The sequence below is a fragment of the Schistocerca piceifrons genome, chromosome 5 (assembly GCF_021461385.2).
Source record: "Schistocerca piceifrons isolate TAMUIC-IGC-003096 chromosome 5, iqSchPice1.1, whole genome shotgun sequence".
Classification (NCBI taxonomy): domain Eukaryota; kingdom Metazoa; phylum Arthropoda; class Insecta; order Orthoptera; family Acrididae; genus Schistocerca; species Schistocerca piceifrons.
Genome location: NC_060142.1, coordinates 460,097,819 through 460,241,997, shown reverse-complemented (window position 1 = coordinate 460,241,997; position 144,179 = coordinate 460,097,819). Strand labels below are relative to the sequence as shown.

General features: G+C 43.9%; 1 protein-coding gene across 1 annotated transcript; it reads right to left on the bottom strand.

Moving 5' to 3' along the window:
• Nucleotides 1–56,988: 56,988 nt before the first annotated feature.
• On the bottom strand, nt 56,989–118,917 carry LOC124799070 (sterile alpha motif domain-containing protein 1-like). The gene is made up of 2 exons (XM_047262609.1): nt 118,563–118,917; nt 56,989–57,104 (listed from the first exon to the last, which is right to left on the bottom strand). The coding sequence occupies exons 1-2, from the start codon at nt 118,915–118,917 to the stop codon at nt 56,989–56,991; spliced, it is 471 nt and encodes a 156-aa protein (XP_047118565.1).
• Nucleotides 118,918–144,179: the final 25,262 nt, after the last annotated feature.

Sequence of the window (144,179 nt, the reverse complement as noted above, 5' to 3'; positions counted from 1 at the left end):
GTCTTCATCAGTTCATCCTGATCCCCATGGTTTCCCTAAATTACTTCAAGCAGTTGTTGGCCTGGTTCTACTATATGGCCACTGCCGAATACCTGTCTGACTTTTTCAAACTACACTTGTAAGTACATAAATGCCTGCATAAATAAATCATGCTTCTTTTTGTTCTTAAGCTGCAGTACCATGATATGTACAATATCCTTGTAAAAGTGATCCAAAGTTAAATAAAACAACTTGCACTACTATAGGTACTACTGCTACTACCACTACTTTTATTGCTAAAGTATGTGATAACTGTGAAATCGAAGTTATATCTGGTTTTCCTCAAGGTCGCTTGATGGGTCCTCAACTGTTCCTGATACACATAGATGATTTGGGAGAAAATCTGTATTTTCTTGCAAATAATGCCTTTATTTACCGTCTAATGAAGTCAACAGGTGAGCAAAGGACTGTATTTTACTGTTAGAAGACTTAAAATAAGTGCAACCATTTTTTTCAACAGAAATTACTTCGTAACGCTTGTCCATCTTGTTCATTACAGTTTCCCAGTATGCGACTTAGTACATAGGATTGGTTGAAGTCATCGAAATACACTCCTGGAAATGGAAAAAAGAACACATTGACACCGGTGTGTCAGACCCACCATACTTGCTCCGGACACTGCGAGAGGGCTGTACAAGCAATGATCACACGCACGGCACAGCGGACACACCAGGAACCGCGGTGTTGGCCGTCGAATGGCGCTAGCTGCGCAGCATTTGTGCACCGCCGCCGTCAGTGTCAGCCAGTTTGCCGTGGCATACGGAGCTCAATCGCAGTCTTTAACACTGGTAGCATGCCGCGACAGCGTGGACGTGAACCGTATGTGCAGTTGACGGACTTTGAGCGAGGGCGTATAGTGGGCATGCGGGAGGCCGGGTGGACGTACCGCCGAATTTCTCAACACGTGGGGCGTGAGGTCTCCACAGTACATCGATGTTGTCGCCAGTGGTCGGCGGAAGGTGCACGTGCCCGTCGACCTGGGACCGGACCGCAGCGACGCACGGATACACGCCAAGACCGTAGGATCCTACGCAGTGCCGTAGGGGACCGCACCGCCACTTCCCAGCAAATTAGGGACACTGTTGCTCCTGGGGTATCGGCGAGGACCATTCGCAACCGTCTCCATGAAGCTGGGCTACGGTCCCGCACACCGTTAGGCCGTCTTCCGCTCACGCTCCAACATCGTGCAGCCCGCCTCCAGTGGTGTCGCGACAGGCGTGAATGGAGGGACGAATGGAGACGTGTCGTCTTCAGCGATGAGAGTCGCTTCTGCCTTGGTGCCAATGATGGTCGTATGCGTATTTGGCGCCGTGCAGGTGAGCGCCACAATCAGGACTGCATACGACCGAGGCACACAGGGCCAACACCCGGCATCATGGTGTGGGGAGCGATCTCCTACACTGGCCGTACACCACTGGTGATCGTCGAGGGGACACTGAATAGTGCACGGTACATCCAAACCGTCATCGAACCCATCGTTCTACCATTCCTAGACCGGCAAGGGAACTTGCTGTTCCAACAGGACAATGCACGTCCGCATGTATCCCGTGCCACCCAACGTGCTCTAGAAGGTGTAAGTCAACTACCCTGGCCAGCAAGATCTCCGGATCTGTCCCCCATTGAGCATGTTTGGGACTGGATGAAGCGTCGTCTCACGCGGTCTGCACGTCCAGCACGAACGCTGGTCCAACTGAGGCGCCAGGTGGAAATGGCATGGCAAGCCGTTCCACAGGACTACATCCAGCATCTCTACGATCGTCTCCATGGGAGAATAGCAGCCTGCATTGCTGCGAAAGGTGGATATACATTGTACTAGTGCCGACATTGTGCATGCTCTGTTGCCTGTGTCTATGTGCCTGTGGTTCTGTCAGTGTGATCATGTGATGTATCTGACCCCAGGAATGTGTCAATAAAGTTTCCCCTTCCTGGGACAATGAATTCACGGTGTTCTTATTTCAATTTCCAAGAGTGTATTTTAAAACACGGCTGCTCTTTTCATGTAATCACGACATGCTAAGTGCAGCTGTGTGAAGCACTGTCAATTTGACACTGATCATGAGATATAAAATTGACGGAAAACCCCTCCCATCTCATTATTTTCCTCATCCAGTAGGAAACCCCTGAACCAATAAGATTTGAATTCCCCCTTCTCGCTCTATCATCCTTTGTAACTAATTCATGTAGGTAAGAAACGAGGGTTGCCTAGCTTTCAGCTACCTACTTTCATCTCCTTTTCAAGGTCCGAAATACTTAGATCTTCGTAAAAAGGAAAGTTCTTACGGTTTTTTATAGATTAGTGGATAAGACAATAAAATATTCTCGGACAATTTTGCTCTCCATATACGTTTACATACAGAAGCAAGACCTTTCTTTATGTTTGTTAGGTGAAGTATTAGCAATATACAGCTTAATTTTTGATTTATGATGAACATTGTAATGTTCAAATTACTTCTCCATCTACAAATATGACAGGTAGAAAGAAGATACGTCCTCGAATTCGAATGTTGTTGTTGCTGTGGTCTTCAGTCCTGAGACTGGTTTGATGCAGCTCTCCATCTTGGTCTCCCTCTACGATTTTTACCCTCCACGCTGCCCTCCAATACTAAATTGGTGATCCCTTGACGCCTCAGAACATGTCCTACCAACCGGTCCCTTCTTCTTGTCAAGTTGTTCCACAAACTCCTCTTCTCCCCAATTCTATTCAATTCCTCCTCCTTAGTTATGTGATCTACATATCTAATCTTCAGCATTCTTCTCTAGCACCACATTTCGAAGGCTTCTATTCTCTTCTTGTCCAAACTATTTATCGTCCATGTTTCACTTCCATACATGGCTACACTCCATACAAATACTTTCAGAAATGACTAAATGGTTCAAATGGCTCTGAGCACTATGCGACTTAACATCTATGGTCATCAGTCCCCTAGAACTTAGAACTACTTAAACCTAACTAACCTATGGACATCACACAACACCCAGTCGTCACGAGGCAGAGAAAATCCCTGACACCGCCGGGAATCGAACCCGGGAACCCGGGCGTGGGAAGCGAGAACGCTACCGCACGACCACGAGCTGCGGACTCACAAATGACTTCCTGACACTTAAATCAATACTCGATGCTAACAAATTTCTCATCTTCAGAAACGCTTTCCTTGCCATTGCCAGTCTACATTTTATATCCTCTCTATTCGACCATCGTTAGTTATTTTGCTCTCCAAATAGCAAAAGTCCTTTACTACTTTAAGTGTCTCATTTCCTAATCTAATTCCCTCAGCATCACCCGACTTAACTCGACTACATTCTATTATCCTCGTTTTGCTTTTGTTGATGTTCATCTTATATCCTCCTTTCTAGACACTGAATTTTAATACCTACTCCGATTTTTTCTTTTGTTTCCTTTACTGCTTGCTCAGTATACAGATTGAATAACATTGGGAGAGGCTACAACCGTGTCTCACTCCCCTCCCCAACCACTGTTTCCCTTTCATGCCCCTCGACTCTTATAACTGCCATCTGGTTTCTGTACAAATTGTAAATAGCCTTTCACTCCCTATATTTTATCCTGCCACATTCAGAATTTGAAAGAGAGTATTCCAGTCAACATTGTCAAAAGCTTTCTCTAAGTCTACAAATGCTAGAAACGTAGGTTTGCCTTTCCTTAATCTATTTTCTAAGATAAGTCTTAGGGTCAGTATTGCCTCACGTGTTCCAACATTTCCACGGAATCCGCACTGATCTTCAACAAGGTCGGCTTCTACCAGTTTTTCCATTCGTCTGTAAAGAAATCGCGTTAGCATTTTGCAGCTGTGACTTGTTAAACTGATAGTTCGATAATTTTCACACCTGTTAACACCTGCTTTCTTTAGGATTGGAATTATTATATTCTTCTTGAAGTCTGAGGGTATTTCGCCTGTCTCATACATCTTGGTCACCGGATGGCAGAGTTTTGTCAGGACTGGCTCTCCCAAGGCCCTCAGTAGTTCCAATGTATGTTGTCTACTCCCGGGGCCTTGTTTCGGCTCAGGTCTTTCAGTGCTCCGTCAAACTCTTCACGCAGTATCGTATCTCCCATTTCATCTTCATCTACATCCTCTTCCATTTTCATAATATTGTCCTCAAGTACGTCGCCCTTGTATAGCCCCTCTGTATACTCCCTCCACCTTTCTGCTTTCCCTTCTTTGCTTAGAACTGTGTTTCCATCTGAGCTCTTGATATTCATACAAGTGGTTCTCTTTTCTCCAAAGATCTCTTTAATTTTCCTGTAGGCAGTATCTATCTTATCCACAGTGAGATAAGCCTCTACATCCTTACATTTGTCCTCTAGCCATCCCTGCTTACCCATTTTGCACTTCCTGTCGATCTCATTTTTGAGACGTTTGTATTTCTTTTCGCCTACTTCATTTACTGCGTTTTTATATTTTCTCCTTTCATCAATTACCCAAGGATTTCTACTAGCCCTCGTCTTTTTACCTACTTGATCCTATGCTGCCTTCACTACTGCGTCCCTCAGAGCTACTCATTCTTCTTCTACTGAATTTCTTTCGCCTATTCCTGTCAATTGTTCCCTTATGATCTTCCTGAAACTCTGTATAACCTGGTTTAGTCAGTTTATCCAGGTCCCATCTCCTTAAATTCCCACCTTTTTGCAGTTTCTTCAGCTTTAATCTACAGTTCATAACCAATAGATTATGATCAGAGAGCACATCTGCCCCTGGAAATATCTTACAAATTAAAACCTGGTTCCTAAATCTCTGTCTTACCATATATAATCTATCTGATACCTTCCAGTATCTCCAGGATTCTTCCATGTATACAACCTTCTTTTATGATTCGTGAACCAAGTGTTAGCTACGATTACGTTATGCTCTGTGCAAAATTCTACCAAACGGCTTCCTCTTTCATTTCTTAACCCCAATCCATATTCACCTACTATTTTTCCTATTCTCGAATTCCAGTCACCCAAGACTATTAAATTTTCGTCTCCCTTCACTACGTGAATAATTTCTTTTGTCTCATCATACATTTCATCAATTTCTTCATCATCTGCAGAGCTAGTTGGCATATAAACTTGTACTACTGTAGTAGGCATGGGCTTCGTGTCTATCTTGGCCACAATAATGCTTTCACTATGCTGTTTGTAGTAGCTTACCCGCACTCCTATTTCTTTATTCATTACTAAACCTACTCCTGCATTACCCCTATTTCATTTTGTATTCATAACCCTTGTTCCTCCTGCCACCAAACTTCACTAATTCCCACTATATCTAACTTTAACCTATCCATTTCCCTTTTTAAATTTTCTAACCTACCTGCCTGATTAATGGATCTGACATTCCACGCTCCGATCCGTAGAACGCCAGTTTTCTTTCTCCTGATAACGACGTCCTCTTGAGTAGTCTCCGCCCGGAGATCCGAATGGGGGACTATTTTACCTCCGGAATATTTTACCCAAGAGGACGCCATCATCATTTAACCGTACAGTAAAACTGCATGCCCTCGGGAAAAATTACGGCTGTAGTTTCCCCTTGCTTTCAGCCGTTCGCAGTACCAGCACAGCAAGGCCGTTTTGGTTAGCGTTACAACGCCAGATCAGTCAATCATCCAGACTGTTGCCGCTGCAACTACTGAAAAGGCTGCTGCCCCTCTTCAGGTACCACACGTTTGTCTGGCCTCTCAACAGATACCCCTCCGTTGTGGTTGCACCTACGGTACGGCCATCTGTATCGCTGAGGCACGCAAGCCTCCCCACCAACGGCAAGGTTCATCATTCATGGGGGGATGGGGGGGGTCGAATTCTAACACATATTTAATTTGTTTCCTGTAAAACATCTGCTTTACAGCTGAAACTATCAGTTCCATTCCTTCCCGCAGATCTTCTAGCTGAGATCATTCAAGAATTAGTTTAATTTCTCACTTCTGCTTAATATTATTCTTATAGCAATCCACATTTTCCTTGGTGTAAGCTACCTACCCTTCTGTTGCATATTCGTGTGAAATTTCCATATACAATTTAAGTTTATAATTTTTGCAAACGAATGTCCATTAAATGCAGTTATTCCATTGGTTTTAAACACTGCAAACAGTTCTTCTGTTGCTAGATGCACAACGCCAAGTCCATCACATTTAGGTACAATGTAACAATTCTTTTTACGCAGATCCAGCTGGGAATGGAGCTTTATGATCAGATTTTTAGAGTGGCATTTAATGTAGAAAACCATATGGATTCCATTGATTTCGGAGAGTACTCCTACACATGACCAATTTCCGTTGCTGTCTACTGTAAACGCACATTTTATGTTCCATAGTTGTTGCCAGATTTCGCGACACACTGAGTTTAAAGCAATATGTGAACCTAGCTCTTACATTTACAATAGATTCTTCTTTTTCTAACTGCAATTTATATACATTCCTTGTGGCAGTTGTTTTCATTGAAAACTCCAGTTTTCATTTCTTAACTTCGATGTCCTCCATTTTTTTCTTTTTCGTACACGTAACAATAATCGTGCTGAGGGGAGGAATTTCCCCAAAAGGGAATGATTTTCGTCTGTTCAAAACAAACTTTTTCTTAAGGTTTGTTGAACAGCAGTTTTTGTTAACACCAGACCTAGTTCGGCAATATCTGTATTGTGGAGAACAATGACGTTTCCCTGTTTTAATATATTATCTCCATGTAATACTTAAATCAGCTTTGTTGGAATATGTGTTAAGAAGCCGCACGTAGTTTACAGGTAGATTATTAACACTGTATGCACACAGAACATAATTTATAAGCTTTTCTCAGTGCTGAGTATCTGGAAGACTTGTACACCAGTCAGTTCGCGATATTTTTACTACCCCAGTGGAGAGACCCCAGTGGAGAAACTGCAGAACAGGAGCTGTTCTTTAAGTTATTCGTTGACACACACCACGCGGACGTGGTTGGCACAGAGTACGGTGGAGCACACTCCAAATACTATTTGCTAAAGTTTAAAAGGCTTTAACAGTCTTACGCAGTGTCAGCCACGCGGCCCATTTTGTAGTTGTAAACTGAAATGTTCTTTAGCCCAGGAGGATAGACAAGTTTCTCATAGTCACATGCCTGGGCACTATAAAATCAATAAGGAGGTTACCGATAACTCTGTTAGCTCCCGAGATTGTGATCTGACATTTAAATTTAGTATATATCTTTCCAGTTTGAGGTCATTCACGTTAATCAGTCCAGCTCACCTGTCTTTTCTTGTCCACACGCATTGCTGGTTCCGTGCAGTCTCCCTCCATGTAGAAGTAGTGGCTTCATTTTAGGCAGTCGCACATCTCGAGTTTATTAAAAATTCCTCCAAAATCTTGCATTATGTCCAAATGCAAAAGGAAATAGTCGCCTACACGTCTCTGCTGCAATATTTGAGACTTCTTTTTTTAATGATGGCTAATTACATTTTATATGGTAAAGGCATAAAGCACTCCGTCTTCAGGCCACAAGTGCCCATCGGGACCATCCGACCGCCGTGTCATCCTCAGTTGAGGATGCGGATAGGAGGAGCGTGTGGTCAGCACACCGCTCTCCCGGTACTTGTGATGGTTTTCTTTGACCGAAGCCGCTACTATTCGGTCGAGTAGCTTCTCAATTGGCATCACGAGGCTGAGTGCACCCCGAAAAATGGCAACAGCGCATGGCGGCTGGATGGTCACCCATCCAAGTGCCGGCCACGCCCGACAGCGCTTAACTTCGGTGATCTCACGGGAACCGGTGTATCCACTGCGGCAAGGCCTTTGCCATGGTATAGGCATAGAATATTTGTAATTGTTCAGAAAGGTTCCCAGTGCTTTTTGGCCGATTTTTTTCCAGCATTTCTCTAGTTATCACACTGTCGTTCCTATTTAGAAAAAAAGGTAACTCCAACTTGACACTGTCTTGCAGATACGAACTTTGAGAATTTTCAACGTTGATAATAGTTCAGTGGCCCACACATCTTCTTTAACACTGCAGACAGTCCCATCTCTAATTGCTCTTGACAGCCACTTGACCACAGATCAAGTGTTGCGCTGAGTGTTGCTCGTCATCTGGGATCCGTAACAGATGGGATCGTTAGAGTAAAGACAGTCCAAAGTACAGCAGTCCATCTCGCCATTGGGTCATTTAATAAGTGTGAAACCACCACGGAAACGGTCTCCAAATGTGTTGTACATCTTCATTTACTGTTGAAATTAGAGCTTGTACGTTCCTGGATGAGTTAATCCATACATTGCTTCCTCCTGTGTACATCTGACGAGAAGACGATGAAGGTAAAATTAAAGAGATTCGAGCTTAAGAGTAGTTGTGCTCCCTGCGGATCATTCGCGACTGGAACAGGAAACGGGGATACTGAGAGTGGTATACATGAAGGCCTCCGCAACACACCATAAGGCAGCTTGCAAAGTACAGATGTAGAAGTGATGAATAATAATTGCAGAGAGAGACTAAGACTTAACTGTGGTAAATATGCTCAAGTCGATGTAGGTTGCAGAAGTTACGTAGAGGTGTAACACCTGCAAAGGATGGACTAATGCGGAGCGCTGCATAAGAGCTGTCATCGGGCTGAAGACCGAAACATCAAGAACAAAATCAACAAACAAAACGACGAGGTTCACTATGTTAAGCGACCAAGTTTCAGCGTAGCCATGTAACTAATAATACGGTTTGAGCAATTTGGAAGAAAGGAAGCACGATACAGCCGTGTCAATACTTGCTAGCGGGGACAACACATGGTTGTTGCAAATATTTTAGCCTCTTGCCGCTTGGTATGAGCGCGGAACGGTGCGGCAAGTTCTGAAGCCATCGTAGATCGAGGGAGCGAAGTCGCCGGTCGCACCACACAGGGGGCGTCCATACAAAGCTCTGCAGCAAGCATTTTGGTGTCGCTGAGACCGCGAGATGGATCGCTGGGTCTTGTCCAGCAGGTAGCAGTTCTGGAGTGGGCCCGCGGTGTGTCGAGTTGCCTGTGGATGGGCAGGTCGCTGCAGTGTGCCTACTCGAGAGTAATGTTGCTACGAAAAGAGCCCCGAAATACCTTTTAGTGGTGCTGTGCTATGACTTTCTTTGGATCATTAAATTTCAACAAAACAAAATATATTATGTTCTTATTATTCTGGATCTGGCTTTCTATTAAAGAAACATTTTTTCGTTACTGTAACTCGCCATAAAGGTCAACATATCTTCCTTACTTTACAGTTATTGAAAAGGTTAATGAAAATTATTTCGTTATCAATACTGATGTTACAGTACGCAATGATTGTTCAACATCAAAATTTTGCAGCGGATTTTTGTTAACAGTAAAACCCCAATAAGTACCACGACTAACACGAGAACATGAGACCATTATCAGAGAAAAAGATGTTTTTACTATAAGGTTTGCCAGACCAAAACTACGCACAGCAAGATTTCTCTTATGTTATGAAGGTAAATTATCTTTTTGCACTGTTAATAATATATTATCAGCAGCCCGCGTCAACCTGTAAAACACATCATAGAATCTGCTGCTCTGCTCTGCAATTCCGAAATCTGAAAGAAATAATTTTAGTTCACTATTACCTCCCGCTTATTTGCGGTATGATTGGTTTAATTTAATGCAGTTTGAATGCGCCGCGGCAGCGGCTCGTTCGTTCGTAGCGCAGCTCTGCACCACGAATAATATTTAAATAACTGAAAATGTCTTAAAGGGATGGGATAAAATGCCAGGCAAGCTTATTACAAATCATAATGCAAGTTTTCACTAAGTAACTCTATTTAAAACATTTAAACAGATTAAGTTATAACACACCTTTCCAAATCAATGTCTAATGGCGTCCCTCTCTCAATCTTGACAAAAGAATGCTACGCAAGCGTACTATATAACGTCACAGGTTCTTCCTACTCACGTAACTACAAGGAGACGGCAGAGAAATTAATGTTCGGGTTTTACTATTTATAGTAGTCACATATTCTCATCTTTGTTTGATATTTAATAAGTGTCGTCTGTGGCGGTTTCAGTACTCGCCGACACAGATATTATTTAAAAAAAATCAGTACATAATTCTACACAAGAACAAAACATGACACATAATGCTATCTCTTTATTACGTAAAGTTCACACAATCGTTGTCCACGCAATTACAATCATCCAGTTCAATTATTCTTTTCTCCTTTTCTTTTTTACCACATATAATACGTCTTTTGCTAAGAGACGTTACAGTCTTGTCAAGCAGGCAACAGTTCTGGAGTGGGCCCGCGGTGTATCAAGTTGCCCGTGGATGGGCAGGTCGCTGCAGTGTGCCTGCTCGAGAGTAAAGTGACAAGCTGCTACCAGGGACATGGACACTGGACATCAGTCCGATGTCGGTGAGCCCATTCGTTCCGACCATCTGGGCCGAGTCTCCCTGAGTTACTAACTGACAGACTGTATCTATTTTTTTAACGAACACACCTCCATTTGACTGTATTGTTGTTTATATAATTTTGACCCACGTTTCGGCCTTTTATGCCATTTTCAAGTGACTGAGTTTATGTCATTAACATACAATGCAGGACATCAAGCTCAAAATTGGCCAGAATTTAAGAAAAATATTCGCTCCCCCGAATTATGGACAATTTGGTGCGTGACGTCCTGCAATATATGTTAATGAAATAAACTCAGTCACTTGGAAATGGCATAAAAGGCCGAAACCTGGGTCGTAATTAAATAAACACTACAGTCAAATGGCGGTGTGTTCATTTAAAAATTATTGTACGACTGTTGCTCAGAAACATCAAAAAATGTTAAGACTATATCAGATGGGGGAATCCTTGTGATTATACAAGACTGCATGCGCTCGCTTGTGTGGTTTTTAAAAGGGGCGGGAGTGCTGTGTGCGAATGGTGAAATTGTTAGCGGCAGTTATTTGCACACCTAAGGTAGCCGTGTTGAATTGTACGCAGAGAATGTGTCTTTCGTCTGCTACACCTGAGTAAATTTGGTTGGTGTGAGAGAATGGGCAGGTTTTAAGTCCTGCGGTCTTACGTGCCAGGGTTGGTGAAATCTATTCTGTAACACGTACTGATACCCCTGAATTGCTTATCATAGAGCTTAACGCATTGTTTGTTACATTTGTTTGGAAGGTGGTGAGTTTCCAGTGGGCGACCGTCGTTCAAACTCACTGCTCACTTGACTATGAATTTCTTATTTGGCCTAACCGATAGCATCTTAACCTATTTGGTACTTTTTACCTGCTGTGTTTATTTGTAGTAAAAAAGGTCAGCGCTCGATGTCTAGCTTGATAGGGACCACGTGTTTGATTTAGAGATAAAGGTCAAGGTTGGTTAATTCTGTGTATTTCTCTGTGTTTTGTATGTTTACTGTATAAACAGTTACTCAAAAGGGGCAGTGCCCGAGGTTAATGCTATTTTGCTAATAGGGCTTACGCTCAAATATTAATCTTGCATCTGTGTCCATCTGTAGCCGGCCGATGTGGCCGCGCGGTTCTAGGCGCTTCAGTCTGGCACTGCGCGACCACTACGGTAGCAGGTTCGAATCCTGCCTCGGGCATGGATGTGTGTGATGTCCTTAGGTTAGTTAGGTTTAAGTAGTTCTACGTTCTAGGGGACTGATGACGTCAGCTGTTACGTCCCATAGTGCTCAGAGCCATTTGAACCATTTTTGTCCATCTGTGAATTTAACTGTGTTAATAATTTCACAAGAAGGGCAGTGCCTGAGGTCCAAGTTAAATTTATAAGGAGCTACACTCGCTCCGTGTACCAATTTAAAAATTTAATAGCGCTGTTTTTTATGTTGTAATGATGTTGTAAAATGTTTTTAAAGGTTTTGATTAATAAAAGTTTCGTCAGGGCTTTTCGTTTAAATATTTAATTATTAGTGTTTGTTAAGGACTGTGTTAATACAGTAACCCCACATTTTGCTGATTGTTTTGCTGCATATTTGTGAGATTCCATTGGGGCTTATGGCCGGTATTCGAAAGCATCATTGAACTGTGTTGGATTCGTGTAAGATAAATAGAGTTGTTAACTAAACATTGTATTAAGGTGCTGAGAAGCTGTCCACTTCCGAACCGTTGTGTTCAAGACTGACCTGCTCGAAAGGTTGCCTTCAGTTCGCAATCTCTGTCCTGAAGGGATCAGAACGTCTGATTATACAACCGTTACAGTGCCATTGCATACGGATTATAAAACGATTGAGGTCGATAGCAAACAGCCATACGACACTACCGGGCCGAAAAATTTCGATTCGGCCTATTTAAAGCAAGGGAATGCAGACTCTCAACCATAGGTGGAAGCACAAGCGGCCAAAGACCCTACTAGCTAGGGCATAGCCACATATGGTAAACTAACATACACAAACAAGCGACAAACGTCGGCAAGCCCCTGCATGTCAGCAACACTGACTGGTAATTACCAGCTGCTATTAGAGCCGACAAACCGGCCACAGCAGGGACGCCGACGAGCTCGCCCACTCACGCACAAACAATTCGCCAACATCACCCTACACTGTGCATCCGATATATGACCTATCGGACATAAAAACGATAATAAACCCAACTGTTGCAGGTTGCTGACGCTGAACGAGAGGTCTACTACACCGGCACCCAGCGCCAGCCTCCGAGCACCACAACCGCACAACGTGAAAGGTATCGACATGCATGATACCCTCTACTAACAAAGCCTACCCTTGCACGACCTATCGTAGGCAGCAAGACATCCACTACTACTCTTACCACCTGACCTAACTATCGCAGAATTTTTTTCCGTTGGATCTTGTCTTGGCGCTTTTTTTCCTCTGCCCTTCAAACCGCTACCCTTCGTTCGACTTCGACCCAATCTGTCTCCAAATGAGCGCGTATTAATGGTTAGCCTTAATCAGACGTACGCAAACATCGCAGTACCCACATCCTGCGACACCTCACTTTAGTGAATACTAACCCTTATGCAGAGATGGCAGTAGACCTATTGAGTTGGCCATCATGCCGGCGTGGGCGTGGAGGGGCTCCACCTCTTATATATATATATATAAAAAGATGCTAGACAAGTGCGGGCGTACAGGTTGGGCGTGACCTGTGTTCCTTAAACCTCACGCACCCGGCGCGTGAGACAAGCAGCCACTAGAATTAGACTGAGACCTGCGGCTGGAAGGACCCGGCCAGCTGCCGCGGCAGCCACAGGTGCCGGCGTGGCGCGGCGCCGGGGTCCGTCCCCCACAACAGGTGCCGCGACGGGCCGCCATGTGGCACGCGGCGCTTCGTTTACAGTTAGGCCGGCAAAAAAATCTCCGTCCAGTCGCCCCACGAATCGCGAGCCTCCCATCTCGCTTGCGGTTCACCCATGATCTGACTCCGGACACCCTGTAATTACCCCTCTGCTACCTGTTGCGGCTCTTCCCGGAAAATTGATTTAATTTCTGATTTTAATTTTGCCGCTTCTGAAACAAGGGATGCCTGCGATGCCAAGGGATACAACAAGAAAAAAAAAAGATGGTGCTCTTCTCGGGAGATAGGAAACACTGACGCTGATACGAATTCACGTACAGAAAATTACTACGCTTCAGTGACAATGGATTCATCCAAGGACTGGAGAATATCCTAGTAAATACGGTACCCATCAAAAATTTTCGATGCCCTCTGGTAAAAACTATACACTTCATTTTAATGTAAAAAATCTGTACAAACTAAATAAATCAACAAAATAGGTACTTTCTCTCTGTATCATTGAATACAGTACAATATGGTTTAGGTTTTAACCTCTTCCAAGTACAGCAGAGTTTCGATATTTCGAGTATCGGAATTACAAGTTTCCCATAAATTCGAGCCTTGAAAAAAATACAGAAAACCTTCCACGATCCGTTTCTCTCACCTGCTGCCTTCCCCGATAGCTGAATGGTCAGCGTGATGGACTTATGTCCTAAGGGGTCCGGGTTCGAGTCCCAGCTGGGTCGGGGATTTTCTCCTCTCAGGGACTGGGTGTTGTGTTGTCTTCATCACCATTTCATCCACATACGGCGCGCAGGTCGGCCAATGTGGCGTCGAATGTAATAAGACCTACACCAAGGAGGCCGGACCTGCCCCATAAGGGCGCTCCCAGCCAATGACACCAAACGCTCATTTCCATTGTTTCTCACCTGCGCAGCACAAGGCCTGTTGAACAACTCGCTCCCCTTAGTTGCGTCAACCTTTTGTTGAAAGTCTGAAAGTGTCATTGTCACTGCAGTACTGTGTTGTGTTTCGTTCTCTTTGTTGACTGTTTTTGTTTGTTCAACAAAAAATGAGTGCTATAAGAAACGAAAGGAAATCTGTATTTTTGAAGCACTGAAACGGATTGAGAAAGGAGAAAAAAACAACAAAAAATTGCTCTCAAATACGAGATCGGCGAAGTAATTGTTGGTGACTGGCGAAGAAACAGAATAAAAATGGAAAAATTTTCTTGAAGCAAACGCTATGCAGAATCTCTTAAACGGAAAGGACGTCGGAGTTTGAAAAAAACATATGATTTATTCTTTTTCCCATATAAATTTCCGTAGTTCGAGTTTTGATAGTATGAAATGGTCCCAGTTCCGATCACCTCGAACTATCGACAGTTTACTGTAACCAAGCTTTGCCCTCAGAAGAGCTGAATGAACTCTTGGCATTCTGGACATAAGATTTTGTAGTGTTTTTTGTAGATATTACAGTCAAAAATGTCTGTAAATTTTCCACAGATCTTCAGCATTAGATGACCTTTTACTGACCTGCCTGTCAGCTTCATCCAGTAAGTTTAATTCTACTGAAGTTATGTAACTGACTTGGCCAAATCACATTCTTCAGGCCCCTACATTTCTCTTTTCTATTGGCATACCCTCTGAACAGTTTAGAAGCATGTTTGGGATCATTGTCGTGCTGCAGAAAAAAACCAGTCTCAATAGGTCTCTTGCAATATGGAGCTGTGTTATCCTTCCTTCTTTAACGTTCTGTTAATTGTCACACACTTTACCACACGTAAAACGTCCCCACACCATCACCGACCATCTGCCATCCTTCAGCTTTGGCTCACACACTGACTCTTCAAACGTTCTCTAGGAGGTCGACGAAAAATTTCGACGATGTGTTCAAAATACTTTCCACTTAAATTTGTCCTTGAGTAATACCTTGGACCATTATTGCAGTTCCCTGGTCTAATTTTATTCTACCCACTGCAGTCTTTTCATCCTCACTGGTTCGCGAAATAAATACCTCGGGTCGTTATGCAACCTTGTCACGAAGATGGCACTGCACTTTTGAGACAGAGATTGGAGCTGCTCGCATACAATTTAGACCTACTTCTTCTCGAAATTCAAGAGCATTACGAATCGTTTGACGTTTACTCCGTACACATACGAACCGATCTTCCCTGTATTATGTTCCTCGGGGTCTTCGTGATAGCGAAACACTTGCATAGGCACCAATTTCTTAATCCGCTACAATATATATACCAATGTAGACTGGAATATGCCGCCTCTTGTTGCTATTGTCCTACTACATAGCATTCTGGTGCAGAACTACAATTGCAGCACTTTTTCATTTCGAATCCCCTACTTCTGCCCCATTAAGTGGTAATATGATATGAACCCGATCAGGTATACAAACACACTGCTAGACACGGGAATTGTACTGGAAACCAATGCGAACTAATTACTACACAGACGGCTGAAGGGATGAGGCCTAGTCGAACGGACCGAGCGAGGTGGCGCAGTGGTTAGACACTGGACTCGCATTCGGGAGGACGATGGTTCAGTCCCGGGTCCGGCCATCCTGATTTAGGTTTTCCGTGATTTCCCTAAATCACTCCAGGCAAATGCCGGGATGGTTCCTCTGAAAGGGCACGGCCGACTTCCTTCCCCATTCTTCCCTAATCCGATGAGACCGATGACCACGCTGTCTGGTCTCCTTCCCCAAACAACCAACCAACCAACCAACCTAGTCGAACTGAAGCGTGATAGGTAAAACGATAGGAATACAGCAATCGGTCGCAACCCCACTGGCTTTTTGTTATGCTTGCATATCCAGATTTCAGCTATAAATAGCCATTTCTGCAAATGTAAGTGAGCTATAACGGCTGTTTATAGATAAAATTTGGATGTGCACAAATAATGAAAAACAAATGGGATTGTAATGATTACCGTATTCCTATCATTCCTCATAATAATTTACAGTTGCTCTGCTCAGCGGTTCCGCATGGACTCAAAGCTGATCATAGGTTAAGTCACGTCAGTGTAGTTGTGGATATTCATCAACACACCTCAATGCGAACAGTCAGTCAAATACACAAACAGAGCCGCTTAGTCTTTACACTGTTATACTTGTTTTATTATCATAGCGAGCCTATGTTACAATATTCTAAATTAAATCCCTGTTTTAACTAAAAATCCATTGTTGTGATAAGTGATCGGAAACTTTTGACCGGTAGTGTAAAAGATACCGAAACTTTCCTTAGAATATTCTCTTCAATGATATAGTCCGATTTATCGACAGAGTCGCCAGATAACCATACGTTTCCACAACCAAGTCCTGTGTAAGCTCTACCGCCATAATTTTTATAGATATGACCGTGTTCCTACAGGTCGCCAATCTAACTGTGGGGTAAGAGACACGCTTCAGCATCGATCTCATAAAAACTAAACTATAGCCTAACTGTACTCGGCGTAGCTGTGGTTATTTACCACAAAATTATTCGCAAAGCAGGGTGAGATCCCTCTGAAATAAAAGATAACGTTCCTTAATTTATTTGTCTTCAAACAATGGAAAACACACCTAACTGTGTCACATTGCCGGCCGGGGTGGCCGAGCGGTTCTAGGCGCTACAGTCTGGAACTGCGCGACCGCTACGGTCGCAGGTTCGAATCCTGCCTCGGGCATGTCCTTAGGTTAGTTAGGTTTAAGCAGTTCTAAGTTCTAGGGGACTGATGACCATAGATGTTAAGTCCCATAGTGCTCAGAGCCATTTGAACCATTTTTTTCTATAATGATAATAGGAGGTTACGGCGTCGCACCTAGCGCTAGTGTTTGAGCGGCCGGCAGTTGAGAAGAGCTCGCCGCCGGAGGACAGCGGAAGAGGCCGCCGTGGTGGATGATGCGAGGTAGTTCGGCGCTCGACAAGGAGGAGCTGATTCGAACTTCGGTCGTCGTTCTGGAGGAAATAACCGGCCCTCGCACACTGACATGAGGCCAACGGAAGACGTGTGGATGTGTGTGATGTCCTTAGGTTAGTTAGGTTTAAGTAGTTCTAAGTTCTAGGGGACTGACGACCTCAGAAGTTAAGTCCCATAGTGCTCAGAGCCATTTTGAACCATTTTGTGTCACATTCAATGTTTTGATGATACTGACAAATTTTAAAGTTAATCCACTCCAGAAAAGTTACGGACGATGCCACATTCCTATTCCAACGAAATATTTCTCTCGGTGTGCTGTTAAACGTTTTACAGTTCCTCGCATACCTCTGGCTTCTGACTCTTCCATTACATGTTCATTAGATCAAGTCTGCTCTCGTGAGCTAGCTACTAACTCGTATTGTAGAGTCGTCACAACACAACAGCGCCCCGTCCGCCGGAAAATGTGGGAGGCTGCAGAAAATTGTTGAAGTTAAGGCTCGCCGGCTAGCACCTGCTGTTAGGTACTTCACTGGAAAGGATATTGACGTTATCCTTATCCCTGCAACTGCTTCCATTTCTTAATTGGAGGCGTAATAATACCCACGAGGGTCTTCTTTCATTTAGAGAACAGATTGAAACCACAGGGTGTCAAACATGGAACGTATGATAGATGTCGTATTGTTGTGGTTTTTAGCTTCCTTTGCACGTGCAGAGTGTGTGATACAGCTTTATAGCATTGAAGCAAAATATTTTTTCTTTTGTGAGGCTCTTTATTACACATCAGCCAGTATTTATTGATTGAAGTATTGGTTCTGTTTAAGATATCTCCTGCACGAACGTGTGTCCGCTTCTTGTGGCTATTTACGACAGGATCAGGCTTCCTTCAGGCTGCAGTAGATGGACTAGTCTTCCTCTAACCATCCCAAATAGGTAGTGGTCTGGGTGTAAGAGGCTGGCTCAAGGTCAAATGATTTCCGCGTGATATCCAGTGTTTATCAACAGCTGTTGTGAAGAAATTCCTAAAAGTCCACGCAGGAGACTGCATCTTACAGAAACACTAAGTGGGAACAGTAAATGCCTATGAAAATGTCTACATTCCGCTGCTCGTTCTGAATGACTGAAAGGGCTAAATGTTATAATTTCGTGCAGCGGTTTGGAGCTCTCGAAATTGAAAAGTTGGCCGGCATTCCCTGAAGGGTGTGGACACCGTGTGTCCTCCAGATAGCAGGTGATGTTTTCGCAGTGCATTTCATAAATCGGGAGAGAGTAATCAAACGAGCTATTTGTTGGTGTGTGGAGAACTGAGAGATTCCGAAAGTGCGTCCCAGTGCTGGGGCGTCGATTTCAGGTTAGACCGTCCCCCGCTCTAGGCGAGTGTTGCCTAGAAACAAGCATTCATTGTATGTACAATCCTTACATCAGACTGTCGAGACGTAGTTAGTTTGATGGCAGCGTTTTCGTGAACGAGATACACTCGGCGGGGTTTAGTAGAAGCCAGTACACTTTTTTTCAGAGATGTTTTTGTGACTCTTTCCCTGTTGACACGGAACTGTAGTTGCTGTGATGATTAAAGGCGGGACTTGCTAGTAACCGGTTGGAGACCGTGTACTGAACTGTTGACGATGACCACGTTCCAGTCCAGTGATCCAAGATCTTCACTTAAATTTCACTAAACCCTCTCAGTTTTCCATTACCTCGCACGCTGTGGTTTTCTATTCCTCCATTTTCCTGTATTTATATATTTTTATTTCATAGTGATTACCTATGTTCTCCATATACTCTGTTGTTACAGCTGTCAGTTGTATCTTTTACTCAGATGCTGTACCACTTTTAACCACAAATCACTTGTTGTGATAAATGATCGGAACCTTTTGACAGGTGGTGTAAAAGATACCGAAACTTTCCTTAGAATATTCTCTTGAATGATATACACCAATTTATTGGCACAGTCACCAGATAATTAGCTGTACTTTCTATTTCCACAACGAAGTCCTGTATAATGTAATATCTCTTCAAGCTATTCTGTAGTAGTCTTGTCAAGTAATAATTTATTGTTATTGGAACTGTTAATTTAATGTGAGAGTAAATTATTACGTAGACACCGTTTTTCGCATTTTGTGTTAATATTTTTCCTGGTTTGCTCCCTGTATATTTATTTAATGTTTAGCCTTTTACCTTTTTAATACTCTACCACTGCATTGTCAAAGATGACGTTCACTGTGTGTTCGTGCCTTAGCTAGAGGAATAAATAGATTTCTGATGTTGTTTGGAAGTACTGTGGCCGTCCGAAGTGGCCGCGCGGTTCTGGCGCTGCAGTCTGGAACCGCGAGACCGCTACGGTCGCAGGTTCGAATCCTGCCTCGGGCATGGATGTGTGTGATGTCCTTAGGTTAGTTAGGTTTAAGTAGTTCTAAGTTCTAGGGGACTGATGACCTCAGAAGTTGAGTCCCATAGTGCTCAGAGCCATTTGAACCATTTTTTTTTGAACTAAATAAATTAATCCTGTACAATATCTAATGTATTGTGCTTTTCATTTATTTCTGAAAGTGATTAGATACCTACAGTACTTTCAAATATTGTCTTCGGAATTGTGAGAAGTTTAACCCTGTCTCGCGGGACATCTAATTGTAAAGGTATCAACTAACAGTTGGAAGAGTGAATCACCATTTGACTGTGTATTGCTGTATTTATCTACTGTGCTATCTAGATTTTGGCTTTTATGCTAGAAGTTTTTAGACCACTGACATGTCATATCTGTTAAGACAGTCCATATCAGGTAACTGGGGCTAACACATGTCTTGATAATTGCATAGAAACCGGAATATAATTAGCACAGAAGATAAATACAGTACATTAATAAACAATCAAAGAATGGTTTACTCTTTCAAAACCAATTTGATGACTGTAGCTCAACAACATCGAAAACTCTTCTACTAACAGCTGGATTAGCAGATCCGTAACCTCCTGGCTAACCCGATTAAAAGACGAAAGGTCTTGCTTTCAACGCCAGCGTAGCAGTGCAGATGACATAGGTATCTTGTCCTCAGAAACTAGTGCCGTTCTCAGAATGAACGTGTAAGATCCGCACACGATGAAAGCTTTGGAAACCCCCGGGGAGTGCTGGTCCGGTCGTGATGCTTTCACCGTTTGCGCGGCGCGGCTAGTGAGAACGGGAGCGCCTGGCCGGCTGGACGCGGTGCGCTGCGCTTTTTGCCTCGCCTGCAGGGAGGCAGGTGGGCCGCGCCCGCGCCAGCGCCCGGCGCCATCTGGCACGCCGCCCGCGCCGCCCACGCACTTGTCAGACTGCTCCGGGATGAGCCGGCACCTGCCACGCTGTTGCTTCGCGTCGCTGCGTGCGGCCGCTCCTGTTGCTTGCGTTGCAATGCCAAAGATCACATTGCCCTCCAGTTCAGCCACTGCAGCTAATCCACGTTCCCACGTATCGTTTCTATACCGGTTCAGATGGCTCTGAGCACTATGGGACTTAACATCTATGGTCATCAGTCCCCTAGAACTTAGAACTACTTAAACCTAACTAACCTAAGGACATCACACAACACCCAGTCATCACGAGGCAGAGAAAATCCCTCGCCCCGCCGAGAATTGAACCCGGGAACCCGGGCGTGGGAAGCGAGAACGCTACCGCACGACCACGAGCTGCGGACGTTCTATACCGGGATTCAGTGTTATTACACTACTGGCCATTAAAATTGCTACACCAAGAAAAAATGTAGATGATAAACGGGTATTCATTGCACAAATATATTATACTAGAAATGACATGTGATTACATTTTCACGCAATTTGAGTGCATAGATGCTGAGAAATCAGTACCCAGAACAGTCACCTCTGGCCGTAATAAAGGCCTTGATACGCCTGGGCATTGAGTCAAACAGAGCTTGGATGGCGTGTACAGGTACAACTGCCCATGCAGTTTCAACACGATACCACAGTTCATCAAGAGTAGTGACTGGCGTACTGTAACGAGCCAGTTGCTCGGCCACCATTGACCAGACGTTTTCAGTTGGCGAGAGATCTGGAGAATGTGCTCTCCAGGGTAGCAGTCGACATTTTCTGTTTCCAGAAAGGCCCGTACAGGACCTGCAACATGCGGTCGTGCATTATCCTGCTGAATGTAGGGTTTCGCAGGGATCCACTGTTCAAAGTGCCGTCATGCGAACAAGAGGTGACCGAGACGTGTAAGCAATGGCACTACATACCATCACGCCAGGTGATACGCCAATATGGCGATGACGAATACACGCTTCCAATGTGCGTTCACCGCGATGTCGCCAAACACGGATGCGACCATCATGAAGCTGTAAACAGAACCTGGGTTTGAAACTTAACACGTATCAGGTGATCATACGACTGCCCAACGTTGGCATAAGCCACAGCAGTGCAGCGTGTATGCCCCAGCCGCTTGTATGACGTCAGCGCAATAAGACGACTCAGCATGGAGACGTTACACAGTGGCAGAAAAGGGATACCATGTTTGGACGAAAACTTCTCACAAGCCAAATTCCATAGTAATCTCTATTTATTTACAGTTTCTTAGCTTCTCACACCTCATTACAAGACTATTTAACAACTACTTTGAACAACTGCTTAAACAGAGCTACTACAGCTCCAGCATACTGGTAGTAGCAACTAAGTCTGAGATCTTAAATTTGCACAACTGATGTATCACGCAACTCACAGGAAAGAGTTAGCCAAAAAATTAAAGCTGCGTGTAAATCTTCAGCTGTACGCTGCAAAACACTACGAAGCACCTGTATGGTTTATTAAGGTTGCTCCCCTCTGATTCGCGAATAAAGCTTACAAATAATGAATAATTGTACAGCTATGTGGAAGCTATTGTTTCTCAAATTTAATTTGGACAGTTTCTAAGAATTCTATACGTAAAGAGCTGCAGGATATTAATGTTTGCTAGTCATAAAGATGATGGTTCTCGCGGAATAGAGTTTTCAACTATTCACTTGCACACTCTGGCCTGCCAACAGACCGTCCTTCTTCGTATATCAGTTTTCCGTGTACGTCCGACGTGGTTTGGATGCCATTCACACCAGCAGCATTCAAGTACGAGGCACAAAGCTTATCTAGTACTTTCGGACTTTGGAAATATGGGACACTGATCCAACTAGTAGTATCGTATGGATGCAAAACGTTATTTAGGAACAGCATTTTCATTATCTTTTGAGTCTAACAGGGAAATTGTGACGAAAGTCTACAGCTATTGGAACGAAGATGACGGCCGAAATTGGCGAATCCAATACACTAGCATGCCGGACTAAAACTGCAACTGCTGAAAAGCTATCCGCTTGAATTTGAAAGTCATCTCGTCAGAGCCGGCCGCTGTGGCCGAACGGTTCTAGGCGCTTCAGTCAGGAACCGATCTGCTGCTACGGTCGCAGGTTCGAATCCTGCCTCGGGCAAGGATGTGTGTGATGTCCTCAGGTTACTTAGGTTTTAGTATTTCTAAGCCTAGGGGACTGATGAGCTCAGCTATTACATCCCATAGTGCTCAGAGCCATTTGAACCATTTTTCATCTCGTCAGAATGACTACCCAGAGACGACCTGTGTAACTGTCTTCCTGAGCCATTACCGACACGGAACCTCAAAGTTATCGCTAAACTAGCAGCTACAGATAATGTCTGTCATTTCGTCTAATTAGGTTCAGAATGGTTCAAATGGCTGTGAGCACTATGCAACTTAACTTCTGAGGTCATCAGTCGCCTTGAACTTAGAACTAATTAAACCTAATTAACCTAAGGGCATTACACACATCCATGCCCGAGGCAGGATTCGAACCTGCGACCGTAGCGGTCGCTCGGCTCCAGACTGTAGCGCCTAGAACCGCACGGCCACTCCGGCCCGCTCTAATTAGGAAAAACACCCACCAGTAGCCTGTCGTACGTAGGTGGTCGGCGGTTACTGAAGCGTGTGGGACGCATTTCGTTTGCTGACGGTCGCAGTGAACTGCACGGCTCACTCTGAGCGCCTGCCTCCTGGGACAGCAGCGGCGCAAACCAGGGCCAGTGGCGCCTCTGCCGGCCACGTTTTATGCGTACGTATACATATATATGAGGACGGCCGTTTGAACCGCCCGGCGCCGCTCGCCCAACGAGCCCCGTAACGGCTCTGCTCTCCAGAATTAGAATAATTTACTCGATGGGAAAACAATAGCTCGTACACACTGGGTCTTTACGAGCCCGTTTCTCGGGAGCGTTTCTTCCACGAAAAGGTGGTCGGTGCGCACGTTTGTTGCGAGGCGAGAAAGCCGACGCAGCTTGGTTGACAGGCACTAGGTGGCGGCGTCTTGTAAAGCCTATGGGAAACAGGCGTGCGAGTGTCTGCAAGTCCGACTCAGTCTTTACTTATAGGTCTGAAACCTGCACCGTACAGACGTTTACAAAGAGAAATTACAAATGTCGTTAGTAGATCAAAACTGGTACAGCATGTTCTTTGTACACAAACACATTTGCCAAAGACTTCCGGCTCACGAAGCCATAGCTTTATTCCCGCATACCACATCTCAGTTGAGCGAAGACACAGTATTAGAGGGAATACCAAGTGGACTGAGGCGTGAATGGGAATCTGGATTGAGGAGGGAGACGTGTAGGGGTAGTCCATCCAGTTGTGCAAAGCCACCGTATCAGTAGTGTCGTAATTAGCGCAGCGGCCTAGTGAGCTGCGGACTTGGGTCTGAATCCTGACACTGTTACAAATTTTAATTCGTCTTTTCAGTATGGAAATATGTATCACGAAAACACAAAATCTGTGCTGACGTAAGCTGTCGCGAGCACACCGGTCGGCAAAGATGTAGCGCGAAAATCGACAGTAGGCGTTGGATAAAGCGCTCCTATCAAGGGGGAGGTCAAAGACACACCGACGAGGAACAAGCCGCCAACGCCCTCTCGACAGCAAGTATATAGGCCGCTGCCGCTGACCGGAGGGCCCCACTAACTGACTCACTCACTCAGGCTACGACAGTGCACAGCGACCAGATCGAGACTAGCAGCGAGACTAAAGTTTGATACAGCAAGATCAACAATATTGTCTGCAAGGGGTCTATTACGAACGACCTTGTGCCACAACACTATTCCAGTTATGTAAACTTGACAGTTAATGTAAATAAAAGACTGTATCAATCCACGTGTGCATTTATGTCGTAGAAAGAGGATACCGGCCATCTCTAACAACATCCCCTCTCTTGCTTCTTTACAATACAACGCTCAACAAAATCAACTGGTGTAGTTATTTAGAAACAATGTAACAAGTTCGTTTGCCAAGAAAAGCCATGAGCAACAAGTCCACTGGAAATCAAAGTGCCAGATGTCCGAGGAGAATTTGGTTTCCGTTAATGGCTCCTCAAATGGCTCTGAGCACTATGGGACTTAACTGCTGAGGCCATCAGTCCCCTAGAACTTAGAACTACTTAAACCTAACTAACCTAAGTACATCACACACATCCATGCCCGAGGCAGGATTCGAACCTGCGACCGTAGTGGTCGCGCGGTTCCAGACTGTAGCGCCTAGAACCTCTCGGTCATCCCGACCGGCGTCCGTTAATGGCTGTATGTACTCCATGAAGTGAAGATCATAATGATGATGATGATGATGATGAACATTATTTTGTGATAATATTTAGGTAGATAACGGAATTAGTAGAAGAAGGTGAATCACATGTGCCGTCGGTTTCGTTCCAAACAACTGACAAGCGAGGTGTTTCACGTCAAAAAGTCCCGTGCTAAGTACAAGGGGAGGCAGTGCTGAGCGCAAAGTCATGAGGGATGCAGTGCACTGTAAGGTCGATTATCTGAGAGCTATGTAACTTATTATTGAGTTTAGGTAAGTTTCTTTGAGTTTGTGTTGTATTAAAAACATTTTTATTCAATTGAAAAATGGTACAGAAATATATTGAAACCAACAAAACTATTTTGTAGCTTTGCGAGTGACTCTTGTAGGGATAAGCGTGATTACGCAACACTGTTGTTCAGTTTGCTATCTGAAGAAGGGTTAACGTTAAAAATAGTTGTCATCTCGATAAACTACGCAGCACATTATTCCGGTGAGAAAGTGCCTTAGTCTCTTTCACTAGAATTCATTAAAGCCTCACAGCAACAGCAGCGGACACAAGATCTACGCGCTACCTCTGTGCAGGAACGACCACATCACTTGACGATGCCAGGTAGGTGGAAACATGAAAATGTGTTTCATTCAGACGTGACAAGGTTCAAGTAATCCCCTTACTGGTATACTTCCTGATAGTTCAGTACTAATGGAGACAGGTCCTTGGTAGATTTCCGGAGATATAAGGCAGCAGGTGTCAAAGCACAAGTCACGCAGTTCCCGTAAATTACGGGCCTGTAGTTTATGGACGCGCAGCAGTGCCCCAAATGTGTGCCGTACGGCTCAGACCACGCTAATCAGTGGCTAAGACATACGCGTCAGCTAACTATGATGCTCCTCAACCCACTCTATCAAGGCCTTGTGACATGAATAGTTATCCCACAGGAAGATGCAGGTGGTCCGCAGTTCCTGCAGTGCTCTAGATTACCAACACATGTACCAAGTGAATGTTCTCCATAGCATAATATTGCCCTGCTGACTTACATTTGTAGCTCAGTGCTTGTTTCGAACAGCCGTTCGTCAAAACGACGGGGTACCCGGAGACGACAGTTGACCTAATGCAGCAAGAAAAAGTTCCATACGATCAGGCGACCCGTTTCCATTGATCCACAGTCCAGTTTTGATGATACTGTGTCCACTCCAACCGCAACTGACGATGTCGTGGGCCCACACGAGAATAACTAGGGGTCACCATCTGTGCTGCCCATGTTCAACAGTGTAAACGAAACGGTGAGCCCCGAAACGTCCCTGAACCAGAATTGCACTCTGTCGTCAGATATGCCTATCCTGCTGTACTGAGCGAGCGACCTCCGACATCCACGCTCTGTGGACCTGCAAAGTCTTGTCGCCTGCTCTTGGTTTCAGGGATCACTTTTCACTGATACAACAGTAGTACGTAAATATTCGACCATTTTCAGAGTTTCCGAGATGCTTGTTCCCAGGGGCCAGGACATAAAACCTGCCTACTGTCAATGTTTGTTACGTCCGTGGGTGTCCCCTTTCCGCAGTTTATCTTGTAGCTAGATTCTCCATTCGTCTGTGGTCTGCCTATATATTTACCGTGCCACATGCCCGATGGTTCACCCAGCGGCATTTAATCTCGGGGTGGACAACGGTAATTCTGTTTTGTCTCATTAGTGCATGTATTTTGCTGTTGTTGGTTTGATGCACCACTCCTAGCTAATCTACCTCCTGGCAGACCTTTCATATCTGCCCAACGACTGCACTTTAATCTATTCGAAACAGCTTACCGTGTTCTAGATTTGGTCCCCCTCCACTCACAAACAAAAATATCCCTCCATTACCAAATTAATTATTCCTTGGTAATTATTCAGGATATCTACCTATCTACTTTGTTTACTCATGTTGTCCCATAAAGCCCTTTTCTACCCCATCATACTATATTTGAAGAGCTTCTGGTTTCTTCTTGTCTTATCATCTACGTTTCTTTTACGTATAAGCTTTCACTCCACACAGATCCCCACAGAATTTATTTTCTATCACTTAAATTTATATTTGATGTTAACATATTTCTCATTTTCGGGAAAAATTTTCTTACTATCGCCAGTCTACATCTTACAGCTTCTTTACTTCTTCTCACAGTCATAACTGAACTGGTTTGTTACTTTTAATGTACCATTTTCTAACCGAATTCTCTTAGCACCACCTCATTTAATTCTAATATACCCCATTAATCATGTTGTACTTTCGTTAATGTTCATCTTATAAACTCGTTTCAAGGTACTGTCCATTCTGTTGAACCTTTCTTACAAGTCCTTTGCCGACTCACAGAACTGAAATGCCACCGCAAGTAAGTAAATTTTCTGTTTCTTCTTCCTGAAATTTAATTTATACTAGGTTTTCTTTAATGCTTGCTACATGTACAGCCTGAATAACATCTGAGACAGGCTGTCACTTTAAATATTCTTTTCTCAATTCCTAGCTCCCTTCCATTCCATCGATTTTTACAACTGCAGTTCCAGTCAACATTGTCAAAACCGCTTGTAGTACTTTATCGGTATATAGGTATTGGTTTCATTATGTTATTTGACCGTGTCACGTGTACGTGACGAATTACAAAACAAAATATGTGTGGAGCGTTTATATATCCAAAAAACTCCAACAGAGCACAACACAGTTTGTTAACCACTCACGGCATGTTTTAACGACATATGGGAAGCAACCGTTCACTGTCCACACTGCAACAGACTGCATACCTACTCTTACTATCCAGTCCACTGTGTTTACGTTGACCATTCTCGTCCTCTTTGTTTCTATTTGCGACGAAGACTCGCCCCCCTTTCACTTTAATCCCATCATCATCACCGTCTGACAAGTCCTCTCTCATTTCCTCTCTCCTGCCCTCTCTTCTCCTCTCCCGATATCCCCTCTCTTCAACTAACCAGCCAGTCTCAGCGTGTTATTAAACTAAAGGAAGGAAGGAAGGAAGGAAGGAAGGAAGATTAGAGTTTAACGTCCCGTCGACATCGAAGTCGTTAGAGACGGAACACAGGCAAACAGTAGTGGAGCTTGGGGAAAGAAATTGGCAGCACTCTTCCAAAGGATCCATCCCGGCATTTGGCTTAAGAGATTTAGGGGAATCATGGAAAACCTGAATCTGGATGGCTAGGAGGAGATTTGAAAATCAATTTACAAGTGAAGATCAGTTACAACAAAACATTAAAAAGATGAGAGATCAAGAACGGTGTGTAAGTTACTTTGGAACGGAATAATAACATAATATCAGGTTTAGGTTCCGAAAGAAATGTAATTTAGAAAGAAACCTTAAAGACAGCAGAATATCTTCCAGCATTTAGCTACAGCTTTATGGCGGAACTATATATTTACTACATAATATTTGCAAACAGCATAGTTTTAAAATTTCTACCTGGAAATCATTAGCCATGGCATTCCAGGGCAAACACCCAATAAGAGCAAAAATTATTTCGGATGGCAAAATTTTAGAACAAGTCCAACGTTTAATTATTTAGGCAGCGATATCACGCATTATTACGACAGAGGTAATGTGCAACGTGCGGAACTATTCGAAGAAAACTGAAATCAACACGGACAGAAACACAGCTGAAGCTATACAAGATGACTGCAATGCCGATTATTCCATACGGCAGTGAAACGTGGACATTAAGACAGAAAGACCAAGCTATATATAAGCAACACACAGCAATGAAATTCATTAGAGCATTACTGGGACACACATACTTTGAGAAAATAAGAAACCAAGTCATACGTAATCAGTTTCAAATATTTGCAATATGGGATAAAATAGATGGAATATAGAGGTAATTTGGAAGAGCATTTAGAAAGAATGGACGGTACGGATTCTAAAAGTGGTACTATCATACAGACGCAGGAAGACCGAGATTAAGATGGACTGACACCAGAACAGGCCGAGGACCCTAATCGCGTAAAGGATGATGATGATGATGATTTCTGGAGTAAAGACAGAAATACCGTAATATAGAAAAGAAAACGAAAACATAATGTACCTCCAACACGACGACTATAAAACTATATGATGACTTCGAATCTGTATAAGTGAAATCCGAGTAGCGAATTGAAATGTCAGTCAGAACGGAACCACGACAGTGACAATAAAATGGCCACACACACGTGAAAAATTGCATGTGTCACTTGAACGTGCCTCATGCTCCTCCTGCAGCCTCGCTTTCACCTCGCAACCGGGCCTTTTAAAACTGCCAAGCACCACTGATGGAATGTCGACGAAATTTACGTCGTTATTACCTAAAGTGAAACCTGGGTAAGATGGTCACATTTGAGGCATTAAGTCGTAAAAAGCAAGGTGCGGACTAAGTACAGTTTAAGTGCTTCCCACACGCGAATGACATTATTTACAACTTGGTGCCGAGAGAGGCCGTAAAGCGCTTGTTTTCACAACAGGCGTCTGCCCGCCGGTCCTATCGGATGACGGCTGTCGCCGCGACACGGGTTGCGGTTAGAAGTTTAAACGCAGCCACCGGCGGAAAGACCTTAGCACGAGTTGTTACACGAGTAGAAGTATGTTAGTCCATACCATTTTAAGACCGACATCACATTCACAAGTAGAGTCATGCAATCCTTGAGCAAGAAACAAGATTATCAGCTGCTTCGACAGGTAATCCTAAGGTTATTATAGTTCGAATCTTATTACAGGGCATCATCAACAGTACCTCTGATCTCCTTTTATGCTCGTCGTATTGCGAAATGGCACTATTTGAGGATGTTCCGTGAATCTATGTCAGTGCAGTTTTGTCATAATGGCATCGCATGTGGACCACCAACCTCTCGGGCGATGGTCCGTGAACTACAGTTTACGATATTCTGTATCAGTACTGATTGGTTGTTAAACACATCTCCTTAAAAATCTTTGGTAAACGCCATAAGTGTGGAAATGTGCTCACCAGCACAGTCCAGAGTTGAAAATCCACTGAGCCATTAACTGAAAATTGCTGAAGTTTACGTTCTTAATTCTAAGAAACATTTACTAAGGTTTTATTTCATAAAGAAAAGTAACAAACATCTGTTTACAAGCGAACACAGTTAATAAGATGCTGACCTAAAATTCCAACATCAAGGAGGTGGCAGCAACAGACAAGTGGGCTTCGTAAGATAGCTCACCACCAATTGTCCTGTCTCAAACGAATGTTTAGAAACACCACCACCTACGTCGCCAGTCATCTGTCTAATGGCATTTTAATAATATTATTTTAATCTGAAGACTAGATCAAAACACAAATAAACTGAATACAGTTTGAAATAATGTCTCTCACAGAATGAGACATCTACTGCTATAGAGCCACTGTTTATAGTTTTTTGGTTGAATTACATTTGTAAGAAGAAGAGAATATGGGCGGTTTATAAAAGTAACTTATTTACCCTCAAAATTTAAAATCCTCATAATAATATCCTGATGAAGTTCAGTCACCTGAATTATGTGTGCATAGGTTGTTACCCACACTAAAATCTTCCTGTGACAAATGTCTGTGATGCTTAAATAACTCAGTAACAATTTAAATAAAACCTTTTTACGCATTATTCAACGCAATTTTGACCTGATGCGGCAACATTCATTCGGTTAAAAAAAAAAAAAAAAAAAAAAAAAAAGCTACTGACAAGCTTCGTGCAGCTAGCTCATCTTCAGATTATCTGTAATTAGTGACGATGTTCTTGCTAGATAACACTTTTATTCGTGAACTTAAGTAGCACCGATCGATGGGACAGCTGCCGGCCGGGGTGGCCGAGCGGTTCTAGGCGCTACAGTTTGGAACCGCGCGACCGCTGCGGTCACAGGTTCGAATCCCGCCTCGGGCATGGATGTGTGTGATGTCCTTAGGTTAGTTAGGTTTAAGTAGTTCTAAGTTTCTAGGGGACTGACCACAGAAGTTAAGTCCATAGTGCTCAGAGCCATTTGATAGGACAGCTCAGCTAAAGGTTAGAAGTAAAGTGATCCACTTCCGTGAACAGTGGAGATAGCATTAGTCATGTTAAACAGCCATTTGATATGATGGCATTAAAGTGAAAACCGAAATCGTCAAATATGGACCTAGGAAAGCCTGAAATTGAAAGTAAAATCCTGAAAGTAAAGGCGTAAAATTGCAAATTTCTGACACTCCACTCATTTTGACGTTTGTCAGACATCAGCAAAAACACCCTGTGACTGTGTTAGCAGCACTAGAATAAATGACCAGGGTTAGGAGTGCACCCTTATTCTATGTCAGAGGACACCACTGATTAGCTGTATACAATTTGTTTGATTTCAGAATTATTGTCAAAGAAGTACACGAATTTACATAAATGGTGACATGACAACGTCAGGACAGTTGTCAAGATATTGCATTACGTCCTGTTTATCAGAAATAACACTGAACACAAGAATAACAAATTTAAGTAGAAGGTTCTTGGTTCAAATGGCTCTGAGCACTATGGGACTTAACTTCTGAGGTCATCAGTCTCCTAGAACTTAGAACTACTTAAACCTAACTAACTTAAGGACATCACAAACATCCATGCCCGAGGCAGGATTCGAACCTGCGACGTTGCGGTCGTGTGGTTCCAGACTGTAGCGCCTAGAACCGCGCGGCCACTCCGGCCGGCGTAGAAGGTTCTCTACAAGATTTTTGTTACTTATACACTGTGAAGTTGGCCAATATTACCACAAATCATCCGATTCCGGTTCTAAGTTCGGTACTATTTAGGATGGCAATCACTTCTACGGGGGATTATTAGTTTTTGTGACAAGATGAACAAAAGATTACTGAAGGTTGTTCGAGCTCACAGTGGTGAATTAACAATTTTATGCCTCTGCCAGCGGCATTTACCTTTTAGCTGTAATGTGCTGTCAGCTGCATGGCTGCTCTCACCCTCTGAATATCCTATAAAAAGCTAATGAAAATCTTTATTGATTTTGTCAGATGAAACTGTCCCATGTTTCTCACTAGGCGAGAAAACTTGCACGCATCCCTAGTCTGGAAAATATGGCGACGTACAAATGCATGGACGGTTCGGCGTGTATACTTCAATGCCCTCTCAGTTCTCACAAGAACAGTTAACTATGTCGATGTTTTGTTTCTCCGCTATCGAAGCTCAACGACTCTTCAGCCAATTTCTAGCTGAATGTCAGCCACAACGGACACAGTGTTCAAAAAAATTTGGGCTCTGTTGTACACTTGACCCTGGTTCAGGGGAGAGTCCTCGAAGTTTCCGGTCTTGTGTCTTCTGTAGCAAACTGTCCCCCACCTGTGTCCTCTCGTGCTTCACGTCACGGCTTCTTCAGGCCAATGGGAGTATTCCTTTCATCTTGTGGAAACTACCTCTGCGAATCGCAAAGTGCCTACCTTTAAACTGCGTCGCAACATTGCCCCTTTTTCTTCTTCCGAATTTATTTCAGCCAATCGGAAATTTGTGCCCACTCATGACGCCTAAAAGTTACATGCTGACATCCTGAGCGTATCATGAGCATTTCATGTGATCAGCTGCGTCGCTGGTTTGTTTGTATCCATCTGGAAATTCCCAATGCGGTTTTCTAAACATTTTTTCTGTCGCAAGCAGCGCTGCGCAGCTACCTGCTCCCCTTGATGTATCGCCTGGCGCGTTCGTAGTGCCATTCGCCGTGGATCACCAACCCCTTTTAGAAGCATTCTGTTGTACTCGGACCGTGACGGCGCAACTCGCGTCTCCCCCAAACTAAAACGTTTCTTCCAGCAGCCTTTTTCACCTTTTGCTCATTGACATGCGGGATCTGAGTTCGGTGTGTTAATACCATTGAATCGAGTGTCATACCTTTGCGTTACATTCTGTACATTTTGATAGGCAAATCTGTTCATTATTGCTGAAGTATGTCAGATGACATATTCATTTACTTGTTGCAACGTATAAAATTTCATATAAGGAGCGAAACTGATACTCATTCAAGCTGCCACCTTACACATTTACAATGAATTAAATCCGCATAAGCGCAGGAGTCGGAGCCAAAAAAAGAAACTCACCAAACTATGGCAATATGCAGTTTGAAGATAGACTACCAATCGCAGCCATGTATCCCTGGGGAAAAAAAAAATACTGCTCATTAAAACATATATGCTGTAGTTAGTGGGCCTCACAGTTGACAGACATGAGAATGAAACTTAAAGAAATCGTCGAGTGGTTGCGGCGGTAGAAAAACGGGATTGAAATAAAATAAATCCTAAACAGGGCCAGTCATAAAAATGGGATGGAGTAAAATAATGTTAAAAATTTAAAAGTATATGAACTAGTGGAAATATAGAAAATAATTATTTCAATGAATTGCTAATCCATGTCGATCTAAATAAATGAATAGAAGGACAAGGTCAGGGGGGGGGGGTCTTGAGAGAGGAAGTGCAGGAGAAGGTAAAGATAAGTACGGGGGGGGGGGGGGGGGGGGGGAGGGGACAGGAAAAAGATAAAAAACACAATGGTTTAAAATATTTTGGGGTAATGGTAAACCGAAAATGAAGCCACGGTGGCAGAAGACAAAAGACCGCAAAAGTGAGGAGCAGACTCAATGGTCAGAAAAAAAAAAACAAGAGAAAGCTATCTAAATTTTTGACAAAGCTTGCACCATGTTATCACAGAAAATTTGGTTTTCTGCGACCAATTAATCATCAATGCTTAAGTTTTCTACCACTTCAGAAATTTTGTTATCTAGAACTCATCCAGAAGGGTTAATTTTTTTCCTTTTAGGTACTCTGGAGAGAATCGAGCATCACTTCACCATGGCTACTAGCCCTAAGATGTTCAGCGAAAGAAGAACTATATTTTCAGCATCCGTCTTAGTGATCTAATAAAACTATATTTTAACCTCCCGACCTGTTTGTCCTATATATAGGATGTTCATTTTAACTGAAGAGATTGAAATATCTCGAAACCTACACATCAGGCCAAAAAAAGTTATAATTCCAGTTTGTTTGCCTCGGAGGGGAGCATCCAGTGATATCACACTCGATCCCCCACCCCATTTCATGCGTAGGTGACGGGGGCCACTTCGAAATCTTCAATGGGGACCCCCTTTTCATTACAGATTACGATTCTATGCGCAAAATCTGCGGAAGTTTTGTCACAAGCACTGTATTCGTTTCGCCATATATGGCGCTGTAATCGGTGGAATAGAAATAGGTATACAATCATAATTTACGATATGCTTCTCAATGGCCCTTAAATATCCAATGGCACGAGGGACTCCACCTTCATGCTGCGAGGGGAGGACAAGCCAGTATTTCATAGCTGCTAATTGGAAACCCCATTCGTAACCTTGCATTCCTCCGACATATCGAAGAGTGGATTACTCGATGCGCCACTGTGGCCATGTAGCGAACTACGAGGTGTCGTAAGAGGCAGTGCGACCGGAGCTCACGATATCGTGCAGACGTAGAACAGATAGCGACTGTAAACAATATTTGGTGCAGTGTTTATAGCATGCACACCTACCTATGAATTGGAGAACAGACGTTCAAGTGGACGATGATTGATGGAACCAAAGAAAAAAAACCTGACATGATTCTGGTTACGGAATGTGTGGAAGAAATGTTGAGGCTGCTGTTGCCTTGTATGCTGAGCACTTTCCAGACAAAGCTTGCTCTCGTTCGTTCTTTTATAAGGCTGTGAACGCCTCTATGTCTGATGGCTAGGTACATACCGGCAAAAGGAAACGAAGCAAACGTGTTACGGGAGAAACTAATGAAATACAGTAGCTGTACTAGCGGCAGTGCACCACAACTCACACGTAAGTGCTTTGAAAACACTCTGCGATTCCGGTATGTCCGTAGGTAGTATTGTCACAATAAGACATCGTCATAAGTATCATCGATACCACGAGTCACTTCATCAAGAACTTCATGGCGCCGATTTCCATAAAAGGGTATGTGTTTTGTGAAAGGCTATGCCAACAAACGCAAACGACCCCCACGTTCTTTGCCGAGGTACTGTTTTCCAATGAGTCTACATTCACAAACCATGTCGCGTTTACCTGCATAACATGCATTGTTGGAGTGCAGACAATACCACTGGTTACGGCAATTTGACCATCAACGTCTTTGGTCGGTTAATGTATGCTGTGGCATCATGGGGAACAAACTCATTGGTCCGTATTTTATCAACGGCCGTTGAATGGACGCAAATATCGAACGTTTTTGAAACGGGGACTACCGGTACTACTGCAGAATGTTGCCCTGGACATTCGACAATGTATGTGGTTTCAGCATGACGGTTGCCCAGAGCATTACGTAATCGACGCACGGGAGGTATTACACCGTGTTTAACAGGTTGGTGGACCGGTAGGGGTGGCCCTATTAATTGGCCCGCTAGGTCGCCGGATTTGACGTTGCCGGATTTCTTTCTGTGGAGATATTTTAAAGATAAGGTGTACCAGTAAGTGCCAACAGGCCGTGAAGACATGGTCGACCGCATCAGTAACGCCTGTGCTGACATTCCCGCAAATATGCTTCTGTCCTGTGTACAGCCATTTGAAAAGCGAATAGGAGATCACTAAGTATACTAAAGTTGGCTTCAGTGTGTTTGAACACTTACTCTAACTGGAAAACCAATGGCCACAGTGTCGAGTCGAATAGTTTACAGTTACAGTCGAAGCAATACCACATCGCGAATCGAGTAACCAATTAGAATTTGTGAACCACGGGACTGTCCTGTCCTCGCAGCAAGAGGGTGCGTACCCACCAGCCATTGAATACTCAAAAAATGGTTTAAATGGCTCTAAGCACTATGATAAACATTTGAGGTCAGCAGTCCCCTAGAACTTAGAACTACTTCAACCTAACTAACCTAAGGACATCACACACATTCCTGGCCGAGGTAGGATTCGAACCTGCGACCGTAGCGGTCGTGCGGTTCCAGACTAAAGCGCCTGCAACCGCTAGGCACATCGGCCGGCCATGTACAGTGGCCACATTCCTGCTTAGTCTTTCTGGAGTATCGCAGAAGGAACATCCAGCTTCTTGTAGGACCTCAGAAGATAAGTCCCATAGTGCTCAGAGCAATTTTTGAGCCAATCTGAAAGGTAACTAATGCTCACGACCGTTACAGCGTATATTTAAAGAAAACCTAATTTGCGGCTTGATAGTTATGCGACTGACGCGAAATTTGAATAGACATTTTTCCGTCAGTGTAGATGCACTTAAAAGGAGTACTCCAAGATGTATTACTCGTTTCGGTTGACTTAACTGGGCCTTTACTCGCAGGACTAGATGATGTGTTTGAAGTTAACCAATTTTCGCACTAAATAATTAGGTCTTAAAGGGACCATGAGTGCCCAATCAATCACCGATGAGAGTAAAGTATGTTTATACGGAGCAGGATCACCAGACGACGCGTGTATGGCGGCGTCACTTTTTACTTGCTTTTAGTTACCTATAACGAGATAGTTTTGAGTCCCTACGTCGTAGAGAACGAGGTGATACGATGACTAGCACACTGGACTCGCAGTCAAGAGGTTCAAAAACTGGTTCAAATGGCTCTAAGCGCTATGGGACTTAACTTCTAAGGTCATCAGTCCCCTAGAACTTAGGACTACTTAAACCTAACTAACCTAAGGACATCACACAACACCCAGTCATCACGAGGCAGAGAACATCCCTAACCCCGCCGGGAGTCGAACCCGGGAACCCGGGCGTGGGAAACGAGAACGCTACCGCACGACCACGAGCTGCGGCCGCAGTCAAGAGGACTACGGTTCAGATCCACATCCGAGCACGCCCCTTTAAGTTTTCAGTCATGTATCTAAAATTGCTTAAGGCAAATGCCAGAATGGTTCCTTGAAAACTCGCTACCAACGTCCTGCCCTATATTTCGCAAATGAGTGTTCGTGCTCTGTTTCTTACGACACTGTCGTTGTTGCGGCGTTAAACGCTAGTCTTCCTTCCTTCCTTCCTACGTCGTGTCAGTTATCATTGGGATATCAAATGCAATCAAAATGATGCAATACGACCCTAACAAAGCCTTTTGTGTCCCTTGAAGAAAGTATACTGGATTCTGGCGAAAAATGCTAGGTTAATATGGCGTGTTTACAAAACAAAAGACTGAAAGTATGTACTGAGTCCACTCAAAGATATCCGCAAGAGTGAATGTACTTAATTTATGTGCTATCAGATTAGAAAATCAGAAAACAATTAACGTTTTGTCAGAACTAGAGGTGTGCAGTAGAAAGTTTATTCGAATATCACATAAATTTAGGTTACGAATCACGGACATTCCATTTTACAGGAGTCAGTGAATTATCGACGTTATATGTTCAGGCGATCTGCTATACGTGAAACTTAGTAGATAACTGAGATTACATCACAAGAATCATACTGCTATGAGCAGGCAGGCAGCAGGTACTGTAATGAGAGTGAGCTCCATCTTGCTGCCGTCATCACTAAAGTTGTGTCCCCGTTGGAGTGTCCCGGTTGTCCCTAATGAGTTCAGGGTAATTGTAACCATTGGCCTAGTGATCAACGAAGAAACGCCGGACTTTTACCACCATTCTCAGCTACTACATATGGCTTCACTTCCGAAAGGGAAGAGAATTACATCTGTGTATACCACAATGGAAGGTGAAATATGACTTCATCTGTTCACAATACAATTCGTTCCAACTTGCTGAGCCAACGTAAGCAAACTGTTGATAGCTCTTGGATGATATGGTTTCAGTTTCATACCTTTCGCTGTAATGATATTCTCCGAACTACCAATGCTGCGGTCAGATGGCGTCTTGATTTGGATTTCTGGGGTGACGACGCTGGCATCTGTTGCTGCAGCTGTTTGTCTGGCCCTTTTGACAGTTTTTGGTCACCTTATTATCTAAATGTTTGTTTAAGCAACTGGTGGACTCTGGCTTTGTTGTTTCCGGTACATGCTAAAGACATAGAAATGAACTTCCTGCAAGTTGTTTGCTGTTGAGTTAAGTGTACGAATCGAAATCATTCTTCCAGGTGAAACCTGCTTATATACGTCGCCATTACAAAAGTTCAGCTTTTGACTTTACGAAAACAGCAATTCAGAACATCACAGTGCTATATTTCTGCTACATATGACAAATACACTCTGAAAAACACTGGGAAGTACATGGCAGGGTGCACTTCGCATTGCATCACATACTGAGGTTCCTTCTCGTTCCATTAGTGTATGAAGCGAGGGAAGAAATGGGTGCTTAAATGCAAGTGGTCGTGCTGTATTTAGTCTAATCCTGTCTTCATGCCTCCCATTTACTGCAGTATATTTTTAAATTATTCACTTTATACATGTATTTTCAAGCGTCTGCCAGTAGAGATTGCTAGCATTTCCAGGACACTTCCTATTGTGTCAGACGAACATCTGACCATTCGTGTTGCCATTCATTGTATACGTTCGGTATCTTCTTCTAGTCCTATCTGTTACATTTCCTGCACACTTGAGCAATATTCTACGCTGAGTCAACGAGTGTTTTGTGCTTTGAGTACATTTTTGCAGTATCCTACTAATGAACTCGAGTCTGCTACCTGCTTGCAAAACTTACCAGAAAATGGACTTCCACCAATCCTTACGGCGGTCCAACCTGTGGTCCACTACTTGTAGAGATATATGCATTTTGATGTTGAATTTAGGGTTCTCAGCCATGTGATTACCAGTATCCTCACTGGACACCAATAAACAAATCTCATGGTTTGACCAAGGTCTGTTTCCAAAAGCAAAACTGCTGTGATGATACCAAGGAACACATTTTAGCGTTGTCAGCACAAATGTGTGATCGTTTGGCAAGACAACCTTACAACACGCTACCTGTTATATAGTGGGTGACAAGGGGCTGAGCAGTCTACTCAGAGCTCACCTACATTTTAGGTAGGTGTGACACTCAACAAAACACAGTTGCCATTTTCAGCTAGGAAGGTGACTAGGTCTCCAGTTAGGCAGAGTGTTGCTCTTGTCAACAAATGAAACAAGTAGTTTGAAAACCGCACCGACAGTGGTAAAGTCCATATATTGGTGGAACATCGCGGTGGTGGAGGAAACCGTTTCGCAACGGACAGTGTCCTGTTTTTAACTTGGTGAGCATCACTTACTTACTGACATGCAGTTCGCCACGCTTGTGTAGTCGATATGTTTGACCGCAGCTTGTTGTTTAAGACTTTCAGGCGCTAATCATCTCACTGTCGCACTATTCTTATGTCCGGCAGCGAGGCGATGGCGTGCATGGGAACTCCACACTGACTCACAATACATCCTCTCTTCGCTGCTTTGCAGCTTTGTTTGCTGCATCATTTTCCCAAATCCCGTAATGTCCAGATACAAAATCTCGATTTCAGATCTGCTCCAAGGCGTTTCCGACAGTGAATCATTTTTCCCGCTGGATACATTTGTTGTACAGATTGCAGGGCACTGACAGAGCCAGAGCAGACGAGAAACTTCATAGCTCAGTGGTGGTTTGTTGTTAAGAAAAAGCTTTTAGGACACCCCGAAGATTGTTAAAAATGATCTCCATTGTGCTGCTCTATCCGCATTGCTGGGAAATGGACGGCCTTTTAAATGACAGCCGTGGCTGTGCGCCGGTCGACAAGCGCCGGTGTTTTCTGGGGAGGGCCAGAGGGCTATCTGGCTGCGTGTTGACCATATGGCGCCCTGCCGCCTGGGGAATCTGGCTAGGGCGCCTGGCTGGTGGAGCTGGAGGTGGGGGCGCGACAGGTGCATAGCAGGTGCGGCTGAGCGACCTGCGGGAAGCGGGTACACCTGCTGCGCTGCCGCGGCACCGGGGCCAATGGAACGTATCTCAGGACCGCCGATTTATGGCGTCTGGACGCCGCCGCCGCTGCCGCCGCCGCGGCCGGATACTCGAGATCTCGGAGCTACCTGCCGTGATTCAGCAAGCGACGCCGTTCCCACCGATTGTTCTCCGTAATGGGTCGTTTCCTTGCATACTGCGTCGGCTAGTCCCCGAGAACGCCGTCATCACTCACAGTCCGTGCCTTTCGCTCCCCTGGAGTCTCCATCTTCCTTTCGATATCTTTATCTGCAGGTGGACAAGTTATGGGAGCTCTGGCCGGTAACTTATGGTGTGCAGCGTTGTTCCACCATCTCACAGACGTCCGGCAATTAGGACGATGGCGACTTCCATACAGACGTTTTTCCTCGAATAAAACCGCTGTACTCTCCACGTCAATTTTGTTTTACAATTTTTTTACCAATTCATCGAAAACTGTGTGCAGTTACGTTTTATGTGTGCCAGTGAAAGAAGTGCAACAGAGGGACAATTTACACAAGAAAAATGAACAGCACGTAGTGGTTGGACGAACAAATCCAAAACACAGCTTCTGGTGCGAAGCATGCTGGAAATGTATAATTCTGAACAACAGCCTCACAAAATAAAACAAAGCTACAGCTTTGATCAGTATAAGCTCTAGCGTCCCATGAAACGGGCCAGTCTGTAGCTTTCGAGACTTCCAGTTAATCGACAGTTGCGAAAACTGACTTACCCACACGCATTGGAAAGCTAAGGTGGACAAATAACATAACAAACGATCACGTGTTATAAATTACACAACTCACTATCACACAATATAAAAGGAATCCAGATCCCCGGTTTATTTTTTTGGGTTTTTACCCGAGTTCTCGTTTCCTCCCTACGTCATGTTTCGGTAACTTCCATAGGTTTCTGCGTCAGATGTAAGTCGCAGTTTTCGTTCTTCCTGTTTTCACTCTGGCAAAACTGAATGACAATGCGTGCCGCCCTAGCAACTGTTTCATGGCACAAAACAGCCAACTGAGTTCTCAACAACAATAGCTCGGAAACAGTTGAGGACAGTGTGTAACTTTAAGATTCAAATGGTTCAAAAGGCTCTGAGCAGTACGGGACTTAACATCTGAGTCCATCAGTCCCCTAGAACTTTACTTAAACCTAACTGACCTAAAGACATCACACACATCCATGCCCCAGGCAGGATTCGAACCTGCGAACGTAGCGGTCGCGCGGCTCCAGACTGAAGCGCCTAGAACCGCTCGGCCACACCGGCCGGCTGCAATTTAAGTGGGAAAAAAAGAGAAAAACGTGACGTACCGCGAAGGAATGACGCGAATGGGACGGAAATCTCCAGATCTTGTGTATATGTACAGACAAATACAGTATCAGAAACAGTGGATAATCTGTTCAACAGAAAGAGCTTCACAAACTGATCAAGTGCGTTGGTCCTCCTCCATCTCTTATGCAAGCAATTATTCGGCTTGCCATTGATTCATGATAGAATTGCTGGGTGTCTTCTTGAAGGATATCGTGCCATATTCTGTCCAATTCGCACGTTACATCGTTATAATCCCGATTTGGTTGGAGGGACCTGCCCATTATGCTCCAAACGTTATCAATTCGGGAGTGATCCGGTGACCTTGTAATGTAAGGGCAGGATGACTTTCCACGAAGAGCGACAAACAGGGCGTATAGTATCGTCGAAGTACCGTTGTGCTGTAAGGGTGCCGTGGGAGACAATCAAAGGGGTCCTATTGTGAAAAGAAATGACATCCCATACCACCATCACTCGTTGTCGCGCCGTATGACGGGCGACAGTCTGATTGGTATCCCTCCGCTCGCCGAGCAGTCTCCACACAAGTTTTCACTGGTCATCGGGGCCCAGTTCGAAGCGGAACTCACCAATGAAGACAATGCCCTCCAATCCAGAGCGAAGACGTGTCTGGAAACGCCCCGGGGTGCAGTTGGACACCAGCCTGGCTGTTGCCCGTCAAGTGGCCCGAAAACCAGGAGTGATGGTCTAGGGTTCCATTCCCTTTCTAAGTAGGACCTCTTTGGTTGTCAGCCGCAGCCCTCATAGCACAGCGGTACGTCAGTGATATTCTACGCCCCGTTTTATTGCCCTTCAAGGCAAATCATCCCGCTCTTACATTTCAGTAAGATAATCTCCGCCTGCAAACGGCGAGAGTTCCTACTGCGTGCCTTCGTGCTTGCCAAACCCCACATTAGCCAGTAAGGTCGCCGGATCTCTCCCCAGTTCCGAACATTTGTAGAATTACGGGCAGGTCCTACCACCAGCTCGGGATTTTGACGATGTAATGCACCAATTGGACAGAATATGGCACGATGTTCCTCACGAGGATATCCAACGACTCTGTCAATCACTGCCAAGCCGAACAACTACTCGTATAAGACCTAGAGGTGGACCAACGCATTATTGGCTTGATCAATTTGTGAAGCTCTTTCTCTTGAATAAATAAAGTAATTTTTCCGAAATAATAGCGGTTCTAGGCGTTTCAATCTGGAACCGCATCGGGCATGGATGTGTGTGATGTCCTTAGGTTAGATAGGTTTAAGTAGTTGTAAGTTCTAGGGGACTGATCACCTCAGATGTTAAGTCCCGTAGTGCTCAGAGCAATTTATCCCAAGTAGTAATCATTTGTTTGTCCGTATATCCTCATTACATCTGCCTATTTCCGTAGAGTGTATTTCCTTTACGTGTAATGAGGATACAATGGTTCACAAATGTACACTATGTGACCAAAAGTATCCAGAAAACCCCAAAAACATATGTTTTTCAAATTAGGTGCGTTGTGCTGACACCTACTGCCAGGTACCCCATATCAGCGACCTCAGTAGTCATTAGACATCGTGAGAGAGCAGAATTGGGCGCTCTGCAGTACTCACGTACTTCGAATGTGATCAGGTGATTGGGTGTCACTTGTGTCAGGCGTCTGTACGCGATGTTTCCACACTCCTAAACTGTTCCCGATGTGACAGTGAAGTGGAAGCGTGAAAGGACACGTATAGCACAAAAGCGTACAGGCCGACGTCTGTTGACTGACAGAGGCCGAAGAGGGTCGTAATGTGTAATACGCAGACATCTATCCGGACCATCACACAGGAAATCCAAACTGCATCAGGATCCACGGAAAGTACTACGGCAGTTAGGCGGGAGGTGAGAAAATTTGGATTTCATGATCGCCACGCCAGTAAAAGCCCAACGACACCTCGCTTGGTGTAAGGAGCGTAAATATTGAACGATTGAACAGTGGAGAAACGCTGTGTGGAGTGACGAATCACAATACACAATGTAGAGATCCGATGGCAGGGTGTGGGTGTGTCGAATACCCGGTGAAAGTCATCTGCCAGCGTGCGTGGTGCCAACAGTAACATTCGGAGGCGTTGGTGTTATGGCGTGGTCGTGTTTTTCATGGAGGGGGCTTGCACTCCTTGTGGTTTTGCGTGGCACTATCACAGCACAGGCCTACATTATTGTTTTAAGCACCTTCTTTCTTCCCACTTTTGAAGAGCTATTCGGAGATGGCGATTCCATCTTTCAACAGGATCGAGGACCTGTTCATAATGCACGGTCTGTGGCGGAGTGGTTACACGACAGTAATATCCTTGCGCAGAGTTCTGACCTCAATCCTATAGATGTTTTGGGACGCCGACTTCGTGCCAGGCCTGACCGATCGACATCGATACCTCTCCTCAGTGCAGAGCTCCCTGCCATTCTCCAAGAAACCTTCTGGTACCTGATTGAACGTATGCCTGCTGTCATCGACGCTAAGGGTGGGCCAACACAATATTTAATTCCAGCATTACCGATGGAGGGCGCCACAAACTTGTAAGTCATATTCAGCCAGGTGTCCGGATACTTTTGATCACATAGTGTAGGTAAGAGATGCAAACAAAAATCTCCAGTTATAATGTACAGAGGCTAATAGAAAGATGTGGACAAGCTAACACGACATAATACTCACACAAATGAATAGAAATATTTTTCATTCATATGGGTCCAGGAACGCTTTATTACCAATTTGGAACTGCGTGTATATAACCCTGCATAACACATTAACATGGTAAATACAAAGAAACAGAACTTACCAGCACATCACACGAAACAGTTTCTTACATCAAATGTTCAAAATTCTCTCTTCGTTTGTCTGATTAGGAAGTAATTCCTAGGTTCCCCATCTGTGCGTTAGACACACAGATAGGAAGACGTTGACATGTTATCTAGCCTACGTCCTGTGTGGCGGTATTTAAAAGCTCCTTTGTGTCTATTCCCGGCACGAGATGCAGCGCTTCTTCGTACCCTCTGTGGGAAGCTCTGAAGCCGTACACAGTGTTGCAGAAAGGTATCAGAACAAACGGAATGCAGTGTGATGATGTGGCGTTGTCCGTATGAATGCTAACTGAGGGCGTTTTGATCTTTTAACCCAAGAGTTTCGCGTGGTAGACGTACGTTCTGTTACTCTGTGTTTCCCTGTAGGGAACGACTTCAAACGTGGAACTAAAGTGTTTGTGGGTAATTTATGCTCTTATACTTCGACTACAATATTTTTTGGGGACTGATTGTATAATACATAAAAATAATACCAAATTATTGCTTCCGTTAGTTTTATTTTCAATTAAGATCTCTCCACTTAGTGAAATTTTCTTGTAACATGCACATGTCTTCTACATACATGTAGAAATACACGTAACGCCTTTCAGTATTGCATACTAACACTAGCGTTTATCGCTAATGCGAGACAACACAAAGCCTTTATTTCACATAGTTGGCTGCTAAATGGAAGATACAAATGCATATCCCAAGTTAATTCACTTTAAAAGATTTTAAGCCATCTGATGATGTTGAGACCACGAACAAAAATGGTAGTGGTGTTTCAAATAAAAGTGACTGAAACAGTGAACTGTTGATACTTTTATGTAGTATTTTCTCGTTTTATTTGTGAAGAATGTGCCTTGTAAGATAGGCCGTACGTTTCTGTTAAATCCTGTATTTATAAGATATTTACCCCAGAGAATCACTCACACTGTCACAGCGAAGTGTATGTCTATTCTCTCATGAAACGCGTTGTACATTTTCCCAATAGCTACAGTAACATCTCCTTAACTCATGAAATACCTGCCAGCTCACTATTTCTGTCTTTTCGTTTTAAATCGTCTTTGCCTTGAAATAACAGACTTTTTGCAATGACATAATGTAGCGATGGAAGCGATTGCGCGATTGGTCCGCGATAGGACACAAGGGCTGCTACTTTCCAAAAGGCTGATCCATAAAGACATTTAACGCCTTGACTCACGTGATTGTAGCCATGCCACGCGTCTTGTGCAAACAGGTGCGAAATGTTAGGAGTACTCAAAGGTGCGTCGCCCAGGCTTGTTTACGGCGCTCCGTCGCCGTTTGACGTACGGCAGTCACGTGACATCGATGGTCTTAAGAGGGCTCTCCGGCTCGTACCGTGTGTAACATGTTACCGACGTTTACGACCCACCTATGCAGGTAACTCCTTACAACTGCGTAAGCAGCTGCGAGAAACAGACATGGATCTATTCATATCCTCGACTGGTAATCAAGTTAGTGAAAGTGAAAGAGTATGACTTTAATGGATTCGACTCAGAAGCTATGGTTGACTATTTCAATGCCGTATGCCAATGTAAACGCTGAATCATCAAAATATTTCGATGTCCGATAATCACTTTTAATGTATTCAGTATGTTCAAAATGGTTCAAATGGCTCTGAGCACTATGGGACTTAACTTCTGAGGTCATCAGTCCCATAGAACTTAGAACTACTTAAACCTAACTAACCTAAGGACATCACACACACCCATGCCCGAAGCAGGATACGGACCTGCGACCGTAGCGGTGGCGCGGCTCCAGACTGTAGCGCCTAGAACCGCTCGGCCACTCTGGCCGGCCTTTTCAGTATGTGTAAGAAGCTTAAATGCAACAGTGTTTAAAAATGTGTTAAGAAATTTTATTTTTAATCGACACGTTAACTTCATGTACATCCACCTTGTTCTACTTCTTCGAAGCATGGCCCGCTCAGTAGTTACTCTTTTTGCATTCAACAGACGGAACACCGACGGCCGAAAACCTCGGATGTACTCGTAAATGGGTAACCCAGAAGCAACCAGTACATCGCACGACTTTTCCACGAACAGACGGCTCAACACGTGCGCAATCATTGCTTGTACGAGAGCACTTAAGTGAGTTACACTTTATTGTGGCAAGTCAGGTAACATTTATTGACTGTTACACTACACTTCAAAGTTACACAGCTATATGACACCATTTTTCAACATAGTCGCGGTCGGAACTTTATAACAATCGTTAAATTCCTCGATGATAGCCATCCACCCCTCGGTCACGGAGCCATTCAAGAATTGGTTGGACGTTGTCCTCTGTGGCCTTCTTTCCTGATCGACATTACCTACCCGTTGGTCAAATTGTCGGCTCCATTTCACCGCGGTTAGACACGACATTGCACTTGATCCATATACCGCAAGAATTTATACATTTTGCCTACAATAATCTTGTTGTCTTGCGTACTTCGACTTTGGCGCAAATTTACAGTTGCCGCGCTTTTTCACTCCCATTCCGTGATGCACCCGTTACTGTTACTGCGACAGAACTACGTCTGCGGTGTATCGGGAACATTTAATCTTGTGTGATAATCTGCCACTCTTGTTGTGCAACGATATTTGCATAGGGCACTACATAAACTTAATTTATGAAGTCGCTACGCAGCACTCACTTGACGAAATTACAGTTTGTTAACGCGGACAACACAGAACTATTGAGCAGCTCTGCCAATATTACCAGACTGATAGGTTGGTTGTTTAGTATTTTGTTGCCTGATACTATACGTTCGATGGTATTGTAGATGCCATTCGCCGTACGATATATTACAGATCATAGATTCAAGCGACGTTCGACGAATTTGCACGTTGAGATATGTTGCTCCAGCCCACAATGGCTTTTCCACAAAAACCATTTCGCTTTCCTGCTCAATTAGCGAATGGTGCCTAGGAAGAATAACGACAGCCGTTAAGCTACCGTCAGAGCTATAATTTCTCAGATTTTCTCGTCATAGTCATTCCGCGAAAAGTGTGTGGAAGGAACTAATAACTTTTCTGACCTTTCGTGGAACGTATTCCCTTGAAAATAACAATCGAGCTTCCCTTGAACAATGTGCCTGTCTGAGAGTCTGCTACTAGAGTTGGACGATCTTCGCTAAGCTCCTGCGATTGCTGAACCAGTTCGTGGAGACAGACGCCGCTCGTATATCCTACACATTCTGTGATTCGTATCTACTAAGGACCTCAGACTACCACGTCAAACATAAATTTCGTAAGCTCCCTCATACATGGAGTCCGCTCCAATAGCTGAGTGGTCAGCGTGGCGGAATGTCACGCCAAGGGGTCCGGGTTCGATTCCCGGCTGGGTCGAAGATTTTCTGCGCTCAGGGACTGGGTGTTGTCCTCATTCTCATTTCATCATCATGAGTGAAAGGCAACGGGAAACCACCACTGGACTCACTTGCCTAGACGCTCATGCGGTGGACCTCTCTGACGAGGCTTCCCACGTGACAAGACCTGCCGTAAGGCAGAACACAAAGTTTTTCATACATGGATGAACTGTGTTTCCACACGATTCTTCCAGTAATCTGACAGGCATATACTCCTCTTATAATTTTATACTGTAGTTTCACTGTAGATCATTTCGAAAACTTATTCCTAAATAATTTCCGAATGTTGCAGTTTCCAGTGACCGATCGTCAATCGTGTAACCGCACAGAGATAAGTCTTTCTGCAGTTTTAATGCGCAATACTTTATAGTTGTTGCCCATCCTACACCAAGCGTCGATAGCCTATAAGTCTTTCTGCATTTAGACAGACTTTCTGGAGCTGATATTTTCATATATAAAACAAAACCATCTGCAACCAGCCCTTACGTAGCTTCCGATATTATCAGACATATCGTACATATATAGGATGTAACTGGTCTAAATGCACTTAATTTATATGTGCTACCTTAATATGTAATCACATCAGTGAGTTGTTTGTTTCTGCTTTGCTTCAAACAGTCTTCCCCCACTCCACTCTTCAACGACCAATCTGCTGCCCAGGAAAAATAAACAGTAAAGGCTTGCTCCTGTCAGATGTACCTGCAAGTACTAACCAATCTAAAAACATACTACTCGTAATAGCTATAATTACTAGTCTACAAATGAAATAAGTACGATGTAATGTTGTTCAGTGTGCAGTCTTCGGTCATCAAAAGAAACATCTGCACTTATCCTCGTTACACGCGGTATATCCTGAATATTGACGGCTCTGTAACAGTTCTTTCCTTCATGGCGGAAGATAATAGTCATTTATACCCTTTATGTTTCTACTCTTACGGAAATGAGAAGTCTTACACCACGAACAGCTGTATCGAACTATACCAAACCCATATTCCAGTATTTCCATGCTTGTGGCTTATGTTGATCACAGTTTTATACTGATGCGAGTTTATTTTCGTTACAGAAAAAAGCCATTCCTACAGATGGAGAATGATGTAAATATACTTGGGCTTTTGCGTGCGTCTAACGTTCTAAATCTGTTCAGATCCAGATCACAAGGTAACATTTACATAGGACGTGGAGCTACAGCCTATCACCGTCTTTCGGGCTTTGAGAAAGCTCGAACCATTGTCATGAGGTACATGACAGCATCTTGCAGATCGTACAAACCGTTGGCTGTATTCTAGTGCTGTAGAAAGAACAGTGACAAGATAGACTCAGGACCACCGTGTGGCAAGAAGAGTCCGGAGAGAGTTCCATCACAAACGGTCTGGAACTGGTTACTGAAAGCTAGTATTAAATCTCGAACTGTCAAGCGTCGTTTACCGCTGATAAAACACTATACACAACAGAATGTTAATAAAAGCCATCACAATCTTAATGACAGTGACAGTGTCTTTTATTAACGCTAGTACTTATTTGTGGAGACACAACATGATCGACATGATTACAGACGATAGAAACTTATCTGGTGTAGACCACAAGCAACGGTGAGTCTTCTGTGTTTGGCCGTCATATCGACGCCAACGTGTCGATAGACGCCCTGGTGAGACTGAATACTAAATGCTCGCCAATGTGTGGTTGAAATGGTAAATTTTGTTGCCTTACCCTTCCAGGCCAGGGTACATAATGGTAAATTTCAGCAGGATAATGCAAGACCTCACACAGCAGCTTACAGCACAAGTGTTTGAGGAATATAAGGATCCACTACTGTCCTGCCTGTCTTGGATGCGACACAAGTCGTAGATTTTCGTAGTAGCCTTCGTGAACTGACACTACATGTGTTCCAGACAGGGCAAGAAATTCCTCAAGATGACATTCTAATGCTGTTTTCTTCTACGCCGTAATTAATACAAGAGAGTACTCGTGCCTGTGGAGGTCACACCTTATATTGACGTTAATGGTAGATTTTACTTAACGTTGAATGGAAGTTAATGCGTGTTATGAGATGCACATCATCACGAAGTTTGATATATATCGGACTGATGCTTCATGTGAAACATTTTGCATTTATCAGTATATATCCATATTGCCTGAAAATAGCTTCTATGTGTTTCGAAGTGACAATGCACCATCTAGAGGCTTGGAACGCAGGAACCGAAGTACAGTTATCCTTGCGTATGTCACTTGTACATGAAAGGACAACTCTTATACCAAACAAATGCATGTCTCCTTAGTTGGGTAATATTGTTTAGTGCTTTGCGATTCTCGAGGACGAACAGAGCGATAACGCGAAACACGGCATTCTATGTGAGAGATGTGTGAGTGGGCGCCCACGCCTGTCTCCTCTCTCTCTCTCTCTCTCTCTCTCTCTCTCTCTCTCTCCCCGTCTCTTTATCTCTCTCTCGCTCTGTGTGTGTGTGTGTGTGTGTGTGTGTGTGTGTGTGTGTGTGTAAATTTCGAGAGATAGAAACAGGATACAGGGTGGTAATGAAAAATGGATGGGGTAACGGAAAGGAACGGGGTGAGGATAGCGTTGTCCTACTTGAGCACTGTTTGAGTATGTCCTTACTAACGAAACTTTGAGACTGACAGGACTCACAGATTTTCTGCTGTTCACTAGTTGTCGCATTAACCATTAGGGTATTTGTGAAACCCCCGCTAGTTGACTTAAAATTACACCGTCACTTATTTTTCCACCTATGATATGCCACAAGATATGTGGCAGTAACAGTAGCTCTATGGGAGAGGATCTGGATGTAGTATTCGAAAATCGCACTTGAAAACCATATTTCAAGTAAAAGTTTCAACAGACGTGGAATCGCGCTCAGATAATCTAAGGGTAAAGGCAGGAAACTGGGTTTGAGTAACAATACGGCGCAACTCATGACCTACACTACCGAAAAACAAGAAATACCCTGTATGAATGCAGAGTCTCGCGGCGATAACATTCTATAAAATGTTCTCGGGATTCCAACCGCGTCAATTGGTTAAAACTACACGAGCTTTCGGCCAAGCACTCCTTGGCCATTGTCAAGTGTTATGACTGCCAGTGAGCTGTTGGTGCGCCCTTATATACGCTAGCTGTCGGCTGTGACGTCACTGGTGCCCGTGACATTGCCATATATGGGCACTATTTGAGTCGGCGTTCGATGTGCCCTCTTCAACCGCGCGATCGCTGGATCTCACGCAGCGCTGAGCTGTAAGCCATCGTCTCTATTCAGGATGTTTGTGGTAATTTTTATTTTAATAGCTTCCTTCATTAAACTGTCCCAGAAGCCGTTAGTGCGAGCCACGACAGAGGTATCGTCAAATTTTATGTGGTGACCGTTTTCTAACGCCTGCTCAGCTAACGCAGAGATCTCTGGATAGGCGATAATACCTCTCATGTTCTTTCCTGCGTTGTTCCACAGTGCGCACTGTTTGTCCGATGTACTTCTGGCCACATTCACAAGGTATTTCGTAAACTCTAAGTGTTCTGAGACCTACAGCGTCTTTAACTGGTCTCAGTATTGACGGATTTTCGTTGGAGGCCTGAAGATCGATTTGATCTTGTGTCTTTTCAACAGGCGGCTTATCTTGCCCGACACAGAGCCACAGAATGGCAGCAAAGCAAGTTTCTTTTCCTGCTCTTCGTCGCTGGTCTTATTCTGATATTTCTCAGAAATCACTTCTTTCACTTGATGGGTTCTGTAGCCGTTATTCCTGAAAACTTTGCGTAGGTGGCTCAGTTCGTGGGGCAGGTTGTCGTCGTCTGATATTACTCTTGCACGATGCACCAATGTTTGCAATACTGTGCGCTTCTGTGCTGGATGATGATGGCTGGTAGCGCGCAGGTATAGGTCTGTGTGGGTGGTTTTTCTGTAGATGCTGTGGCCAAGGCACCCATTTCGTTTACGGTGGATAAGGACGTCGAGGAAGTTCAATGCATTATCTTTTTCCACCTCCATGGTGAACTGGATATTACTGTTGATGCCATTGAGGTATTCCAAAAACTCGTCTAATTTCTCGCGTCCGTGTGGCCAAATGACGAACGTGTCGTCAACGTATCGAAAGGAACACTGAGGCTTCAATGGCGCAGTATCTATGGCAATATCCTCAAAATTCTCCATGAAGAGGTTTGCAACAGCTGGAGCCAACGGGCTACCCATTGCTACGCCGTATGTCTGATCGTAATACTGGCCGTTGTACACGAAGTAGGATGACGTAAGAGTGTGCCTAAATAGCTCGACCACGTCACTTACAAAGTACTGGGAAATTAGATCCAGAGAATCTTTGAGAGGCACATTCGAAAACAGCGCCACTACATCAAAACTGACTATAATATCGTCCTCACTAATGCGTAGACGGTTGATTCTGCTGATAAATTCTGCTGAGTTTTTTATATGATGTTCGCAGTGTCCCACGTGTGGAGTGAGGAGCTTGGCCAAGTACTTCGCCAGCTTGTACGCTGGAGAACCTATTGTGGACACAATGAGGCGAAATGGCGTCCCGTCCTTGTGTATCTTCGGTAAACCATTAGCAGTAGGTGGTCTAGGCGCCTGTGGGAGAAGATTCTTAACCACACTGTCTTCCACTGAAGATCGCTTATGAAGTTCTGATGTTTTCCTTACTATTCTTGATGTCGGGTCGCGTGGGAGCTTCCGATAAGTATCTTCGTTCAGTAGCGCACAGATCTTCGTATCATAGTCCTCGAACTCCATAATTACGGCGGCATTGCCCTTGTCAGCGGGAAGTACCACAATGCTTTCATCATTACGTAGTGCTCGAAGGCGAAGCAATGGGTAGCCCGTTGGCTCCAGCTGTTGCAAACCTCTTCATGGAGAATTTTGAGGATATTGCCATAGATACTGCGCCATTGAAGCCTCAGTGTTTCTTTCGATACGTTGACGACACGTTCGCCAATTGGCCACACGGACGTGAGAAATTAGACGAGTTTTTGGAATACCTCAATGGCATCAACAGTAATATCCAGTTCACCATGGAGGTGGAAAAAGATAATGCATTGAACTTCCTCGACGTCCTTATCCACCGTAAACGAAATGGGTGCCTTGGCCACAGCGTCTACAGAAAAACCACCCACACAGACCTATACCTGCGCGCTACCAGCCATCATCATCCAGCACAGAAGCGCACAGTATTGCAAACATTGGTGCATCGTGCAAGAGTAATATCAGACGACGACAACCTGCCCCACGAACTGAGCCACCTACGCAAAGTTTTCAGGAATAACGGCTACAGAACCCATCAAGTGAAAGAAGTGATTTCTGAGAAATATCAGAATAAGACCAGCGACGAAGAGCAGGAAAAGAAACTTGCTTTGCTGCCATTCTGTGGCTCTGTGTCGGGCAAGATAAGCCGCCTGTTGAAAAAACACAAGATCAAATCGATATTCAGGCCTCCAACGAAAATCCGTCAATACTGAGACCAGTTAAAGACGCTGTAGGTCTCAGAACACTTAGAGTTTACGAAATACTTTGTGAATGTGGCCAGAAGTACATCGGACAAACAGTGCGCACTGTGGAACAACGCAGGAAAGAACATGAGAGGTATTATCGCCTACGCTGTCCAGAGAAATCTGCGTTAGCTGAGCAGGCGTTATAAAACGGTCACCACATAAAATTTGACGATACCTCTGTCGTGGCTCGCACTAACGGCTTCTGGGACAGTTTAATAAAGGGATCTATTAAAATAAAAATTACCACAAACACCCTGAATAGAAACGGTGGCTTACAGCTCAGCGCTGCGTGGGATCCAGCGATCGCGCCGTTGAAGAGGGCACATCGAACGCCGACTCAAATAGTGCCCATATATGGCAATGTCACGGGCACCAGTGACGTCACAGCCGGCAGCTAGCGTATATAAGGGCGCACCAACAGCCCACTGGCAGTCATAACACTTGACAATGGGCAAGGAGTGCTTGGCCGAAAGCTCGTGTAGTTTTAACCAATTGACGCGGCTGGAAACCCGAGAACATTTTATTCAAGAAATACCGTGCCCCCTCCCCCCGCCCCCTCTCAAACGACCAGGTCACTTTATTGATAAGTGGGTTGACAGTAATTTATATTTAGCAAGGACAGGGCTGCGGTGGGTGTGGGTGGTGCTGGGATCAGAGGACAACACGTGCCCACACAACTTTCATTTATTTTCTTTTGTCAACATTGTTATATCCTAGCCAGTAATGCCACCCAAGCCCGCTGCCAAAGGGTTGGCAGCATCAAAGTCCGGACGCCGTCCGCATAAGCAGCGCCAGCGAGACAGAAAATCGCCGCAAGTCTGCGCGCGCGACCGCTGGCTTCTGGCTTCTTAAGCGCTGGTGTCGCGAGCGCTAGGACAGTTCTGTATTCGCCGCTCAGTTGTATACTCGCCCCCGAATTGTGTACTTGCTAGTCAGTTGTGTGTTCATCGCAGCAGAGTTGTTGTTTGTCGTCAGCCGACGCTGACCTAGCCGCTCCGACTCGAACTAGACAGATTTCTGTAGACACGGAGTTCACTACTGTGTTTCTGTATCTTCGTTAATAAAGATAAGTACCGACTTTTATTTAATCAGAGTGTTTGGGTTCTCATCTTTCTGTTCACTGTTCCAGCGGACCGGTCGGCCCGCTATTAAAAGTGTGGCGGTGACTTCGTAAGCCGTTTCTACAGCGAATTGCTTGTCGCTACGAACGCCGCCACAAAAAACATTACCTTCCAGGAAGGCGTGAGGCAGATGGAATGCTCTATTACCGACATCAGACTTGCAATACTTGCAGTAATTTAAAGATAAGAAATAAAATACATAATATCAATGAACATACAGGATAGGAATTTAATATCAATCACTTGTTTTTCTTCTTAAAACATCAAATTTGGAAAGTTGCAGTAATTTAAAAACCAGGAACGAAATACATAATATCAATGAATATGCAGAATACCAATGAAATATCAGTGACTTGTTTTGCTTCTTAGAAACCAACTGGCAGTAGAATTTAGCAACACCAGGCATCAACAGCAAAAAAAAAAAAAAAAAAAAAAAAAAAAAGTTTTACAATAGTTGTCACACAGCCACAGTTCAACGCCTGTACGATACTATTTAGCACCCAACAGCTTTCCTTAGAACAATTCCAACGTGCCCTGACAATTCAGCCTAATAAAAATGGCTACTAATGTCAATACAGATACACTTTCAACAGTTCAGATTACCAAATCTAGCAGGAAAAATGGTTACAAATGGCCAGCCGACAACAGCGCTTTGGTCTTAATTTCATTAGTCGTCAACACAACGACCTGAGCCAATGTTTCTAATTGTATCACATCCTCTGATCGGTGCTTGGAGCACGAAAAATCACTATTTCCTTGATCAGACCGAGGGAAGTCTACAATAATAACACCTAGGTTAACGTGTTTAACATCACCCATCCACCAAGGACACATAGGCATGTACAAGCATAACATGTTAGCGCCTTACATAAGTTACCAGTAACTGACACATGAAAGGCATCAGTCTGCTTTGCTCGCTCAGCAAGATTGTTGAGAAGGTAATACTAAAACGCATCACTAGGCACTGTATCGCCAATGACACCTTAAGACCGGAGCAGTTCGGCTTTAGGAATCACCACTCAACAACACAATAACTCCTCCGCGTAGTTGAACATTTATGACATGGCTACAATACGAGCAAAGCCACAGGGAGCGTGTTCCTGGACAGCGTAAAAGCTTTCGACCGTCTCCGGCACAACGCCCCTGTATGCATCCTAAGCGATGCTGGTTTCCTCAACGGACTCGTACGTCTCGTACACTCCTATCGCAAAAACAGATGGGCAAACAATCGACACAACACGGTATCCAAGCTTAAGTACCCCAGGGAAGTATTCTGGGGCCCATCTTTTTCAACCTCTACATCAACTACTTTCCAGCAACACAAAACAAGACGTTCGCCGTCTACGCGGATGACGCAGCGATCCTTACGCAAGACTGAAAACCGCCGAACAATAATTCACGAATACAGACGGCGCTCCACTGCCGAGCCTTGGTTGGAAAGATGGCGTATTAAAGTAAACGTCGACAAGTGCGAAGCAATTCTGCTCACATGCAGACCGAAGCTACTGCGCAAACGTCGACACCGTAGACAGGTAACACTATATGCACGCCCAATACGTTTTCGAGAGAAAGTCAGATACCTCGGTGTCTGACTGGACCGGAAACTTAGATCGGGGGCCAACAGAGCGCACCTGAGGCACAAACAATTCTACCCAATGTTCAACAAAGAAAGTACACTAAATAGGACGGTGTCGAGGTCCATATACATGAAATTGATTAGACCTCTGATGACGTACGCAGCTTCCGTCTGGCAATACGCAGCTCCTACAGCCCTCGCCGCCTGCAGATCATACAGAACATAGCTACGGCCTTGAAACCCTTAAGGAAGTATTCGAATAACACTCCGCACAACTATACAGCAACTCGAGACACGCGGACAATCCTTTCATTCTTACTCCAAGAAACTATGATCACAACCATCGGTGGAAGCATAAGCGGCCAAAGACGATGCTAGCTAGGTCAAACCACCTATGGCGAGCTATCATACACTCACAAGCGACAACATCGGCAAGCCCTTGCAAGTCATCAATATTGACTGGTTATGCCAGCTACTATCACAGCCGACTAACAGGCTACAGCAGCGAAGCCGAAGACCTCGCACACTAAACCACAAACAAAGCGGGAACACTAAACTACACTGTGAATCCGATATATAATATATCGGACACTAAACGATGACGAACCCAACCGTTACAGGTATACTGATGCTGAACAAGAAGCCAACACCGGTACCCAGCGGAAGGTGCCGAGTAACACCGCTCCACAACATCAAAGGTACCCACCTGCATGATACCCACTACTAACAAAGCCTACCCCTGCAGGCAGCAAGAAAACCGCTACTGCTCTTACAACCCGACCCAACTATGGCAGAGGTTTATTCCCTCGGCTCTTGACTTGGCGCTTTCTTTCCTCTGTCCTTCAAACCGCTACCCTTCGCTCAACTTTTGACGGAATCTGTCTCTAGACGAGCAAATATTAATGGTTAATCATAACCAGACGTACAGAAACATCGCAGTACCCACATTCTCCGAGACCTCACTTAGTGAAAATTAATCAATATGCAGAGGTGGGCCGGCCGCAGTGGTCTAGCGGTTCTAGGCGCTCAGTCCGGAACCGCGTGACTGCTACGGTCGCAGGTTCGAATCCTGCCATGGGTATGGATGTGTGTGATGTCCTTAGATTAGTTAGGTTTAAGTAGTTCTAAGTTCTAGGGGACTGATGACCACAGATGTTAAGTCCCATAGTGCTCAGAGCCATTTGATTTGCAGAGGTGGCAGTAGACAGTGTTCGCTATCATGCCAGTGTATGTGTGGAGGGCCTCCACCCTATATTAAAAGATGACAGGAGCACTACATCTCAGTAACTTAACTAGAAAGCTCAGTTAGAATAACAACCTAATCAGTTAACACATTTGTGGACTATTTCCATCCATCAAGTCACTGCTTCGGCATAAATGACATGTATTGGGAAGGCTTCACATTTATTTCCAATGCAATGCAGAGTTCCCTTTTCCGTGCATGTAGAAACAGAGGCACCGAGCAACACCAGCGGCTAGCCCTGCAAGCTCGAAACACTTCAACTACCTCAGCAGACAAGTTCGTCAGTATAAACTGAGTTAACAAAACCCTCAGAGCCTAGGACAAAATATTCAGACATAGTTATAAATTTAGTACCCAAGGCAGAGTGCTTACAGCAGATACAATAATTCATCCCAACGAGCAGAAAATGATACTTTACCTTCCAACTAACTCCAACGTCCTTCTGCCCTATCCTCTATACCGACCGTTTGCCACCATATGTCCACAACCCGGACTGCCACAGCCGAAGTCCACATACGTCTTCCGTTCGCCTCACGTCAGTGTGAGGGGGCCGGTTATTCTCTCCAGGATTACGACCTTAGTTCCAATTAGCTCCTCCTTGCCGAGCGCCGAACTGCCTCGCATCAACCACCACGGTGGCCTCTTTCGCCGCTGGTGGACAACTGCTGTTGTCCGGCGGCGCGCTCTTCTCAACTGCCGGCCGCGGAGGGAAGTTCAAACACTGGCGCTAGACGCCGTAACATCTTATTATCTTTATGGAAGTGAATGATAACAAATTCAGAGCATATGAAATCCGAATGTCACTGTAAAGGGTGCCCTAACAGTTGCATCAATACACCGTGCACCCCCTCTGGCGGAAACGCAGGTTTCTATTCTCGTAAACAAACTGTAGCGTTGTCCGAAGAACGAGGACCCATAGTAAAGTTCAACAGTCACTGCCACACGCAATGACTAATAAGGGACTACGATGTAGACATGCCCTTAAGTGGTTCCATACACAGCCGCTGCTGGATGCTTATTTACAGGTCAGAGAGAAGTGCCACTCAGTTGTACACTGCATCCATCGCTTAATACGTCAGCATCGTCGTAGTAAGATGCAGCAACGAGAACTGTATTAGAAGCAGAATTATGTATCAAAATTTAGGGTCAATTGCACATTGTGATGTAGGTCTATCATTCCATGTGGAACAAAGTGCTAACAGTTAATTGACTGCGACAGTAAAAATACATGTCCGCTATGGGGCCAAGGATAGTTTCTGCGGTTAAGTATTATATCTCAAAGACTTTTATTAACGTGAACTGCCGGCCGGAGTGGCCGAGCGGTTCTAGGCGCTTCAGTCTGGAACCGCGCGACCGCTGCGGTCGCAGGTTCGAATCCTGGCTCGGGTATGGATGTATGTGATGTCCTTAGGTTAGTTAGGTTTAAGTAGTTCTAAGTGCTAGGGGACTGATGACCTCAGCTGTTAAGTCGCATAGTGCTCAGAGCCATTTGAACCATTAAAGTGAACTACTACTTTTGTGTGTGTCTTGGAGTATCTGCCCGACCTCCTCATGAAGTAAATCTAGCATTACTACAACTCCACTACACGGTTGATTATAAAGGTGCTGAATGGCATTCTGGATAGATTGTCCCACGCATCTTGCGCCTTTTATTGCAATTCGGCAATGGTTCTTACAAGCCCTGAACAAAGCGTAATTTCCCTCGCCGTCATGTCACATACGTGATCAGCTGGCGAAAGATCTGCTGGCCTAGTTGGCCACGGCAGTTGTTGCACACCACGAAGATCATATTCGGTCGCAGCAGCCCTAGGTGGAAGTGCGTTGTCTTCCTACCGAAGAAATGGCAGCAGCACGGGGATAACAGACTGCGCAATGTAGTGGTAACTAGTTACTTTACCCTGCAAAAACACCAAAAGTGACCGCGAGTTGCAACTGATACCTCCCCCCCCCCCTCCCCTCCCTCTAGACCAAGCCATGAAACCAGCGATGGGACCTATATGTCGTGAGCGAATGCGCTCTTTTGTAGGCATCTCCCCAGATCCACGCTATGCTCGTGTACGTCCACCACTCGTCTACAGACAGAAACTAATTCCATCAGTAGAGGTAAAAGAATACCATTCCACCCCCAGCCAACTCATTCACGACATCAGAGCAGCAATGCTTGCGGTGTCTTGGTATCAGTGATAGCTGGACCAGAGGCACACATGATCTTAATCCCGCTGCAATCAGACGGTTCCACATGGTCACAGCAAGTGCAGCATATACCTAGATTTCGTCCCTTGATAGAATTTGGTCGGCCACCGCTGCTCTCACAGTGTGCCTCATCTTGACGTACTTCTGTATTACACGGACGTCCAGAAACTGGTCTAGAAGTGTGGGGTGTTTCACAGATCCTCCTTTAAAGCAGCGATACACCATTGATACACTGTGTCAATCTGAAGCACTCCGTCGATACGAGCTTCCAGCTTCCTGTACGGCCGTAATGCGATCCCTTTAAAATGGCTGAAGCTGATACGAAGTAGCAGTGCCTGTGCTATTAAGAAGTACGATGCAATGTTCCTTCGGACATGCATGCATATCTGGAGGAACATTCCGTCGCCCTTCTGAAAAACACAGGCACTGCTATTTCGTATATATTTGGCAATATCAGGCATTTGACTCTCGATAAATATGTCCTTCCCGGAAGGTAATTACGTAACTTTCGAGTGCAGGTTGCGACACAACGAAGGCGACGTATGGAAGTTTTGGTCTGGCCGTCAGCCGTGCACGGATAGCTGAAGCAGTCTAGGTGACCATTCGAGTAAAGTAGGAAATCAGAATTCGAGTCCCAGTATGCCAGAAAATTTCTATTTAATTCTATTATAGTCCCGAGGGTGCCTCCTATTCGCAACTGCGATGTGGCTGCTGCTGTTTGACTGAGTATGTACTGGTACTTTGGGCATGGTTATACCCTAGCATGAATTTTGCAAAGACTGTTAACCCCTCAAAGCGCAGTTACTGCCTGCAGAGGCAAAATGGAAGGTGCAAACGGGCATCCTAACACTGCAATGGCTCAGTACAACATACACTATGTTATCAAAAGTATCCGAACACCTGGCTGAAAATGACTTACAATTTTGTGGCGCCTTTCATCGGTAATGCTGGAATTCAGTATGGTGTTGGCCCACTGTTAGCCTTGGTGACAGCTTCCACTCTCGCAGGCATACATTCAATCAGGTGCTGGAAGGATTCTTGGAGAATGGCTTCCCATTCTTCACGGAGTGTTGCACTGAGGAGAGGTATCGATGTCGGTCGGTGAGGCTGGCACGAAGTCGGCGTTCCAAAACATCTCAAAGATGTTCTAAAGCATTCAGATCAGAACTCTGTGCAGGCCAGTCTATTACAGGGATGTTATTGTCGTGTAACCACTCCGCCACAGGCCGTGCATTGTGAACAGGTGCTCGAGCTTGTTGAAAGATGCTCGAGCTTGTTGAAAGATGCAATCACCATCCCCAAAATGCTCGTCAACAGTGGGAAGCAAGAAGGTGCTTAAAACATCAATGTAGGCCTGTGCTGTGATAGTGCCACGAAAAACAACAAGGGTTGCAACCCCCTCCATGAAAAACACGACCACACCATAACACCACCGCCTCCGAATTTTACTGTTGGCACTACACACGCTGGCAGATGACGTTCAACGGGCATTCGCCTTACCCATTCCCTGCTATCGGATCCCCACATTGTGTACCGTGGTTCGTCACTCCAAACATCGTTTTGCCACTGTTCAATCGTCCAATGTTTAAGCTCATTACACCAAGCGAGGCGTCGTTTGCCATTAAATGGCGTGATGTGTGGCTTATGAGCAGCCGCTCGACCATGAAATCCAAATTTTCTCACCTCCCGCCTGGCTGTCACAGTACTTGCAGTGGATCCTGATGCAGTTTGAAATTCCTGTCTGATGGTCTGGCTAGATGTCTGCCTATTCCACATTACGACCCTCTTCAAATGCCAATGATCTCTGTCAGTCAACAGACGAAGTCGGCCTGTACGCTTTTGTACTGTACGTGTCCCTTGACGTTTCCACTTCACTATGACATCGTAAACAGTGGACCTAGGGATGTTTAGGAGTGTGGAAATCTCGCGTACAGACGGATAACACAAGTGACACCCAATCGCCTGACCACGTTCGAAGTCCGTGAGTTCCGCGGAGCGCCTCATTCTGCTCTCTGACGATGCGCTTCAGTCTGGAACCGCGCGACCGCTACAGTCGCAGGTTCGAATCCTCCCTCGGGCATGGATATGTGTAATGTCCTTAAGTTAGCTAGGTTTAAGCAGTTCTGATTTTTCTAGCGGACTAATGACCTCAGATGTTAAGCCCCGTAGTGCTCAGAGCCATTTGAACCATCTAACGATGTCTAATGACTACTGAGGTCGCTGATGTGTAGTACCCGGCAGCAGGTGGCAGCACAGCGCACCTAATAACAAAAACGTATTTTTTCGGGGTGTCCGGATACTTTTGATCACGTAGTGTGTTAAAACTGATTGGGCATCTCTTTTCCTGGCACTGAATGTACTGCGTTGCGGGTACAGCATTTGTGAACGGTTTCATTCCCATCATATCAACAAATGTAATACAGATGACATCAGATCGGTTCAGATTTTCTCCCATTTTACCGCGGGCTCAGTACGGCCGCACTTGGTGCTCGCGGTACCGTCCAACAGTCGCAGGGACTACAGCCAGTTTGCTCCCGAATCGCGGTGTCGGACAACACTGGTGCCCAGAGTCGGCTAGGGCGTTGTCGCCGATCAGCGTCGCGTCTCCCGGCGAGAGGTGGGAACAGCGGTAACCGAGGGCGGAAAGAGCGCCGGTAATCCCCGGGCGCGAGTGACAGGTTGAGAGGCTGCGTGAAATGTGGCGGCTGCGGAGATGGCCGCCGCGATAAGGCGGTCCTTGACCCGGAGGGTGGGGGCGGGCCCTTCACCAGCCTCCATCCAGGCCGCGCTGGGACCGGCGCAGTGGAGCTCGCGTCCGTCAGGGCAGCCGCCTCGCAAATCAGAGCGCCGGCGGCGGCTGCAGAGACTGGCGGCTCGGCGGCCGCGCGCCGGCCGGCCTCCGCTACTGGGCACGCCGCCACGCCGCGCGGCCCGTGGGAACTGCCGCTGCGGACGCCGGCCGCATAAACCTCTCCACCTCCCTGAACTTCGCCACTCTGGCTCGTACTTCTGGCCAGTGTCATTCTCTGCTGGCTGCTGCGCTTACGCCACCGGAATAGCATTAACGGCGAAGTAGCTGCCACTGTTTACTGTTACAGACGATAGACAGCCCCAAGTCGCTCGTGTCAGTTATCTCTGCTTCGTACAGCTAAGCCCCTCACTCTGATATGTTGCCATAGCGTAGGTACCTGCTGATCAGTCAGTTAATTTCTTTCTAGTTTTCACTTTCTTCCGTGAAATCGTTCTACCTGTAAAAGGGGCAGTCAAATGAAAACAGGATTGGTCGAGAAAATACTGTTAATGCATTCAAGGCAAAATGGTTGTGATTGCCTACGCAAACATGGTTGTACACAGGAGTGCACCCGTTCGTCTGAACGCATCGGGGTTCCAAAAACATGGAATTCGCATGCGGAGAAATAGGGACTAGACAGAGAATGTGTGAGGGCTCCCCAGCGAAATACCTGCAGCGTAGTTCAATAACCTCGCCAACATGTCGGCGAACTGTCACCATGTTATTTCCACACTCACGGCCGTCGATTTGCTTCGAGCGATGAGGTGCATACCTGGGTGCAATCGTGGTTCCATAGGCAACTGCAAACAGTTTTCCTTGAGGGTATTGACCGTCTTTTCTCACGTCGGATAAACGTACCAACACTTACGGCGATTACTTTTGAAACGACAAACATTTTATTTACGTTTTTTTTTTCGTCTGTGTCGTTTGCAGTTTTGCAGTGTCTGTGCTTTACACCGGCTATACAGTATAAAATTGTTAAGTCTTTCATGGTCACTTATTGACAGACTGCCTGTTCGCTTCTGTCTCGAGTTCTTCGGCCGATATTTCTTTTTTTATGTTTTTTTGGACGTTTCGCCAGAACGAGTGCCTCACATTGTCAAAGCATCACCTTCCACTGCTGGTGGTGGACTGGAGTCAAGTTCGCGATCTGGCGGGCCCAAGTCTAAAGGATTTTACGTGGTCGTTTCCGCCGCAGTTCTCCACATGCTGCCTCCAACGGCCTCTATAGATCGAACAAAGTGGTGAGAGTTAATTTTCAGTGTACACATACTTGTCACAGGGTCCCTGGTTTACTTCATGTCGCAAATAATATTTTCGCTTGTTAATCACAGTTGCACACTATGTGCTTACAACTTTCTAGTACTTCACCTCCGTGTGGAGGTAATAAGAGTAACAAGTTACACTTTATTATGTATCCTCACCGCTCCCCTCCGCAGCTCCCCTGTGGATTTCACATAAATTATGATCTTGAACGTAAATTCAAGTTCTAGTAGGGCCATTTCGAAGGTAATACCTCCTACTTTTACTAATAGAAACTACCGGAGACACATAAAACACAATACCATGGCTAAATAGAGCAATATTTCAGCAACAATCATTTATCCACACATCCGTCACCATTCTTTACGCATTTTTTTCAACGATCAACCGGAGCCTGCATGCCACGTTTGCAAAAATCGGACCAGCTGAGGCTATCCACTTCGTTACAGCTTTGACAACAGCATTCGAGCCTTGAAAATGTTCGTTACTTAGTCCATCTTTCAGAGGTCCAAAGAGATAGAAGCCTAAAGGCGCTAAATCGGGACTGTGCGATAGATGAAGTAAGACAGTGTAGCCGAAATTTGCAATGAGTTGTGTGGTCGCAAAACTGGTGTCGGGCCTGAAGTTCTCATGTTGCAGGTGAAAGTTGGTCTTCTGCTTTGGCCTTACCCTAGAAATTCTGGCTTTCAGCCTACTCAGTGTCGTCTTCTAGCGTGCTGAATTGACAGTTTCTCCATGCTCCACGACATCGAAAAGAGCTGTCCCAGAAGTCTATGCGTATCACATTTCCTGCAGTCGTCTGTGACTTGAATTTCTTCTTTGACGGAAAACACACATCTCGCCATTACATGGACTGTCTTTTGGACTCCAGCTCGTCTCATGTCCCGACAAATTTCCATTCGATGAGTTTTTTTGTAATTCTGTAAGCATCCGTGGGACGCATCTCGCACGGACTTTGTAATTACCAAGATATTCCAACGTTGTTTCCACGGCATTAGAGCCATCATTCAGCTTTGCACATAATTCTCTGGTCGGTATCCGCCGATAACCACGGATGAGTTAATCAGGACGCTCTTCATTGAGAGGGATGATAGCTGTGCACGGTCCACCGGGCTTTGGCTTGTCATGCAGACCCTATTCACCATCCTGAAAATGCTGTACCCATCGTCTCACATTGCTCATTGCTGTTGCATCGTCTCCATACACCTTTAGCAAGAGTCGATGGATTTCAATCGGCGCAGTTCCTTCATCAGTGAGGAATTCAATCACACATTGCTTTCTATACGCGCGTCCATATCAGACCCTATTCTGGAACACTCCTCTGCAGGCACCAACAACCGCAGAACAACCGATCTACCTGCAAGTGAAAGAGGAAGGTTCGAGCATTAGCACTACGCCAACGACATCTGGCGCGGACATCCAGATTCACTACAAAAAAAAAGAAGGCATTACCTTCGGAACGACCCTCCTATTATATGAATAATTATGTCTGTTTGTTTAAGCTTTGGTGAAGAGATGTTGCATGGAAGGCTTGTCACTGATAGATAAACGAAACTGCTTGCTCTCAACTCTTGAAATGTCCAAAACCAGTAAAAAAGTCTGCAGATATTTTTGGTCAGTTCATTTTAGCTGAAAAAATTGGGATTGCGGAAATAGAGCAAAACAGGAATGATAAACATATACGCCAGCTAATGTCGTCACTGCGCCTTAGTCTCTTCCTGAGACTTAATTTGAAAGCTGGAGGTCGCGTTTGCGAGCGTCGACAAAGTCCTAGTGTGTATGTGTGGTCCCACCGCTGCAATGTCAACGGACCATCCGGGTGCTGTCCGTTATTGTTGTCGCACTGCCACAATATTTTAACATCGGTGCATACTGAAATATCTTAGTTGCTGTTCGATTTGAATTAAGTAATTGCGGTATATTACCCTAATCAACACAGTCTACGCAGATGCCACCTTTACCTCACAATTGTGGTTTTTCGTATAAATAATCATGTATTTATGCACTTTACGTCGTCAATAATAATTTTGCGTAATGAATGATACAAATGTCGCTCACACTGGAATTAAGTCTTTTACCGCTGTTTGCGAACTACCGCAAACGGGTGAATTTCCAACTTGAGAATGCGCCTCAATTTTCGCAGGTAGCCCCAACAACATACACTCCTGGAAATTGAAATAAGAACACCGTGAATTCATTGTCCCAGGAAGGGGAAACTTTATTGACACATTCCTGGGGTCAGATACATCACATGATCACACTGACAGAACCACAGGCACATAGACACAGGCAACAGAGCATGCACAATGTCGGCACTAGTACAGTGTATATCCACCTTTCGCAGCAATGCAGGCTGCTATTCTCCCATGGAGACGATCGTAGAGATGCCGCATGTAGTCCTGTGGAACGGCTTGCCATGCCATTTCCACCTGGCGCCTCAGTTGGACCAGCGTTCGTGCTGGACGTGCAGACCGCGTGAGACGACGCTTCATCCAGTCCCAAACATGCTCAATGGGGGACAGATCCGGAGATCTTGCTGGCCAGGGTAGTTGACTTACACCTACTAGAGCACGTTGGGTGGCACGGGATACATGCGGACGTGCATTGTCCTGTTGGAACAGCACGTTCCCTTGCCGGTCTAGGAATGGTAGAACGATGGGTTCGATGACGGTTTGGATGTACCGTGCACTATTCAGTGTCCCCTCGACGATCACCAGTGGTGTACGGCCAGTGTAGGAGATCGCTCCCCACACCATGATGCCGGGTGTTGGCCCTGTGTGCCTCGGTCGTATGCAATCCTGATTGTGGCGCTCACCTGCACGGCGCCAAACACGCATACGACCATCATTGGCACCAAGGCAGAAGCGACTCTCATCGCTGAAGACGACACGTCTCCATTCGTCCCTCCATTCACGCCTGTCGCGACACCACTGGAGGCGGGCTGCACGATGTTGGGGCGTGAGCGGAAGACGGCCTAACGGTGTGCGGGACCGTAGCCCAGCTTCATGGAGACGGTTGCGAATGGTCCTCGCCGATACCCCAGGAGCAACAGTGTCCCTAATTTGCTGGGAAGTGGCGGAGCGGTCACCTACGGCACTGCGTAGGATCCTACGGTCTTGGCGTGCATCCGTGCGTCGCTGCGGTCCGGTCCCAGGTCGACGGGCACGTGAACCTTCCGCCGACCACTGGCGACAACATCGATGTACTGTGGAGACCTCACGCCCCACGTGTTGAGCAATTCGGCGGTACGTCCACCCGGCCTCCCGCATGCCCACTATACGCCCTCGCTCAAAGTCCGTCAACTGCACATACGGTTCACGTCCACGCTGTCGCGGCATGCTACCAGTGTTAAAGACTGCGATGGAGCTCCGTATGCCACGGCAAACTGGCTGGCACTGACGGCGGCGGTGCACAAATGCTGCGCGGCTAGCGCCATTCGACGGCCAACACCGCGGTTCCTGGTGTGTCCGCTGTGCCTTGCGTGTGATCATTGCTTGTACAGCCCTCTCGCAGTGTCCGGAGCAAGTATGGTGGGTCTGACACACCGGTGTCAATGTGTTCTTTTCTCCATTTCCAGGAGTGTATTTCCATCGGCCTTCCGGAGAACGTCGTATCGGCCTGTCATAGAAAAGATTTCGTTTCGGTCCCCGTAGTGGGTCGTTCCAAGAGCTACTGCATTTTTTGAGGGACATGTAGGCTTCCACGCCAGTGTTCCAGCGTGGCTGGTGAATCACAGTGTTGACTGGCGATCTAACTGTGACGTAGACGCGTTCGATGCGTTTGTGAAGAGGAAGGAAAAGGATCTGCTCACCTATAAGAGGGAGGTACAACCAAGTATTTAAAGTAAGCTAATCGCGAAAAACACTGCTCAGACCCGGCCGTTGGTGAACGGTGCTTTTTGGAGGAGCTCCACACGGAGCATATAGTTTTCGATAGGTTGTTAAGGAGGAGAGAAGCAGTAGATAGTGGACAGGCAGAGAAAGAGTTGTGACCGGACTGTCGGAGTGAGAGTCGTAATCAGACGGAAGTGGAATTATCGTGTGGTAGCTGCATGGTACACGTTAAATTAAGTGTCGAGTGCGAGACACCTCTGATCAATTTTCGGTTTGAAGATGCAGTTCCTGGTCCTGTATCGAGCAGTGGGTGGCTGTGGCACTTCGGCAGAATCACCGCTGTGGGGCGCAGTTCCCTGCTTTGCATACTCCCGATGGTGCAGGGTAAGCATTGCTCTGCTTCTGATTGGTAAGAACTTTGGAGGTGGCCAGAATGAGATTTTCACTCTGCAGCGGAGTGTGCTCTGACATGAAACTTCCTGACAGGTTAAAACTGTGTGTAAGACCGAGACTCGAACTCGGGACCTTTGCCTTTCGCGGGCAAGTGCTCTACCAACTGAGCTACCAAAGCACGACTCACATCCCGTCCTCACAGCTTTACTTCTGCCAGTAGCTGGTAGAGCACTTGCCCACGAAAGGCAAAGGTCCCTAGTTCGAGTCTCGGTCCGGCACACAGTTTTAATCTGCCAGGAAGTTTCAACGTTGGAGGTGAATTGCTCACCGTGTATGGCGTTCGCACCTACAAACAGGACCAGTCGTAGCCCCACATACATACGATGCGCTAGCGGGTAGATTGCCGTTCAAATTCTCTAACAAGTCAATGAACTACAGTCAGATAGCGTTATCCACATTCTAAGACGGAACCATGAGGCAGGGAGCATCCATTCATACGCACCACAGCACTTTTGTGTTCATGCTAATTACGAGTTATTTATGTTTGCTCATCTAATTTCACTCCTGTATTGTCGACGACAAATCTGTGTAATCACACTGAACATCTTTAATTTCAGCGGAAATAAGACTCTATAGTCATCTTTAAAGTAATCTATGTGGGAGATACTTAAAGTAATTGAAAATCTGTTACATTAAGTCCACTTAAGCTTCTCATTAGGAGAAAAATATTAATTAGATTTGATCTCCATTGAGCATAGTTTTATAGTGGTGTAGCTGAAGGATGACTGTCACCTGACAGAGGTAAGGAGTGGTATCCCACACTACCAAAATAAACTCACACCACGAACGTTTTGTAGTGTTTACTGACTCTCACGTTAGCAGCTTGCTTCCAGTCCTGGCAGGTACAAAAAAGGACAATTTTGTTGGTTTAAATGAATACCCTGAAACTTCCCCTTTGAATGAAAAGAAAGATTGTGTTGGTAAACTCCTACGTTATTTTATACAGAAACATACTCAGACGGTTTTCTCTTTACGTATTCTGATCATTTCTAAACTTGCGCACAATATTTTAGCGCAACGCACTTTGACTTACTAATCCCTACAAAAGAATAGCACTGACTAACAATAACCTATACCTTTCATGAATCACTTACCTCACAAAAATCTTCGTTACTCGAACTACTGCAATACAGCGAGCGACAATATTGCCAGCTAAATAAAATATTCTAACTACTGAAGGCACTAACTACTGATAGGCATGTAGTTAGCAAGTGAAAGATTTTGATAGAGAACAAACAATGTATTTACCTTAATAGTGTTCAAAAGTCATAATATATATATATATATATATAAATTCTTGACATCAATTTTGACAAATTTCTTTTTTCTGACGGACACACGTGCAGATCGTCCTCTCATATTTACATCTCAAAACTCTGGCATTTCTCTCCCCACATCCACCACTGATGGCGGCTTACCTACAACTGCCCAACGCTACGCGCTGTTCACATCCAACAGCCCAACGTAACACTAACGAACAATCCAACAATGAGTTCACCCAGCCACAGACTTCACATAGCGCAGTCAGCGATTTTAATACAGAGCGCTGTGTGGCGTCACCAACATAAAAACCTAAACAGCCTACTTACAACCTCAAATATCGCTTTCGATCAGCGTTAAGCTCTCCATCAACCTATAAGTGAACCTCAAAATGTGCTGCATGCCTGTGTTGCTATAGAGCATATACTGCTAGGTATTCACACAATCTATCGCATACATTTACTGGAAGAAATCAACCTACGACGATTCATTACACGGCGGTTACTGACTGTGGCTTGACGAAAACGTACGAATTTACGACGAAAAAACTGCATGAAGTGTCGCTTCTAAGTGGAGACGAAACGAGGCATAAAGCCGCAAGATTAATATGAAACAATGTAAGTCAGTCAGATTGGACCACAAACTCTAAAATTAATTTTGAGCCATACTCATGTCTTCCTTATTATTGTCATACAATACCCGTCATATAAGAACGGGTTGTAAAGTTGATGCATTAAGTTGTTCTGAAAGCGGTGCTGATATTCAAGATGATAAAAGCGGGTTAAAAGCTGTGAGCTATGTGGGGAAGTTATCCTTGTGTTTCTGAGCAACTGTTTCACCAGGTATCCAGTCTAGTTTACCATTTTGCCAACCAGACTAACATAAATTATGATCATTTAATAGTCATCTTACGACAACCGGTGATAGATATATAAAAACAGAATTTCTATAAAAAGAAATAGATCAGATTATATTTGGACATTTATTTTAACATTGATCATTGGTCCATTAAAATTTCAGCACATTAAACTTGATTTATAACTAAACTGCTGTCTTATCTAGGATTGTGAAAATGTGGGATTGTAATCTTACGGAACACATCAAATATGGAGCCAAGATTGGGAGGCTGCATACAACACTGCGTTCATAAAATAACGCACGAAGAACGTTGAAACATATGCAAGAGGAAATTAACCACAACCAACCGATTCAATTTTCACCCAAAGAAGTTACGGTCGTAGCGCAATCCTGTCCGTCATGAAATTACCACACACTAAATTCATACTAATTGTCTGTGAAATTTTCTCGAAAAGAATAGCTGAGGGCTACTTTGATGATTACACCACATACTTCACGTGGTCAACTTGGTTAAACAAAGAGTGTAACTCCACAATAATTTTGATAGTTAAAATAAATTACATCGAAACGCAATATACAATAGAAAAATCTCGAACTGGTTACTATAGTCATATTATTAACCTGATTGGTCAAGCAATTATAGAAGCACGTAGTACATCCCACGTGGGTTGAACATAAAGAAAAGTTGCTATATTGAAAAATATTGTCAAGACGAGACATTATAATCTCACAAACATTCGCATTTAAGATTGATGATCTCAGTTAGAGTTATCATCAACACGAGGTTCCACTTTGCTCACAAAGTAGTGACAAAGCAACTACTGGAAGATATTCTGAACTTCACACTCGAATTACACTGCATTGAAATTTAAGATAACATAAGACATTTTAGATCTAAACCTGAAACAAAGGCAATTAAATTTTCAGTTAAGCTGAACCTTAGAAATCCATTGTCCTATGGACGCGCTTAGCCGGAGATCTTACCACTTCAGACGCTCGCCACGGACAAATTGGCGTGGGCCCCTCTCGAGGGTGCCTCACTGATACAATGATAAGTGACCAGAGAAGCAGCTTCCTATACCAACATGAAGAGGGACGGACAGGACCATACCAAGAATAGAAACCTCTTTGCTTTTAGAAAGCGTAGCTACCTGTTCCGATGTTGGTCCTGTTGTTCTCTAGCAGACAGGCTTGTCTGCTACTATCAAGCATGCAACTAGAAATACATTTGCTCATTCATCCTCTCACACAGAAGGGAAGAGGGATGACAGTATCTTATCATATACCGTATACAAAAGAAAGCGGATGTAGGTTCCATATAAGACTGTGTGACATGAATTACATATAAACAGTGTTTGGAAGTATAGTAGTGTGACAGATCGTTCTTGTTTATGTGTAAAAGTAACACGTTCCACTGCTCAGTCTCCTCCCACATAGAGTCAGAAACACCACAGTAAATTTAGAAGTGGAATGTATGCCGTAAATGACAACAGATTTAAGAAATTAACATGAAAGGAATCCAACAGATACCTTTGAGGTTTGTCTACCTCCGTTGTAGTCGAGCGTGATATGCAAGTCTTAGACACTTCTTGTGGAGCTGCATTCAACAACAGTTCAGCATTTTATTCTCTCCAAAGTGATTAACGGTAGCTGAGGCTTCGGACAGAGCGAGAGGGGGCTCAGCGCCGGCGTGACAGCCGCTGCCGGGCGTCCTCAACTGGGCCCCAGAGAGCGTCGACGAATGCGGTGTTCAGAGGCGGCCAGTCGGCCAAAAAATCTTTAGCAAAAACATTATTGGACAGGAGTGTTGTTACCAGTGTGTCAGAAAGTGAAACACATTGTATATTTGCTGCTATTACACTAAAGACTTCAGCATGTTTGCTCAAGTTTTCAAACTCCATGAGTTCTAAAGTAATGCGGATGTCAGCGTTCGAATACTGGTTCGACACAAGGATTTTCGTAATTTTCTTTCAAGTTTCAGCATGACACACCTACTTGTTGGTGGAAATTTATTTTGATTTTTAACGTCTCTTCATTCGTTGGGAACTGACCGTAAATAATGAAAAGTGTGAGGTAACCCACATGAGTGCTAACAGGAATCCGTTAGTTGCACGATCAGTCAGTCTAATGTAAAGGCCGTAAATTCAATTTGACACCTAGGAATTACAATTACTAACAATAAATTGGAAAGAACATACAGAAAATGTTGTAGGGAAGGCAAACCGAAGATTGCGTTTTATTGGCGGAACACTTAATAAATGTGCCAGCCGAAGTGGCCGTGCGGTTAAAGGCGCTGCAGTCTGGAACCGCAAGACCGCTACGGTCGCAGGTTCGAATCCTGCCTCGGGCATGGATGTTTGTGATGTCCTTAGGTTGGTTAGGTTTAACTAGTTCTAAGTTCTAGGGGACTAATGACCTCAGCGGTTGAGTCCCATAGTGCTCAGAGCCACTTAATAAATGTAACAGATCTACTAAAGAGACTGCCTACACTACGCTAGTTCCTCCTTTTTGGGAGTAATGCTACGCAGTCTGAGATCTTACCAGATAGGATTAAAGGAGTATATCGAGAGAGTTCAACGAAGAGACCACGTTCTGTATTTTCGAGAAACAAGGGACACAGTGTCACGTACATGATACGGGATTTGGGACGGACACCACTAAAACAAAAGCGTTTTTCATTGCGGCGGAATCTTGTCATGAAATTTCAATCACCAACTTTCTCCTCCATATGCGAAAATATTTTGTTGACACCGATCTACATAGGGAGAAACATTCATCATAATAAAATGGGGGAAATCATATCTGTTACGGAAAGACATAGGTGTTCGTTTTTCCCACATGCTGTTCTAGTTTGGAATAATAGAGAACTATTGTGAAGGTGGTTTGATGAACCCTCTACCTGGCACTTACGTGTGATTTGCAGAATATCCTTGTAGAATAACGATATGAGACAGATTCGACACCCAAAAAGACACCACTCTATTCTTCACATCATTTCAAGTTCAGACATGCCACTCCTAGCTACTGGTGAAAAATAATTCGATATTTAACTTGTCGTCATATATAGTCATCGACGATATGTGCGAGGTTCGATTCCCAGTCATCACTGTACCTCTCGTCACGTCATTTCAAGTCCAAACATGCCCACATCTCTATAATGGTGAAAGAAACATACATTCAGTGCCGATTGGGGTAGAATATAACTGCAATGGGTAGTGGGTTCGAATCCTGTGAAAGCAAAAATTATTCATTTTTCTCGTCATTGTAATTTCAAACATCTCGATACTGCTAAGAAAATTCGACATCTGGTAGCAGTTAGTGCTTATATACCAATCGGATTAGGTGCTAGTTTCGAGTCGCCATCCAACACATGGATTACATCATTTCAAGTTTGCTACCTGAGAATGAAACCATACTTAACTTCATGCTGGATAAGAGACCCAGCCTAGTACAAACATCTCGCAACGTATTTTCATGTTCACATTACCTAACAGATTCTGGCTAAAATGTGTTACATCACGTCTCTTTATGGCTAGTCATCAATAACGATCAGTGCTATGGTCGAGTCTAGGTCAAGTACGAACATTTTTCTTAGTTTGGTTTTCAATCCACATCCAGAACAAAACAGATCGTCATGTCATTTAAATTCAAAGTATATACACAGCTCACAGCTCATTTTTAGTGTCACAGTGTGTCTGATAACAAATGTGATTGGTGGTTTTCGAACTGCAAATAGATCAACGTGCCATCATCAATATAGTGGAATTACATGTGATAAATTGTTGATGGTAAGGTTTCGATAGAGCGCTAGATGTTGTTCATCATTGCTTTTGTTACTGGTTAGTTCGATAATATTCTGGTTTAAAACTACTCACTTAGTGAACTAAGGTTCATAGGTGGCTGGAAAATCTTTTAGAGGGCAAGAATACTTCGGATTATGGTAGAGATTTGGGAGTTCAGATGTTTTTGAAAAATCTCCTACTCACAAAAAAAATTTCGTTGTAGTAAGAATTACGAAACGATTGATGTTTTAGAGTTATGGTCATTATTTTCATCAGGTACTAATGGGAATGGTAATACTTTAGAAGTGTCACTTACTGGAATAAATTTTAATTTACAAGTGTCAAGTGCTGTCTCAGGTGCTCTCTGATATTTGTAGTATTGTGGTATTAATTTATACCTATAGTTATTGCCCAACATAGCAGTGTTTTCTAGTGGTCATTTGTGAAAACCATTTTGTTTAAAGAAGTGTCTTTGCCGAACCGGAGTAGAGCACGAGGAAGACAGTTACGTTACGCGGGTTGCACACAAATCAACGGAACGCAGTCCAGGTCGCACGGATACTTTTGCGTATGGCAGTAGATGCAGGCGTATGTGACACCTAAATGAGATGATATTCTTCATTTATGTAGCGTCCGTCCCACCAATAAATATAAATAACGTACTAGCCATACATGAGACATGTGAAGAATCCCTTCTACTTGTAAAACCGAAGGAGAACTACCAGAGGAATAAGCGGATAAAATATCTGATTTTAGTACGATATCTTATACAAAACGAAAAATAAATCATTTCTCTCGTTCATTTGGAAAGTGTCATACCGTAAAATGAGGCGAAGAGAAATAAACTTTGCTGGCGTGTCGGAAGACAAAGGGGAATATCATTGAAATATTTCTTTGTCTAAGTTGGTAGTGTGGACTCTGACCACAATCTATTGGTTATGAACTGTAGATTAAAACTGAAGAAACTGCAAAAAGGTGGGAATTTAAGGAGATGGGACCTGGATAAACTGACTAAACCAGAGGTTGTACAGAGTTTCAGGGAGAGCATAAGGGAACAATTGACAGGAATGGGGCAAAGAAATACAGTAGAAGAAGAATGGGTAGCTCTGAGGGATGAAGTAGTGAAGGCAGCAGAGGAACAAGTAGGTAAAAAGATGAGGGCTAGTAGAAATCCTTGGGTAACAGAAGAAATATTGAATTTAATTGCTGAAAGGAGAAAATATAAAAATGCAGTAAATGAAGGAGGCAAAAAGGAATATAAACGTCTCAAAAATGAGATCGACAGGAAGTGCAAAATGGCTAAGCAGGCATGGCTAGAGGACAAATGTAAGAATGTAGAGGCTTATCTCACTAGGGGCAAGATAGATACTGCCTACCGGAAAATTAAAGATACAATTGGAGAAAAGAGAGCCACATGAATGAATATCAAGAGCTCAGATGGAAACCCAGTTCTAAGCAAAGAAGGGAAAGCAGAAAGGTGGAAGGAGTATATAGAGGGTCTATACAAGGGCAATGTACTTGAGGACAATATTATGGAAATGGAAGAGGATGTAAATGAAGATGAAATCGGAGATACGATACTGCGTGAAGAGTTTGACAGAGCACTGAAAGACCTGAGTCGAAACAACGCCCCGGGAGTAGATACCATTCCATAAGAACTATTGACGACCTTGGGAGAGCCAGGCCTGACAAAACTCTACCATCTTATGAGCAAGATGTATGAGACAGGCAAAATACCCTCAGACTTCTAGAAGAATATAATAATTCCAATCCCAAAGAAAGCAGGTGTTGACAGATGTGAAAATTACCGAACTATCAGTTTAATAAGTCACAGCTGCAAAATACTAACGCAAATTCTTTACAGACGAATGGAAAAACTTGTAGAAGCCGACCTTGGAGAAGATCAGTTTGGATTCCGTAGAAATGTTGGAACACTTGGGGCAATACTGACCCTACGACTTATCTTAGAAGAAAGATTAAGGAAAGCAAACCTACGTTTCTAGCATTTGTAGACTTAAAGAAAGCTTTTGACAATGTTGACTGGAATACTCTCTTTCAAATTTTGAAGGTGGCAGGGGTAAAATACAGGGAGCGAAAGGCTATTTACAATTTGTACAGAAACCAGATGGCAGTTATAAGAGTCGAGGGGCATGAAAGGGAAGCAGTGGTTGGGAAAGGAGTGAGACAGGGTTGTAGCCTGTCCCCGATGTTATTTAATCTGTGTATTGAGCAAGCAGTAAAGGAAACAAAAGAAAAATTTGGAGTAGGTATTAAAATCCAGGGAGAAGAAGTAAAAACTTTGAGGTTTGCCGATGACATTGTAATTCTGTCAGAGACGGCAAAGGACTTGGAAAAGCAGTTGAACGGAATGGACAGTGTCTTGAAAGGAGGATATAAGATGAACATCAACAAAGCAAAACGAGGATAATGGAATGTAGTCGAATTAAGTCGGGTGATGCTGAGGGAATTAGATTACGAAATGAGACACTTAAAGTAGTAAAGGTGTTTTGCTATTTGGGGAGCAAAATAACTGATGATGGTCGAAGTAGAGAGGATATAAAATGTAGACTGGCAATGGCAAGGAAAGCATTTCTGAAGAAGAGAAATTTGTTAACATCGAATACAGATTTAAGTGTCAGGAAGTCGTTTCTGAAAGTGTTTGTATCGAGTGTAGCCATGTATGGAAGTGAAACATGGACGATAAGGGAATAGAAGCTTTTGAAATGTGGTGCTACAGAAGAATGTTGAAGATTAGGTAGGTAGATCGAGTAACTAATGAGGAGGTATTGAATAGTATTGGGGAGAAGAGAAGTTTGTGGCACAACTTGACTAGAAGAAGGGATCGGTTGGTAGGACATGTTCTGAGGCATCAAGGGATCACCAATTTAGCATTGGAGGGCAGCGTGGAGGGTAAAAATCGTAGAGGGAGACCAAGTGATGGATACACTAAGCAGATTCAGAAGAATGTAGGCTGCAGTAGGTACTGGGAGATGAAGGAGCTTGCACAGGATAGAGTAGCATGGAGAGCTGCATCAAACCAGTCTCAGGACTGAAGACCACAACAACAACAACAAGTTGGTAGTGAACAAGCCTAACAGTTAAATTATGAATTTCAAAGTTGGCGACCCTGCCAAATGATGATTTGTTCACTCTGTGACAAACATTGGATGTGCTACTAAATTTTCTTACTTTGAAATTTATCTGTAAGTATCAGTCTAAATTATTTTGTTTTAATTTAAGTACTACGTGGCAAGTAAATTTGCCTATCTTTGTTTGTTTGATTGAAAATGTAGGGTTACGTTTCCGGAGAGGAAGATAAAGAATTTGACGGAAACGAAGAACCACCTGCCACTGTTTTCAACCTAGGAGATTATGCTGTGATTAAAATACATAGGAAAAGTAAACAGTCATTCAAGTTGCTTACATGTGAGATCTGTTGTTTAGAAAGCGATTGGTAAGAACTTTGGAGGTGGCCAGAATGAGATTTTCACTCTGCAGCGGAGTGTGCTCTGACATGAAACTTCCTGGCAGGTTAAAACTGTGTGTAAGACCGAGACTCGAACTCGGGACCTTTGCCTTTCGCGGGCAAGTGCTCTACCAACTGAGCTACCAAAGCACGACTCACATCCCGTCCTCACAGCTTTACTTCTGCCAGTAGCTGGTAGAGCACTTGCCCACGAAAGGCAAAGATCCCTAGTTCGAGTCTCGGTCCGGCACACAGTTTTAATCTGCCAGGAAGTTTCAACGTTGGAGGTGAATTGCTCACCGTGTATGGCGTTCGCACCTACAAACAGGACCAGTCGTAGCCCCACATATATACGATGCGCTAGCGGGTAGATTGCCGTTCAAATTCTCTAACAAGTCAATGAACTATAGTCAGATAGCGTTATCCACATTCTAAGACGGAACCATGAGGCAGGGAGCATCCATTCATATGCACCACAGCACTTTTGTGTTCATGCTAATTACGAGTTATTTATGTTTGCTCATCTAATTTCACTCCTGTATTGTCGACGACAAATCTGTGTAATCACACTGAACATCTTTAATTTCAGCGGAAATAAGACTCTATAGTCATCTTTAAAGTAATCTATGTGGGAGATACTTAAAGTAATTGAAAATCTGTTACATTAAGTCCACTTAAGCTTCTCATTAGGAGAAAAATATTAATTAGATTTGATCTCCATTGAGCATAGTTTTATAGTGGTGTAGCTGAAGGATGACTGTCACCTGACAGAGGTAAGGAGTGGTATCCCACACTACCAAAATAAACTCACACCACGAACGTTTTGTAGTGTTTACTGACTCTCACGTTAGCAGCTTGCTTCCAGTCCTGGCAGGTTTAAATGAATACCCTGAAACTTCCCCTTTGAATGAAAAGAAAGATTGTGTTGGTAAACTCCTACGTTATTTTATACAGAAACAGCTGAGTAAAATTGAACGTACTCAGACGGTTTTCTCTTTACGTATTCTGATCATTTCTAAACTGACACACAATATTTTAGCGCAACGCACTATGACTTAGTAATCCCTACAAAAGAATAGCACTGACTAACAATAACCTATACCTTTCATGAATCACTTACCTCACAAAAATCTTCGTTACTCGTACTACTGCAATACAGCGAGCGACAATATTGCCAGCTAAATAAAATATTCTAACTACTGAAGGCACTAACTACTGATAGGCATATAGTTAGCAAGTGAAAGATTTTGATAGAGAACAAACAATGTATTTACCTTAATAGTGTTCAAAAGTCATAATATATATATATATATATATATATATATATATATATATATATATATATATATATATATATATAAATTCTTGACATCAATTTTGACAAATTTCTTTTTTCTGACGGACACACGTGCAGATCGTCCTCTCATATTTACATCTCAAAACTCTGGCATTTCTCTCCCCACATCCACCACTGCTGGCGGCTTACCTCCAACTGCCCAACGCTACACGTTGTTCACATCCAACAGCCCAACGTTACACTAGCGAACAATCCAACAATGAGTTCACCCAGCCACAGACTTCACACAGCGCAGTCAGCGATTTTAATACAGAGCGCTGTGTGGCGTCACCAACATAAAAACCTAAACAGCCTACTTACAACCTTAAATATCGCTTTAGATCAGCGTTAAGCTCTCCATCAACCTATAAGTGAACCTCAAAATGTGCTGCATGCCTGCGTTGCTATAGAGCATATGCTGCTAGGTATTCACACAATCTATTGCATGCATTTACTGGAAGAAATCAACCTACGACGATTCATTACACGGCGGTTACTGACTGTGGCTTGACGAAAACGTACGAATTTACGACGAAAAAACTGCATGAAGTGTCGCTTCTAAATGGGGACGAAACGAGACAAAGCCGCAAGATTAATATGAAACAATGTAGTAAGTCAGTCAGATTGGACCACAAACTCTAAAATTAATTTTCAGCCATACTCATGTCTTCCTTATTATTGTAATACAATACCCATCATATAAAAACGGGTTGTAAAGTTGATGCATTAAGTTGTTCTGAAAGCGGTGCTGATATTCAAGATGATAAAAGCGGGTTAAAAGCTGTGAGCTACCTGGGGAAGTTATCCTTGCGTTACTGAGCAACTGTTTCACCAGGTATCCAGTCTACTTTACCATTTTGCCAACCAGACTAACATAAATTATGATCTTTTAATAGTCATCTTGCGATAACCAGTGATAGATATATAAAAACAGATTTTATATAAAAAGAAATAGATCAGATTATATTTGGACATTTATTTTAACATTGATCATTGTTCCATTAAAATTTCAGCACATTAAACTTGATTTATAACTAAACTGGTGTCTTATCTAGGATTGTGAAAATGTGGGATTGTAATCTTACGGAACACATCAAATATGGAGCCAAGATTGGGAGACTGCGTACAACACTGCATTCATAAAATAAGACACGAAGAACGTTGAAACATATGCAAGAGGAAATTAACCACAACCAACCGATTCAATTTTCACCCAAAGAAGCTACGTTCGTAGCGCAATCCTGTCCGTCATGAAATTACCACACACTAAATTCATACTAATTGTCTGTGAAATTTTCTCGAAAAGAATAGCTGAGGGCTACTTTGATGATTACACCACATACTTCACGTGGTCAACTTGGTTAAACAAAGAGTGTAACTCCACAATAATTTTGATAATTAAAATAAATTACATCGAAACGCAATTTACAAAAGAAAAACCTCGAACTGGTTACTATAGCCATACTATTAACCTGATGGGTCAAGCAATTATAGTAGCACGTAGTACATCCCACGTGGGTTGAACATAGAGAAAAGTTGCTATATTGAGAAACATTGTCAAGACGAGACATTATGATCTCATACACATTCGCATTTAAGATTGATGATCTCAGTTAGAGATACAGATCATCAACACGAGGTTCCACTTTGCTCACAAAGTAGTGGCAAGGCAACTACTGGAAGATATTCTGAACTTCACACTCGAATTACACTGCGTTGCACTTTTAAGATAACATAAGATATTTTAGATCTAAACCTGAAACAAAGGCAATTAAATTTTCAGTTAAGCTGAACTTTAGAAATCCATTGACCTATGGACTTAGCAGAGACGCGCTTAGCCGGAGATCTTACCACTTCAGACGCTCGCCACGGACAGACTGGCGTGGGCCCCTATCGAGGGTGCCTCACTGATACAGTGATAAGTGACCAGAGAGGCAGCTTCCTATACCAACATGAAGAGGGACGGACAGGGCCATACCAAGAATAGAAACCTCTTTGCTTTTAGAAAGCGTAGCTACCTGTTCCGATGTTGGTCCTGCTGTTCTCTAGCAGACAGGCTTGTCTGCTACCATCAAGCATGCAACTAGAAATACATTTGCTCATTCATCCTTTCACACATAAGGGAAGGGGGATGACAGTATCTTATCATATACAGTATATAAAAGAAAGCGGATGTAGGTTCCATATAAGACTGTGTGACATGAATTACATATAAACAGTGTTTTAAAGTGTAGTAGTGTGACAGATAGCCCTTGTTTATGTTCCACTGCTCAGTCTCCTCCCATATAGAGTCAGAAACATCTCAGTAAATTTAGAAGTGGAATGTATGCCGTAAATGACAACAGATTTAAGAAATTAACATGAAAGGAATCCAACAGATACCTTTGAGGTTTGTCTACCTCCGTTGTAGTCGAGCGTGATATGCAAGTCTTAGACACTTCTTGTGGAGCTGCATTCAACAACAGTTCAGCATTTTATTCTCTCCAAAGTGATTAACGGTAGCTGAGGCTTCGGACAGAGCGAGAGGGGGCTCAGCGCCGGCGTGACAGCCGCTGCCGGGCGTCCTCAACTGGGCCCCAGAGAGCGTCGACGAATGCGGTGTTCAGAGGCGGCCAGTCGGCCAAAAAATCTTTAGCAAAAACATTATTGGACAGGAGTGTTGTTACCAGTGTGTCAGAAAGTGAAACACATTGTATATTTGCTGCTATTACACTAAAGACTTCAGCATGTTTGCTCAAGTTTTCAAACTCCATGAGTTCTAAAGTAATGCGGATGTCAGCGTTCGAATACTGGTTCGACACAAGGATTTTCGTAATTTTCTTTCAAGTTTCAGCATGACACACCTACTTGTTGGTGGAAATTTATTTTGATTTTTAACGTCTCTTCATTCATTGGGAACTGACCGTAAATAATGAAAAGTGTGAGGTAACCCACATGAGTGCTAACAGGAATCCGTTAGTTGCACGATCAGTCAGTCTAATGTAAAGGCCGTAAATTCAATTTGACACCTAGGAATTACAATTACGAACAATAAATTGGAAAGAACATACAGAAAATGTTGTATGGAAGGCAAACCAAAGATTGTGTTTTATTGGCGGAACACTTAATAAATGTAACAGATCTACTAAAGAGACTGCCTACACTACGCTAGTTCCTCCTTTTTGGGAGTACCGCTACGCAGTCTGAGATTCTTACCAGATAGGATTAAAGGAGTATATCGAGAGAGTTCAACGAAGAGATCACGTTCTGTATTTTCGAGAAACAAGGGACAGAGTGTCACGTACATGATACGGGATTTGGGACGGACACCACTAAAACAAAAGCGTTTTTCATTGCGGCGGAATCTTGTCATGAAATTTCAATCACCAACTTTCTCCTCCATATGCGAAAATGTGTTGTTGACACCGATCTACATAGGGAGAAACATTCATCATAATAAAATGGGGGAAATCATATCTGTTACGGAAAGACATAGGTGTTCGTTTTTCCCACATGCTGTTCTAGTTTGGAATAATAGAGAACTATTGTGAAGGTGGTTTGATGAACCCTCTACCTGGCACTTACGTGTGATTTGCAGAATATCCTTGTAGAATAACGATATGAGACGGATTCGACACCCAAAAAGACACCACTCTATTCTTCACATCATTTCAAGTTCAGACATGCCACTCCTAGCTACTGGTGAAAAATAATTCGATATTTAACTTGTCGTCATTTATAGTCAACGACTATATGTGCGAGGTTCGATTCCAGGTCATCACTGTACCTCTCGTCACGTCATTTCCAGTCCAAACATGCCCACATCTCTATAATGGTGAAAGAAACATATATTCAGTGCCGATTAGGGTACAATACAACTGCAATGGGTAGTGGGTTCGAATCCCGTGAAAGCAAAAATTATTCATTTTTCTCGTCATTGTAATTTCAAACATCTCGATACTGCTAAGAAAATTCGACATCTGGTAGCAGTTAGTGCTTATATACCAATCGGATTAGGTGCTAGTTTCGAGTCGCCATCCAACACATGGATTACATCATTTCAAGTTTGCTACCTGAGAATGAAACCATACTTAACTTCATGCTGGATAAGAGACCCAGCCTAGCACAAACATCTCGCAACGTATTTTCATGTTCACATTACCTAACAGATTCTGGCTAAAATGTGTTACATCACGTCTCTTTATCGCTAGTCATCAACAACGATCAGTGCTGTGGTCGAGTCTAGGTCAAGTACGAATATTTTTCTTAGTTTGGGTTTCCATCCACATCCAGAACAAAACAGATCGTCATGTCATTTAAATTCAAAGTATATACGCAGCTCACAGCTCATTTTTAGTGTCACAGTGTGTCTGATAACAAATGTGATTGGTGGTTTTCGAACTGCAAATAGATCAACATGCCATCATCAATGTAGTGGAATTACATGTGATAAATTGTTGATGGTAAGGTTTCGATAGAGCGCTAGATGTTGTTCATCATTGCTTTTGTTACTGGTTAGTTCGATAATATTCTGGTTTAAAACTACTCACTTAGTGAACTAAGGTTCATAGGTGGCTGGAAAATCTTTTAGAGGGCAAGAATACTTCGGATTATGGTAGAGATTTGGGAGTTCAGATGTTTTTGTAAAATCTCCTACTCACAAAAAAAATTTCGTTGTAGTAAGAATTACGAAACGATTGATGTTTTAGAGTTATGGTCATTATTTTCATCAGGTACTAATGGGAATGGTAATACTTTAGAAGTGTCACTTACTGGAATAAATTTTAATTTACAGGTGTCAAGTGCTGTCTCAGGTGCTCTCTGATATTTGTAGTATTGTGGTATTAATTTATACCTATAGTTATTGCCCAACATAGCAGTGTTTTCTAGTGGTCATTTGTGAAAACCATTTTGTTTAAAGAAGTGACTTTGCCGAACCGGAGTAGAGCACGAGGAAGACAGTTACGTTACGCGGGTTGCACACAAATCAGCGGAACGCAGTCCAGGTCGCACGGATACTTTTGCGTATGGCAGTAGATGCAGGCGTATGTGACACCTAAATGAGATGATATTCTTCATTTATATAGCGTCCGTCCCACCAATAAATATAAATAACGTACTAGCCATACATGAGACATGTGAAGAATCCCTTCTACTTGTAAAACCGAAGGAGAACTACCAGAGGAATAAGCGGATAAAATATCTGATTTTAGTACGATATCTTATACAAAACGAAAAATAAATCATTTCTCTCGTTCATTTGGAAAGTGTCATACCGTAAAATGAGGCGAAGAGAAATAAACTTTGCTGGCGTGTCGGAAGACAAAGGGGAATATCATTGAAATATTTCTTTGTCTAAGTTGGTAGTGTGGACTCTGACCACAATCTATTGGTTATGAACTGTAGATTAAAACTGAAGAAACTGCAAAAAGGTGGGAATTTAAGGAGATGGGACCTGGATAAACTGACTAAACCAGAGGTTGTACAGAGTTTCAGGGAGAGCATAAGGGAACAATTGACAGGAATGGGGCAAAGAAATACAGTAGAAGAAGAATGGGTAGCTCTGAGGGATGAAGTAGTGAAGGCAGCAGAGGAACAAGTAGGTAAAAAGATGAGGGCTAGTAGAAATCCTTGGGTAACAGAAGAAATATTGAATTTAATTGCTGAAAGGAGAAAATATAAAAATGCAGTAAATGAAGGAGGCAAAAAGGAATATAAACGTCTCAAAAATGAGATCGACAGGAAGTGCAAAATGGCTAAGCAGGCATGGCTAGAGGACAAATGTAAGAATGTAGAGGCTTATCTCACTAGGGGCAAGATAGATACTGCCTACCGGAAAATTAAAGATACAATTGGAGAAAAGAGAGCCACATGAATGAATATCAAGAGCTCAGATGGAAACCCAGTTCTAAGCAAAGAAGGGAAAGCAGAAAGGTGGAAGGAGTATATAGAGGGTCTATACAAGGGCAATGTACTTGAGGACAATATTATGGAAATGGAAGAGGATGTAAATGAAGATGAAATCGGAGATACGATACTGCGTGAAGAGTTTGACAGAGCACTGAAAGACCTGAGTCGAAACAACGCCCCGGGAGTAGATACCATTCCATAAGAACTATTGACGACCTTGGGAGAGCCAGGCCTGACAAAACTCTATCATCTTATGAGCAAGATGTATGAGACAGGCAAAATACCCTCAGACTTCAAGAAGAATATAATAATTCCAATCCCAAAGAAAGCAGGTGTTGACAGATGTGAAAATTACCGAACTATCAGTTTAATAAGTCACAGCTGCAAAGTACTAACGCAAATTCTTTACAGACGAATGGAAAAACTTGTAGAAGCCGACCTTGGAGAAGATCAGTTTGGATTCCGTAGAAATGTTGGAACACTTGAGGCAATACTGACCCTACGACTTATCTTAGAAGAAAGATTAAGGAAAGGCAAACCTACGTTTCTAGCATTTGTAGACTTAAAGAAAGCTTTTGACAATGTTGACTGGAATACTCTCTTTCAAATTTTGAAGGTGGCAGGGGTAAAATACAGGGAGCGAAAGGCTATTTACAATTTGTACAGAAACCAGATGGCAGTTATAAGAGTCGAGGGGCATGAAAGGGAAGCAGTGGTTGGGAAAGGAGTGAGACAGGGTTGTAGCCTGTCCCCGATGTTATTCAATTTGTGTATTGAGCAAGCAGTAAAGGAAACAAAAGAAAAATTTGGAGTAGGTATTAAAAACCAGGGAGAAGAAATAAAAACTTTGAGGTTCGCCGATGACATTGTAATTCTGTCAGAGACGGCAAAGGACTTGGAAAAGCAGTTGAACGGAATGGACAGTGTCTTGAAAGGAGGATATAAGATGAACATCAACAAAAGCAAAACGAGGATAATGGAATGTAGTAGAATTAAGTCGGGTGATGCTGAGGGAATTAGATTACGAAATGAGACACTTAAAGTAGTAAAGGTGTTTTGCTATTTGGGGAGCAAAATAACTGATGATGGTCGAAGTAGAGAGGATATAAAATGTAGACTGGCAATGGCAAGGAAAGCGTTTCTGAAGAAGAGAAATTTGTTAACATCGAATACAGATTTAAGTGTCAGGAAGCCGTTTCTGAAAGTGTTTGTATCGAGTGTAGCCATGTATGGAAGTGAAACATGGACAATATATAGTTTGGACAAGAAGAGAATAGAAGCTTTCGAAATGTGGTGCTACAGAAGAATGTTGAAGATTAGGTAGGTAGATCGAGTAACTAATGAGGAAGTATTGAATAGGATTGGGGAGAAGAGAAGTTTGTGGCACAACTTGACTAGAAGAAGGGATCGGTTGGTAGGACATGTTCTGAGGCATCAAGGGATCACCAATTTAGCATTGGAGGGCAGCGTGGAGGGTAAAAATCGTAGAGGGAGACCAAGTGATGGATACACTAAGCAGATTCAGAAGAATGTAGGCTGCAGTAGGTACTGGGAGATGAAGGAGCTTGCACAGGATAGAGTAGCATGGAGAGCTGCATCAAACCAGTCTCAGGACTGAAGACCACAACAACAACAACAAGTTGGTAATGAACAAGCCTAACAGTTAAATTATGAATTTCAAAGTTGGCGACCCTGCCAAATGATTTGTTCACTCTGTGACAAACATTGGATGTGATACTAAATTTTCTTACTTTGAAATTTATCTGTAAGTATCAGTCTAAATTATTTTGTTTTAATTTAAGTACTACGTGGCAAGTAAATTTGCCTATCTTTGTTTGTTTGATTGAAAATGTAGGGTTACGGTTCCGGAGAGGAAGATAAAGAATTTGACGGAAACGAAGAACCACCTGCCACTGTTTTCAACCTAGGAGATTATGCTGTGATTAAAATACATAGGAAAAGTAAACAGTCATTCAAGTTGCTTACATGTGAGATCTGTTATTTAGAAAGCGAGGATTATGTTGATGTTAATTTGAAGAAAAAAAACAACCAGATTGAACACTTTTATTTTAGTGGATGAGGATTCATAATTCAGTTAAGGAGATATTGTTCCAGAGATATTCATTGCTTCTGGGAGTAAAACATGTAGGCATCATTTTTAACATGATGTCAGTAACTTAATGTATTAACAAACAAACCAAGATCATACATTTCACGTTAATATAAAGTAATTAGGGAAATAAGAGTTCTTCGGAGACAGAATTAAAAACCACAATTTAATCAATATTTTTTGTTTTTGTATCGAATAAAACTTTTTTGAAGCAGATAAATTAAATTTCTTATTTCCCCGAATAAAAAAAACCGATATTCACATCTCCCTTTTCACCCGAAAAATAACACGGTTAACACTGCTGTTGCTGTTCACCCCCCTCTGTGGTGTGAATAGAAACACGAAGCTTTTCTTTTTTTAAGCATGATCCAAGTCCCATATCCAGATATAAGTTTCCCGTTAGACACAAAACTTGTAATCCCGTATAATTTTTAATTCTATGCATTTATAAATTATTATTTTTTCTTTCGGAGTGGGAAAGTGTTTCTAACCATCCCATTTAACGGTATGTGTTTGGGTGCAATTTCAATTGAATCGAAGCGCTGGGCTTTGTCAAACATTGGAGTAGCTCTGAGGTGTGCCAAGTTCCAACATTTATCCAGCGTGCCCCTACTGAGCTTTTCACGATTTGCTTAAACCACCTGACAGCCTTTACGTATTCCTTTCTAAATTTATTCTCCAACAGGGTTGCTCATATGTCGCTACAGGGTTTGAGGCCAATAGCACAGTAATTCTAAAAAAGCAATAAAACATAACGCACCTCTTAGTTAATTATCTTTAACGTGAGATGCCTCGTTATGTGCAACGTATAATTGCTTCAGCACTTCTCCAACAGGTTAACGTAACGTAGGAAGTTGCCTCCTCAGTTCAGAGACAATGGGCATAATATCATCCGCTGCATGAATGACAATTGTACTTCTTAATTTTAGATTAGTCTGGAGCATTCATTATCATTGAAAAACAATGGCTTTCATTCGTCTGTCGGGCGTAATTTATGACACCGTTACTTTTGCAGCTTATAAATAATTTATGGTTCCATGGTCCTGGAGCTATTATGAGCAATACGAAAACTGATATCGTGTAGAGATGCAGGGTAACATCAGTAATGACAGATAGTTAACATCTTTTTTCTTTTCCTTTAGAAGCGCCCGATCTGTATCTATAACCTCATGCCAATTTTGTTACATCTTTTTGAAAATCTTAAGTATAAAACACAGTTGAGTTCAGATACCGTAGTCCTCTTTATCCAGTAAGCAGAATTGTGCCTTCTTGGATTATAAAGAAGATAACCAGTTCAGTTCGTTGGATATATAAGCCGAAGGTATGAAAACCTGAGAAGAACGCTTATACTATCTTTCAAAGGAAACATTATAATTCCACACTTAATTCATCAGCTCATAGTGAAAATATTGCAGCACTCAAGAAGCACTATACGTCAGTGATTCTTATTGCATCAAACTGACAAAAGATGTTTAAAATTTCTCAGAACAATAAGTCGAATGAGGATGCAAGCAGATGCACCACAAAAATTGCTCAATAGATGGAAGAATGTTAAAAGATATCTCTGAGTAAAAGCTCATTATAGCACACATTAAATTAAAAAGTTGAAGGCTGTTGTATATGGTTGAAGCAATTTCAAAAATTCACCACATTGATGGACATACTGGCACAAACCTCAACACTCATACACACAAGCACAGAAAGTTTTTCTGTTGTTGCACCCGTGATTCAGATTTCTTGCCAGGAGAGCGCAGTAGTGAGCAGTTAGTCAAGATGGTGACAGGCGACAAGAAAGCGGATGTTGCGCTTGAAATGCTCCAGAACAAACCACGTGGGGTTTCTTTGTGTATAGTTATGTGAAACATTCATAGTTTACTCGCCCTCTACCAACAGATCCACCAAAAACCAGAGATTACATCAACAATGCTTTTGAACAAATTGATAGAGACACGCTGCGCCGAACATGGGAAGAACTTAATTATCGACTTGACATCTGCAGAATCTGTGGATGGGCACATATGTAGCACCAAAATAAGTCAAAAAACTTTATAGTTTTGAATGTGTAGTCTTGGCGAACAAACAAACGTGAATGGTAATCTCATTCAGACTCCATTTCTATAGACAGATCTCGTTACAGTATTAGAAAAGGGTTAGAAGATTGCATAGTGCGCAGTAAAAATAAAGGTTAGTTCTATGATGTTATATGACAAGTACCTCATGTTACAACGATTTTTTTAAGAATCTATAGCATCAATAACCAGGATACCCATCAATCATGGAATTTTTTCGGTTCATCTTAAATAAGCTGAAAATAATGGATACCATTACCTGTGACTGTGGCAGTAGTTCATTGAGCGATTTAAGCTATACATTACTTCTTGTATTAAGTACTAACAGTACATACTAAAATTATTTGTTAACATTAAAAAGATGGAGTGTTTTGTAGATGCCAGGTGTACGAAAGGTCTCTCTACATTCTTATTATGAAATATCATACTCCTCTAACAAAACGTTAATTCTTATACTTTTTATTTTATAAAAACCTTTCGTGTCCCTTATAAAAATACGTTAGTTTTCCATAACTATTAACATATAATTAATGTATTAAAATTAATTGTAATGCACTTTTTAAATACCGCTAATGTGAAGTTCATTTTTTATTTAAAAATAGTCCTACCTTTTTCTTACTAGAACTGGTTGAATGTTCATCGTAAAAATATAAGTGCCTAGATACTCAGTTTGCACGAAGTTTAAATAAAGTAGCATGTTTCAATAAGAAAGTAATGTGTGCCACTACTCACTCTGATTCGGAAGAGCTGCTTCTGATTTTTAATGTACAGATAGGTTTACAATTTAAATAGTTTATATGTAACCACAAGAGGAGTAATGTAACATTTCCTTGTCATTATTTTTCAGTAAAAAATTTAATCTAGGTTCGTTTTGGCGAATGCCCAGAATTAATAAATACCTCTTTTACAAGTATTAGTAATTAAAAAATGCTTAAGTTTATAAATACGACAAATGAAGGGGAAACGCGTGAGGAATAAAAACTGACCTAATTACACATTAGTGGGTACCGCTACCGTGTTTAGTGAAAATATATATGCTCAATTTCGTTGACAACTGTCAAATGCGACACACTACTTCTTCTCCGTTGCTCTTCTAAATTTCACTATGGCTTTCGTTCCTTACGCCATACGCGTCTAATTTCGAGTCTGATATCTCCCGCTGAGGACGTGGGCTCTATCTACAAGTTTCTATCGTATTTCCTGAAGTTAACATTAGTACCAGGATATCTTTCATTACTGTCACCATGCCTCGGAAATAAAGTTGTCCTTAAAAAGTGCAAGGTATACCTTTGCCAATGCTCTAATCACATTGTGTCCTATGTTCATAACCTGTAAAGATAGAGTCTTGCAATTCACGTAACTCATTGATTTACATGTGTTAAATTAAGTGCGACAGGGAATGTTAATTGCTAAGCTAGGGTCTGTCCAGAAGAAATAACAAATTGTATTTGGTCAGTAGATCTTGAGTGTACGACTGGGTGCATAAAAATTTCATTGTTTGCATCAAAAGGCAGCACCCCACTCCGAAAGGATAAAATTGCCGCAAATATTGTTTTGACTCTGGAAATGTGTGGTAAATCTAAGGATGAGTAAAGCGTGTTTCTAATAAACACATAGGTAAAAAGATGCCTGGGCAGTCCAAGGAAGTATATTCAACAGTTTACCATAGGTCTTCAGATGCCTGAAAAACCGTCACAGTTATAAAAATTGTTCAGACTTTTAAAAAGTTTCGAGTTAAATACCACGTTTCGCCTTAGTCAGCGTGGATTCTTTTCACAGCACACACTGATTCCCTATGGACGGTAGCGGAATTTCATAGCAACATGCATCAGCGCCGCATATGGCGTCACACGTTGGAATTCGGCTGCTACAGGCTGTTGTCGATTGTTCCGCACACTATCGTTGTCATCTCACAGTGGAAGGCTGGCGAACATCCTCTTCACTGTCAGAAACCAGACACTGAGTTTGAGACCTTCCTCTACCAATGGATTGGTGTTTTCGTTCTCCATTGCCTCTCCGTACATCCAATCATAGTACCCTCCCGTAGCCGCTAAGACATTAATCTTGTCAAACTGGTTCTAGTAGTTTTATTGTGAAGCGTAGCTACATCTGTATGCTTCTGTATTCTTTTTTCACTGTTCTCTCAGTAATATCCACGTACGCGTACACGAAGCTACACGGTATTCAGTATTCTGATTTTACTATCAACTGGAGATTCTTGGCCGACCTGAAACATCCTACTCAAGGGTTTGTCTACTACCGTGAAATGGTGTTTTTTCCAAAATACTTCTTACACGAAAAATCATATCTTAAATGAAAGGTAGGCAGACCTCAGCGTCACAAATATATCCGTGACGATCGTTATCGTTACCCTTTCGTGTGTACGAGCATGAGAACGTGTAACCATTCTTCAGTCACGTGCTCGTGAAATATTCCAGTTCTTCTCCAAACACCTCCTCTTCGCAGATTCACGCCTGTCGTGTCGCGTCTCAGCGCGGATATACCTCTACTTCGCTACGAAATTTTCCTTCAGACTGCAGCGAACCAATGGGTACAGTGAATTGAAGTTTAGACCTTCAGAAATGTGTGTGAATTCCTAAGGGACCAAACTGCTGAGATCATCGGTCCCTAGCCTTATACGCTACTTAAACTAACTTATGCTAAGAACAACACACACACCCATGCCCGAGGGAGGACTCGAGCTTCCGGAGGGAGTGGCCGCGCACTCCGTGACATTGCGCCTCTAACCGCGCGGCGGTGCTTAGACCTTTACTGAAGGTAGTCCCCGAGAGTGTGAACGAAATGTGTTGGAGAAAGCCCATTCAACACCAGTTTAATAGCTCGAAAAATTTTAGTTTCTGTAACGTTTCCAGCAATGAAAGCTTAAATTTTTCGACGAAGGAAAAAGTTCGTTATGTCCTCAAAGAAAAACAGACGAAGCTTTCCGCATACAAGGTGCACATCCTGCAAAATTTGGTGCCAACAGACACAGTCACAGCGCTGAGCCCTTGCATGTGCTTGGTTAACTGCATTGACAGAGGAAATTATTATATGGACAGTATCCTGTTTCCCATCATGTCAAATGTCGTACTTTGGGAACAGATAAGATGTTTAATGTCTGAACAAGGCATTAACAACATGCACGTGAAGCTCGTAAATACACTCCTGGAAATGGAAAAAAGAACACATTGACACCGGTGTGTCAGACCCACCATACTTGCTCCGGACACTGCGAGAGGGCTGTACAAGCAATGATCACACGCACGGCACAGCGGACACACCAGGAACCGCGGTGTTGGCCGTCGAATGGCGCTAGCTGCGCAGCATTTCTGCACCGCCGCCGTCATTGTCAGCCAGTTTGCCGTGGCATACGGAGCTCCATCGCAGTCTTTAACACTGGTAGCACGCCGCGACAGCATGGACGTGAACCGTATGTGCAGCTGACGGACTTTGAGCGAGGGCGTATAGTGGGCATGCGGGAGGCCGGGTGGACGTACCGCCGAATTGCTCAACACGTGGGGCGTGAAGTCTCCACAGTGCATCGATGTTGTCGCCAGTGGTCGGCGGAAGGTGCACGTGCCCGTCGACCTGGGACCGGACCGCAGCGACGCACGGATGCACGCCAAGACCGTAGGATCCTACGCAGTGCCGTACGGGACCGCACCGCCACTTCCCAGCAAATTAGGGACACTGTTGCTCCTGGGGTATCGGCGAGGACCATTCGCAACCGTCTCGATGAAGCTGGGCTACGGTCCCGCACACCGTTAGGCCGTCTTCCGCTCACGCCCCAACATCGTGCAGCCCGCCTCCAGTGGTGTCGCGACAGGCGTGAATGGAGGGACGAATGGAGACGTGTCGTCTTCAGCGATGAGAGTCGCTTCTGCCTTGGTGCCAATGATGGTCGTATGCGTGTTTGGCGCCGTGCAGGTGAGCGCCACAATCAGGACTGCATACGACCGAGCCACACAGGGCCAACACCCGGCATCATGGTGTGGGGAGCGATCTCCTACACTGGCCGTACACCACTGGTGATCGTCGAGGGGACACTGAATAGTGCACGGTACATCCAAACCGTCATCGAACCCACCGTTCTACCATTCTTAGACCGGCAAGGGAACTTGCTGTTCCAACAGGACAATGCACGTCCGCATGTATCCCGTGCCACCCAACGTGCTCTAGAAGGTGTAAGTCAACTACCCTGGCCAGCAAGATCTCCGGATCTGTTCCCCATTGAGCATGTTTGGGACTGGATGAAGCGTCGTCTCACGCGGTCTGCACGTCCAGCACGAACGCCGGTCCAACTGAGGCGCCAGGTGGAAATGGCATGGCAAGCCGTTCCACAGGACTACATCCAGCATCTCTACGATCGTCTCCATGGGAGAATAGCAGCCTGCATTGCTGCGAAAGGTGGATATACACTGTACTAGTGCCGACATTGTGCATGCTCTGTTGCCTGTGTCTATGTGCCTGTGGTTCTGTCAGTGTGATCATGTGATGTATCTGACCCCAGGAATGTGTCAATAAAGTTTCCCCTTCCTGGGACAATGAATTCACGGTGTTCTTATTTAAATTTCCAGGAGTGTATAAGGGGCAATCAAATTAAAACCGAACACTTACCTGGTGGGACCATGGAATGACCATTCTCTAAAGTAATCACCACATGCATTAAGGCATTTATCCCACTGGGAGATGAGACGATCGATTCCTGTTTCTTAGAACGTGAACGGGCGATGACAGATCCACAACCGCTCCCACTCTTGCACTTCCTCGAACGACTGAAACCGACGACCACGTATGCTTCTCTTCAGGTCGACGAAGATGCGTAAATCAGACGGTGAAAAACAGGAGCTGTACCAACGATGTTGCAGTGTTTCCCAACCAAATAGCTGAAGAATAGCCTTCGCCTGATTTGCCTTGTGGGGGTGTGCGCTACGGTGCAATGCGATGATACTTCCGCTCGTCGAGTTCCCTGAGTGTAGAACCACTATCAGTGCGCAGAGCTATGAAGACACTTCGCAGAAGCTGCGACGCGCCATAAAGTCAGAACGCCCAGGAATGTTGTCGGATGGAATCACCTTATTGCGCGATAATACTCACTCCCCCACTGCCAATCGGATGGACCTTCGCTTCAGTGACTTGGTTGGAAACCACTGCAACACACACCATACAGCCTGGATCTTTCACCGTGTGATTTTCACATCTTTGGCGACTTGAAGAAAGACAAGCATCTACGTCGGTTTCACTCGGACGAGGACTATGGATCCCAGTGCCAGCGGGATAAATGTCTTACCGCGTGTGGTGATTACTTTTGAAAGGAACGATTCCATGGCTGGTGTTCGGTTTTCATTCGATTGTTTTCATTTGACTGTTCCCCATGTATGCAGGACAAATGAATACGGCGTGACAATTGATCCCCATCGATTCAATCCTTACATATGCAAGACAGCCCTTCCCCCCCCCCCTCCCCCTCCCCCTCCGATTAACGCTTTGTAACACCCTCCATACAGCCTCGATCTTTAACCGTGTGATTTTCTCATCTCTTTCGACTTGAGTAAGGACATGCACCTAAGTCGGTATCACTGGGACGAGGTAGCGCAAGACTGGGTGCGAGTGAAGAACACAGTGGAATACATGTCTTAACATGTGATTACTTTTGAATGGAACGATTCCATCGCCCTTTTGTGGGAAGTGTTCGGCTTTCATTTGACTGTTCCCCATATATGCGGGACAAATGAATATGGCGTGACAATTAATCCCGCCGGTTCATTTCTTACATATGGAAGATAGCTCCAATATTAATGTTTCAATGGATTTGCTAACTAAGTCATATTGCACTTTTTCCTAGAAGTTCATCGCAGCTCCAGTGTACGTACAGCTTTTCTCAGCAAGGTGGTGCCTAGTTCCACTTACTGCTAGCAGTGAGACGTCCGCTCTATCAAACTTCGCTAGACCGTGGATGTAATGAGGCGGACCTCAACCGTGATCACAACGTTCCCCGAATTTTATGGATCTTTGTTTCATGTCCTAGGGCTTCATCTAATGTCACATGGTTCTCACTATCCAGAGACTGGGCAGTGGACGCAGTTAGCATCATAACTGAGTTATTGGATCGGATGTGTCCGAAAAACTGAGTACAGGCTGGGCAACCTTCACTAAAACGAGAAGATTGTAGGAAAGAACTATTAAGGACTAAAATTGAGAGTACCCGTGGGCTAGGGGTAGCGCCTTTGATTCATAATCAAAAGCGTCTTCGGTCCCGGGTTCGATCCCCGCCATTGCCTAAATTTTGATAAATAATCAGCATTGGCGGCCGAAGACTTCCGGCATAAGAAGTCAGCCTCATTCTGCCAACGGCCTTGTCAAAGAGGGCGGAGGAGCGGATAGAGGTTCAGGGCACTCTCTTGTCCTAGGGGTGGGAAATTGCCCCTAAAGGCGGAAGAATCAGCAATGATCAATGACATGAGGATGCAGAAGGCAATGGAAACCACTGCATTAAAGACCCGTAACGTGTATCCAAAGGACATGTGGCCTGTAATTGAAGAAGTATCATGATGATCTCTCCATTGGCAAAAGATTCCGGAATAGTCCCCCATTCGGATCTCCGGGAGGGGACTGCCAAGGGGGAGGTTACCATGAGAAAAAGGTTGAATAATCAACGAAAGGATAACGTTCTACGAGTCGGGGCGTGGAATGTCAGAAGCTTGAGCGTGGTAGGGAAACTAGAAAATCTGAAAAAGGAAGTGCAAAAGCTCAATCTACATATAGCAGGGGTCAGTGAAGTAAAGTGGAAGGAAAACAAGGATTTCTGGTCAGATGAGTATCGGGTAATATCAACAGCAGCAGAAAATGGTATAACAGTTGTAGGATTCGTTATGAATAGGAAGGTAGGGCAGAGGGTGTGTTACTGTGAACAGTTCAGTGACCGGGTTGCTCTAATCAGAATCGACAGCAGAGCAACACCGACAACGATAGTTCAGGTGTACATGCCGACGTCGCAAGCTGAAGATGAACAGATAGAGAAAGGGTATGAGGATATTGAATGGTTAATGCAGTATGTAAAGGGGGACGAAAATCTAATAGTCATGGGCGACTGGAATGCAGTTGTAGGGGAAGGTTCAAATGGTTCAAATGGCTCTGAGCACTATGGGACTCAACTGCTGAGGTCATTAGTCCCCTAGAACTTAGAGCTAGTTAAACCTAACTAACCGAAGGACATGACAAACATCCATGCCCGAGGCAGGATTCGAACCTGCGACCGTAGCGGTTTGCGGTTCCAGACTGCAGCGCCTTTAACCGCACGGCCACTTCGGCCGGCTGTAGGGGAAGGAGTAGAAGAAAAGGTTACAGGAGAATATGGGCTTGGGACAAGGACTGAAAGAGGAGAAAGACTAATTGAGTTCTGTAACAAGTTTCAGCTAGTAATAGCGAATACCCTGTTCAAGAATCACAAGAGGAAGAGGTATACTAGGAAAAGGCCGGGAGATACGGGAAGATTTCAATTAGATTACATCATGGTCAGACAGAGATTCCGAAATCAGATACTGGATTGTAAGGCGTACCCAGGAGCAGATATAGACTCAGATCACAATGTAGTAGGGATGAAGAGTAGGCTGAAGTTCAAGACATTAGTCAGGAAGAATCAATACGCAAAGAAGTGGGATACGGAAGTACTAAGGAAGGACGAGATACGCTTGAAGTTCTCTAATGCTATAGATACAGCAATAAGGAATAGCGCAGTAGGCAGTACAGTTGAAGAGGAATGGACATCTCTAAAAAGGGCCATCACAGAAGTTGGGAAGGAAAACATAGGTACAAAGAAGGTAGCTGCGAAGAAACCATGGGTAACAGAAGAAATACTTCAGTTGATTGATGAAAGGAGGAAGTACAAACATGTTCCGGGAAAATCAGGAATACAGAAATACAAGTCGCTGAGGAATGAAATAAATAGGAAGTGCAGGGAAGCTAAGACGAAATGGCTGCAGGAAAAATGTGAAGACATCGAAAAAGATATGACTGTCGGAAGGACAGATTCAGCATACAGGAAAGTCAAAACAACCTTTGGTGACATTAAAAGCAACGGTGGTAACATTCAGAGTGCAACGGGACTTCCACTGTCAAAAGCAGAGGAGAGAGCAGATAGGTGGAAAGAATACATTGAAAGCCTCTATGAGGGTGAAGATTTGTCTGATGTGATAGAAGAAGAAACATTCCATCAGAATTTCTAAAATCATTGGAGGAAGTGGCAACAAAACGACTATTCACGTTGGTGTGTAGAATATATGAGTCTGGCGATATCATCTGACTTTCGGAAAAGCATCATCCACACAATTCCGAAGACGGCAAGAGCTGACAAGTGCGAGAATTATCGCACAATCAGCTTAACAGCTCATGCATCGAAGCTGCTTACAAGAATAATATACAGAAGAATGGAAAAGGAAATTGAGAATGCGCTAGGTGACGATCAGTTTGGCTTTAGGAAAAGTAAAGGGACGAGAGAGGCAATTCTGACGTTACGGCTAATAATGGAAGCAAGGCTAAAGAAAAATCAAGACACTTTCATAGGATTTGTCGACCTGGAAAAAGCATTCGACAATATAAAATGGTGCAAGCTGTTCGAGATTCTGAAAAAAGTTGGGGTAAGCTATAGGGAGAGACGGGTGGTATACAATATGTACAACAACCAAGAGGAAATAATAAGAGTGGACGATCAAGCACGAAGTGCTCGTATTAAGAAGGGTGTAAGACAAGGCTGTAGCCTTTCGCCTCTACTCTTCAATCTGTACATCGATGAAGCAATGATGGAAATAAATGAAAGGTTCAGGAGTGGAATTAAAATACAAGGTGAAACGATATCAATGATACGATTCGCTGATGACATTGCTATCCTGAGTGAAAGTGAAGAAGAATTAAATGATCTGCTGAACGGAATGAACAGTCTAATGAGTACACAGTATGGTTTGAGAGTAAATCGGAGAAAGATGAAGGTAATAAGAAGTAGTAGAAATGAGAACAGCGAGAAACTTATCAGGATTGATGGTCACGAAGTCAATGAAATTAAGGAATTCTGCAATCTAGGCTGTAAAATAACCAATGACGGACGGAGCAAGGAGGACATCAAAAGCAGACTCGCTATGGCAAAAAAGGCATTTTTGGCCAAGAGAAGTCTACTAATATCAAATACCGGCCTTAATTTGAGGAAGAAATTTCTGAGGATGTACGTCTGGAGTACAGCATTGTATGGTAGCGAAACATGGACTGTGGGAAAACCGGAACAGAAGAGAATCGAAGCATTTGAGATGTGGTGCTACAGACGAATGTTGAAAATTAGGTGGACTGATAAGGTAAGGAATGAGGAGGTTCTACGCAGAATCGGAGAGGAAAGGAATATGTGGAAAACACTGATAAGGAGAAGGGACAGGATGATAGGACATCTGCTAAGACATGAGGGAATGACTTCCATGGTACTAGAGGGAGCTGTAGAGGGCAAAAACTGTAGAGGAAGACAGAGATTGGAATACGTCAAGCAAATAATTGAGGACGTAGGTTGCAAGTGGTACTCTGAGATGAAGAGGTTAGCACAGGAAAGGAATTCGTGGCGGGCCGCATCAAACCAGTCAGCAGACTGATGACAAAAAAAAAATTTCAGTAAATGAGGTAGCCATTACAGTTGTAACAGTAGCTCACTGTGCAAGAATGAAATAGAAAGTCGACTGTGTCCTCTATGCGGGAGTTATTCCTGCATTCGCCGTAATTGCCTTAAGGACAACGGGGAAAGCCTAAACCAGGATGGAGATTTAAATACATTCGCAAATGATATCACCATCGTTTAGAAATAAACTGTTTGTCGCATAATTGTCGGGCAAATGTGACGGCAAATCAAATACAATTGAAATTGAGAGGTTGCTGGTCTCTGTCAGTGAAATTACCGCACGCAAGACTGTACGTAACTGAGTTGGTTTGGATTCTGAACGGTAAGGAAGTTAGCACGTCACGAGTTGAGCATCATTTATTCTGTTTTATTTTCGATCTGTAAGTAGTTTTGCTTGGTGCGTGTGCTGGTACTACTGTCCCATATCCAAAGCGAAAGAAGTTATGCGTTCGAATGCAATTTACTGTGGAGAAATGCTTATTTATTCACTGTTTCCGCTAAGGCAAGACAGTACGCAGTGATTTGCGGAATATGACGTTTGTACCTTACTTGCAACCAAGTAGTGCTTTATCTTAATGCAAATACGTATTTATTGCGTGTCTGTCGTCGGGTGACTGGCAATAACTCTTTAGTTAAGCTTCATTGTTTCTTTCATCAGACCAATATCCGTAAGGGGTAAACGCACTGTAGGCGGTAAAGCAGCAGCTCACCCTACAATCCCAGAAATGTCGACAACAACGTGCACCTATTCACCTGAAACGTGTTATTTTTATATTATGTCGTTCAGTGTTACAATTTGATCATTGCTTGCTGTAATTCATCAGGAAATGGTATTGCAAGCGCACTGCAGTCCTCCTTGTACGATCAAGTACGCTGATGATCCATTTAGTTCCGTCTGATGCAAGCTTCGATTACGGACACTGCTCGGACACCCACGAGCCCTCTTTGACCTCGCTCGTAGCCCTCTCCTGAAGCAGTCATCCACCGCTGCTGCAGCACTTTCATACAAGCACTAATCTCTCCTATTACGGCCACTTAGCCATCAACAGGCTTCCGTTCGCCTTGAGCCCAGTGTCGTTTCTACCCACGTCTTTCTTCCGATCGCTTATATTTATGAACAGATCTAGGTCTGCTGAAGAACGCTTGCTAACGGTGTTATACAAAGTCGAGCACGTCTCATGAGCGGAGGTTTCGGAGTATTTATGAACGGAACTTACTCTTACCAGTGTCCAGACGTTTTATGTTTCAAGTGCCTCAGTTGCCAGAAAATGTTTTCATTCACATTTATATTACAATGAAACCAACGTATTTCACTTTACATTGTATTCAGTTCTTGGCTACAAACAGTCATGATGAACATAGGCGTTAGTGACAGCAAGACCACTGTTCTGAGCCTGAATAGCACAACATGCAGATCCACCAAATGTAAAGGCAAAATTAGATAAAAATTCGCTTGAAGCCTGCCCAAGAAACGATCTCCATTCCTTCCAAACTATGTAAGCGTAAACCAGTTGTGGCTTAAAGTTAAATACATAGTACCGAAGGCAATAGAGACGTTAGTGGTTGGGCAAACCCATTACTGATGCACCTTTGATATCAAATTAATTATGCGAATTGAGAAATTAATTACCCCAACCACCTGATGACGTCTTGGATTTTCCCTGGCCAGCACATGGGTCCCTCCCCCTCACCATCTCACTGGAAAATCCCTACCCCCTCTCCCCAAACACCTCCTGGATATGGCAAGAAATTCAAATTTATTGGCAGGAATATTACATTTTCTGTGTTTACCTTATGGTTCGGAGATCAGCTGGCCTAGTTTACAATACCACTACCAGAGGGTGCTGTTGGCCCTCGCCACTCCCCTCTCCCCCACTGCCCATATCCTGCTCCACATCTGAGGGAGCTTCAGTTTGTGCTGAGCTGCCAGATTGGCTGGACGTAAGTCTTTATTTTGTACATAGTGCAGAATATTGTTTACTTAAGCAATTTGAGTTGGACAGGGGTAACTGCCATTGATTGAGATCTAGACAGTAGCTCCATCCAGTTAGTGAATAGCTGTTGGGAGAAACATAAGACAGGATAATAGCAATAGAATATTTCCCCCTATACAAAGAACCCATGTAGCAACATCCTTTGGGAATGAAACAGAAACATAGGAAATATATCGTATGATATTTTTTACGAATGCAATACCCATTATCTTACTTGAACATGACGTCTCAAGACAAAAAACAAAACAAAACTGACCAGTTACCTCCAGTTTAGTCCAGCGCCATGTACTGAGTGTACTGTGTACATGAAGAGATGGCCAGCCTGGAAGGTGTCACTGGCGACAGCCCTAAGGTGTGACTTCCTTTCACCCGTCCTCTCGTGACCACTCCTGCCACTGGCTGCGGCGCAGTGCTGTGCGGCTAGGATGACTGTAGTTGCATCTTTGACAGAGACTCCTCAATTTAATCCACTTTACCCAATTTAACGTGGAAATGTTATTTCAGTACACCTCGAATTTCTCATGCAAAATATATACTCCTTCCGTTTATACGAGTTACTTTCCAAGACGAAAGAAATCGGACCATAGACTCATTTTGACATTGCTTAAGTGTCGTTACCTGTGGTGAAAATCGTGCATAAAGCTGTGGCATCGAGTATATTTCCTCTAAGTATTTTCTGAGCAGGAAAAAAAATCTGCTATATTGCATGACAAGACTAGAATATCTCTGTCACGCCTCCTCACTTTCGAAATCTCTTGAAGTAAACAAATGCGGCATCAGAGAAGTTGTAAATACCATGTTTATACTATGTATCACTTTATAAATACTATGTATCACTTTACAAATTCGGTAATACTGCTGACTTTAATGTGACGGTCATCTCTACCTGTGTAGGTGGAAGATTCAGTTTCTGTTAAAAGATCTCGCCACAATGAAAAAAGCTTGATTACTGCTCCAACTCTTCAATCATATCAAGTCTCTCGCCTTCGCTCCCACTCGGCCGGTGGCACGTCATGAATATCAAATTGATAGGCTAATTAATCAAATTGATCATAAGAGTCACTTTGGATGATGAGTAACCATTACAGACACTTACGTGACGTTTCTGGAGGCTTCCCATAGGTTAGGTAGTCACTTCCTCCGATATCAGAATGGATAGTAACCATTGTCAAATAGCTGAAGACATCCAACGCTAATTGCGATCTGTCTCTCGCTTGCCTTGTCCTGCTGGTGGAAATAAGACCCTTCCAATTCTGGTATACCGCCCCTTGAACTAATCCTCCCAAGACCTGTCGGTCTATGGGCCCATTATGATGTTTCACTCTCTTCTCCACCACCATTTTGCCTCTGCCACCGGGTCACACATGAACAGCTGCCACCGCAACCAATGGGCTGCAAACCTTTCGCCATGTGTCAGGGCTGCACCACTCCCACCGCTCGCTGTGCCAGGCAGCTGTTAATAATTCCAGATTACAATAGTTGTCCTATCCTTGTCAGAAGGACTGGGTGCTTAAATGTCGCTGTGACAAGTTCCTCGATCTTGAACAATATGCTTCCACACATCCCACCTACAAACCAAACATTCTGAGATGTATTTTCGAAATATCTCAGAAAGACTGACGCAGTGAGCAATAATAAAATACCTGTCTACTGACGACGAGGCTATGGTTGTTTTGGTTGTGTATGAAGTGCCACTGAGCTGTGATCGTCTTACTTTAGAATGTGCTAGGGGTTTACGTGAAGTTGAGGGAATGGGGTTGTGTGCGTGTTTTCTGTGTGTATGCTTGTGTTTGGTGTTTTATGTTTATTGGTCAGTAAAGAGGCGTGTACGGGTTATTTTTGGACGTTTTTGGGAAGCTTCTGATGGTTCATTTCCTAAATTTTGTATAAGAAAGTGGGGTTAAGTTTGTGTTGTTTCGTAAAATATTGTGGATTTTTCTTGAATAAATGTGTAAATGGCGGGTTGGCCTAGGAAGTCTCTTATGTTTGTATTAGGGACATATCTGCCAGCGCCTGAGATGACACTGACCGCCGCATCCCAAACATGTGCTATTCTGCCGGCCTATGCTTCCCTCAGTATGCAACCCTATAGAAGCATTCCTATTGCCACTTGCCAAATTAATGTGTCGATGTTTCAAGAACTCAAATGGGAATACCTGGAGGGAACGCGATGTTCTTTTCGAGAAACACTACTGGGAACCGACATTGGAAACTGAATGCAGAAGGATTCTGCTGCCAACATACATTTCGCATGTGGACCACAAGACAAAATAAGAGAAATTAGCACTCATAAGGAGATATGCAGATAACCTTTTTCTCCCTCGTTCTACACACATCAAAAAGTTTTGCATCACCTCGTTTCCGAGAGTTCCGGAACCTGTACAGAAAATTGGAATAGAGATCAACATAAACATCGTTTACGCCCTTTTTATTGCTCATGAAAACCACACATTGCATGTTGTACCACACAACAGCGCGACCTTCACAGGTGGTGGTCCAGATTATTGTACACACCGGTACCTCTAATACCCAGCAGCAGGTCCTTTTGGATGCATGCCTGTATTCATCGTGGCATACTATCCACAAGTTCATCAAGGCATTATTAGTCCAGATTGTCCCACACCTCAACAGCGATTCGGCGTAGATCTCTCAGAGTGATTGTTGGATCACGTCGTCCATAAACAGCATTTTTAAATCTTTCCCAGTCATGACCGATAGGGTTCACGTCTGGAGAACATGCTGGCCACTCTAGTTGAGTGATGTCGTTATCCTGCATGAAGTCATTCACAAGATGTGCACTATGGGCGCGCGAATGCCTCGCCAATATGCTGCCGATGTGGTTGCAGAATCGGTCGGAGGAAGACATTCACGTATCGTACAGCCGTTACGGCGCCTTCCATGATCACCAGCGGTGTACGTCGGCCCCACATAATGCCACCCCAAAACAGCAGGTGACCTCCACCATGCTGCACTCGCTGGACAGTGTGTCTAAGGCGCTCAGCCTGACCGGGTTGCCTCCGAACACGTCTCCGACGATTGTCTAGTTGAGAGCACATGCGACACTCATCGGTGAAGAGAACGTGATGTCAGTCCTGAGCGGTCCATTCGGCATGTTGTTGGGCCCATCTGTGCCACGCTGCATGGTGTCGTGGTTGCATAGGTGGACCTAACCACGGACGTCGGGAGAGAAGTTGCGCATCCTGCAGGATATCGCACACAGTCTGATTTGTAACACCACGTCCTGTGACTGCACGAAAACCATTATCCAACAAGGTGGCGTTGCTGTCAGGGTTCCTCCGAACCATAATCCGTAGTTAGAGGTCATCCACCGCAGTAGTAGTCCTTGGGCGGCCTGATCGAGGCACGTCATCGACCCTGTCTCTCTGTATCTCCCACATGTCCGAAGAACATCGTTTTGGTTCACTCCGAGACGCCTGGACACTTCCCTTGTTGAGAGCCCTTTCCGACACAAAGTAGCAATGCGGACGCTATCGAACCGTGGCATTGACCGTCTAGACATGGTTGAACTACAGACAACACGAGCCATATACCTCCTTCCTGGTGGAATAATTGGAAATGATCGGCTGTCGGACCCCCTCCGTCTAATGGACACTGCTCATGCATGGTTGTTTACACCTTTGGGCGGGTTCAATGACACCTCTGAATAGTCAGAGGGACTGTGTCTGTGGTACAATACCCACAGTGAACTTCTATCTTCAGGAGTTCTGGGAACCGGGGTGATGCAAACCTTTTTTTTATGTGTGTGTTTGCCAGTGAAGTAGGAAAGGAGAATAGAAAAGGAAAGGGCTGCTAGTGGTACAGAGTACACTCCGCCAAGCACCGTACATTGGCTTGCAAGGTATGCATACAGATGTAGACGTAAATTAAGATGTCACTCGGTCCATTTGTAGGCACACTAACGGAAGAATGTTGTTTCTTATTTATCGAGAAAACAAGACAGAACTACTTCTGCTGATTTTCTCCTTGTAGAAACCTTCGTATTAGCCCGTAATATTTTCATTGCAGTCAGTTTGCGAGATGTATGTGAGATTTTGAAATATTTTTACCTACAATATGTAGAAAAAACGGTATAGGGATTACACTCGTTGGAGTGTCTCTTACCTGCTGTATTGTTCAGTCTTAGATATATAGCATTTGAACCCACCTGGTTTCGACGAGTAAGAGAAGAACCCATCAGACATCTCCTAATTATCTCGAAATCCCATCGCGTTCCAACAGCATTGTTCCTCTTATTAGAAGACTGTCTAGTCCCCCACCCATCATTGAGTAGTAGAGGGCTATCACAACGACAAAAATAGCAGAGTAACATATAACAGGAATTCACAACCATACAGGCCGAGCGAGGTGGCGCAGTGGTTAGCCACTGGACTCGCATTCGGAAGGATGACGGTTCAATCCCGCATCCGGCCATCCTGATTTAGGTTTTCCGTGATTTCCCTAAATCACTCCAGGCAAATGCCGGGATGGTTCCTCTGAAAGGGCACGGCCGACTTCCTTCCCCATCCTTCCCTAATCCGATGAGACCGATGACCACGCTGTCTGGTCTCCTTCCCCAAACCAACCAACCAACCACAACCATATAGAGTACACATGGATTCCACAAAGAAATTGAGAATCATAACACCTGCAATTCATCGATATCGAATGACTGCCTATAAATATCTCCTTTTACATGATGTAATCTTGTTTATCGTATTCCTACGATTACCATGCTAGAAATACGACAGTGTAATGGTGTTTGAGTCTTTGTTGAGAGCACAGTCTCTCTCTCTCTCTCTCTCTCTCTCTCTCTCTCTCTCTCTCTCTCTATCCTCGTTATTTTTTTAGCATCCATCAGAGTAAAACTACGAGCTATAAAAACTTCGCTAACGTCACGGGGTAGAGAACTCATTCAAATTTTACCTCATCTCTCCCTTGCGATATTTAGGGGAACAAACACAATCTGCGTATTGCCATCGACCATATGTGTTGATCCCATTAAATACTGATACACTGGTCATCTGGAGCAGTTAACCAGTGATCGAAGTCATTTCCTTGTGTAAAGTTTTGTCACCCGTACTGGAGGAAGACCATATCAACCTCAAGGAGAGATTTCCTGTGTCGTCGTTCCATAAGCAGTTTGATACAGTGTTTTCTGCTGTAATACATCAAAGCTACAGCTACAGCTGTGTACACTGCCATACGCTTTCCTACCATGGCTTCGAGGTCTGTGGCAGGTGCTAAACTGACATTAACATGTTTCCATCCTTTGGCTCTCACAGAAAGCTAGACATCACATGGAGTAAGTTATGGTGCTCCCACAACACATGGGATGGATGAAATGAAAGGCAGAGGCGATGTTTCTTCCTGAGAAAAGAAATTGGAAGGCATTGCAGCATTTGGAAACTGGAAGAGTTTGTGTCATTCTGGAATTTTGCCAAACATCTGTCCGAAGGTGATGATCTATACATTTAATCTCATGGATAGCAGATTTCTCAGTGTTCAGTTTCAAAGAGACCAAGAGCATTGATTCTTCATCTTGCAGCCATATACATGACCGCTGTTTAAGTGCTGGCCAATCCCGGAAGCTGTTTCTCCCACCAGGACACTCCCATCTCAAACAAACAATGTCAGTCGATCATTATTTGTAATTAACAGCATACCAGTGGACGGATAGGATGGAAAAGACACCGTCGATTTGGGACAATGTGCTGTAATAAGCCCCACAGTTGATAGTGTGATCAATTTCAGCAAGTTTACCAGTTTTTCCGTTATTGCAACGCCAACAAATGACATGGTAGCATACATCCCAATTTCTGTTTCATCGTTGAACCACCCCTCCACTACTTTGTGAGTACCATATACTAGATTGCGAATGTACAGTAGGTAGATGACTGCATAGTACGTACCTTCGTAGTTAATTCTAGGACATATACACCAAAGTGTACTAGACAGCTTCCTATTCCGATGCTGGTAGGTTAACTACATATTTCTAGTATTTCGATCATGGTGCATAATTTGCGATTATGATTGGTCACCCTTCCCCTATGTGGAATTGAGTCACAGAGTATTGCCGCGTTCATAGGATAAAGCTGGAGGTTCAAAGAGCTCCCTGCATTGTCATTGACCAGTCCTCCGTGCAACATGTCACCAATTTAATTTGCAACCGACCACAAGCAGGAGGGTACTATACCCGCTACATTCCACATCTCATGAAGGAACAGAGCGAGCTGAGCCCGCAACTGCTGCTCATCAAAGACTGTTCCATACCAGTGTTACTCATGGCACCCATCCAAGTGCCCAAGATCACTCCAGATGCTTGCATGTCAAGGAGGTGTATATTAGATTTGAAGTACTGTGGTGATATAACAGATGGTTAAGAAGAAATATGTGGTTTATGCATGCTAGAACTCCAGACAGACAGAATTTGAAGCGTTTTACGTAAATCAACTCTGCTATCAATTGTTCTGGAGTCTGGGATCAGTACCAAAAACGTATTGGCAGGAGAGAAATGATCGTAGCGCATAAACACACGTACTCCTAAAGCTACATGGTTCTGCACTTAAACAGGCCATAATGTTAAATCCATGTGGTTTCCGAAATATTAGTCATGTTTAGTGGAATACTCTTAATACTCTAACGCAGGACATATAAGTCCAACATCTGACAAAGATCCACACTGTAAGTTTTCTATCCCACTCATTATGGTGACAAACTTTAAGGTGATAAAACTGCTTTCTTCTACACCAAAGAAAAACACAGATTCTTTCTGATACATGCAAAATACAGCTTTGTAAAGGTGTATACTGCTCATTGCTAACATCCAATTACAGTTCATTGTGCTGTGCTCAGATCAGTCCTATAAAATTATCGTCAGCAATGGAAAATGTGTCTTATGAGGAAACAGAGAAATGCATAGCAGTGGTGCTTGACGTGTGAAATTACACACCATACTGCACCAACTGCGTAAACAGGAGAACCGTCAAGCAAATGTACATACAGAGTTTACAGTGGTTCGCAAACCTTTCTCAGTGACTTAGAAAAGGAGTTTGAAACATTTTATGTAAACCACTTGTGCTAACGGTTTTGTAGTATTGTTCCAGTGTTTGGTGTCCATACCAAGAATGTAACAGAAAGAGAGAAATCATCGTGGAACACAAACACATCCAGGAGCTACTCGGTTCTGCACTTAAACATGCTATAATGCAAGAGCTGTGCGGTTTCTGACCTAATTGTTATGTAGAATGCAACGCTGTTAGTATTCCAATGTAAGAATCATATTTCCAGCTCATGATATAAACTATCCTTGCAAGTTCCACTCTGATAAACAGTGGTGAAAACTGTGAGGTGATAAAACATCTACCTAGCACATCAAAGAAAACATCGATTCTTTGTAACACAAACACTACATAGATTTCTAGAAGTGTATGACGCCTGCTGATTGCGAAATTGAAGCCCGATTATGGTTTGGAAGTTATGATATGCTCACAACAGTCCTATAAAATGATCTTCGTCAGCCGAAAATGCATATGAAGAAACAACATCTTGAGAGGAAATAAACACCGCCCCTGGTAACCTTCCTCTTGTACATAGAAGTCACGATCCGTAGTTAAGTTGTATTGCTCATTTACAGGATAATATGGTCATTTCGTCTTCTCACCATGTCTCTAGAACGCCTCCTCCTTCCTCAGTTAAGGCGTGTATATGTAGCATCAGTCCATTCTCGTCTAGAACATGCAATTTTATTGGCTTTTGGTAGTACTCATTTCATGACATTTTTCTCTAATTTTGTGTATTATCAGGAAGTTCCGCGATTTTACATATTTCGTCGTATTTCCCTCAATATTACGTATTACACATCAATTTTTCGTGATTATACTAGGTTTTCCTCGAATTTTACCGATTTTATGTTATTTTTCATATTTTTCCACATTTTTCTTATGTATATGGTCATATTGCTGACATACCCATGAGTTGTTTGATTTTCTATGATAATATTTTCATGTCTTATAAGCCGACCTAATAAAAAATCCAAGATTTCCCCTCCTCCCGACGACTCATATGCACGTATTTTGGATAGGACGATTATCAGACGTATAGTAAAAGTCGCTTCATACCTATGTGAGGCTCAAAGAGTGGTGCAGACGACGGTGTATAGGGAAATCGGAGCATGGAAACAATTCCACATACAGCTCTGATCCATCAGAGATCTTGTATGCAGTCTGATGTAGTGATGCATTTGATGGAAACTTAAAGTCCAGAAACAGGTCTACATGTTCATTAGACTTCCACACGTTCATGTAGGGATCTACAACAGGGAGTTGAGATGTATACGGAGTTGATTTCTGTTGCTGCTCAATTTTTTTCCATAAATATGCGCTCGTACTGCTTATCAGATGTACTTCGCTATTTCCGTTTCTACCTTCCAACTCTGATGCGTAACCACAACCCTGTCAGGACATCTACAAACTTTTTAGTTACCCTAGTAATACGTTATTCATTAGTTGACGGTGAGTCGACTGCAGGTGGCATCTCGGGCCATAAGAGTTTCCCTTCTCTCTCTCTACCACACAAGATGCATCTCCCCAACAGTATCATGTACAGATAAACAGTTAGCAAGTTAAGCATCCGAACTGCAACCATCAACCCCTGACTGGTCTACTCACATACACATAGACACCAATCGCGATGTCTCAATTTTTCACCACTTGTAAGTTATTTTCGACAACGCTACAGGTCTGCAATCAGCGAAATACTCTTCGCAAAACGGTTCTGCAGTGGGTATAAGCACATTTAAATTCATCCAGTTAAAGAGCATAAAGTCTTTGATATAATTTACGTTACCAATATTTGTAATAATATTGTCCATTTTCTCCAATAGAAACAACCATCGAAGGCATCCCACTGCAACTATCAGACCTCCTTTCAAACTCAAAAGATCCATTATGATGGTGTGTGACCACCCAGGTCACGCTATTTTGTGTGCTAGATGTCTGTTGGATGGAGAGAGACAGTCCTTCATCAGTATCATCCTTACGTACGAGATATAAGAACACATTATACGGACAGTATAGTAAAGCATTGTACTCGAATACATCCAATCATTTCCAACCATGTACTCTACAGCTGCAGTGCATTTCCTCCATGTTCTGTATGTCTGTGTATGTGCACATGTCACAGGTGACTCCAATAAATTTGACCCAGTCATTCCACTGGTGGATCCACATCTCCAGACGTAATGCTTGGTGGATCCACCTGTGAACCCTATCCTGGACACACCATATTGTAGATCTGCCTCCGAACATTCCTCTGGATATAATGTGTGATGCATCCACACTCGGAAAACAACTCCAGTCTACTCTGGGACATGGGATAGATTTCCGAGAGGGGTGGTGTGTGGAGAGACTCACGTGCCTGCCAGGGAAATCCTATGACATCATGAGGAAGTGGGGGAATTACTTGCTCAATTTAGTTAATTTGCATAATTAAGTTGATATCAATTTGATATCAAAAGTGCTCCAAAACGGCTTTGCCATACTACTCACATTCATACCAAATAAATTAATAAGGCACGGAACTGATACCCTATGGTACACAAACCAGATCAGAAGATTGTTGCAGAAGCAAAGAAAAATTCCTTACAAATGTAAAAGGACGCAAAATCTCCAAGATAGACGATGTTTTACAGAAGCTCGAAATTTAATGCGGATTTCAGTGCGCGATGCTTTTAATAGTTTCCACAACGAAACTTTGCCTCGAAATCTGCCAGAAAATCCTAAGAGATTCTTGTCGTATGTGAAGTGCACAAGCGGTTCTGCACCTTCACTGCGCGTTATCAATGACCAGGTTAAAGATGACAGTGTACTAAGTGAAGTTACTAAATACGGCTTTCCGAAGCTGCCAACAAAGAAAGTGAAGTGAATATTTCAGAGTTTCAATCAAGAACAGCTGCCAACTGTGCAAATTTGTAGCGACCCATGATGTAGCGAAGCAAGTTAAGTCACTTAATAAAGGCATGTCTTCCGGTCTACACTGTACACCAGTTAGGTACCTTTTGGAGTATGCTAATGTAATCTCTCCATATTTATCAAGTACATACACTTGCTCGCATGACAAAAGATCCATATCTAAGGACTGGAAAGTTGCACAGGTGACAGCAATATACAAAAAAGGAAATAGAAGTAATCGGTTGAAGTAGAGGCCCATATCAGTGACGTCAATTTACAGTACGATTTTGGAACATATTCTGTGTTCGAGCATTATGAAATACCTCGAGGAAAATGATCTATTGATACATGATCAGTACGAGTTCAGAATACATCGTTCTTGTGAAACACAAGTGGCTCTTTATTCACAAGAAGGAAGGAATGCCATCGACAAAGAATCTCAAGTTGATTCCATATTTCTAGATATTAATACTCTGATACTTTTCCTTACTAGCTGAATCTAATCGAATTGCGTGCTTGTGGAGTATCGTCCTAGTTCTGCGACTAGGTGCGTCATTTCCTGCCATAAGAACGTAGTAAGCAGTAATTGACGGAAAGTCCCCAAGGAAGTGTTATAGGCCCTCTCTACTGAGCGATACGAGGGGAGGGGTGTGGAAAGGAGCGTGTATCTATGCGTCGTGCTATTGAAGCGGGTGTACATTAGTTCAACGAGAATTCCACTGTTAAATGCAGAGGAGGAAGCGGATAGGTGGAAAGAGTACTTTGAAGGTCTCTACGAGGAGAAAGATTTGTCTGATCTGATAAAAGAAGGAACAGAAGTCGATTTAGAAGAGATATGGATCCATTAGGCCTATTAGAATCAGAATTTCAAAGAGCTTTGGATGACTTATGATCGAATATGGCAGAAAGGACAGATAACATTCCATTAGAATTTCTAAAAGCATTGGGGAAGTGGCAACAAAGCTACTATTCACATTCGTGTGTAGAATGTATAAGTCTGGAGATATAACATCTGACTTTCGGAAAAATATCATCCCATTAATTCTGGAGACTCCACAGAATTATCGCACAGTTAGCTTAACAGCTCATGTATCCAAGTTTCTGGCAAGAATAATATACAGAAGAATGGAAAAGAAAAGTGAGGATGCGCTAGATGACGATCAGTTTGGCATTGGGAAAATTAAAGGCACGAGAGAGGCAATTCTGACGTTGCGGTTGATAATAGAACCAAGACTAAAAGAAATCAAGACAGTTTCATAGGACCTGTAGATCTGTAAAACAGTGGTAGATGTTCGAGATTCTGAGAAAAGTAGGGGTAAGCTATAGGGCGAAACGGGTAATATACAACATACACAAGAGCCAAGACGGAATAATAATAAGAGGGGACGACCAAGAACAAAGGGCTGGGATTAAAATGGGAGTAACACAGGGGTGTAGTCTTTCGCCCCCACGGTTCAGTCTGTACTTCGAAGAACCAATAATGGAAGTAAAAGAAACTTTCAAGGATGTCAATGATACCATTCGCTGATGATATTGCTATATTCAGCGAAAGTGAATAAAAATTATATGATATGCTGAATGGAACAGACAGTATAATGAGTACATAATATGGACTGATAGTAAATCGAAGAAAGACGAAAGCAGTGAGAAGCAGCAGAAATGAGAACAGCGAGAAACTTAATATCGAGTTTGATGGTCACGAAGTAGGTGAAGTTAAGGAATTCTACTGGCTAGGTAGTAAAATAACCAATGACGGACGGAGCAAGGAGGACATCATAAGCAGACTATCACTGGCAGAAAGAGCTTTACTGGTCAAGAGAAGTCTACTAGTGTCACACATAGGCCTTAATCTGAGAAAGAAATTTCTGAGAATGTACGTTTGGAGCACGGCATTGTATGGCATTGAAACGTGGTCTATGGGAAAGCCGAAACAGAAGATAATCTAAGATGTGATGCTACAGACGAATGTTGAAAATTAGGTGGACTTACAAGGTAAGGAATAGGAAGGCTCTGCGCAGAATCAAAGAGGTAAGGAATACGTGGAAAATACTGACAAGAAGAACGAATATGGTGATAGAAGATCTGTTAAGACAAAACGGGATAACTTCCATGGTACTAGAGGGAGCTGTAGAGGGCAAAAACTGTAGAGGAAGACAAAGACTGGAATACATCCAGCAAATAAAAAATGGTTCAAATGGCTCTGAGCACTGTGGGACTTAACATCTGAGGTCATCAGTCCCATAGAACTTAGAACTACTTAAACCTAACTAACCTAAGGACATCACACACATCCATGACCGAGGCAGGATTCGAACCTTCGACCGTAGCAGTCGCGCGGTTCCAGACTGAAGCGCCTACAACCGCTCGGCCACCGCGGCCGGCCCAGCAAATAACTGAGGACGTAGGCTGTAAGTGCTACTCTGAGCTGAAGAGGTTGGCACAGGAGAAGAATGTGCAGTGGACCACATCAAACCAGTCAGAAGACTGATGAGTCAAAAAATATATATTAGAAATTTAAATTTTTTTTAACGTAGTTGATTTTTCTCTGAATCAAAAGAAAAGTGTTGCAATCCCTACTGTATCCTCTGTTCTCCCTTAGGTGTCAAACTATCTCCACACCAAATTTCATCAAAATCATTTCAGTGGCTTAGACTTGAAAACGTAACAGACAGAGCTACTTACGCATTTCCAATATTAGCATGGATTCTGGAGACAATGTAAACAACCCTCTTAGACTGTTTGTCGATGGTGGCCGAGCGGTTCTAGGCGCTACAGTCTGGAACCGCGCGACCGTTACGGTCGCAGGTTCGAATCCTGCCTCGGGCATGGGTGTGTGCGATGTCCTAGTTCTAGGGGATTGATTACCTCAGAAGTTGGGTCCCACAGAGATCAGAGCCATTTGAACCATTTTTTGTTTGTGGATGCTGCTGCTGTCGTTTACCCTCTAGTTAACTTATCACAAGATCACTACAAATTACAAAATGATTTAGAGGAAGATATCTGTGTGGTGCAAAAGTGGACATTGACCCTGAACAATAAAATGTGTGAAGTCCTCCTCGGAGCACTAAAAAGAATCCGTTAAATTTCGATTACACTATAAATAACAAAATTATACAAATTTATAGATTGTCGATGCATCTAACTAGCTAGAGATTACGATTACGAAGAACTTAAATTGGAAAAATCATACAGAAAATGTTGTGGGGAAGGCGAACCGAGGATGGCGCTTTATTGGTGGAATACTCAGAGAATGCAACAAATGTGTTAAAGACACTGCCTACAGTACTCATGTCCGTCCTCTGCTAGAATAATGCTGAGCGGGATGGGATCCTTACCAAATAGAAGAGACGGGGGACATCGAAAAGATCCGAAGAAGGGCAGTTCGTTTTGTAGTATCGAGTAACAGAGAAGACAGTGCCAAGAATACGATACATGAGCCGGGGTAGCAATCAATGAAACAAAATTTCAACCACCATCTTTTCCTTCCAAATGCTAAAATATTTTGTTGATTGCCACTTACACAGGGAGAAAGAACCGTCGTAATAAAACAAGAAAAATTTGTGACCGCGTGGAAAGATATAGTGGTTCATTACACCCACGTGCTATTCGAGAATGGAACTGTCGACAAAAAGTCTGAAAATGTTGCCGTGTACCCTACGTCAAGCACTTGGGTGTGACGTACATGTAGATGTGATATATGTGTAGGTGCAGATGTAGATTCAATGTGCGTGAGTACTGTACTTGTGACACATAGAAATAAATCTATTTGCAGGAACCTTTTACACACTGATAATTTTAAATATAGTGTTAGAGATTATCATATCACTCCAAAAGAAGACCATGAATATTTTACATCTTTTTCTGAAAAGTTTAACTGTGGTTAATACCATTTCACTGGACTTCCTTTGTCACCACTTGTTATGTACCCTATTTAGAGAACGTTGAAATATGTGGTCCCTTCACAACTTTTCATCTCGTTAGCGACTGTGTCAACCAAAAATAATACTAAAACCTTCTTCCGTTTTCTGCCTTTATCCAGATTATAATCTCAGTTTTTCTCTGTGGATCAGTATCACATTCCCGTATTTTTAATGAATGTGCAACTTGTACCTTCTAAATCAAAATATTTCTCAATATTTTCACAAAAATTACACTGCTTTAAGGAAGATTTTAACCTAATGATATACGTTTTCTTTGTTATTGGTGGACACAAGATAAACTATGTATTTCTTTGTTATTGAAATGTTTTTATCGAAACAGAATAGTAACATGTTAAGTACACTCAGCTCTACAACTTTTCTCACACCGAATGATTTTCCAGCCTTCACCGTCACCGTTTGGCACTGTACTTTTGGGTTGAATTATTAGCACTGTAAGCATACGTTGGAAGAATATGAGTTTATTCAATGTCTTCTCTTTCAACTGCAACGGAAGACTTTGATTTGGCCACCATTCTCCCAGAGGCTTGTAACTCATTTGTAAAATGTCCAAAGTTTTTCTTGAGAATCTCGAAATTAACAACTGCAAATAAGTGCTCAATAAACTGAAAATGTCTCCATTATACAGGGTGTGTCCGTAAGCGAGTGCAAACATAGAGGATGCTCCACTGAACAATTGGGGGTAAGGAACCTGGGGTCGGATAAGTCAGTTAACAGTGATAATAGGAATAAAATTGCATTCCTGTGTGCTTTTTCTATTTACGTTAGATGTAGTGAACTGCAGATACCATCAGTGACATGATGAACGTACCATTTGTACTGTATCTTACAAAATGTGCTGAAACTGACGGCCATCAACCTCAATGCAACCTCAGCAAGCTTGACAAATATCCCTGTTGTGTTTCGAATCACATCACAGGAAGCTACAATTTTGGCAACTAATTGCAACTCTGTATTGACTGGGGTCTCATACACAAGTGACTTTAGATATCTCTGTAGGAAATAATCAAGTGAATTCAGCCAGGTGACTTCGCAGGCCATGGAATAGGGCCTCCCCTTCCAATCCAGCGACCAGGGAATACCGGTACAGCTCCATCATATTTTATTGTGCGTCTCTGAATAGTACTGAGTAATGAATGGACCTGTCGTTGATTCATAGCACGTTCTGTCATGGGACAATGTACTCGTAAATACGATACAACAGAGCCACCCTTATGGACTAGTAATGAAAACAAAACCTGCATCATAACTTCCTAGTAATTAGGGTGGTCCTCGTTATTTCCTTTCAGGATGAATGTACTTGTAAATAAACAGCACAGTACGTGTAAACCTGTCGCGTGTTAGTTGCAAAGAAGTTGGAAACAACGATGCTAGACAAAGCGGTAGACAAGTTTACTTCCATATCTGCTTAAGTTGGCTTCTCCGATCCAGGTTCCCTACCTCAAACCGTTCAGTAGAGCATTCTCTACGCCCTGATACATTTTTGAACGCTCTTACAGAAACACTCTGTATAAACACAAGTTCAGTGAAATAATTTTGTCTACTTAAATAAGGGATCAGGACAGGAAATGCTGCAGCGATACAGTCTGTCTGCAAACTGAAACGCGGGCTCGTGGTAGAAGAAGTCGCCTATCCCGGAACTGCTGTACAATGTAGCTCAGAATCAATTTCTCCTGTAGTAGCAGTATGGAACAACGCCCAGGGATGGACGTAGATTCTGTCCATATGCTTTTCTTGTGTTTGTATACATAGCAAGTCATACCTGCATTCTATGTAGTGTTAACGCACTTTCTGGAAAATGAACACCCCGACTCCTCCCTCCCTGGGAAGTGCCTGTAGAAGAGTCAGTATAACTTTCTCAAATACCTTGCAGTTCATTTTTGCTACGAAGTGTGATAGAGAGACGAGAAACCGCCTGCTCACTCTTCAGTTTGCAGACCTTGTGAAGGAGAGAAGTGTGTGATCACAATCTGGCGACCTACCTTCCCTTATGCTTCTAACCTTGTTTTTCGTAATCCACTGTATTTAACAAAAAACACAAATTTTTAACCATTGAAACGTTCTTTTTAATAATCTGCGAATTTTCCATTCAGTGCCATTTATTAGTCCTAGATAAAAAATGAATGGTGACTTTTTATTGGAAAAAAAATGTAGTTTAATTTCGTACTGCGAATCATTTTCCCAGATTCTCGAGATATTCAAGAAAAAACGTTCCCTCACTACCACACTTGCTGCACCGTGTGTTCACACAGCGTGGTCGCCGCACGTAAGACGCGGCCACCGCCTTGTCGAGTACCGTGTGCCATCGCTGCAGTGGCAGCGGCGCGGCGAACTTCGAAGTGCTCACAGGGGAGGCGCCACAAGAGATGAAGCAGTCATATCGCTGGACTCAACGGAGCCTAACAAGATGCAGCCCCATGTGAATAAATGATAATTAAATCAAGACCCTAAGCTGTCGACGGGCGTTGATATACATCAACGGGGACAGTTGAAAATGTGTGCCCCGACTGGGGCTCGAACTTGAGATCTCCTGCTTACATGGCACACGCTCTATCCATCTGAGCCACCGAGGGCACAGAGAGTAATGCGACTGCAGGGATTTATCACATGCACGCTTCCCGTGAGACCCACATTCCCAACTTAATTCGTAGTGCCCCTGCCCATTATACTCATCACTCGCGGCAGACAATCTTACGGAGTCCAGTAAAAGTTCGGGAAATGCGTGTGCATCCAGGACACAAGAAGAAGGTCAATGGCCGGTTAGCTTTAACTATATGAAGAACAGATACCATCTTCATGCCATGTGATTAAGTCGCGATGTTGCGGTATAATATAATAAAAAAATATATAATAAATGTTTAGATATATGGACATCATGAGATTAATTTTTCGGCGTGTCGGACAAGCACAATAAAATGGACTATGCCTGTAAATGGGTAAAGAATCTTTTCATATCAATTCTGCACGGAAAAAATAATATTTCTCTTATTGTAGATTTATGCTTACCAATTAATAATACTACGTCCGATGGCCGTATCTACGTACAGAATCTTGACCGTATCCATGATATTTTAATCGGATCTTCGTGGTAACTCCGAAGTACACAGGTGGGCTTCTTGGATTTTTATATATTACGGTACTACTTGGAATAGTGACTCATATAACTTCACTGGTAAATGCTACATTCTATAAAAAGTACAGGCTTTTTACTCATTCTCTCAACCAAAATGGCTACCACTGATTACGCTCTAAAATAACGTGCGGCTACCTTCGTTCATTAACAGAGAGCGAGTACTTCCTCTTACCGAGAAACAGGAAAAACATGTTTTTTAACTCGTGAAAATCAAAAGTACATGACGGTAGGCGCAGGCTCTAAGCTGGGCTACCGCTTCACCTGTTCTCTTTGACTTTGAAGAAAACGAAAACATAAAAGCAAGAAACGCAAAAGGTAAATCGCAGCGGCCTGGAAGCGAAGCCGTCCGTCCGGTGGGTACGGAGCTGGTCTCCTCTCAGTCGCAACGTTGCTATTGTGATAGTGTTTACAGGAGATGAACTTTGACTACAGACCAGGACACGAGTGATTATGTTTCGCCTTGTTTCCAGAAAAAATCGTCTAAGGTGTAATTAATTCCGACTTTACATTTGGTAGTTGGTAGGTGTTTGGAGGTGTATGGATATCAAGAGCTCACATGGAAAACCAGTTCTAAGCAAAGAAGAGAAAGCAGAAAGGTGGAAGGAGTATATAGAGGCTCTGTTCACGGGTGATGTACGTGAGGACAATATTATGGAAATGGAAGAGGACGTAGCTAAAGATGAAACGGGAGATGTGATACTGAGTGAAGAGTTTGACAGAGCACTGAAAGACCTAAGCCGAAAAAAAACATTTGGTAGTTGGTAGGTGTTTGGAGGTGTATGGATATCAAGAGCTCACATGGAAAACCAGTTCTAAGCAAAGAAGAGAAAGCAGAAAGGTGGAAGGAGTATATAGAGGCTCTGTTCACGGGTGATGTACGTGAGGACAATATTATGGAAATGGAAGAGGACGTAGCTAAAGATGAAACGGGAGATGTGATACAGAGTGAAGAGTTTGACAGAGCACTGAAAGACCTAAGCAGAAACAGGCCCCGGGAGTAGACAACATTCCATTAGAACTACTGATAGCATTGGGAGAGCGAGCCCAGACAAAACTCTACCATCTGGTGAGCAAGATGTATGAGACAGGCGAAATATCCTCAGACTTCAAGAAGAATATAATAATTCCAACCCCAAAGAAAGCAGATGTTGACAGATGTGACAACTGCCGAACTATCAGTTTAATAAGTCACGGCTGCAAAATACTAACACCAATTATTTACAGACGAGTGGAAAAACTGGTAGAAGCCGACCTCGGGGAAGATCAGTTTGGATTCCGTAAAAATGTTGGAAAACGTGAAGCATACTGACCCTACGACTTATCTTAGGAAATAGATTAAGGATAGGCAAACCGACGTTTCTAGCATTTGTAGACTTAGAAAAAGCTTTTGACAATGTTGACTGGAGTACTCTCTTTTAAATTCTGAAGGTGGCAGGGGTAAAATATAGGAAGCGAAAGGCTATTTATAATTTGTACAGAAAGCAGACGGCAGTTATAAGAATCGAGGGACATGAAAGGGAAGCAGTGGTTGGGAAGGGAGTGAGACAGGGTTGTAGCCTATCCCCGATGTTATTCAATCTGTATATTGAGCAAGCAGTAAAGGAAACAAAAGAAAAATTCGGAGTAGTAATTAAAATCCATAGATAAGAAATAAAAATTTTGAGGTTCACTGATGAAATTGTAATTGATTCAAATGGCTGTGAGCACTGTGGGACTTAACTTCTGAGGTCATCAGTCGCCTAGAACTTAGAACTACTTAAACCCAACTAACCTAAGGACACCACACACATCCATGCCCGAGGCAGGATTCGAACCTGCGACCGTAGCGGTCTCGCGGTTCCAGACCGCAGCGCCCAGAACCACTCAGCCACTCTGGCCGGCTGGAGGGTAAAAATCGTAGAGGGAGACCAAGAGATGAATACACTAACCAGATTCAGAAGGATGTAGGGTGCAGTAAGTATTGGGAGATGAAGCAGCTTGCACAGGATAGAGTATCATGGAGAGCTGCATCAAACCAGTCTCTGGACTGAAGACCACAACAACAAAAGTTTGTAGCTGGGACACAATACTCAGATTCCACAGTTCAGTATTTTTAGGATATTGTTAAAGAGACCCGCTAACAATGCACAAAAATTTGCTACTACTCAGTTTAATCACCCCAGTCGACATTTTTTGGTCTTCGCTGACTGGGCTCATGTAAACGTTCGAGGTTGTAGAGAAAGAGGGCAACTGATTTCCGGCCTAATTGCCCGCCGGAACGAGGGTCGCGCGCCGCGTGCGAGGCGACAGGTGGGGGTGGCTTTCGGGAGGACTGGAGTGTGGTTCCTGGTGGCTTGTCGTGGTTCCTGCTGGCGGCGGCGACTGCGGCATCAGCTGCGGTGACCTGCGGGGCCTCTGCAGGCGGGGCCGCGGATATCCTTATCCGCCGCGGCAGCAGGTGCGCCGCCGGACTCGGGCCCAATTTCACGGGAGGCGGCTCGGAGCGGGAAGCCGCCGCATTGGCGCTGCCGGGCGAGGAAGTACTCAAAGGGCTTTCCTCCATCCGGCTGTGGCAGCGGGCACGCGCGTGCGTGGCGCCTTCCCTCGCTTGGGTGCGCTCCCTCGCGGACCTGCTGCGCCCAGCTGCACCCGCGAGACCTGGGACCGTGTCAAGGCACCTTGCCAGCCTGCTCTTTGGTACCCACAAGCACTCAAATAACTTTCCGATAGCCGGCCGCGGTGGTCTCGCGGTTCTAGGCGCTCAGTCCGGAACCGCGCGACTGCTACGGTCGCAGGTTCGAATCCTGCCTCGGGCATGGATGTGTGTGATGTCCTTAGGTTAGTTGGGTTTAAGTAGTTCTAAGTTCTAGGGGACTGATGACTACAGACGTTAAGTCCCATAGTGCTCAGAGCCATTTTGAACTTTCCGATTATCTGGAGCGAGTTTGTCAAAAGTAAAATAGAACTATTTCAGTAAGGAACATGAGTTTGATTAGGGGAGGGGACCAAAATGCGAGGGCATCAGTCGGATTAGGGATGGGGGAAGAACTAGTCCGTGCTCTTTCAACTGAACCATCCCGGCATTTGCCCGAAGCGATCTAGAAAAATCGCGGGAAACTTAAGAGGATAGCTTGACGCCCGTTTGAACCGTCGCCCTCCCGGTTTCCAGTCAACTGCGCCACCTCGCTCAGTGGAACACGAGGCAAAGCGTTTTTGGCTTATCCCGGACCAGTAGCCGTTTTTATAGCCATATGAACAACTTCCTTTAGCTTTGTTTCAGTGTATTAAGCAAGATTTGCGTAATATACTTTACGGACGGGAGCTGGCGCCCGGTCAAATTGTGCGAATCGATTAATTCCTTTTGAAAAATATTTTAATTGGGCTGAAATTAATACTCACCTTATGGCACCGTTTGTAGGTCCACAGTTCGAATTTTACGTGTAAAAAGAGTCACCATCTTTCGGATTTTAAGTGCAAAAGTAGTCACCCTTAAATAACTGCGGACTGGAACGAGACTTCTGGTTCAAATTGGGTCCACTGGTGTATCGCACTTTTGTCTAAGATAAGTTTTAACCGTTTGAAAAAATCTTGCTTCATTTGCATGTTACGTATAAAAAATACATTTTTCTGGGCAGTTTTTGAAGTGCGTTACGTCTGTACGTTCAACTCCTACGACTCTGTCGAAACTTTACACAAAGGAAGATAAATGAATAAAGTCAAGACAACATTTTTTATCCAATAACCTGCAGCCATTATCAAGGTAAGGTGCTTTAAAATCGAGCTAAATGTAACACGTGTAATTCGTTCTTACGTGAACTGAATGCACGGGAACGGTTTAAGTGAATAAAATAAATAAAAAATACACTCCTACGATAAAACTTAAAACTCACATCAAAAACTCCACTTTTTTGTGAGTTTCTTGCGTACGTTGCTTGCAAACTTGTGCGAATCTGTACAAAAAAATTTTGCAAGAAGGTGGACAAACACATGTAATTAATGGTCATCCTCTTCTTTTGTGACAGCTTTACCAGTTGCCATGATATTAATAACATGATTCGAACGACAATGAAGGAACCTGTACCGGATCAGTTGATGCCCGAGTCAATAAAAATCTACATATTGCCATGCTATGGCGGTCTAATGTCAAAATTATGGTAAACCAAAAGTTTGGAAACAGAACTGAAAATGCTTCTATCGTAGAACAAAAGCTGCCAGGTAAATCGAAAAGATTGTTCCCTGTTGTAGTAAGGCAATGTGCGTGTGTGAATTCCTCAGGGACCAAACTCTAACGTCATCGGTCCCTAGACTTAGACACTGCATAAACTAACTTATGCTAAGAACAACACACACACCCATGCCCGAGGGAGGACTCGAACCTCTGGCGGGAGGGGCTGCGCAGTTAGTGACATGGCGCTTCTGACCGCGCGGCCACTCCGCGTGGCAGCAAGGGAGTCGTGGGTCGCGTGGGGCGCAGGTGTTGTTTCAGGATTGTGAAGTGTGAGTGATCCTCAGCTATGAAAAAGTCCGCAAGAGCATTCCCGTGCACCAGCGTATAAATCGTCTGGGTCGTTTTCGGTTTTGTAGGAAAATGTTGCACCGTAGTGGGCATAAGGGTACTAAGTAGGAAGAGGGAGCGTGGAGTCATTTAGCAGTTAGTGGTGGGTAACTGAGGAGGCGGACTTAGCGACGTCTATACGATGGCTGATTCCATGTCCGATCATGGACAGTGGATAGAGGGCAGTGTAATATATACGCCACTGCGACACAAATTGACCGTTTATAGCTGTACGTGATGAGGTAGCGTGTGCATTGACCCATACAGAGAGTAAATGTGGAAGCCAATATTGTGTTGGGAGGCGCTATTCAGCAGTATATGCCCAGGAGGTGGTCGTATGGGACAATTTCATACACTGGGGTGGGGTCTAAGTGGAGGTCTGCTGTCTCATCTCGTTCGCTTCCCGTTCTGGAACTGACTGGAAAAAACCCCTATGTACTGCAGATCTGTTTTGTTAGTGAAATGCAACTGTCAGTCTTACTTTTAGTGCCAAAGGCTTTCGTACACAATCAATGGCTGCTGACAAAACAGTCTCAAGAATCGAAATGTACAGTATTTTACTGATTCGGAAGTTTTCTTAGCATTCCTGACCTACAACACGTATGATACAGGCGAGTGTAATAAAACGCGCAGTTTTAGAAGATCTCTTTTCACACACTTCTGACTTTTCCTTACAAGTTTTTTTTATTAAAAATATTACGAAAGTAAACTCACTTCATCCTAATGTCGAGATTGCAGCAGTTGATTTATAGTCACATTTGGCATTAAAGTACCCATATTTGATCAGGCTGCCGAAACCTACTCAGGTCGTAAAAACGCGACAGAAAAATCGGTTAGATGGTGCTTTTTCGCAACTTTCGTCGCATGCAAGAGTGGTGAGCGTGTGGTGAGGCCTCTGCCGTACGACCTCTGGCAGGCCGTTCTGGGATCGCTGATAGTCAGAATGTGAGGAGCCTGTTTCCGCCCTCTCTGCTGATACACTGCTTCGCGATTTGAGTTTCTCTCGTAAGTCGCCTGTGCGCATCAATGGCTATCTCGCAAACACTCGCCCTTAACTGGAACTTTACAGGCTGTGGTGCACCGCTAGAGACCACCTGTTGTGGGAGAGTCTTTGCGTTTTGCTAACCAGGTGCGTACAGGCCTCCCGGTTCCCCTTATGTAGGGGGAACCGTACTGACAGCGTATCTCGTGTACTCTTGAAGCATTGACACGTTGTACTGAACAGCTAGTAGACAACACTAAATTCTGGTTCCTGCGGCTAGTCCAGAAAATTTATTTAATGCTCCTCCCGCCCTCCCACTTCCGCGAAGCACCACCCCTATTGGTTTGTTGACGCACTTTCATCAGGCAATAGTGTCGCCGGGAGCTGTTCTTACATTTCACAGCCTCTGTCTTGTTTCTGTTGGAAATTGTAGCTCATCTTATTGTAATGAAACTGACAACGGCCACGAAAGCCGTATAAAACTTAGATGCTATTTCACGACTTCTTCAATCACCTATGAAAATGAACAAGATCATACTGAATGAAAGCAGTTAGTTAAATGAAAACGTAATTCTTTATAATCTAATTAAAATTCAGAATTTGGGCTTGCAAGAATACTGCGCTTTGGCAACGACAGGTTGGATGTACTAAGATCGATTTCGGAAGGGACACTCTTGAAGTATAAACACCACTTATTTAAACATAAACACAAGTTAAACACTATACAATGAACAGATTGTAATAACGCTTGCCTTTGCCTGAATTAAGTTTAACACTGTTTCAAATGGTTGAATGGCGACGGACCACATGAAGGGGAAGATATTTGAAAATTCTGGAAAGAGGATAGGATAAATGCACTTACTTACGCAAGATCCATACTAAAGAACAAAGCTTAAGATACATTGCGCCTTCACTAAAATCTCTGGGAAAGGGATTCGCGCCTTCCGAAGAAGTATTATTTCGACAAATGCAATTTGTTGACAAAATGGTTCAAATGGCTCTGAGCACTATGCAACTTAACTTCTGAGGTCATCAGTCGCCTAGAACTTATATCTAATTAAACCTAACTAACCTAAGGACATCACACACATCAATGCCCAAGGCAGGATTCGAACCTGCGACCGGAGCGGTCGCTCGGCTCCAGACTGTAGCGCCTAGAACCGCACGGCCACTCCAGCCGGCAATTTCTTAACATATTCTCGCCTAAATAAAACCGATACAATGTGGGGGAGGGGGACCACGTGGAAACTAGATTAAAGAAAAGGTAGCATATTTACCAGGTGGCTGAATATTTTCACAAAACTGTTAAGTTACATGCGCGAAGTGCAAAGAAAAGATGAAATGCAAGAAATTTATCCCTCGATGGACACAGAGCGCTGAGGGCTCAACTGGCTCGGCCAAGAACCTAGTTCACACTAACAAAGCAAGCACGTTATCCATCTGAAATTTCACACGGTAAAATACACTAAAATCCATTAATTACATAGAACATTCAACAGGACCTAAAGTCACTCTAGGGAACACGATTGATTACCGCTGAACAACACAGAACGCAAGTTCGCGCTATGGGGTGCAAAGTATAAAGGCAAATTTGTCAAACCAGAGGTCAAACCGAAAGAATTCAAACTGCAATAATAAATGAAAACATTCACACCAGGATGTAGCCATGTACGCCTACACACTTAGGTCAAGCTACTGTAACGTAATGACAGCATCACTACACGGGGAGCCTTTGCACACTAGAAGTTCTGGTAGCACAAAGAAAGTACCAGAAGACACTTATTAAAATTGATAAACTGCTCCATGGCCTATCCTGCTTAAACTGTAGATCGTATAATGAACCTATCGCTGTAATAATTAGTGAACTATATTACTTCAGCTAGCCTGAAGCCCTACACATCTTACCCTAAGCTCAGAGCTAAGCTACCGACTACACTCACCGACTGCTCACCGTCAAGTGCTTAACTACCTCAGAGCAACGATTCTCCACAGGTAGCCAGAATAGACCAAAGGGTTTGCTTCCGGTACCAACCTACCCACTGTCGATGAAGACGACTTACAAGGCACAAACCTCTTTGCTTTGACTGAATACCTTATGTTGGCCAGACTGACCACAGCAGACAGCAAGTTCCATACTACTACCTACGAATCGAAACACGAAAAGTACATTCGCATGCACTTTCACACAGACAGTAATGAGATGAATGGAAAACTAGGAGCATCTAACATTCTGCGTGGTGTCTGTTTGTTCTATATCGTGTCTCCCTACCACTTTCGCACAACGACGCTCTGAGCGTGTTTTTTAGGGAATTGACTAGTTTGAACCCGGGACCTGTTGCTGGTAAGGAGGCGCCAGACCACACATGACATGTAGAATTCAGAAGAGTTCAGTGAGACTAGCGATGATATAACCAAATATTTAATGATTTCACCGTCAGCTCCACTGCACTCCCTGTAAAAGAATCTTAATACTAACTAAATTTAGTGGAAGGGGTTGAAGGCTTTCCTATTTTTAGTTAGCTGGTAAAATAACGCCGAAAAAGCAGTTAAGTTTACCATTGTAAATTTTATTCTACTCATAAAACATCTTTTATAAATTGCACTATTGATAAAAGGAAATATTTTAATACAGGATGGTAAAAACCAACTGCGTTCAACAAAAATGTGAACGAATATTCCCTGAGTGGGTTTCCAAGTTCTACAATGGATCGAAGGATGACCTATGCCATATCACATCTATAATCTAGGTTTAAATTAAGTTTCACAAGAGAGGAAACTATCAATATGGTCTACAGTGACCCTCAATTATCTTTAATTACTTATCTATCTTGTCGTAAATTACAGTGGCTGATGTGGCTTCTCAATAACTGTATAACAGAAAAATCATCGCGTTTCAGATTTTTACTTCAAGTGGCAAATGTGAGCACCATGAGCTTTCATTGACGATCGACACTAGTATTACGCAAAAAGGGGATGTAACAGATGAGACTTCTGCAGTTCTGAGTGAAGCCATATGCGCTCAAAAATGCGGCATCGCGTGCGTTCATTACATTGTCAGTGTTCGTCAGGGGGCGGCAGACAGCACAGTTCCGCTCACCTCGCCGTCTCGGAAGCAACTCCCTCCTAACTTCTCCTTACTACAATTTACCGAAGTTGGTTTAAAAAAACTATCTGGCTGTGTTTTCATCTGACCAATCAGGGTCTCAATGTTAACCTTAAGCTCCGCCTACAAAAATTCTGTCTATCCAATGAGAAACGTTATACTTTTCGTGGTGGGGCAATGTTTTTAAAGTTTGCAACGTAACAGAGACGCGAAAAAGTCTCACGCTAAAACTTGCAGCTGGTGTGGTCCTTTTAGTGTTATCGTAAGATCTATGCTGTTGTTCTGGAGGGCTCTATCTTTTAACATGGGCTGGGGGTGGTTCTGACGTAACAGAGACGCGAAAAAGTCTCACGCTAAAACTTGCGGGCTGGGGTGGCCCTTTTTGTGTTATCGTAAGATCTATACTGTTCTTCTGGAGCACTCTAGCTTTTAACATGGGCTGGGGGGTGGTCCTAGCGGTTAGCTGGCGACGTGGGTGTCCGTCCCTTATCGTAGGGTCTTCAGCTTAACACGGTTCTGCTCTCGGCTTCTGTTCTCGTTTCTCCCCTCGGAACTGCGTCTGTCTCACGGTGGGAAGGTATGACATGCATTTAGGCTTTCTTGTGTTAGTCTGTGGTATTCCATTTTCTCACTCGTTACTCGTATTACTTTGGTTAATTTAATGTCACGATTTATTTGGAGCTATGTGACATACTACTGGATTTGCTTATCATGTCAGGGTTTTCATGGAAGGTGTTGGATTTGCCTGACACCTTACAAGCATAAAATATATTAATTGTAAATCTAATTTAGGGCTTGCATGTGAACAATTAAGTAATTTAAGTATTTTTATAGTGAAGCAGTACACAGAGACCTTTCAATATGTAGACCGATCAGCCAGAACATTATGACCACCTGCCTAATAGCTGGTACGTCCACGTTTGGCACCGATAACAGCGGCGATGCCTCATGGCATGGTAGGTCGGTAGAGGGAGCTGGAACCACAATCGGCACGCACAAGTCACCTAAGTCCCGTTGCCCTGCCAGGGGCCTCCCGGCCAATGACGCCAAACGCTCATTTCCATTTTACCTAATTCCAGTAAATTCCGGGAATGGTGGCGATGAGCTCTGACGCCCTTCAGTCACATTTAAGATGAGTTCGATCGGGTTCAGATCTGGGGAGTTGGGTGACCAACACATCAATTGGAACTCGTCAGCCGGCCGGGGTAGCCGAGCGGTTAAAGGCGCTACAGTCTGGAACCGCACGACCGCTACGGTCGCAGGTTCGAATCCTGCCTCGGGCATGGATGTGTGTGATGTCCTTAGGTTAGTTATGTTAAAGTAGTTCTAAGTTCTAGGCGACTTATGACCACAGCAGTTGAGTCCCATAGTGCTCAGAGCCATTTGAACCATTTTTTTGGAACTCGTGTTCCTCTCTATCACACTCCTGGCACTGTGACATGGCGCATTACTTGCTGAAAACTGCCACTGCCGTCGGGAAACATGATCGTCATGAACGGGTGTATGTAGTCCGCAGCCAGTGTACGATACTCATTGGCCGTCATGTTGCCTTACACGAACTCCACGGGACACACGGATACCCATGTGAATGTTCCGAACAGCATAATGCACCCGTCACCAGTTGGTCTCCCTCCCGTAGTACCGGTGTCAAGGAAATGTTTCCGTGGAAGACGACGGATTCGCGTCCTCTCGTCGGCTTGATGAAAAGGAATTGGGAATCGCCAGACCATGCAACGCTATGGCATTGCACAAACGTCCTGTGCCGATGGCCACGTGCTCATTTCAGTTGCCGATGTCATGGTGCTAATATCGGCACGTGCATGGATAGTCGACTGCGGAGGTCCGTCGTTAGAAGTGTTCGGTGCATTATGTGTTGAGGCACACTTGTACTCTGCTCGCAATTGAAGTCTGATGTTACTGTAGTTTCGCCAAAGTTCGCTGCCAGTCCCGATTTACTATTCTGCCCAGCTTACGACGTCCGACATCTGAGGACATGTTGAACAATTCAGCACAGCACACCTCGAGCAGCCGACAAGTGCAGTTTCCGAAATTCTCGTGCCGAGCCTCCGGGCCATCACAATCTGTCCTCGGTCATTCTCAGATAGGACTTCCTCATTCCACACACGGACAGCACGCTCACTGATACTACATGCACCGTTTGCATATCTGAATATCAACCAGTCCTCGCCTGGTGGTGCTGCTATCGCCTGAACGGGTTTGTATACAGGGTGATCAAGATGTCAGTATAAACTTGAAAACTTAATAAACCACGGAATAATGTAGATAGAGAGGTAAAAATTGACACACCTTCTTGAAATGACATGGGGTTTTATTAGAACCAAAAGCACCCCATAAACACCCCATATTGCTAGAAGCGTGAAAGATCTCTTGCGCGCGTCGTTTGGTGATGACCGTGTGCTCAGCCGCCACTTTCGTCATGCTTGGCCTCCCAGGTCCCCAGACCTCAGTCCGTGCGATTATTGTCTTTGGGGTTACCTCAAGTCGCAAGTGTATCGTGATCGACTGACATCTCTAGGGATGCTCAAAGACAACATCCGACGCCAATGCCCCACCATAACTCCGGACATACTTTATAGTGCTGTTCACATTATTCTTCGACTACAGCTATTGTTAAGGAATGATGGTGGACATATTGAGCATTTCCTGTAAAGAACCTCATCTTTGCTTTGTCTTCCTTTGATATGTTAATTATTGCTATTCTCATCAGATGAAGCGCCATCTGTTGGACATTTTTGAACTTTTGTGTTTTTTTGGTTCAAATAAAACCCCATGTCATTCCAAGCATGTGTGTCAATTTGTACCTCTCTATCTACATTATTCCGTGATTTATTCAGTTTTCAAATTTATACTGACTTTTTGATCACTCGGTAGATAGCAGGGCGGTGCTCAATAATGTTCTGGGTGATCAGTGTACGTTGGAACTACCATAAACGTTCAGTTATAGGCAAAGCAGGTGGTGGGATAGTCGGAAACACCTGTTCGTTTACGAAAGGTATTACATACAAAACGTTTGTAAGATAGTAATTATCTTCTTTTATGCTGTCAGATTCAACACTTTTGGAGTATATGGATATTACCAGTGACAGATCAGGAGACATCAAAAGGACGCCGCTAATAGGTAAAAGGCTTGTTTGATCTGAGAGAGAGTTTATTAGGTACGTTGAAAATTTAGGTGGACACTCGAAGAAAGACACCGCACACCTCTTTAGGATATTTTTAGAAAGCTGAACAGAAACTACGACTTCTTAGTCCTATACGTATCTATTCCTTAGATACTGTGCAGATAAAATCAGGCAAATAAACGTACACACTAAGGCAAACAAGCAATCACTTCCCCCCACCTGCGACAAGAATGGTGTGGAATTTCAGTCCGTGGTTCGATAAAACTTATCATCTACCCCACCAAGTATACATGTAGCTGTAAATTCATAGAAGTCATTTTCCATTAGCCACCTTTACGAGAAATGAACTAATGTTCTGCAGTGAAACACTGATAGGAAAGCACTTTTCTTACAGTTCCTGTTGCTCTCTGGTACATCGTTATTTGTCCGCATAACGTAACCGGTTTCTCTAAACGTGAGTCAGGTCAACTATAAATAGAGATCATACGCATATGAATATCTTTTGCCTGGAATATTTAGCAGCTTGTCTAGCGATCTGGTCACTCGTTAGAGCCACCCACACGAGAGCCGCCCGACTACAGTCCGCCGCTCTCATTAATGCAATATCTCGGCAATGCATCTGCCGCCACTACCTCTGAACACCGCCGCACGTGTGCCGGGGACGTGCGTCACCAGCGAATGGCTTCTACCCATCACACACTACGTAACCAATAAAAATAGTACGTTGGCAAGTAATGGCACAAGTTCAGAACTGCCTGTGCACGAACTACTTCCAGTGAACAAAATAGAATACGCATGCTTTTTATGGTGCTGGCATACACAGCTTAGTTGATACATTTTAACAAATATCTTTAAAAAATTTTTATTTAAATCGTCAAAAAAACTTCTGGAGACCGCATTACCTGTTGATAATTCTTTATTCTAAGACTATACGCTAGCGGTTTCGCGACATAGTTTGTAATCGCATCTTCAGGTGAAAAAATTAACTAGGCCATTGAAATAGTACTATCTCGCAACGGCATTTGTCCTGAACACTGCCAGTTAAAATGGATGTTGAGTAACCCAGAGAATAAAAACCAAGAACAAGTGGTTATAAGCCGTGTAAATAAACACTGAAGGTAGCGTTTTTTCTTGACTAGTGCTGCAAAATAGGTGAAAACAGCAGAACGCTACATGTAGTGACCGTGGTTATGCTTGCAGAAGGAAGATCGTACCCCATCATGAAGAGTTTTCTCCAGCATTTGGCCGTGTCTACGTCTTTAAAAAAATGCTTTGATGCGATCTTCCTGCTGCAGCCATAACCACTGTCACTACAAGTGGCATTTTTGCTATTTTCACTAATTTTTTAGAAATGGTCTAAAAAAGCGCGATTTGCAGTCTTTAGTTACACGAGCTAAAATCATTAATTCTTGGTTTTCTTTTTCTGGATTACTCAACATCCATTTTAACTGGCAGTGCTGGTGACAAGTGTCATCCGGACGTTGGAGAGGGCGTACTAACTCAAGTACCTGTATTTTTTCACTTGAAGATGCCATTACAATATCGCAAAACCGATCGTGTATAATTTTGGAATACTGGATTATGAATAACTAATGCGATTTCCAGAAGTTTGTTTAGAACATTTTAATAAAGAATTATTAAAGAAATTTGTTAAGATGTAAATCAGAGAAATTACTGTCAGTTCTGCTGTAGGCTAATTGTTGCTCATTTAGCACCAATAGATTACAGATTAGAATTTTTTTTTTTTTTTTAGAACTGAAAAAACGTTATGACATCTACATTTGCATCCATAATCCGACAGCCTCCTTAGGGTGTATGACAAAAGGTAACACCGGTACCACTAGATCCAAACATTTTATCCCTTCCCTGTTCCTTTGGCGAATAGTGCGTGTAAAGAACCGCCATATCAGCTGCAATTTCTTTGATCTTCTCGCCGTAGTCATTTCGCGGGACGTGTGTAGGAGGGATTAACATGATGTTCGACTTCTCATTGAACATCTGCTCTCAAAATTTTAAAATTAAACCTATCCTGGATTAATAACGCCTTTCTTACAGTGCCTTCTTATATAATTAGCCGAGCATTTCCGTAAAGATGCGTGAACAGCTACAGTGAGAGCCACCTGCTGTCAACACTGCCGCACGTTTAAAAGATGGTTCAAATGGCTCTGAGCACTATGGGACTGAACATCTGAGGTCATCAGGCCCCTAGAACTTAGAACTACTTAAACCTAACTAACCTAAGGACATCACACACATCCATGCCCGAGGCAGGATTCGAACCTGCGACCGTAGCGGTCGTGCGGTTCCAGACTGAAGCGCCTAGAACCCCTCGGCCACAGCGGCCGGCCGCCGCACGTTTATCCATTGAGTGTGTACACGCTCGCGAGCAATCTGCCCAACATAATGCTCAGGTTGAGCTCTCTGCGTCATATTTTCCTCCGTCCTGCTCATGAGCCCCTCGCAAACTTGTTGCTTGCAAGGGCAGCGTAACTTAAAGCTCTGTTGCATACCAAATGGTCCCCTGAGGAAACGCGTCTCTCTTCGTTGGATACATGCACGAAAGGCCCTACGCACTTATTGTGAATTATCCACATCACTCTAACGTACACCACTGCAGAACAATGAATGAATACAGCTATAAATATGACGAAAGAAAATTTTATATCGGTATAGTACTGACAGAGGGAATTGTTTCAGCGATCTGAAGAAGACAAGGTCATTCCCGGTTTAAGGAAGAGTCGAAAGACAGAATGCACCTAACTATAGACTAAAATGACTGACATCAATCTCAAGTAAAATTGTGGAATACGTTTTACTATTCATTGCTATCACCTAATCGGAAACCTCTCTCTAGGAATTGATACTAACCGTTAAAGAAGCGATTTTCCGAACCCAGTTCGCTCTGTTGAGCCGTGATGGCCATGTTCCTAGATTTCGGGAAGGCGTCAGGTGCAAAGCAGATGTGTGATTGGATTGAAGCTTGCTTAGCATATACGGGTAGATTCTGTATGTCGCTATTAACAGAGAAAATTCGTCGGAATGAAAAGTGCACACCTGACCATTAAAACTGCAACATCATGAAGAGTAGTAAATAACGTTATTGTATGTACGCATTCTAATGGGAAGAATACATGATTAAATGAGTAAGTGATATGCCGGCTGCAGTGGCCGTGCGGTTCTAGGCGCTACAGTCTGGAGCCGAGCGACCGCTACGGTCGCAGGTTCGAATCCTGCCTCGGGCATGGATGTGTGTGATGTCCTTAGGTTAGTTAGGTTTAATTAGCTCTGAGTTCTAGGCGACTGATGACTTCAGAAGCTAAGTCGCATAGTACTCAGTGCCATTTGAAGTAGGTGATTTGGGGGTACTTAGTACACGGAGCACCAATAATGGTTCTAACCCATCTGGGCATCGAATCGAACTGAGCCTGGATGACAGATACTAGTACGTCATTCCACGCTGCTCTATCTTTGTGTCTCAGTTGACGAAACGAAGACTAAGATCAAATAAGGTTGTACATCACATTTTTACCAAAGCTGAGTTTTCACTGGAACGAAGTGGTACAGCAAATGGGAGGTGCCATCATAACAAAACATGTCTTTATTTCTGCCCAGGAGCTGAGCAAATTGCGCATTTTTTTCAACAGAAGTTAGGAGGGGAAGAGAAGTGTTTCACTGCATGTTGATAGTTGATCGCCCCTGGTACTTTTACAGAATATACAACGTTGTAACACGGAAAGGTTCATGAAAATTGAGATAACTTTTAAAGCATTGCAAAACACGCTAACAACATGTTGATGTTCTGTAATATGTACTATAATACGTATAAATAAATAGTACCAAAGCAAAATAACAATTATTATTACTTCCTGAAAAATTACGAAACTAATATACTGCCTACACTGAGGGAGGTGTTTAGTTCTAGTGACTGGTGAGTGTTAGCGTGCCACTCTCTCCACAACCAATGACCACGCTGGATGAAAGATCTGGAAATCGTGCTGGCCAGGGTAATGTCGAGCAACCTGTGTATCGACTTAGGGCAGGATGATGTGGGCAACAAGGGGATTTGTTCGAAGGGGTACTCAGTAGAATAGAGGAGAAAATGAATATTTGAACAAAGTGGCCCACTGAGTTAGACGTTTGGTTGGTACTAGGGAGAAAGGCGGTAAATACTCCCAGTAACCATCCAGTTTTAGGTTTTCAGTGATTTCCCTACAATCGTTTTAGGCGAATTTAGGAATGTTCGCTTTGAACGGCCACGGCCGACGTGCTTCTAACAGCCTCGCCTACTGCAAGTAATGATTTTGTCTTCGAAGGGACGCTAACCCTAATATCTGTCTTATTACCTCGAAGCTGGAACAAGATGACGGGACTCGTATTAGGACATCCATACTAATAGGAGGAGCCATAGATGCCAAACACAGTTAGCCGCCATAGGCGGATGACCGGCTTTGTTGTTTTCCACATTTATGTCGTTTCTGTGAGATATACTAACGATACAGTGTTCGTCTATGATACGCCAGTATAAAAGGCGACATGAATGACATTTACAAATACACGCATCAAAAAAAGCTTTGTATACCTCTGTTCTGGAACGTGTACAAGAAATTGGAATAGAGATCAACATAAACATCATTTCCGTCATTTTTATTGCTCATGAAAACCACACATAGCATGTTGTACCGCACTACATCGAGACCTTCAGAGGTAGTGGTCCAGATTGCTGTACACACCGGTACCTCTAATACCCAGTAGCACGTCCTCTTCCACTGATGCATGCTTGCATTCGTCATAGTATATTATCCACAAGTTCATCAAGGCACTGTTGGTTCAGATCGTCCCACTCCTCAACGGCGATTCGCCGTACATCCCTCAGAGTGGTTTGTGGGTCACATCGTCCATAAACAGCCCTTTTCAATCCATCCCAGGCATGTTCGATAGGGTTCATGTCTGGAGAACATGCTGGTCACTCTAGTCGAGCGATGTCGTTATCCTGAAGTGAGTCAGCCACAAGATGTGCACGTTGGGGGCGCGAATCGTCGTCCATGAAAACGACTACCTTGCCAATATGCTGTCAAAATGGTTGCACTATCGGTCGCAGGATGGCATTCACGTATCGTACAGTCGTTACGGCGCCTTCTATGACTCCCAGCGGCGTACATCGGCCCCACAAAATGCCACCCCAAAATATCAGGGGATCTCCACCTTGTTGCACTCGCTGGACAGTGTGTCTAAGGCGTTCAGCCTGATCGGGTTGCCTCCAAACACGCCTCCGACGACTGTCTGGTTGAAGGCATATGCGAGACTCCCGGTCCATTTGGCATGTTGCTGGGCCCATCTGTACCACGCTGCATGGTGTCGTGGTCGCAAAGGTGGACCTCGCCGTGGATGTTGGGAGAGAAGTTACGCATCATGCAGCCTACTGCGCACATTTTGAGTCGTAACACGACGTCCTGTGGCTACACGAAAAGCAATATTCAACATGGTGACGCTGCTGTCAGGGTTCCTCCGAGCCATAATCCGTAGGTAGCGGTCCTCCACTGCAGTAGCAGCCCTTGGGCGGCCTCAGCCAGGCATGTCATCGACAGTTCCTGTCTCTCTGTATCTCCTCGATATCCGAACAACATCGCTTTGGTTCACTCCCAGACGCCTAGAGACTTCCCTTGTTGAGAGCACTTCCTGGCACAAAGTAGCAATGCGGTCACGATCGAACCGCGGTACTGAGCGTTTAGGCATGGTTGAAGTACAGACAACACGTGCCGTGTATATCCTTCCTTGTGGAATGAGTGGGACTGATAGGCTGTCGGACCCCCTCCGTCTAATAGGCGCTGCTCATGCATGGTTGTTTACATCTTTGGGCGGATTTAGTGACATCTATGAACAGTCAAAGGGACTGTGTCTGTGATATAATATCCACACCCAACGTCACGTCTGTCTACAGGAGTTCTGGGAACCGGGGTGACGCGAAAATTTTTTTGGTGTGTGTGTTTACATATACATGCTGACTCCCGGTAGTTCTTTTGAGTCGGAGTATAATCACATGCGTCAAGTAAGTTCACCTCAAAAACTTAGGTCCAAGCATTCCACGTTAAATTTAAACGTGTTATTCGTGTTGATTGTATCAGAACTCTTGCCTGTGCCGTGCTATATCGTTCATTTTCGTACGTTGTGTGCTGCGGAAAACGTGTTTTGTGCAATAACATCATCTGTAATTAACTTTGACAATAGTATCCTTGTTCACAGAATCTTACACCCCAATTTCAGTATATATCAACGTGATAGAACGTACATCTTATAACAATTTTTGGAACTTACGAGTGTTATGCATAATATATCTCATAGTAAGTCGCCGTTTGAGATATACAGTTACTACAGCACATTCGAGAGGGCACCCGAAGGAAACCATTTTTTAACCTATTTATTCACATTCCAAGTGCAAACCTTCAGTGCCCTTCAAAGTACTCAGCACTTGCACCAGTTCATTTGTCTAATCTTTTATTCTATCTGTCAAAACAGTGTTTAAATTCATCTTTTTGATGTTTAACAGCGCCTCCGTCTTTTTTTTATTATTATTCACCTCACGAACATCAGAAAAACCCTTTACTTTAGCTTCGCTTTTCATTTTGGGAAACAAAAGGGGTCGCAGGGACATCGGCGTGTGAGTGCGTGGGGGGCGTGGGGGAGGGGGATGAGGAACAGATGGTAGAGCATTGTCATTCCCCTTCAACGTCCTCCCCTACCATCCACATCTTTGTCCTCTCCTACCCACATTCCAAATTCCTCAAACCCAAATGCCCTCACACTCGAAATCTAAAAATACCTACCTAGCCTCCAGATCCAACAAATCATCAATAGAAAAGACTATGTGTCGCTCAACCCCAACTTCCACAGTGACCTCCTCTCCAAATTTCCTCACATTACCTTTGGTCCTAAAGCCTCCTTAACAACCCTTACCACTGCATCACGTCCCACACAATCCCAGCCTTTCCACCATCCTCTCATCCTCACCACAGTGATCACCAAGGTTGATCTTCAGATTACAGATGCGAAAGTGGAATCCGGACTGAGCATAAAAGAGAATTTAGAGGACTGAAAACCTCTTTGGATCAACAATAATCACGGTTCTACTCGCCTCGTCCATGTATTTATTGAATCCACCTCCTTAGAGAGGGAGCCCTGGTATATCACCATCGCCGCTTGGTTGAACCTCCCAAATTCCATTCCCAGTCCTACTGCTTTGAAAAGAGTCTTTGTTACAATAATCACTTACATTCATATTGTAAAGTCTACTATTTTCTTAAACAGTGCCATAATCTAGGTTCTCCTCAAACCTGCAACACTTGCAATGACTCCCACCCCACCTATTCTACGAAAAGCAAAGCCAAGCCTTAACCAATCCATCGAAAACGCACTGTCCCAATCCATCCCAATGATACTCCCTTTATCCCAGCAATTCCCTCTACCCTACTCCCACTTCTGAAAACATTATCAAATTCAAAACAGTCGTCCTCCAAATATTCATCGATTCCAACATACACACCTTCAACAAATATTACTTGCTGCTCATTATGTCTTTCACCTCAACACATAAGCCACCAACTCCCACAACCAGGTCCACTTCCTCTTCACCTGCGTCAATACCCTAGTTTAAGATCCATCTAGTCCTCAACCATGCACATCTCTGTTACTTTCCTTGTAATGGCGCGACAGCACTAGTAAATCTTGTACCACAACATCTGCTCCCTACTCACCAACAAACATCTTTAAATATATACCCCATCTCAACACATGGTCCATCCTTTATACTCAATGAAACGTTCCTCCAACTCCATCACCCGTCTGAACTCCCTGTATCGCCCTGGCCAGAGGTGGAGTGGTGATTGCCCATCATAAGAATACCCCTGTTCAACCACAAACACATGGCTGACGACATATAGAAGAGTGGGTCCAGCCGCAACGAGCGCTCAGCTAGACTAATGGTTAGGCGACCACTCGCGATAAGCTGGAAATGCGTCTCCGAGTACCGGTCTGGTACTAATTTTCATAGTCATCATTCCATTGTACAACTGATGGTTGTCCATACTGCCAACTGTGAATTCATTTCAAGATGGACAAAGTATTAAAAGACAGGAACATCTTTGGTAGAGCACAATTCCATAACGTAATAAGAAACGAGTAACTGTAGCACGTCTTACTGACAGAAAAAATATCAGGTTACGAACTGCAGCATAGTTCAACGTGAGTACGAGATGCTATAAGGCAGAACAGTCAGGCCCCAGCGCAATGCGGGATTCACTGGGAAGATGAGACTCGGAGAGGACCAAGAAGAATTTCCTGAGACGCTGATAACCATCTCACGATCTCTACAGCTTTTGGTGGCATGGCTTGGCAGTACAGTCCTTGAGTTGTGCCTCAGCGTTCCAGTGGCTAACAATCCAGAAAAAACGAGAAAAATTTTTCTTCTGACATCAAGAACAGTAGTGCAGTTTAGTTTAGAGCAGAGTTGAATTATGAATTAAGATTCTTTGGTGAAGCAGTGGGTTACAATACTGTAGCGCTCTGGCATTTGCCTTTCGGGTTCCGGATGAGCATATATCTGAGTACTAGAGAGCCAAAAGGTAGTACGTAAACATTTTTCTCCTTAGTTCATAATTATCTTCCTCTATTTTTCGCACTGCCTCGATTTCTCTTAACTAACTTATTTTTTCAGCATAGTTCCCACAGATACCAACATATTCAAAATTTTATATTAATATACACAAACCAAAATATAATGACCACCTGCTTCATAACGTAGTGACCTACTTTCCAAATGCAGTACCGAAGCGATCCTGCGTGGCACAGATTCGTTAAGTCCTAGGCTGATTTCTAGAGATATATGACACCAATATTAATGTCTACGAATACATTATGTGATCAAAAGTATCCGCTCACCTGGCTTAAAATGACTTACAAGTTCGTGATGCCCTCCATCAGTAATGCTGGAATTCAATCAGGTGCTGGAAGGTTTCTTGGGGAATGGCAGCCCGTTCTTCACGGAGTGCTGCACTGAGGACAGGTATCGATTTCGGTCGGTGAGGCCTGGCACGAAGGTGGCGTTCCAAAAGATCCCAAAGGTGTCTGATAGGATTCAGGTCAGGACACTGTGCAGGCCAGTCCATTATAGGGATGTTGTTGTCGTGTAACCTCTCCACCACAGGCCGTGCATTATGAACAGGTGCTTGATCGTGTTGAAAGGTACAAACGCCATGCCCGAATTGCTTTTCAACAGTGAGAAGCAAGAAGGTGCTTAAAACGTCAATTTAGGCCTGTGCTGTGATAGTGCCACGCAAAACAACAAGGGGTGCAACACCCCTCCATGAGAAACACGACCACACCATAACCCCACTGAGCCATGGGTGGCTTGTGTTCCCGCCATCATTTATTTTACACCCTGTTTTTAACGTACTTCCACCTGACTACGTTAATTTAAATTGCTACTGTCACTGAGTTGCTGCTTTGCCCGACCATGAGCGGCGTTAGGAGCGCGCATCGATATATCCCTTCTCGTAGTATCTTTGCTGGACTGCTATTACTTCCCGGTCATTGTCTGTCGTAAGCCAGTTCGGGTCGCGAGTTTGGGTCTGCCAGTCAGTTGGAACGCGTCTCGAATGCAGTCCGGACCTGCCAGTCGGGGAGTTGCAATGCGGCACTAGTGCAGTCGGGTTGTAGCAGCAGTGAGGTCTGCGTCGACATGGCTCGCCCGACCATTGCCACCACGCATCGCTTGTGACAGGCCACGGTCTTGGTGGATCGTCGGTCGGTCGTCCTGATTTGCCTTCATGCATCCTTACTGTTGCATATCGTTCAGGTCTTCGAGCAAGTGTTTGTCAGTTTGTGTGTGTAATTGGCGTTATTGCCACTGACGACTATTTTAGATGTTGTCGGCATTCTGAGGAGTCGGTCGGTTGCTGCGGACCAGGGAAGCTATCTCCGCGCGGTGCAGCCGGCTGGGTCTGCTGGCGGCTCCTGCACAGGGTCGGAACGCGTGTGGAGCTGTCCGACCGCTACGAGCTTCGTGATTCACAGACCCAGGACGTCAAAGTTGAGTAGTGGTTTCAGCTAGCCAAGCCACGTCCATTCATGTTGTGTGGTTCGTTTTGGTGGTTCGTTGTTGGAGAGGATTTCCCGTGAGCAACACCGAGTGTTTCTATTACTGAAATTTAGCTGCCACGCGGTGCAATTAACTATATTGTTTGACTACAATTCAAGTGCACCAGCAGAATTTTCTGCCTTGTGGCTATTAGTGTTCCGGTTACCTGCCCTGGCCACTGACGTCATTTCAGGCAGTGTCCTTTCCTCACCTGTTGTTGCTGTCCAACACGGTGTGTAGTTTTGACAGCTTAGTACATATACATGTTTGATTGTGGATGATAACGCCCATAACATTTTGTGTTTGAATTCTCATGTACCAAGTGGTGGCAAGCAAGTCGTTTGTCAGTCAGTCCGAGGCTGTCCCTTGGTTGGGTTCCGACAAATCAAATGTAGTTGGGCTCACCACCTGTCTCACCTAAGTGAACGAGGGCAGACCGAGCCCCTGGAGGCTTCTGAGTGCCGTTGTCTTTACTGTCTTTCTCACCAGTGTTTAGTTGTCTGTTTATAATCTATCATAGCCATCAGCTACTTACTTAAGGCTTATGGTTAATTTTTTTTTTTAATTTTGGAAAATTAATTGTGGGCGTTGTGGTGATATATTTTAAAATTTTCAAATTTGATTGTGGCATTCAGCCGCTTGTATTGCACCTTGCATGTGTTTCTTCTACGTACTTTTGCCTTGAGGCTTTCCAGCGATGTGATACCATATGTATTTTAATTATTTTATTTGCTACTTTAACTGCATTTTTATATTGTTGACTTTTAAGGTTTCTTGTTTGGAGGCCTTCAGCCGTGAAATAATTGCCTTTTTGAAACTTGTGATACTAAAGATTCGGCTATGTGCCGTTTTGGTTTAAAAGTGTTATTAAATTAAAATAAATTACAATTTTGAGTGAACCTCACCGACACCTTATTTGGCCCTTTCCACAACCTAATCACCTGTTCTGCCTTGCAGGTTTAGCGGGCGTCTCAACCCCCGCAACTACACACGCTGACACATGACGTTCACTGGGCATTCGCCATAGCCGCACCTTGCCATCGGATCGCCGCATTATGTACCGCGATTCGTCACTCCACACAACGTTTTTCCACTGTTCAATAGTCCAATGTTTACCCTCCTTCCACCAAGCGAGACGTCGTTTGGCATTTACTTGCGTAATGTGTGGCTTATAAGCTACTGCTCGACCATGAAATCCAAGTTTTCTTACATTCCGCCTAACTGTCATAGCACTTGGAGTGGATCCTGATGCAGTTTGGAATTCCTGGGTGATGGTCTAGATAGATGTCTGCCTATTACACATTACGACCCTCTTCAACTGTCGGTGGCCGTCTCTGTCAGTCAACAGACGAGGTCGGCCTGTACACTTTGTGCTGTACGTGTCCCTTGACGTTTCCACCTCACTATCTCATCGGAAACAATAGACCTATGGATGTTTAGGAGTGTGGAATATCGCGTACAGACGTATGACACAAGTGACACCCAATCACCTGACCGAGAATTCCGCGGAGCGCCCCATTCTGCTCTCTCACGACGTCTAATGTCTACTGAGGTCGCTGATAAGGAGTACCTGACAGTATGTGTAGCACAATGCACCTAATATGAAAAACGTAAGTTTTTGGGGGTGTCCGGATACTTTTTTATCACATAGTGGATGCCAAGCGCTTTTCTTAAGTTACGGGTCATGGTTTGAGGGCGCGGAGCTGGTTCCTGGTAGCCTCCCAGAATTGTTCCATCGGGTTCAGATGAGTCAATTTTGGTGACCAAGCTGTCAACGTTCGTTCCGTATTATGCACCTCAAACCACTGTAATAGAATTCTCGCCTAGTAACACGGACAGTTACCCTGCTGGAATATGCAATTCGCATCGGGTAAGACAACAAGCATAACTGGGTGCAGGTGGTGCTCAATGATGCTCACATAGTCTGCAGCTGCCAATGTGACTTCGATTACCACCACAGGTCCTATGGGATCGCAAATGAATGTCCCCGCATAACATGATACTTCCTCCTACCGGCGTTTGTCCGTGGCGCGGTAGCAGTTTTGAGCAACGTATCCTATCACTGAATGACTGCGTATCCCATCACGACCAGCAGCCTGATACTTAGGTTTCGCCTGCTGTGAAATTCATGTCTAACAGGGAGCATTGGAAGATGTGCTCCGAAAAACTTGTGAAACAGATCGCCACCCATCCTACTTTACAAAGCGGGAGAGCGTCCGACTTCACTTTCTGTAATGTGGCTTGGTTGTGTAATACCTTGTGGTTTAACTGCCTTTCAGCCACAATGCTCATTACGACGCTCGTTCCAAGGCACTGGACAGTAACAATCGTCCCTTTGTCAAGGTCGCTTACGTCAATGAATTTCCTTATTTGTTGCACGTATCGTCACTGGAAGGAGTCTCCACCTGTCTCGCCTCCGCTAATATTTCTCCCTTATCGTGTCACGTACACTCATCGCTACCTGACGGCATTCTATTTTGTGGTTAGCGGTTATCATAGCGTTTCGGCTCGTCAATATATTGTCCGCAGCTCGTGGTCTAGCGGCTAGCGTCGCTGCCCCTGGGTCACCGAGTCCCGGGTTCGATTCCCGACCGGTTTGGGGTTTTTCTCTGCCCAGGGACTGGGTGTTTCTGTTGTACTCATCATTTCATCATCATCGTCTTCCTTCGTGACAGTAGCAGAACTGGACTGTGTAAAAATTGGGACTTTGTACCGGCGCTGATGACCGCACAGATGAGCGCCTCATAAACCAAACATCAACATCATCGTCAATGAATTGAGTGTCATACATACAACTTTATGCGCAACATTTTGGTCTGTTTTAGCATCTAGATACCCTCCTCCCTAGCCGGGAGTCGACAACGCTCCCCCGTGCGGTGGCGTTCGACTAGTAGGTAAACTGGTTCGAATATTGGCTCTAGATGAAACTTTCGCTGTTAGTATTTGACCAGCATGTGGAGGAGACGTGATGGTACAAAGTTACTGGTAACCAGTCTTTGCGGGACTACATCCTCATCGAACGTGATCGCATCCCTTTGGAGCGCAGCGCGACCGCAATTTTCGTTCTAGTTTACAAACTGGAGCCACTTGGGACGGTTCAACAACATTCGACGAAAAGGGCTTATGCTTTTTCAGCACTTCTGTTTTGTGTCCTCTGGTGGTAGGATTTCGGGGGGGGGGGGGGGGGGGGGAGAATATGATATTGGAACATGCATGAGTAAAACGGAAAAGGGTAAGGTACCCAGTTCGACAAAACTCGCGGTGCCACCCACCCACTTCGTTGTGAACCTTTACATCCGGAACCTGTGATGAGAGTACCAGAAGTCTGCAGTCAGGATGCGCTATTGCTCTATCGTCGCTACAGCCCTGTTCTCGCTCCTCATAGTACGCCACCCGGAATTGGAGTGTGTCAAAGCGGTTGCCGCCGGCCGCTGTGGCCGACGGCTCTAGGCGCTTCAGTCGTAGGTTCACAGGTTCGAATCCTACCTCGGGCATGTATGTGTGTGATGTCCTTAGGTTAGTTAGGTGTAAGTTGTTTCAAGTCTAGGATCTCAGATGACAAGTCCCATAGTGCTCAGAGCCATTTGAACCATTTGAAGCGGTTGGCAGTCTGCGAGCGCCTAGGCGTCTGAAACGGGTTTTGTCTGTGTAGGTACATTTTTGAAATCCTGAATAAAGGTTGGCAGGTGCCAACGAGGGTTTTGCCGAATTGGGAAGGGGGGCGGTATTAGAAGGATCTTTGCCGTTTTATTCACGGTCCTGTTAACAGGAGGACACAAAATAGGTGTGCTGAAAAGACATAATCACCCTTTGCTGCTTCAGACCACGTTCAAATTTCGTAGAACCGTCTCTAGTGGTTCCAGACTGTACACGAAAGCAAAAACTGCGGTCGCGCTGCGCTCCAGACTGGTGCGATCACGTTCGATGGGTGTGTAGCCCACAATGTCGTTAGAGAAATTTTAAAACGCCCAAGCGTTTCATCAGTGTCAAACGTCGTGAAGAACGTCTAGCTCTTGCTCATCGCGTAGCGAGATGTCGTTTTCAACCGCGAAATGTGTGGGAATCAACGCCACAGGGAAAGGGGTGATTTCATTGACGCCCTTTATGCCATCCCCCCCCCCACTCCAAGCCCCCCCTCCCCCCCTCCCCCCCCTCTTCCCCCCCCCCCCGTTTTTCACGGCCACTTATAAGAAAACTGTGTGGTTTCAACGCGCAGGACATCGCTGTTCTGACGTCCACAGTAGAGGCGTCAAAAGAAGGGCAGAGCTGTGGTGAATGTTGGTGCCAACGTGACGTCATTAACCCACCGTACACGTTAAATGAACTTATGATTTTGGCCCTCTTTTTGGTATTTGTGGACACCTTGTTGTTTGAAGCGTCGTCGAGTCCAATGGTGACGCCTCAGCGGGCCACGATTTTGCATTATTAGAGAGGAAGCTTGCACATATCTTACAGCCAGATTACAAACTTAAGTGTTGCGACGGGTGAGAATTACGGGGCTTCAAAAAAGTGATCCTTTATTTCTGTTGCGCAGTGTATGTAACAGGTAGGTGGTAAACAGGTGAGTAAGGACTCTGGCATCTGGGCAGAGAACTTACTGAGCGGCACTGAGGGCGCCAAGGGACATGGGTGGGCGAGTGGTCCTCCCAGATCGCTCCTCAGCAAGTGGCTCTGTCCACCGACAGCGCTGTTGGCAGCCGGCAGCCGTCACAGACAAATGGCCGCCCGCGAGGCAGGCGGGCTGCGTGGCGCGCGCCGTCGATCGCCGCCGCCGTTTATTATACGGCCGCCGCGGCGCCCCGAAGCACGCCGCTTACACGACAACGCAATTATCTCCCGCTCTCCGTGCTCTGAGCGCCAAAGGAGCTAACGAGCGTAAAGTGTGCCTGCTTTATGAAAGCTGCCGGTAGAGCGGATTATCACAGCTACAATGCTGCTGTTGCCTTTTTAAGGCACGAATAGGAAATTATTAGCCTCTACCTTCTATAGGTGGAATACGTTGTTCGGAAAATCGACGGATTTTATGAGCCGCACGTCACGAAACGAAGGATGGACGAGAGGGCAAAATAAAGTGCTGAACTATCTGTGCGCCTGCGCCTGTATATGAACAGAAATTCTTCGCTGCTTTCCGAATACGTATCGAGCACATGAGCCAAGATATACAGCCAGCGTATCAGTACCATTACAGCCTCTCAGGTTTACTTACATGATTAATTAAAGACGTTCTTTCGGATATTCATCCGAGTTGGTGATTCCATTTTTCACCACTTGCGATGTTTCGACGGCCGACACAGTAATCTACTTCGGTTGCTGCGAGCTGTTTTATTATGCGTACTCGCTGCCTGAACTCCAATCCAAACTGTGAAGTGCTGTTGGTAATTCACTGCTATTTGTAGCCCTTTTTGTCTCCCAGCGTAAACTGAATCCCAGATCCCGAGCATTGCTCAGTTTAATAGTTTTTTTGTCACTTGTACTTCGATAGCTGGTCCAAAAACTTGGCATTTGCGCCACTATACTGCTCGCATCGTATTTTATTTCACGTTTATACTCGACACACTACTCATTTAATTCGTTGTCTTAGGCTGGTACGTCAATAATTTTTCTTGCATCTTTCCTCGGCTGTCCCACATAAAGCTTCCCACTTTCCCGTGGCATTCGGTATACAACCGGCTTTGGTTCAAAAATACCTCTGAGCACTAAGGGACTTAACATCTGAGATCATCAGTCACCTAGAACTTAGAACTACTTAAACCTAACCAACTTAAGGACATCACACACATCCATGCCCTAGGCAGGATTCGAGCCTACGACCGTAGCGGTTGCGCGGTTCCAGACTGAACCGCCCAGAACCGCTCAGGCCACAGCGGCTGGCCAACTGGCTTTAGCAGACCTAGAACATCCTTGATATTGCAA

Excerpts from the sequence above, each read along its gene's own strand:
- LOC124799070 (XM_047262609.1), bottom strand. The coding sequence starts at position 118,917 with ATGGAGGAAAGCCCTTTGAGTACTTCCTCGCCCGGCAGCGCCAATGCG. Across the intron at positions 57,105-118,562 it reads CGAACGTTTACATGAGCCCA|TTGAGAAGAGCGCGCCGCCG; the intron begins GTCAGCGAAGAC and ends CGCGGCCGGCAG.